The sequence below is a fragment of the Saccostrea echinata genome, unplaced genomic scaffold (genome assembly GCF_033153115.1).
Source record: "Saccostrea echinata isolate AGI-Se365-2 ecotype Australia unplaced genomic scaffold, CSIRO_AGI_Sech_v1 ptg000064l, whole genome shotgun sequence".
Lineage (NCBI taxonomy): Eukaryota > Metazoa > Mollusca > Bivalvia > Ostreida > Ostreidae > Saccostrea > Saccostrea echinata.
Genome location: NW_026889813.1, coordinates 7,585,226 through 7,715,507, shown reverse-complemented (window position 1 = coordinate 7,715,507; position 130,282 = coordinate 7,585,226). Strand labels below are relative to the sequence as shown.

Here is a 130,282-nt window from a genome sequence, read left to right as displayed (position 1 = left end):
ACATGTCCTCATTTTGAATTTTAAAAATATAGAATACCATCGTGATCAAAACATAGATTAATAACAAACAAGATGTGTTTGTGAAACACTGATGCCCCCTTATGGCAGCTTATAGCGAAGGTTAAAGTTTCTTCAAATGCAAGTCAAAATCCAGGCCAAAAGATAAAAAATGTTGATACCCAAAGAAAGGTCTTGTCTCAAGGAATACACCTGTGTAATTTGAAAGACCTAGATACAACTGTTCAAAAGTTATGGCAAAGGTTAAAGTTTTTTAAATAAAAGTCAAACGTCAAGGTCAAAGTGGTTGGTATCCAAAGGAAGATTTTGTCACAAGGATTACATATGTAAATTATGAAAGCCTTAGCATCAACCATTCAAAAGTTATGGCCAAGGTTAAAGTTTTTCAAAAGTAGGTCAAACTCCTAGGTCAAGGTCAAAAGGTCAAAGTGGTGGTTGGTATCCAAAGGAAGGTCTTGTCACAAGGATTACATACGTGAGGTATGAAAGCCCTAGCTCCAACCATTCAAAAGTTATGGCCAAGGTTAAAGTTTTTCAAAAGTAGGTCAAGGTCAAAGGGTCAAAGTGGTTGATATCCAGAGGAAGGTCTTGTCACAAAGAATACACATGTGAAGTTTGAAACCCTGAGCACCAACTGTTCAAAAGTTATGGCCAAGGTTAAAGTTTTTCAAAAGTAGGTCAAACTCTTAGGTCAAGGTCGAAGGGTCAAAGTTGTTGGTATCCAAAGGAAGGTCTTGTCACAAGGATTACATACGTGAAGTATGAAAGCCCTAGCTCCAACCATTCAAAAGTTATGGCCAAGGTTAAAGTTTTTCAAAAGTAGGTCAAGGTCAAAGGGTCAACGTGGTTGATATCCAGAGGAAGGTCTTGTCACAAAGAATACACTTGTGAAGTTTGAAAACCTGAGCACCAACTGTTCAAAAGTTATGGCCAAGGTTAAAGTTTTTCAAAAGTAGGTCAAACTCTTAGGTCAAGGTCGAAGGGTCAAAGTGGTTGGTATCCAAAGGAAGGTCTTGTCACAATGATTACATATGTGAATTATGAAAGCCCTAGCATCAACCATTCAAAAGTTATGGCCAAGGTTAAAGTTTTTCAAAAGTAGGTCAAACTCCAAGGTCAAAAGGTCAAAGTGGTGGTTGGTATCCAAAGGAAGGCCTTGTCGCAAGGATTACATATGTGAAGTATGAAAGCCCTAGCTCCAACCATTCAAAAGTTATGGCCAAGGTTAAAGTTTTTCAAAAGTAGGTCAAACTCCTAGGTCAAGGTCAAAGGGTCAAAGTGGTTGATATCCAGAGGAAGGTCTTGTCACAAGGAATACACATGTGAAGTTTGAAACCCTAAGCACCAACTGTTCAAAACTTATGGCCAAGGTTAAAGTTTTTCAAAAGTAGGTCAAAGTCCAAGGTCAAGGTCAAAAGGTAAAAGTTGTTGGTATGCAAAGGAAGGCCTTGTCACAAAGAATACACAAGTGAAGCTTGAAACCCCAAGCACCAAATGTTCAGAAGTTATGGCCAAGGTTAAAGTCTCATAAAATTTTGCAAAAGTGGGTCAAACTCCAAGGTCAAGGTCATAAGGTCAAATATGATGGTACCCAAAGAAAGGTCTTGTCACAAGGAATACACATGTGAAATATGAAAGTCATAGCTCTAACCAATCAAAAGTTATGGGCAAGGTTAAAGTTGACAACAGACAGACAGACAAACAGACAAACAAACAGACAAACGGACAAACAGACAAACAGACAGACAGGACAAAAACAATATACCCCCGGGATCTTTCGATCTGGGGGCATAAAAAGGGTTATAAGTTATGCTGTTTTTTTTTTAAATTGAATAACTCCAATGCATTTGCCACCACTTAAAGTAACAATTACTTCAGTAATTTATCCATTCACTGTTACATGTATGAGGCATCTTATTAAAGTATTACAGACCTCCCCCCCCCCCCCCCCCCCCAAGTTATTTATGACAAACACAAAACATACAACCTTCTGATTAACCCCATCCCACCCTTCATAGAAGATATGAATAATCCATTTATTTATTTTAGATGTAATTTCGAAATTTGATTAAATCAGAGTATTCAACAAAACTTTATTATCTTTACATATTTCCTGGCTTAAGAGGTTTTTTTCTTCTCTCTCTCTCTCTCTCTCTCAATGAGCTATTTTAGATTTTCACCACTCGAAAATTTGCACTTGAGTATTTCAGCATCTGTCCTTAACCGAACACCCCTTTCCTACACTTTTTCATACAAATCCTTCATACTAGTAATTATATTTTTTTAATTGAGAATTATAAAAACATTATTCGACTTTACCACATAATATATGCATATTAATATAAAGTGAATCAAATTTCTTTTAATATACAAAGTCTCTCTCGACTTCATATCATACTAATGATGCTCTAACACTTACCATTTTAACTTTCAAGACTTCATGTTACATGTCCTTGTCGAAATTAATGCATTGTTGGCAAATGGCTGCTGTTGACTGTATTTCTTGTAAATACTAAACATCCTCTTTTTTACACCGAAATATTTCAGCATGGAATCATGGTTGATGCTGGAGAGTGCTGCGCATACATATCATCCAGGCGATGTTCCGATGACTTTTCTTTGTAATACACGATAAAAACAGCGGCTTTGAAAAAAACAAAACAAACAGTATTAATGTTTTGAAGAAAACAATACCGTACCTGTAGTTTTTGCTTATGTTTCTTTCTGCCTAAAACTCCATTGAGCTTTATCTATTTGGGGTAAAATTTTACACACATCCTGCAATTTGAGATCAACACATAACTTTACATTTTATTCTTCTTCGTTAAATTTGTTTGTAATATACATGCTTATATTAAGATAAAGTAAGAAAAATCAATATAATTAGCAGCTTTATTACAAATTTGTTTAAAACTTACCTCCTGTTTCTAAAAGATACTGAACAGTCCTCCTCCTAAGCCCATGGTCATCACGTTCCAGTATTATATTTCCTTCTTTGAAATCAACGTAAACAAAAAAAATCTGTATCAAATAAAATCCCAGAATAAGAACAAATAGGTCATGGAATTTGTTTTATGAATGTCGATGTACACATCTATCAACAGAGTCAATTACATATATATGTAATACCTTTGATGGTGGAATCAAATCCTTCAGACTGTAGCTATGATTTATTTTATCAGTAACTTTCTTAATTTGTAGTTTAGCTGTTTATTCACTAGAATTTGTGATTTGTTTTGTCATTGGTAGATGGTATTCTCTGCTAGATTGTTCATTAAAGCTTATGATGCATAGAGAATCTTCGAGATTTAGATACTTCTGTCTTTTGAACTGCAATGGATGAAAATATAATTTTAGTATTGTTTGAGGGTTTTTCATCTTGTAGGTAAATAATGGGGAAAATGTTAAGGGAATAAAATTTTTGACCGCACCCCTGTTACAAGGTCTTTGTTAAATTATTTTCTCTCCATGAAACTTCCCACAAGAGGCATTGGTTACAGACATATACAATTGCAAGTAAATGAATTAATACTGCAGTATATTAAATGATGTGCGAGCGCTTTTAGTTACTACTTACTACTGTTTGCTGGATTCTGATTTTCGGCCTTGTGTCTTGTAAATCAAGCTTTAGTAAAGAAGGATCCAGTAGACGTCCTTTACGATAGCAGAAACAGTACCAACAGCAAAAGCAACTGCAGATACAACTAATAACAATAAAACTGTTCATTGGAGATGACTGTTACACATGTAAATTCAGGACAAATACAACTGCAAATACATAGAGTCAAAACGTTGTTAAAATAGTATATAATACAACACATGTATCATTTGCTTGGATACATCTCGTACATTCATACATGAGTTTGGTTACGTACAACACGTCCACAACTTCTCATTGCCTGTATTCTCGTTGCACATGTCTTCCACTTTTCTTCCTCTCTCCTCTTTAGACCAAGTTTCTGTGTTTTCTGTTCTAGTGTACTTAGACTGTGTTTCGTACGTTATTGTCTCAGACTCCTTTTCGTCTTCTAAAACATCAGGTTTTTCGTCCCGTAATTGTTGATAGGTCGTTGATTTTGCATCCTCTATATCTCCTAATTGTTGATCTCCCCGATCTGTCTTCTCTTGAACTACTTGTATTATCGATAGAATGTTTTCTACTTTTGTTGACTTAGGTCTTTCATGCAAATTATTAAGCCACTGTTTTATACCGATTTCTCCGTTTACCCAATCATGACAAACGGCACTCAGCGGGTGTGATCAGGAGACCAACAATTTTGATTCGTTATAAACATTATTCGTTATATAGGTTCAGTTCTGTTATTATGTTCCCCAAACGGAGTTTGGGAACATATTGTTTTTACTCGGTTTCTTATTATTATTATTATTATGTTCCCCAAACGGAGTTTGGGAACATATTGTTTTTACTCTGTTTCTTATTATTATTATTATTATTATTATTATTCTTTTTTCTTCTTATTTCTTCTCCGGTACTTTTTTGTCCGCGAGTGTTCTCGGTAACTGCTCATCCAATTGAGTTAAAACCTTTTTAGGGTTAATAGGCATGTTATGTAGATTTGCGGAACAAAGGTCATTTTGCGCGCACGTGCATGCACGTGCGTGCGCGTGCAATGGGTAAAATGACCAATATACTTGATATAGCTGTAATTTTTTATATTTTTTGGTGAAATGCTTTGATACTCAGAATATAAGGATATATTAAAAGTATGAACAAGATGACATGGTCAACATGCACATGCATGCGCGCACGCGCAAAGCGTAAAATGACCAATTTACTTGATAATATCGTAACTTTTATACTTTTTGATGAAATGCTTTGATACTCAAAATATTTATATATATAGAAAGAGTAGACAAGATGACATGGTCATCATGCACATGCATGCATATGCATGCACGTGCGCGCGCGTGCAATGTGTTAAATGACTAATATAATTAATATAGCCGTAATTTTTATATTTTTTGATGAAAAGCTTTGATATTAAGAATATATATATATATATATCAAAAGTGTAGACAAGATGATTTGGCCATCATGCACATGCATGCACATGCGTGCGCGTGCAATGTGTTAAATGACCAATATACTTAATATAGCCGTAACTTTTATATTTTTTGATGAAAAGCTTTGATACTATGAATTAACAGACATATTATAAGTATACACAAAATGGCATGGTCATTATGAACATGCATGCATGTGCGCGTGCGCGCAATGCTAAGATGACCAATATGCTTGATTTAGCCGGAACTTATATATTTTTTGATGAAATGTTTTGATACTGAGAATATAAAGATGCATATATAGTATAGACGGGATGACTTGGTCATCCTACACATGCATGCACGTGCGCGCGTGAAATGCAAAAAATGACCAATATACTTCATTGCCTTATTTAATGAAGCTTACAGGAAAAAAGTCACCAAAAGGGAGTTGGGGAGCGTTTGGGGAACATCTGTAACGGTCCCCGTTACAATAATAACTAGTTATTAGGGTCTTCCGTCTCCAACGGAAGACCCTTCTATTATTCTATTGTTTCTTTTTCACTTTTATTATTAGGGTCTTCCGTCTCCAACGGAAGACCCTTCTATTATTCTATTGTTTCTTTTTCACTTTTATTATTAGGGTCTTCCGTCTCCAACGGAAGACCCTTCTATTATTCTATTGTTTCTTTTTCACTTTTATTATTATTATTATTATTATTCTTTTTTTTTCTTTACAATTTTTGTGCAGAAGATTTCTCAGAGTTGGCTCGATGGATTTACTTGAAAATTTCAGGGAAGATGTATCTTTGTCTGAACCTTATACGTTTTTCTCATTTTTTGGAAATTCACTTCCGGTCGCAAGTTATCGCCCTTTAATCAAAATTCAGAGGACCTCCTTGTCTGCAATGGAACTCAAAAACGATTAAAGCTAGAGTGCTGAAATTTTCAGCGATGATAGAGGACATGTTGCCATTGATCACCTGGGTTTTCAAATCTTCCGGAAGTGCCTAGTATGGAAGCTCGGTAGGGGTCAAAATTTAGGACACGAATTATGAATGAATTTTAGAGACATTTCTTACGATAACTTTTTAACTATGAGTATTTTGTTAAACTATATTGAACAGAAATTGTGTAGAATTACCAGATCTTTTATATGATATCAAAGAAAAAGGGCTGACTCATTACATTAGGGGCTGAGCAGGGCCAAAAGTCTTTAATCAATAACTCTTTAACGATCAATATTTTGTAATGCATTACTGAAGCAAAAATGTTTATCTCAACAATTTACAACTATATATTATGATATTCACATCATTTGTCACATAATTAGGGGCCATAAGGGGCCAGAATACTAAATCTTTGACACTTTATATCTCAAAAGTGGAAAATATTTTGATAAGCAATATTGAACAAAAGATGTCCAAAATAATGTTCTAAACAAGATGCAACCTTTCATTTTTTGCTAAATGTCCCCATTAAGGAGTTGAAGGGCCGGCCCCTAAATACTTCTTTTGCAAATATCTCAGAAACGAAAAAGAATTTCTGACAAGTTGTTGAACAAAAAGTGTTCAAAATCATGAGTGCTTTAAAGAGATATGAAGAAAAAGGGGCTGGACCCTCACAATAGGGGCTGAAAGGGGCTGAAAGTCTTTGAACAATAACTCTTTAACGATCAATATTTTGTAATGCATTACTGAAGCAAAAATGTTTATCTCAACAATTTACAACTATATATTATGATATTCACATCATATGTTACATAATTAAGGGCCATAAGGGGCCAGAATGCTAAATCTTTGACGCTTTATATCTCAAAAGTGGGAAATATTTTGAAAAGCAATATTGAACAAAAGATGTCCAAAATAATGTTTTATACAAGATGCAACCTTTCATTTTTTGCTAAACATCCCCATTAAGGAGTTGAAGGGCCGGCCCCTAAATACTTCTTTTGCAAATATCTCAGAAACGAAAAAGAATTTCTGACTAGTTGTTGAACAAAAAGTGTTCAAAATCATGAGTGCTTTAAAGAGATATGAAGAAAAAGGGGCTGGACCCTCACAATAGGGGCTGAGAGGGGCTGAAAGTCTTTGAACAATAACTCTTTAACGATCAATATTTTGTAATGTGTAAAAAATCATGAGAGCTTTAAGGTAATATCAAGGAAAAGGGTCTGACCCCTTAAATAAGGGACCGAGAGGGGCCAAAAGTACACAATCAATAACTCTTTAATGATCAATATTTTGTAATATATTACTGAAGCGAAATAGTTCTTCTTCACACACTTTATCTAAATAACATGATATTGATATCTTATGTTGCGCAACAAGGGGTCTTTAGGGGGCCAGATTGCATAATCTTTGGTGCAATATGTCTCGAAAAGGAAGCATATTTTGATAAACAGTATTGAACAAAAGACGTTCAAAATAATATTCTGAACAATATGCACTCTTTGAATTTTTGCTAGATGTCCCCATTAAGGACTTAAAGGGCCGGCCATTAATATTTCTTTTGCATATATCCCGAAAACAAAAAAGAATTTCTGAATAGTTGTTGAACAAAAAGTGTTCAAAATCATGAGAGCTTTAAGAAAATATCAAGAAAAAGGGGCTGACCTCTCACATTAGGGGCGAAGAAGGGCCGAAAATCTTTAATCTATAACCCTTTAATGACCAATGTTTTGTTAAACATTATTAAAGCAAAATTGTTCGTCTTAACAATTTATTTATATCATTATATTTAAATGAAAATCTCAGTCAAACTCTTATCTCATCTTATCAAAAATCGGACGGAAGACCCACTCGTTGCTCGCAACGAGATCTCATCTAGTTATTATTATTATTCTTTTTTTTTCTTTACAATTTTTGTGCAGAAGATTTCTCAGAGTTGGCTCAATCGATTTACTTGAAAATTTCAGGGAAGATGTATCTTTGTCTGAACCTTATACATTTTTCTCATTTTTTTTAAATTCACTTCCGGTCGGAAGTTATCGCCCTTTAATTAAAATTCAGAGGACCTCCTTGTCTGCAATGGAACTCAAAAACGATTAAAGCTAGAGTGCTAAAATTTTCAGCGATGATAGAGGACATGTTGCCATTGATCACCTGGGTTTTCAAATTTTCCGGAAGTGCCTAGTATGGAAGCTCGGTAGGGGTCGAAATTTAGGACACGAATCATGAGTGAATTTTAGAGACATTTCTTACGATAACTTTTTAACTATGAGTATTTTGTTAAAACATATTGAACAGAAATTGTGTAGAATTACAAGATCTTTTATATGATATGAAAGAAAAAGGGCTGACTCATCACATTAGGGGCTGAGAAGGGCCGAAAGTCTTTCATCAATAACTCTTTAACGATCAATATTTTGTAATGCATTACTGAAGCAAAAATGTTTATCTCAACAATTTAAAACTATATATTATGGTATTCACATCATATGTTACATAATTAGGGACCATAAGGGGCCAGAATGCTAAATCTTTGACGCTCTATATCTCAAAAGTGGGAAATATTTTGACAAGCAATATTGAACAAAAGATGTTTAAAATAATGTTCTCAACAATATGCAACCTTTCATTTTTTGCTAAACGTCCCCATTAAGGAGTTGAAGGGCCGGCCCCTAAATACTTCTTTTGCAAATATCTCAGAAACGAAAAATAATTTCTGACTCGTTGTTGAACAAAAAGTGTTCAAAATCATGAGAGCTTTAAAGTGAAATGAAGAAAGAGGGGCTGGCCCCTCAAAATAGGGGCTGAGAGGGGCCGAAAGTCTTTGAACAATAACTCTTTAACGATCAATATTCTTTAATGCATTACTGAAGCAAAGATGTTTATCTCAACAATTTACAACTATTTATTATGATATTCACATCATATGTTACATAATTAGGGGCCATAAGGGGCCAGAATGCTAAATCTTTGACGCTCTATATCTCAAAAGTGGGAAATATTTTAATAAGCAATATTGACAAAAGATGTTCAAAATAATGTTCTCAACAATATGCAACCTTTCATTTTTTGCTAAACGTCCCCATTAAGGAGTTGAAGGGCCGGCCCCTAAATACTTCTTTTGCAAATATCTCAGAAACAAAAAAGAATTTCTGACTAGATATTGAACAAAAAGTGTTTAAAATCATGAGAGCATTAAATTGATGGGAAGATAAAGGGGCTGGACCCTCAAAATAGGGGCTGAGAGGGGCCAAAAGTCTTTGAACAATAACTCTTTAATGATCAATATTTTGTAATGCATTACTGAGGCAAAAATGTTTATCTCAACAATTTACAACTATATATTATGATATTCACATCATATGTTACATAATTAGGGGCCATAAGGGGCCAGAATGCTAAATCTTTGACGCTCTATATCTCAAAAGTGGGAAATATTTTAATAAGCAATATTGAACAAAAGATGTTCAAAATAATGTTCTCAACAATATGCAACCTTTCATTTTTTGCTAAACGTCCCCATTAAGGAGTTGAAGGGCCGGCCCCTAAATATATTCTTCGCATATATTTTGGAAACAAAAAAGAATTTTTGAATAGTTTTTGAACAAAAAGTGTTCAAAATCATGAGAGCTTTAAGGTGTTTGAAGGAAAAGGGTCTGACCCCTTAAATAAGGGACCGAGAGGGGCCGAAAGTATACAATCAATAACATTTTAATGAATCAATATTTTGTAATATATTACTGAAGCGAAATACTTCTTCTTCACACACTTTATCTAAATAACATGATGTTGATATAATATATTATGCATTATGGGGTCTTTAGGGAGCCAGATTGCATAATCTTTGGCGCAATATATCTCGAAAAGGAAGAATATTTTGATAAACAGTATTGAACAAAAGACGTTCTGAACAATATGCACTATTTGAATTTTTGCTAGACGTCCCCATTCAGGACTTGAAGGGCCGGCCCTTAATATTTCTTTTGCATATATCCCGAAAACAAAAAAGAATTTCTGAATAGTTGCTGAACAAAAAGTGTTCAAAATCATGAGAGCTTTAAAATGATATAAAAAATGGCTGGCCTCTCACATTAGGGGCCAAGAAGGGCCGAAAATCTTTAATCTATAACCCTTTAATGATCAATATTTTGTTAAACATTATTAAAGCAAAATTGTTCGTCTTAACAATTTATTTATATCATTATATTTGAACGAAAATCTCAGTCAAATTTTTATCTCATCTTATCAAAAATCGGACGGAAGACCCACTCGTTGCTCGCAACGAGATCTCATCTAGTTATTATTATTAGGGTCTTCCGAGCTTCCTTCGGAAGACCCTACTGTTATTCTACTGTTTCTTATTATTATTTTATTTTTTTTTTCCCGCCGATTTTCAGCAGGCGATTTCTCGGAGACCTTTTGTCCGATTGCTATGAAATTTTCAGGGTAGATACAATGTATTATTGCCTAAAAACGGTTTTTTCAAATTTTTGATATATACCCCCGTTCATGAGTTATTGCCCTTTAATCGATATTTGGAGGGTCTCTTGTCCAGTAGAATTCTCAACAACGACACATGATATTTGCATGAAAACTGGAGAACTTGTAACTAATACATTGCAGATGCGCAGAACATTAAAATTGTAGGCTAATTTTTTTAAGTTCGGAAGCTATGTGACGGCAAGTTTTAAGAATTATTTTTCCATGAAATATTGCTGCTTTTTGTTTAATAACTTTTAAACTGATAAAAATTTGGTAAGACATATAGAATAAAAGTTGTGTGTAATTACGAGAGCTTTCAGATAACATCAAGAAAAAGGGGCTAGCCCCTATATTCAGGGGACAGCAGGTCATAAAAGTATTTTTTGGATAGCTAAAAATATTAAAATATTATGAAAAAGTTTGAATGACATAATTTCTAACATATTAAATCTTGTCATGTGGTATAAAGAGAAACAAGCTCCGTGCTATATTTTATTCTATTTTATATAATAATTATTCGAGAATCGTACAGGAACAAGTTGTCTACAAACCAGCCACGCCTTTTAGGGCAACGTAACACATGCTTGTACGGGTTTAGATAGTTGTTGTGTTTTAAATAAATTGTTTTGATTCGATTTCTCTGTTTTCTGTTATTTAAATCGTTTATAAATGCAAGTTATTTACACAAGTAAAGGTAAATCAACATTTACAAATGCATCCGTATAGAAAGAGTCTTAATCGGGGCCTCTCGTTTGTAACCTGGATGTAAACAATCACGAGCGGCATTGTGGGAAGAAGACACTAAAGACCCGATATACGAAAAACGTGATTTGATCTGATGCTTTGTTGGCAAATATTTAAAAAAAAGTGTAGTTTAGTATAGCATAATGCTTCATAATCAAAAATTTTTAAAAATAAATCATGTCTAACACTCAATCTGATTATTTTATTTTTTGAAAAATCATCAGGTCGAATATCAGGTCTTTAGTATATCAAGTCTTTAGTACGTCCCCGGAAGTAGCCATGCAAGTCGGAATTGCACACAGAAAATGAGAAGAAAATATGTGAAGTTGACAGTTGCACATTTTCTTAACGTACCAGCCGTATGTAGACATGCAGGTTTAATCCAGATCTTCGAAGCATATAAAATCCTTGGTTGCGTACAGGGAGCATTAGTTTTAAAGGGATATATATATTCTTGCGCAAATTGTTTACGAGGAAATTCTGACGATCACATTAACAGCGATGAACAGTCTTGTGTCGGAGTTTTCTGTGATAAATGTAGCGAGTGATGAAAGAGTTCACGGTGACATTTTAATATATGATTGGCGTGCACCATGGAAATGAAGGTTAGAATTTTTCTTATCTAAAATTTAACAGCTGCTTACAGCACTGATGTTTACATGTATATGCCAGCAAATGTATAAATGTACGCACAAACACAGATGTATGTTATCTATTTTATGGTTCAGTCTCTGTCTGTTATCCCTGACATGACATTGTCAAATCCCCATTGCTTTACCTTATATTTAATTGCACGAGAGCATGTAATTTCACCAAGACTTATTTTTTTTTAATTGAAACAAAAAAATGCAAAAATTCAACAATACACTATCTAACATACTACATGTATAAACATGATAATTATTGTTATATATATTCTTCAACAAGTATGAATAGCTGTTATAACTAGGGCCTTAATTAATATTATAATTTGTTATACCTTTAAAAATTTGTTCTTATATAAATCTATACCAGTGTACACTCAAAATGTCAAATGAGCAATCATAAAAAAATCTATGTTTAACCGCAAAGTGAGATATTGAACCTGTCGATGAGATCATTGGACTGCTTACATATTACAGTATGCGCGGGATTAGTTAAATCTCATTTGCATTCGTTGGTGTTCGAAAGTTACGGAATTGATAGAGTTTTACCTCAGTGCTGGTAAAGGAAATTTACATCATGGAAGCCACTACAAAATACATGTATGTCAAACAAAAAAAGAAAGTAAAAGATATAACAAAACATTTATTGACCATGTTCTCGGGGTAAAATGCAATTTGCTGACCCCTTGAACCAAACTGTTTCCCTTCGGCCTAATGGCATCAGGCAAACAGTTTGGTTCTTGGGTCCGACAAAACACATGTTGCCCTCGAACCCAGTTAGTAAATGTGTATTATTATTGGAAAATCTCAAAAATGTCACTCAGTTAAATTGCAAAAGAAATTTGGAAATATATTTATACGTAAAAGTTTGAATTATTTCTGTGATAAGACTGCAGGATTGATTTGTGTTTTGTTTATTGCCCCTTCAAATTTCTTTTAGTCATATTTATTATGCCACCACTTGCTGGTGGAGGCCTGCAAATATAGACCTGTACTTGACACTTATGGCCTTTGGGAAGTGAGGGATCTTTTTCATGCCAGCACCTTCTAAGACACAGAACCTCGATTCATACGGTTCCATCTGAGGAACCTATCTCCACATCCAGCTGTGGGATTTGAACCTGCGACGTAAGGATCAGCTTCTTACTGACACTTTGATTGATTGTATGTTGTTTTACACCTTACTTGAGAATTTTTCTCTCGTATAGAGACATTACCACATACTGGTGAAGGGCTTCAAACATAGACCTTAATACTTGGCACTAAGGCCCATTGAGCAGTGAGGGTTCTTTATTGTCCCAACATCTACTGTGAGGTTTTTAAGGTCTCATCTGAAAAACCTTTGACTTTCATTCTAATGCTTGGCGCTTGGTGAAGGAACCTTCATTACCTGTATGTTTATGTCTTAGGTTTGACACAGCAAATGAGAATCAAGTCCAGGCCTCCTGATTACAAAATGAATACCCTACAACTAGGCTACCATTACAGATAATGAACTAGATTAATTACCATGTAAAACATTGTTTAGTAAAAAATTAGTTCTTGAAATTAGAATATAGAATTTTTTATGAATTGGGTATGTAAACTTAGAGTGGTATTTGGGTTATACAGTAAAACCCGCTTACTGCGAACAGACTTAAATAAGGAATTGAAGCATATAGTGAAGTGATTTTCATTCCCTGTGGTTTTAAAACATACTGAAAACTAAACTGAAAAATGAATACATTTATAATGAATCAAAATTATTTGTCCCTGGCACTTATAAGCATGTTTTACTGTAATGACAAAATAATGGGGATTTGTTTTCACAGTGGCTGTATATTGTGAATAATTTAATAAGTCGATAGCAACTTTTCAGTTTTAAACTAATCTCGTTCAAGCAGATGCTCGTCTGTCTCCGTAAACTCCAACGAGCAGGAGTTTATGGAGACAGTCGAGCATCTGCTTGAATGAGACTAGTTTTACACATGCTATCTACATGATCTTAGTGGTAATTTTTAAAAAAAAAATATGTATACTGGTATATTATTTAAAAAGTACATATTATACAAAAAATACCGACTAACTGGTTATGAAAATCATAACCCGTCATCCCATACTAAACCGGTTACTATATTTCTGACTGATTAGATGGTTACCCAGTTGACCATTGCCATCCCTAATAAATTTTCTACATGTATAAGTTATGTGCATTTCCTTTGTGAAATCATGAAAAAAAAACTCCTAATTAATATCCCTATTTATATTATATTTTGTAATTACATCCTCAAAATTGACTGCATGTAAACATCTATTTAATAGAGTACTTTTTACAAATAATACACGGAAAATGTGACAGTATCTTTGAACATTGTTTGATGGTTTCATTAGGGGTGTCAATGAATATTCGAGTATTCGACTATCATTCAATCATATTGACTATCGACTAAAATTTGTTAAGTCGGTTGTTTGTTTAAAATTTGCTACTCTTAAATTCAATGTAAAACAAGAGGCCCATGGGCCACATTGCTCACCTGAGCACATTGGCTAGGAAAAAAAAGCAAAAATCAGTACAGTATTTAAAAGTTTACAAGGAGGGGGGTGTTGAATTTGTTGAATTTTAAACTACTTGATGATGCTTTCATATCAATATAACAAATGGCTTTGTTGTTCTTGAGCAGCAGATTTTCTTCCCATATATTCATTTGTAAAAATTTGATCCCCCATTGTGGCCCCACCCTACCCCCAGGGGCCCTCATTTGAACAAATTTCATTCTACACTACCCAAAGATGCCTCCATATCAATTTGACTAATCATGGCTTTTCTGTTCTTGAGAAAAAGACTTATATATTCCTCTGTAAACTTTGATCACCTATTGTGGACCCAACCTATCCCCGGGGTAATGATTTGAACAAGCTTGAAGAAGATTTTTAAAGATATTTTCCTATATATTTCTATGTAAAACTTGGATCCCCCATTGTGACCCCACCCTACCCCTGGGGGTCATGATTTGAACAAACTTGAATCTACACTACCCGAGGATGCTTCCATAAAAATATGAACAATCATGGCTTTGCTGTTCTTAAGAAGAAGATTTTTAAAGATATTTTCCTATATATTTCTATGTAAAACTTGGATCCCCCATTGTGGCCCCACACTACCCCCGGGGGTCAGGATTTGAACAAACTTGAATCTACACTACCTGAGGATGCTTCCATATAAATATGACCAATCTTGGCTTTACTGTTCTTAAGAAGAAGATTTTTAAAGATATTTTCCTATATATATCTATGTAAAACTTGGATCCCCCATTGTGGCCCCACCCTACCCCCGGGGGTCATCATTTGAACAAACTTGAATCTACACTACCTGAGGATGTTTCCACATAAGTTTCATCTTTCCTGGCCCAGTGGTTCTTGAGAAGAAGATTTTTAAATGATGCCATTATTTTTTCACTGAAAGAGGGCGTGGCCCTTCATTTGAAAAAACTTGAATCCCCTTTACCCAAGGATGCTTTGTGGCAAGTTTGGTTGAATTTGGCCCAGTGGTTCTTGAGAAGAAGATGAAAATGTGAAAAGTTTACAACAACAACGACAATGACAACAGACAACGGACAAATTTTGATCAGAAAAGCTCACTTGAGCCTATGGCTCAGGTGAGCTAAAAAAATGGATCTGCTCAGTTCATTTATTAATGTATCAGTGTTCAAACTCAGGGAAAGGCTTAACCAGTCATTGTTAATTGTTCAAAGGAATTTTGTTGTTCAACAGACATGCATTGTCATACTTTAAAAGATGTCGGATCCAAATTGTAAAGTTTCAACCTTCAATTTTGTAAGATCTCAGATCTCATATAATGGAACTACCAATTAATGAAGAATAATAAAACTTTATAAATACATGTAAACTGGGGAATGGTTATGAGCATAATTCAAAGGTGTTTCTTTCTGATATTAATATCAATCATTTTTAAATTGTATTGATTGAATGCAAAAAATCTCATAATTAAAATTTTGTTTTTATAAGAGTTACACTTTAATTGTTTAACAATCACGGGTCACTGACAAGACACATTCAAATGGCTTCAGGTAAGAAATCAATAACGGGTACATGTACTAGCAGCAGGAAAAGAAAGGATAAATATGAGCATTTGATGTTCTGTATATAGATAAAACGTGCAGTCAGTGATTTTTTTAGAACTGACTTGGGGCCGAAATTCGGCCCCAGTCCCAATTGAAAATATGCCTGTATTTTCCCAAAATGTAATGAAAGTGTGATCAAATTTAGTTTGTTTATTGCATGTTTTTCAACCAGGTTTTGTTGTTCAGGTGGCAGGGGATAGTTTCGTACTAAAGACCCGGTCAAATTTCTTAAAGAATGAGATATACCCTGTTTGATGTGAAATTTTATGTAGAAAAATGATTAGAATAATTATGGGACACATTTGCAGTGTAGCAAAGTGCTTGCTGAAATAAATGATGTGCAACATGTAGGTGTCACTATGACGCTTATATACAGAGTTGTAAATGCGAACCTTAGACACATGGTCAGTTGCAGAGGAAATTCAGCTGAAAAGCAGTAGGCCTTAGAAGAAGGTGTGTATCTCAGAGGGAAGGTGAATGGCCCCATATCAATTGGTGAATTTTCATTAGGGCATGCATTGATTTACAGACCACTGGGTGTTTTATCCTGCTCGCTCGGGCCTGGGGGTGGGTTGTATGGGTACGACTGAGGCCCAAATCTTGGAAAAACAAGCCAAAATTTGGGGAGACCCCAGGTGTATTTTTGGTACATGTGCACTCTACTAGGCAGATTACATGTAATTTGTTGACATAATTTGTGAGCCATGGGCATATGAAGTGTAATTAATTAGCCCCTGGAAAACTGTCCCCATGTACATGTTTTTATGGATCGCATGTATATGTTTACCCCCTCGGCACATGTTTGGCATTTAAAAAAAACTATCTGAAAACACCAATTTCAGAAATATGTAATTTAGTCTAATTCTTCTCTAAATAAGTTTATTGATATATGCCATTTTCAAAACTCACCATATTTCTTTTATTTGACTCTTATTCATTTAGGTAGAGAGACCTAAACACAAGGGGGGTAAACCTTTCCCAGTACACATTTTCAAAGAGTTCGAAGCATCAGCATAACAAATCTTAACAGAGTAAGGCAATTTTTGTCTGAGAAAAATTTATTTGTTTGAAAATAATAGTTTGGGCACAGTCACATATATTTTATCAAATTTTGATGCAATCACTTAGTATTAATTAAAATTATATTTAAGGGGCTCAGTTATTGCGATATCACTGAAATTACAAACTATAAACTTACTCTTTTTTACATGTATTTTCACTAAATATCATTATTTTGAGAAAAGAATGAGTCAGTATGCAAATATATCAGTTCACAGAACCACATTTATTCAAAGAGTTGCTGTGCTTTAATTTTTTTTCAAATTAGACCCATCTTACTATTGATAATTACATAAAAAAAATACCCCCCTCCCCTTCATTTTCCCCCTCATTTGTCTTCTATAATGTGATAGAACTTAAACTTTTTATTATTTTCATATAGATTATATATTTTTCTTTAAATTATAACAAAACAGATGGTCTTTTTGCATATTTAATGAACAAAATATCAGAAATATGTACATTTTCATGAAATTATTGGATTCTACTAAACACCTGAAATTTACTCACAGATGCCAAGTAAGGACAGGATGATCACTTTAATTATTCAGGGGAATCAAATGCATGTATTTGATCACTCAGATACATTGAAATTGAATGGAAATATACTTAGAAAAAGGACAGTCAGTAAAATCAGATTTCCACAGTATATTTTCTATAGAATCAGGTAATGGTTGGAGGGGTAGGGTAGATAATAGCTGCAATAATGTAGCCCTCTCCCTTTTTTTAGCTCACCTGAGCCGAAGGCTCAAGTGAGCTTTTCTGATCAAAATTTGTCCGTTGTCTGTCGTCGGCGTCGTTGTTGTCGTAAACTTTTCACATTTTCATCTTCTTCTCCAGAACTACTGGGCCAATTTCAATCAAACTTGGCACAAAGTATCCTTGGGTGAAGGGGTTTCAAGTTTGTTCAAATGAAGGGCCACGCCCTCCTCCAAGGGGAGATAATTACGAAATAGCAAAAAATTAATGGCATTATTGAAAAATCTTCTTCTCAAGAACCAGTGGGCCAGGAAAGATGAAACTCATGTGGAATTATTGTCAGGTAGTGTAGATTCAAGTTTGTTCAAATCATGACCCCCGGGGATAGGGTGGGGCCACAATGGACGATCAAAGTTTTACATAGGAATATATAGGAAAAATCTTCAAAAATCTTCTTCTCAAGAACAGCAAAGCTATGATTGGTCATATTTATATGGAAGCATCCTCAGGTGGTGTAGATTTAAGTTTGTTCAAATCATGACCCCCAGGGGTAGGGTGGGGCCAAAATGGACGATCAATGTTTAACATGGGTGTACATAGGAAAAATCTTCAAAAATCATCTTCTCAAGAACAGCAAAGCTATGATTGGTCATATTTATGTGGAAGCATCCTCAGGTGGTGTAGATTCAAGTTTGTTCAAATTGTGACCCCCGGGGGTAGGGTGGGGCCACAATGGACGATCAAAGTTTTACATAGCAATATATAGGAAAAATCTTCAAAAATCTTCTTCTCAAGAACAGCAAAGCTATGATTGGTCATATTTATGTGGAAGCATCCTCAGTTGGTGTAGATTCAAGTTGTTCAAATCATGACCCCGGGGGATAGGGTGGGGCCACAATGAACAATCAAAGTTTTACATAGGAATATATAGGAAAAATCTTTAAAAATCTCAAGAACAGCAAAGCCACGGTTTGTCATATTTATACGGAAGCATCCTCAGATAGTGTAGATTCAAGTTTGTTCAAATCATGACCCCCCCCCACTCCCTTTTTAGGGGTAGGTTGGGACCACTTATGCATTTAAGCTTTTCAGTACTAAACTGATTTTTCCTTTTTTCCTAGCTACAGTGCTCAGGTGAGCGATGTGGCCCTTGGGCCTCTTGTTTTTTTTTGGGGGGGGGGGGGAGGGAGAGAGGGCTACAACTCCTTAGGATCTCCGTAATGGTGCAAGTGCGGGAGTGATTCACTCCCGCACGGATTTCGGATTGAATTATCAGTAAATGGCTATTTAATTAACATTTCTTACCTGAACTCCAAAAATGTAGTTATGCAAAACATAAATCAATCCAAACATACACAGAACAATCCATATATCGATTATTTTTCGTGTATGTCAACATCACAACTTGAATTTATCCGCCATGTTTACTGACCTTGATCGATTTTATTTTGGGACAGCCAATGAGACTAGAGATCTCTAGGGAGCGGATCTCTGTAGGAATTACCTTATTTTAGGCATAAATATCGCTGTTTACGAAAAAAATGTCACATGGAATAGTTTTATTTATCAATATTTAGTGATGCCATACAGCACAATCATTTAGTAACCCCGAAAATCTACTTTACAAAGTAATTTATAATTTTCGAGCGCAAGTCTCAGAGCATCACGCGAGAACTGTCATGGCTTCTGATGAGAGCGACTGGTAAACAAGCATATTTATTTTATCTGGTTTTCGCGTTTAACGGGCTATGTTGTTGACAGTGAATAAAAATTTCGCCTTTTTAGAAGTAAGTTGAATGTAAAAACATTTTATTTTGCCTGCAGTGGCCCGTATTTAAAAAAGATATTTGCACCATTACAGACATGCTTTGGAATTGTAGCCCTCTCCAGAAAATATCAGATAAAAAAAAAAAATCGGAGAGGGCTACATTATTGCAGCTAGGTAGATAACTGCAATTTTCAGGACACTTCTTCTTGAACCTTTAATGCAAGAGGGGTTTTTGTATATTACAATAAATATCCTGAAAAAAAGATTAGGTTTTCTTTTTGCAAACAAGCTATAGATGTATAAATTCAAGCAATTAAGAGGTAAAATGGGATTTCTCAAAACATCAAAAATAGGAGAGTATGTGTTTCATGTGAGTACATTTCATGAAGGCATGCAATTCTTATTGAATTTTTTATATGTAGCTGCATTTGAAATTGATCAAAGTTACCATTAAACACTGTTTTGATAAGAAATAGATTCTTTTGGATTGTAGGAGTTGGTCATTTTTGAAGTAACACAAAGAATATGGGGTGAAGGTGGTTGACCGACAATTGGTGGGGTCACTTATTTGCCTCTTTTTTATTTTTCATTGAAATAAGACATATTTATTATATTTTTACTCAGAATTGATTGCACTTTCTAAATATGGAAAGTTATTTTAATTAAAAAGCAAACTTTGAAAGTTAAAGGTGGCAGGGGATAGTTTCGTACTAAAGACCCGGTCAAATTTCTTAAAAAATTGAGATATCCCCTGTTTGATGTGATATTTTATGTAGAAAAATGATTAGAATAATTATGGGACACATTTGCAGTGTAGCAAAGTGCTTGCTGAAAAAAATGATGTGCAACTTGTAGGTGTCACTATGACGCTTATCATATACAGAGTTGTAAATGCGAACCTAAGACACGTGGTCAGTTGCAGAGAAAATTCAGCTGAAAAGCAGTAGGCCTTAGAAGAAGGTGTGTATCTCAGAGGGAAGATGAATGGCCCCATATCAATTGGTGAATTTTCATTAGGGCATGCATTGATTTACAGACTACTGGGTGTTTTATCCTGCTCGCTCGGGCCTGGGGATGGGTTGTATGGGTACGACTGAGGCCCAAATCTTGGAAAAACAAGCCAAAATTTGGGGAGACCCCAGGTGCATTTTTGGTACATGTGCACTCTACTAGGCAGATTACATGTAATTTGTTGACATAATTTGTGAGCCATGGGCATATGAAGTGTAATTAATTAGCCCCTGGAAAACTGTCCCCATGTACATGTTTTTATGGATCACATATTGTATATGTGTACCCCCTCGGCACATGTTTGGCATTAAAAAAAACTATCCTCTGCCACCTCAGCCAAGTTGAATTTCTTCATTATTAGATAATTCATACCACTATTGTTCTTGATGCAAGTAATTAGATAATCCATACCAAGAATAGTCTTGATTAGTTATAACAATTGTTTGTTAAAGTAATACAAAGACAAAAACAAAGCTTTTTGACAATGCTTTTTAAGTGATTGGGCTTTCTGGGAGATTCCCAATTTAGCCTACTTGATGCTGAAATTCCCAATTCTGAGGGCCCCAGCCCCCAGTCCCAAAGTACTGAAAAAAAAACACTGGCAGTAAATATTATATTTGAAATCAAATACATTTGTTATTTATTACTACGAAAATGTTAATGATTCAATAATTTGTTGTATAATGGTTATAATGTAGTTTAAATATTGTACAGGCTAGCAGTCTCTTAAAGACAAAAAGGAAAATGACATGAAAAATTAATTTAAATTTCAACAAGTACTCGACTTTCATTTGACTAAAGCCTCTGACTGTGCGACTTAGCTGTCCGAGTAAAATTAACATCGCTATTTATCATTTATAAGTTGTACAGTTTTTTTTTTTAATTTTAAATGAGAAATTTCAATTTCTTTTGGATAGGTGTGACTGCCATCTGATAACTGAAATTTGATACCAAGCATGACCATATTTGCCAGAAGAGCATCTGTTTGGAGATGACGAAGAATAAGCAGCATAGTGAAATTTAAACAGTCACACAAGGATAAAAGTCCTTCCATCTAGGATTATGGACACATCAGGCCTTAATACATTAAGAACTTGTAATATTTGTATTTTTACAAAAACATTTAGAGAGAACTGCTATTTTGGCATATACAGCAACAAATGTTAACATATGTGCATATTTCAAATGACTTCAGTGCTAAGGACATGTACATGAACGAGGATTGTTAGAAAAGTTTGCGGACACATTGATTTAAGGAAAATTTACTGTGCACTTTGAAAAATTACCTGTCTGAAGAAATAATTTTTTAATAGCTCGGTGCTCTCCAAGACTTTCAATGACATTGCAATTCTCAACTTTGTGTTTTCGCATTGATCATCTATAATTAGTGATGAAACAGTCATAACCCCTCTAATTTAATTCAAAATTTTGCGACACACCCTCTTTGAATATTGTAGCGACATGTAAAATATCATTAATTTTTTTGCACTACAACAGTGCAATTTTTTATTTCAAGAAATTGGTCTGATTTCAATATAGCTTTGATTACAAATAGACAACTCTAAGATACATAATTCTTTTTATCTTTTTAGCTCTTGTGAGCCAAAGGCTCAAAGAGCTAATGCTATGGCCATTTGTGCAGTGTATGTAAACTTTTTAGCTCACCTGAGCTGAAAGCTTAAGTGAGATTTTCTGATCACCAGTTGTCCGTCGTCTGTCCTTCTGTCTGTCTGTCTGTCCGTCCGTCTGTAAACTTTTCATATTTTTGTCTTCTTCTCAAGAACCACTTAGCCAAATTTAACCAAAGCTGGTACACAGCATCCTTGGGTGAAGGGGAGTTTGTTAAAATGAAGGACCAACCCCCTTTACAAGGGGAGATAATCAAGAGAAGACAAAAATAGGGTGGGGTCATTAAAAAATCTTCTCAAGAACCACAGGGCCAGAAAAGCTGAAAGTTATGTGGAAGCATCCTGGGGTAGTGTAGATTCTAAATTCTTCAAATCATGGCCCCCAGGGGTAGGGCGGGGCCACAATAGGGAATCGAAGTTTTACATTGAAATATATAGGCAAAATCTTTAAAAATCTTCTTCTCAAGAATCAGTGGGCCAGAAAAACTGAAACATATGTGGAATCATCCTGGGGTAGTGTAGATTCTAATTTTTCAAATCATGGCCCCCGGGGGTAGGGTGGGGCCGCAATAAGTATTACAAGGGAGGGCGGGTCTGGTGAAGAACAGCAGGGCCAAAGTAACTCATTGTGGCCCATGGGCCTCTTGTTAGAATATGGGCCATAACTCAAGAACCCCTTGGCCAATTATTGTCAAATTTGTCACAGTGTATCTATGGCCCAAGGGCTCCCAATTATAGTAAACTTAGGGTTGTGACCCTTAAACAAGGGGAGATAATTAGGTAAATAAAACCAAAAGTACTGGTTGCTAAAAAATCGTCTTCTCAAGAACCACTGGGCAGATTATCACCAAACTTTCACAAAAGGATGAGGATATATTGTAGATTAAAATTTGCACAGGGAATCACTCTGGGACAAAGGGCTTGGTCTCAAGGTCACTTCAAAGTTGACCAAAAATTACATTTATTAAAATGTTGATATTTTGCTTACTATAAGGACTAGGATCATCAAATCTTGTCAGTTGATGCATCTAAGGACCTCGTATCATGTTGACTCAAAAGCAGTTCATGGTTACCTACTTTTTAAATTTTGCAGCCATTCATTTTCAAAATGATTTAGAGGCATATTTTGAACAGTTTCAGGCCTATTATCATCAAACTTTTTCAGTTGACAAATGACAGAATGAGACCACTATTCTTTAAATTTGCTTGTTGTGTCTTAGGCTCATAATTCACATTATATCTACTGCAATCAACTTCAATGGATTCAAATATTTTTAATGAATTCTTATTAAAAAAATTTACTTGAATATATGTGTAATATACATGTACATGTAAAAGATTATTTTAACATGTTATGAAAATTTAAATATATGTGTCTTTTTCCCCCCTTGTAAAACATTTGAATAAATGAACCCAAGAAGTACAGTAAAACCATTTTTTCTCAATTTCAACTGGACCAAGATTAAACATCAATATATCCAATGACTCCAGATAACCATGCAGGGTAAAAAACTTAAAGAATAAGGGGTTGGGAGTACCAACTCACTTCACCATATAAATGGTACATGTATTTAGATATCGGTTTTTGAGATAATGAAGTTTAACTTTTAAGTTAAAGGCTAAAAAAGATGTTATGTTAAAATTTTCCACAAGTGACACCGTGTCTTACTGAAATCATCCCTGTGCATTTCTTGTAAGAGTATTTTTCTACTTACTGATTGTCAAAGAATGGATATCCTCAATCAGTAACACATTTGGATTACTTACTATGTAGTTATGCTGTGTAAATGTTTTGTCAAGCAATTATTATGACAGTGATGTAGCAAAACACTGATGATTCTGTAGTATGACACGTGTTACTAACATGATAGCATCAAAGATGATAGATGAATAGAAAAGTCTAGAAATTAAAAATCAAAAGTCAAAGTTCAAGAAATGAGGGTCTTGGAGTATCAGTGTTTTGGATACAATTTCAGGAGTACTGTTGGAGAGAGTACAGTTGAATTATATATCCTCATGCTCACTCCAGATTCAGAGTTCCGGAGATGAGGTCTCTTGATATTTGGGTCAAAGAAGAAAGAGAATGTTAGCAAAGTTGACAATCTAAACAGAAACATGTAACCTTTAGGTGGAAATTAAACAAATATTTATCCTTTTATTACGACGTCAACTTACAAGCTAAGAAGGAAGACCCACTCGTTGCTTTGCAACGAGCTTTGCTCTAGTTATTCTTCTTTTTTTTTCTTTACAATTTTTGTGCAGAAGATTTCTCGGAGTTGGCTGGATCGATTTACTTGAAAATTTCAGGGAAGATGTATCTTTGTCTGAACCTTATACGTTTTTCTCATTTTTTTTAAATTCACTTCCGGTCGGAAGTTATCGCCCTTTAATCAAAATTCAGAGGACCTCCTTGTCTGCAATGGAACTCAAAAACGATTAAAGCTAGAGTGCTGAAATTTTCAGCAATGATAGAGGACATGTTGCCGTTGATCACCTGGGTTTTCAAATTTTCCGGAAGTGCTTAGTATGGAAGCTCGGTAGGGGTCGAAATTTAGGACACGAATCATGAGTGAATTTTAGAGACATTTCTTACGATAACTTTTTAACTATGAGTATTTTGTTAAAACATATTGAACAGAAATTGTGTAGAATTACAAGATCTTTTATATGATATCAAAGAAAAAGGGCTGACTCATCATATTAGGGGCCGAGAAGGGCCGAAAGTCTTTAATCAATAACTCTTTAACGATCAATATTTTGTAATGCATTACTGAAGCAAAAATGTTCACCTCAACAATTTACAACTATATATTATGATATTCACATCATACGTTACATAATTAGGGGCCATAAGGGGCCAGAATGCTAAATCTTTGACGCTTTATATCTCAAAAGCGGGAAATATTTCGATAAGCAATATTGAACAAAAGATGTTCAAAATAATGTTCTAAACAATATGCAACCTTTCATTTTTTTCTAAACGTCCCCATTAAGGAGTTGAAGGGCCGGCCCCTAAATACTTCCTTTGCAAATATCTCAGAAACGAAAAATAATTTCTGAGTAGTTGTTGAACAAAAGGTGTTCAAAATCATGAGAGCTTTAAAGTGATATGAAGAAAAAGGGGCTGGACCCTCCAAATAGGGGCTGAGAGGGGCCGAAAGTCTTTGAACAATAACTCTTTAACGATCAATATTTTGTAATGCATTACTAAAGCAAAGATGTTCATCTCAACAATTTACAACTATATATTATGATATTCACATCATATGTTACATAATTAGGGGTCATAAGGGGCCAGAACGCTAAGTCTTTGACGCTCTATATCTCAAAAGTGGGAAATATTTTGATAAGCAATATTGAACAAAAGATGTTCAAAATAATGTTCTAAACAATATGCAACCTTTCATTTTTTTCTAAACGTCCCCATTAAGGAGTTGAAGGGCTGGCCCCTAAATATTTCTTTTGCAAATATCTCAGAAACAAAAAAGAATTTCTGACTTGTTGTTGAACAAAAAGTGTTCAAAATCATAAAAGCTTTAAAGTGATATGAAGAAAAAGGGGCTGGACCCTCAAAACAGGGGCTGAGAAGGGCCGAAAGTCTTTGAACAATTACTCTTTAACGATCAATATTTTGTAATGCATTACTGAAGCAAAAATGTTTATCTCAACAATTTACAACTATATATTATGATATTCACATCATATGTTCCATAATTTGGGGCCATAAGGGGCCAGAATGCCAAATCTTTGACGCTTAATATCTCAAAAGTGGGAAATATTTTGATAAACAATATTGAACAAAAGATGTTCAAAATAATGTTCTAAACAATATGCAACCTTTTGATTTTTGCTAAAAGTCCCCATTAAGGAGTTGAAGGGCTGGCCCCTAAATATGTCCTTCGCATATATTTTGGAAACGAAAAAGAATTTTTGAATAGTTGTTGAATAAAAAATGTTCAAAATCATGAGAGCTTTAAGGTGATATCAAGGAAAAGGGTCTGACTCCTTAAATAAGGGGCCGAGAGGGGCCGAAAGTATACAATCAATAACTCTTTAATGATCAGTATTTTGTAATATATTACTGAAGCAAAATAGTTCATATTCACACACTTTATCTAAATAACATGATGTTGATATCATATGTTACGCAATAAGGGGTCTTTAGGGGGGTCAGATTGCATAATCTTTGGCGCAATATATCTCGAAAAGGAAGAATACTTTGATAAACAATATTGACCAAAGGACGTTCAAAATAATATTCTGAACAATATGCACTCTTTCAATTTTTGCTAGACGTCCCCATTTAGGACTTGAAGGGCCGGCCCTTAATATATCTTTTTGCATATATCCCGAAAACAAAAAAGAATTTCTGAATAGTTGTTGAACAAAAAGTGTTCAAAACCATGAGAGCTTTAAGATGATATCAAGAAAGAGGGGCTGACCTCTCACATTAGGGGCCAAGCAGGGCCGAAAGTCTTTAATCTATATAACGATTTAATGATCAATATTTTGTTAAACATTATTAAAGCAAAATTGTTCGTCTTAACAATTTATTTATATCATTATATTTGAACGAAAATCTCAGTCAAATTCTTATCTCATCTTATCAAAAATCGGACGGAAGACCCACTCGTTGCTCGCAACGAGATCTCATCTAGTTATTATTATTATTCTTTTTAAGGTCTTCCGTTTCAGTCGGAAGACCTTATAGTGATTGTACTGTTTATTATTATTATTATTTTTTTCCCGTTTTTTGTCCAAGCAATTTCTCAGAGATGGCTCAATGGATTTTCTTGAAACTCTCAGGGATTATGACAAATAAAATAAACTAAAAACATTTTAAAGGATTTTGCAAAATTCACTTCCGGTCGTCAGATATGTCCAATTTCCGTTTTTTCAAAAGAGATCATGTCCGGACGATATCTCAGAAACGGTAAAAGATTAAGACCTCAAACTTTCAGGGATTCTAGATCATGACAAGTATGTTTGCAGAATATGTTTAAATCCGTCAGCCGTCACTTCCGCTCGTTACAGGAAGAGATCAAAGAAATCGAAATTTTCAACTTTCCTTTTCTGATTTTTTCTTTCATCACATTGTTGCATCTTATTTGTAGATTCGAAATATGTTCGTCCCACTGGAAACAAAAACGTCAACTTCCGGCTATGAGCGAAAAACTGCATAATTTGAGTATTTTACTTTCCCATAAATATTTTTTATATATAACGTATTTGAACTGATTTTTGAATATGTTATCAAGACTGCAAATGTCTAGAGTAACGTCAAATATCTTTGTAAAATTCACTTCCGGTCGCGCGATTAAATGTCCGCAAAATGAGAACGTGTCCGAGTGAGATCTCAGAAACTGTAAGAGATTTAGACACCAAACTTACATGAGTATTAGACCTTGAGGAGTAGACAAAACCATTTGGGTTAAGAGCGTCAGTCGTCACTTCCGGTCGTCACAGGAAGTGATCAAAGAAATCAAAAATTTTAACTTTTCTCTTTTGGAATAAGACTTGCATCATATAATTGTATCTTTTTCACAGTTACGATATGTGTTGGTCCCACCGGAAACAAAAAACGACAACTTCCGGTTATAAGAGAAAAACTACATAATAGGGGTGTTGAATTTTCCCCAACATATCGCTTATAGATAGAGTTCTTTAAATGATTTTTATATATATTATTGAGACTGCAGATATCTAGAGTGACGTGAAATATCTTAGTAAAGTTCACTTCCGGTCTCGTGTTTTCTTGTCCTCAAAATGAAAAGTTATTTCAGCGAGATCTCGGAAACGGCATGAAAGTAAGACACCAAACTTATAGGAGTAATAAAACTTGGTGAGAAAGCAAAACACATGGGGTTAAAAGCGCCAGCCGTCACTTCCGGTCATCACAGGAAGTGATCGAAGAAATCGAAAATTTCAACTTTTCTTTTTAAAATTAAAACTTTCATCACTTTCTTGCTTCCCTTTCGCTGTTTTGAAATATGTTAGATTCCACCGGAAAAAAAAACTTAAAACTTCCGGTTTTAAGAGATAAACTACGTTATTTCGTGGTTTAACTTTCTCATAAATATTACTTATAGATACGCATAGTATTTGAAATGTTTTTTACATATGCTGTAGTTAATGCAAAAGTCAAGAGAAAATTCAGAGATTTTTATTTAGTTCACTTCCGGTCGTGTGTTTTCCTGTCCTCAGAATTAGAAATTTTTCTCACAATTGTTCGGCAACAGTAAAAGACTGAAGTCTAAAACTTTCAGGACTTATAGTCAGTCATCAGTTCATTTGCTTCGTGTAAAAATCGTGTGTCGTCATTACTTCCGGTCGTGACAGGAAACGAAGCAAAAAAGTATTTTTTAAAGTTATTTTGTTTTTACATAAGTTTTAGGCTAATACCGACGTTGGAAAAGACATGTTCATGCAAACAGGAAGTAGTATAACGGAAGACCTCCTCATTACTAGTAATGAGTTTCTAGTTTCTTCTTATTTCTTCTCCGGTACTTTTTTGTCCGCGAGTGTTCTCGGAAACTGCTCATCCAATTGAGTAAAAACCTTTTTAGGGTTAATAGGCATGTTATGTAGATTTGCGGAACAAAGGTCATTTTGCGCGCACGTGCATGCACGTGTGTGCGCGTGCAATGGGTAAAATGACCAATATACTTGATATAGCTGTAATTTTTATATTTTTTGGTGAAATGCTTTGATACTCAGAATATAAGGATATATTAAAAGTATGAACAAGATGACATGGTCAACATGCACATGCATGCGCGTGCGCGCAAAGCGTAAAATGACCAATTTACTTGATAATATCGTAACTTTTATACTTTTTGATGAAATGCTTTGATACTCAAAATATTTATATATATAGAAAGAGTAGACAAGATGACATGGTCATCATGCACATGCATGCATATGCATGCACGTGCGCGCGCGTGCAATGTGTTAAATGACTAATATAATTAATATAGCCGTAATTTTTTTTGATGAAAAGCTTTGATATTAAGAATATATAGATATATTAAAAGTGTAGACAAGATGATTTGGCCATCATGCACATGCATGCACATGCGCGCGCGTGCAATGTGTTAAATGACCAATATACTTAATATAGCTGTGACTTTTATATTTTTTTATGAAAAGCTTTGATACTATGAATTAACAGACATATTATAAGTATACACAAAATGGCATGGTCATTATGAACATGCATGCATGTGCGCGTGCGCGCAATGCTAAGATGACCAATATGCTTGATTTAGCTGGAACTTATATATTTTTTGATGAAATGTTTTGATACTGAGAATATAAAATGCATATATAGTATAGACGGGATGACATGGTCATCCTGCACATGCATGCACGTGCGCGCGCGTGAAATGCAAAAAATGACCAATATACTTCATTGCCTTATTTAATGAAGCTTACAGGAAAAAAGTCACCAAAAGGGAGTTGGGGAGCGTTTGGGGAACATCTGTAACGGTCCCCGTTACAATTATAACTAGTTTGTTCTATTATCGCTAACCTCTGCATCATAACATTGAGCCCCAACCTACTTTTTTCTGGTGCTCATTGAGTATTCCTTTCATGAATATTGTCAGTTTGTTACTTGAAGAATTAATGATCCGATTGTTTGTCTTGTTCATCTCCTCGCACTGAATAAAGTAAAATTGTAGGGAAGACCACAAAATATGGATATTAGGAAATTGTAAAAATACGAATCTGGCAATGTGTTTCTATTATACTTTCATGTTACAAAATAGTTTTAAGTCGGTCATCGGTTAAATATTCGTATCCACCATGATATTGCATATCATGTGACCGTTTCAATTTCGGAAATCTTCATTAGTTGTGTATTTATGGAAATATACGAATGTTTGTCATTAATTGACTTGTCTTATTTTTCAATCATATACGTACATTTAAATTGTCCTTAGAATTATAAAGATAGAGATTACAAATTATTAACAATGCACCGTTTTGCTAAATTCAATTTTGCGTGAAAAACTCGGCATTGGTACAGTTCGCTGATATGAGTTTTCTTTTGGTCTACTGCTATCCTTTTGTCCCCTAACATTTAGTGAATTGAATGGTTAAAAACCATGTCAAAAAAAGAGGAAATTTTATTGACTTAATTTAGAAAAAAAAAATGTTTTAAAACAATATCCGACTGATTTTAGGCCATTTAAATAACTAGAAATAATATAATTATGTATTGAGAAAATTGAAGATATTCGTTTCTATTCAATATTTTGAAAGTTACATTAACACATAATTTCTTTATCATTGGTTGTTGCAAAAAATCCGGGACCCTCAATTCAATAACATTTGAACAAAAATCTTATGACTGAAATTACACCCAACGTTCTAAACAAGACGTCCAAGGGCTTTAACAATGGCCAGAGTATCATTCAACACTGTAGAGGATCCATGACAGTAAAAATCAAAACAAATTAAACTGAAGGATTAAGCTTAAATGCTCAAAAGCAAGAGAAATAGGATGATCAGGGATCAACAAAAGAAATCAGTCTAGAAGTGAACTCCGTAAGAGACCTTAAAGTACATCTAATTATTTGCTTGTGTTTGCCCCAATTTCACTTCCACAACATTAAATATTATAAAAATTATATAAAAATTATTGTATAACTCTCTTATTCTTATTCTTTTAATTACATTATTTACAGTGATTAATTATCATAGGCAAACAGATTGATTGATTGTATGTTGTTTTACGTCCCGCTCGAGAATTTTTCACTTTTAAAGTGACATCACCATATGCCTGTGAAGGGCTTCAAATTTAGACCTATACTCGGCACTCAAGCCATTGAACAGTGAGGGTACCGTGACACAAACCTCGGTTTTTCAGGTCTCATCCGAAAGATTCGCAACTTTCTCTTCAAAGTGCCGAGCGCTTGGCGAAGGGACAGTTGCTACCTTTTTTTTTTTATCAACTTAGGTCAGTCGCGGCCGTAATTCGAACACACGACCTTCGAATTCCGACCACGGAGCGAGCACTCTACCGACTGAGCTCTTTCTTGTAGAAATACTTTGAAATACTAAATATATTTTTTCGGCTGGTTTGATGCTTTGCATCAATTTAACTTGTATTAGTTATTAGTTAATTTGGAGCTTCACAGACTTGTAGATAAGCATGGGGGTGTTGTAGGTTTAGATTGTTTTTGTTTTTAGTCATATTGAGATAGAAGAATTAGTGGCTACTTACAAAGTTCATACCTACATGTACATTTTAAGAAAAGAATAATTTAATTTCTAGTATTGTAACTAGAAATACATGTAGTATTACATGAATTAAGGGTATACAATACGTAGGATGCGTCAACAGAAAAATTCTATTAAGCATACATCCCATATCTATATGGTCCATTAAGCTCGTGAGCATTTTGGTCCATGGACCTCTTAGTTTATAATTTACATATCTTTATTTATTTTAAGTCTTATTAAAAGTGATATTTATTATATTAACAGTATCATCAGTATTAACAGTAGATTTACACGACCATACATGTTCAAATTAGAACATTTATAGTTATCTCCCTTTAGTCAATATCAAAGAATACATCGTTAATACATGTAGAATCGAAAGGGAATCATTATTCCAAGGGGGTCTATTTTTATCTATGTAGGATATGCAGATTTTAAGGGTGGCGACATATTTCTACAGACCAGGCCCATTTTTCTACGTAGTCTAGAATAATGACCAGGGATAATTTTTCAACATCATATCTACATGCATTTCAATTAAGCGTTTCAAAGGTGTCACCTGAATTAGATTTGCAATAAACTCTGATATACTTTGACAAATTTAGCTGCATGAATCACTATCTAGTCTCCACAAAAAAAATTGTTTAGCACTGTACCCTGTCTAATGAACACTAAAGGCCAAGATAATAGAGAGGTTGAGATCTTAAACTTGTACGCGTACCTGTACGTGTACATACACTTTGACATACACGTACACGTTTTTGTAATTTGTCTGTTGAGATTACCCTTCTAGACGTACCCGTACACATAGTGATACACGTATGACATTTCCACTTCTCTAATATATTTTACCCTGAATCCTGCAGTGGCTTAATTTCATTATGAACAGATTCAATCCAAGAGTCCACTAAACTAGTGAATGTAATCATTTGATATTTTATTCAGTTTGATTCATTAAATGATATTTCGTAACTGTATACATGTACAAGCACCAAAGACTTTTTTTTTAAAAAGTCACCATGAATAACAGCAAGAATTAACATATATTATTTTTAACAAGTAAAATCAGACACAGAATATTCTTTTTAAGTTCAAATTTCATTATTAAACACACAAAAATATGCTCAACATTTTTTTTAGAAATTTTTTTTTATAGTTCTACCAAAATTAGTCCTGCATTGTTTGGATGTATGAGTATCTACATATTTGTATAATATTCCCAAAATATGATTAAATAATTAGTAGTAAAAAGTTATTGCATGCAATATTTTGTCAATATGGATCAACATAAAAACTGTCACATACAAATAAAAAATCTTACAGACACCTGCAATCTTAAATGTTTACTGGCACACTTTTTTTTTTATTCAAACAACCAATGTAATTATTTTGTACATCTATCAACATTCTTGATAACAACAGCAAGTTTTAAACAAGCGAATTTCAGAATTATTTTAAAAATAAAATAAATTGTACAATTTTGGAACTTATTAGAAGAGCTCCAATTCATTTCCAAATACCATTCTAATTTTAAACTAGGTAGGGAAATAAAAACAATTTTAAATATGGCACAAAAAAATTTAAAACATTGAACAGAGAACTGAAATGACATGAAACTTTAAAAGCATGTAGTCTATTTTTCTAATTAAAAAAAAAAATCATGCAACATTCTCCAATTTGAAATTAAAATAAAACAATGAAATTTTCAATTCAGTAACAAGTTTTATATTCCCAAACACAATCTTCAATGAATATGAAAAAATAAAATAACATTTTAAATCACATTTATAATGCTGATTGATTATTAGAAAATACTAGAGATTTCATTGGTTATGTGATAATGTCATAAAGGGAATCATGCTTAGAGCGAAGTGCCAGAGACAAACAATTTTGATTCATCATAAATGTAGTTCTTTATATCCCATTAGTTTATCATGCAATTTAAAACTACAGGGAATAAAAAAAATCATGTTGCTGTAAGCATAAATTCATTATTAGCATGTTCGCTGTACCCATGTTTACTATATACTGATTCTCCATGAATAAAATCATAAAGGAAACACAAAAATACAAATGTTAAATTTGCATAGTCTGTAGAGAGCAATAATCCTGATAATTTGGCTGCTTATTCAGAATTCAATGTTGAATGGATAGTACTTGTGTGTCAATGCTCTGTAAAATAAAGGTGCAGTTGGGTTTTTTTTTTTTTCTTGTTAGTTTCATATGTTCATATGTGTTTTTGGCTATTTCTTACTGAATTATCCAAGGATCAGATAATCAAAAAAGAAAATGCATTAAAAAAAGTTTACATCTATGAAAGACAATGATTAAGTAGATTGAAATACATTGTCTCTCATGTGTGTTAACCTAGCAAATAAATGAACACTTTGTAAACATACAAGATTACTAAAATAGAAGTGGTTATACTTACATATCCTCAGTATTAATTCTATGATTTTTATTCAAAGCAAGAATCTTTTTCATTTCTTCATCTGTCAATTCAAAATCAAACACCTGAAATATAAAATATTTTTTCATTGCAATGTCCAATAATTATAACTAACAATCTTAAGAGAAATAAAACTTTGAAGGAATTCATAAAGTACTCATGTCTGAAAGATGAGATCAACTTAAAAATTTATTTATTCAAGATTTTTTAAACTTCACAACCATTGCAAATTCAAAGACTTATGACACTAACATAAGAAGCAATTTCAAAAGTATATTAAATTCAGATAAAGTTTAACATCAATCATAAACAAAATATCAAATTTACAGTTGTGGGGCCTTATATTTAAGTCCATAATTAACAGGGTCCAGGCTAACCTACAGCTCAGGTAACAACTTCAAAGTAATAAACTTTGATATAGGATCAGTATTTTAAGAACACATATATGCCTTCAAGTATAGTTTAATTTGTATTCATGGAATGATTTTCAAAAATTAGTAAGATAAAAAAAAAAAGAATAACTGAAAGCAGTTACTGAAAAAAATTAACTTGATAATAGTTATGCCCCTGACTCTTTTTGTTACAAAATGATTACATGTACACATTTACGTTACAATTCCTACTGAAATTCATAGTCTTTCACTACTTTGTAATGATTTCAAAATACACATACATGAAGCTAGTGAAAAACATATACATGTATGTACATATGTTTTGTTTTTGAGACTTTAGCTTGTATTTAAGAATATTTGATTTTTCTAAATCTTACACACAATTAAATCAAATAAAATTGAAAAGTAAGTGGGACTGACTGACTGACAGACAGATGGATAAGAAATCTATAGTCCCCTCCCGTTTCACTGGAAGTAGATTAATAATATAAAAAAAATTTGCCCAACTACCTGAAAATTTTCAACAATTCTACCAGGACTGACTGATTTCGGAATCACCACTAGTCCTCTCTGAAGAAGAAACCTTAAAATGATCTGAAATAGAAAACAAGTGGCTAAAAATAGAGTGAATTTCCCTCAATCATCAAGTACATCTACTGTGATCTATATTTATCCATTTCAAAAGTTTATAAATCTGGAATTACCTGAGAAGGAGTCTTTTGCTTGCTTTTAGCAATATCAACAATGACCGGTTCCTGCAGACATGGGGTGTAAGGAATACTGAAGAGAATAAGTAAAGAACAAATTGGTTAACAAAAACTAACCAAGTGACACTGATAGATGCATTGTGTTTAAAACTATTGAGACAATGATCCCTGGATATTAAGGTTCTTTGTGTGGAAAAAAATTATTGGAATAGGGTTTAATAATACTATAGGAAAAATATTCTTTTGAAAGACCTTCACAGAAATTTCTCTTTTAAGTAACCATGGAACCATCATTCATTCTAATCAAAAGTGATATACTGAATTGTATATCAAAATGCAGTCTATTTGTATAGCAAGGTTTCTTTGAACACATACTAAAAATGTAGGAAAAGTAGACTTTTGAAAACATTAACAATTTTTTTTAGTATATTCATGCCAACATCATTTTTTAAAATCTTAATTAAACCACTAATATTAAATTATGAATCTTAGTGTAGTCTTATTGAAATTTGTGGCTTAAAATGTTGGAGGATTAATATAAGCAAATTGAAAGAATTTTAAAGAAATTTCTATTTTTAGTAACCATGGCAACACCATTAATTGACATTAAAAACCCAAAATATAAAATGATGTATCTTAGTTGGTCTTCCTTGTTTAGCAAGTTTAATTGAAATCAGATCAAAACAGACAGATGGATGGAAGACAGAAACCTTGTCATTGCTGCACAAGCAGTAGAGATAAAAATCAATGAAAAGTAGGAGGACTCTTAGGGTCAGAAAAAAGAAGTCCTGGATATTTCTTACGGACAACTTTGCCAGTAAGTACATAGTAACTAAGGTGGACATCCGTAGCAAACTAACCACTTTAAACAAACACCTCTGAGGCCCAAGGGCCTAAAATGGCTTGATCTTTTTTAGGTCAACATATCTTAAGGTCCCAAGACAAATCAGCTGACTAGGTCTGATGATCCTATGCCTCTATCTACCCAGGCTAGTAAGATTTGACAATGAAATCAAAAAAGTACGTCACTGTGACTTACTTTTGAATTGAAATATCCTGGAATACAAAAAACATCAACTATTCAGGTTTGTTCAAATTATTTTGGTTACAATATTTTATAGTGATAAGCTGTAAAATTCAGGAAGTATGTTACTGTGACCTTTCTTTTTTAGTTGACAACACATAAGAGCCAAAGATACATCAACTGACAATGTTTGATGATTCTGACACAATTTAAAGGCCCCATTTTGATGGTTCTAAGCCTCTTCCTACCCTAGAAATTGAGATAGAAATGAAAAATTCCCCAAAATAGGACATCATGACCTACTTTTTGGATGACACATTCTGAGGACCCAAGATGCATAAACTGAAAAAGATTTATGGTTCTAAGCTTCTGATTTTCTGAAATATTTAAATATACATGTAGCCTTGAAATTCCTAAAGTAGGTCACCATGATCTACTTTTTAGTTAACACTCTTTGAGAACCCAATGAGAACTGATGAAGTTTGATGATTCTAAGCCTCTTATTATCTGAAATATTTAGATATAGCTATAAAATTCCAAAAGTAGGCATACTGACTACTTTTTTGACACACTTTGAGAACCCAAGATGCATCAACTGACAAAGTTTGATGATTCTAAACCTCTTATTATCCAAAATTTTTAGATATAGCTGTGAAATTCCAAAAGTAGGGCATGGTGACCTATTCTTTGGTTGACTTTCTTTGATGACCAAGATAGTTTGATGATTCTAAACCTCTTAAAAATGAAATACAGTCAAACTTCGTTGTCTCGAACACTGATATCTTGAATACCATGGATATGTCGAAGTGATTTGGAAGTCTTATCCCCTGATTCTTTAAGTATTTTACCCTGGATATCTCGAATCCTAAGATACTCTCAGTTTTTTCTTGGTCCCACTGAGTTCGAGATAATGAGGTTTGACTGTATTGGGGAAAAAAGCGAAGAAATCCCCAAAGTAGGTCATGGTGACATACTTTTAGACTGATATATTACGAGGCCTTTAAATGCAGCTACTTACAAGGACTGATGATCATCAGGACTCTCGCACCACTTTTTGGGAATGGGGCCGGGGCCGTAAAGATTGGGAAAATTGTGACCTTTTGGGAAATTTTGGGATAACCATTATGCTTTAAAATCATGAAATACTGGATTTCTGGTCTTTGTTATCAACTAAATTTTTGTTTTGCAGTACAGAGGAATATGAATAGCAAGTTAAGTTATGACATATCAAACTATATTTTCATTAATTTTTGGGAGAAATGACTATTGGGAAAATTAACACATCCAAACGGGAAAAAAAGTACCTTTTTGATTGGGAATGGGGCCCTTGAATGGCCCCATTCCCAATCAAATAGATAATCGAGAGCCCTGATCATACGCTTCAGCTTGCCCAAGATATGCATCTAAAACAATCTGAAAATGAATAGCTGCAAAATTTAAAAAGTAGATCACCATGACCTACTTTTGGATCAATCTAAGATGCATCAATTGACAAGATTTGATGATTCTTGTCCTAATAGTCGGCAAAATATCACAGTTATAACAAAATGTCATTTTAGGTCAACTTTGAAGTGACCTTGAGACCATGCCCTTTGCCGATTTACAGTCACTTCATACACAAACCGAGTCGTACACAAACCAACTCGTATACAAAAAGTCAACTCGTACACAAAAAAAAGTCAACTCGTATACAAACCAGAAGTCAACTCGTACACAACTCATACAAACGTTTTCCTATGTGATTTAAGGTAATATTTGCCATAGTTTCCAAAAAAATTGAGAAGTCAACTCGTACACAAATGTGTTTTCTGTACATTTTTAACTAGTTTATGCCTCTGAATTTCCATATACCATATGCGCGATGCGATGCGCAGATTGATTTGTTGACAAGATTTTCCGGAATGTATGTCGTACATAATTTTGTTATATGAATATTGACACATGATGTCATTATATATACTCTCTATCTCTCTATAGTACTACTTATTTATTATACTTTTTTATTCAATATTATGGTCATTTTGGTTCCTTCATATAACATAATTTTCCCATTGTTATTCTCTTGTGCCGTCTCTCGAACCATGGTGAAGTATAAGGAATGAAGAAACTTGGAGACGTTTTCGATACATATAGTATCTCATAATTAAAGGATACCGAATTATGAGCATCTCGAAATTAGCGTTTGTCGCAGATCCAAGAAACCACCGCGCGGGTGTTGGTTTAACAATACTTCTTTGATGTCTTTATGTTCCTATCCTATCAGGGAAGTTGAATTATTTAAATATTTAGGGAAAAAAACTTAAAAAACTTAAAGAAAAGTAACACTTCGTGTTATCAAACATTATTTGTATAAAATTAAATCATAACGATTGTATATAAATGTTGTGTACGAGTTGACTTCTGGTTTTTGTGTACGAGTTGACTTTTTGTATACGATTTGGTTTGTGTACGACTCGGTTTGTGTACGAAGTGACTGGACACCCCTTTGCCCTAGGGTGATGCCTTGAACAATTTTTAATGCACAATGTATCCTCATCCTCAAGTGTAAGTTTAGTGATGACCTTTCCAGTGGTTTTTGAGAAGAATTTTTTTAGCAACCACTACTTTAGTTTTTATTTCCCTAATTATCTCGCCTTATTTAAGGGTCAAATCTCTATTTTTAGCAAAAATGAAAACCCTTGGGCCAAGGATACTCTGTAACAAATCTGACAAAAATTGGCTAAGGTGTTCTTGAGATAAAGCCCACATTTCAAAATAGTTCATGCACTTACCACAAATGGCATTAGCTCTTTGAGTCTTGGCTAAAAAAAGCTAAAAAAAAAATAATGACATTCATAGTCAGACTTACGATTTGTGTCCAGGACTAGCAAATGGAGAATATGCTGTTACTGTAATGCCTCGTGCTTTGCAGAATTCTATCAGCTTTTCTTGACTAAGGTATATATGACATTCAACCTATGGAAAAATAATATGTATTTGCATATATAATACTCTTTCTTGTTAAATGAGCAGTATTTTTATCCTACATACAATATGTCTAAATGTCATGTATATAATTACATATTAGAATTTCAATTAATTTTTTTTATTGAAAATGTGTTTAAAAAAGGTTTTAAAAGTTAAACTTCATCACTTAATACATGTACACTTATTAAACCATACACGTCGTAAATACAAATTTCTTTTCATCATCTAAATTCCTTTTATATCATAGCTTACAAATGTAGCTCAAATCATCTAAATTCCTTTTATATCATAGCTTACAAATGTAGCTCAAATTACTTCATTTTAGTTTTTTCTATAAATGTTCATATGTTCATGATGTTCATATCTAAGTGAAAAAACAACTATTGAGCAAATCACACCTGATTCATGACAGGTTTAATTCTTGCTACATCCAGAATTCTTTGAATTTGTTCACTGTTAAAGTTGGACAATCCAATGTACTTTACGAGTCCTTCATCTACACAGTCTTCCATTGCCTACGACAGAAATATCTCTGTTATCTATTAAGTTTTTTATCTTTACTAGAAAGCTTAATTTTGCAACACAATAAAATACAAAGATACTTTCTTTTCTTTTTTTTCTAAAACTTATCACTGTTAGAATTTATTAATATTTCCATTAATTCTCTAGTATTTACCTTCCAAGTGTCTACATAGTCAACATCAGAGAATAAAACATTTCCTTTTTCATCCTTCGGAATAAATTCACCTCCTTCCTAGACGGGAATAAAGGATTTAATATGTATATTATACATTTACACCTACTAAATTCATATCTGGTCTGATGTGGTATTTGTATAATGTAACCAAATTTGTAGTTTTCTAGGATTTAAAAATAACTTTTCAATGTCTTATTAATATACCCAAAATCTGGAGAAAATGGTATTATAAATTATCAAAACATCTTGTATTTTGTTATTTTTTGATTCCAGTTAATTTTTTATGTGATAAAATTAGAATAAATTTTTATTTATTTGGGGGATGATTTTATTATCATTTATTTTTAAATGTTTTTGCCAATGAACGAGATCTTACCCTTAGAGTGATTGGCCAATGAATGAGATCTTACCCTTAGAGCAATTGGCCAGTGAACGAGATCTTACCCTTAGAGCAATTGGCCAGTGAATGAGATCTTACCCTTAGAGTGATTGGCCAATGAATGAGATCTTACCCTTAGAGTGATTGGCCAATGAATGAGATCTTACCTTTAGAGTGATTGGCCAATGAATGAGATTTTACCCTTAGAGTGATTGGCCAGTGAATGAGATCTTATCCTAGAGTGATTGGCCATTGAATGAGATCTTACCCTAAGAGCGATTGGCCAGTGAATGAGGTACAGATCTAAATACTGCAGTCCTAGGTCCTCCATGCTCTTTTTGAGACTAGTTCTTACTAAATCTGGTCTGTGGCAGGAATTCCACAGCTGAAATAAAGTAAAAGATTCAGAAAAGATTTTCATACAATTAATATATATGAATACATACCTTGATATCAATGCATCAGTCCAAATTTTTCTAAATAATATACTTTCTCTGATGCCATGACAAAGTCATTGCAATTTAGCTTTGAAGTGGCAAATTATGAAAATAGTAAAAAAGGAAAAATAATACAGTTGAACTTCGGTATCTGGAACGCTGATATCTCAAACACCATGGATATGTCAAAGTTATTTGAAAATCTCAACCACATATTCCTTTAGTATTTTACCCTTGATATCTTGAATCCTCAGATATCTCAAATTTTTTTCTCAGTCCAACAGAGTTTGAGATAATGAGGTTTGACTGTAGTTGGAAATGTGCATTAAAATCAATGAATGGGGGGGGGGGGGGGGGAGAAAAAGGAGATTTCTCAGAGGTGGTTTGTAGAAGTCAAGAGAAACCTTGCTTGTGATGAACAAGTCCTCCCTCGTGACTTTGTCTTCTATGATGGTTTGTTTAATGGCCTGACCCACGGCTCTCTCATTCCTGTAGATGGCAGCACAGTCTAGATGACGATACCCTGTTTTTATGGCCACACGAACCGCTTCATACACATCATCTTCACTCTGAATATTACAAGTTCTTAATGGCATTAAAATGGTAATTTGGAAAACACATTTTGACAATTTCCGACAACAAATTTAGCTATAGACTTACAGCTAACAACTATATTGTTTATTTCTGTTTGATTGTCATGTTTATATAATTATATTACACCATTTTATAAAAATAGTGTCCAGTTAAGTATTTATTTCTATAATTAAGGGCATAATAAGTTATAACCTTGCTTAAATACTTTCTTGCATTTTTGTATTTGGGTTTGGCCAATGGGAGAGGAGGAAAAAATATACCACTCTTTGAGTTTGTAATGACTTGGTACAAATTTAATTTGAAGCCATTTTATTGTCATGAGTCTTTTTGAGAAAAGTTTAACCTACTACTTGAACATGTCCAATACAAACACATGGGTATTCTTGATGATTTAGAGGTTATGAAATTGATTCTCAATAAAATTATCATGGATACATCTAAATATCTTTTAACTATGAGAGGAAGAAAAGTTGCTGTTAGGATGTAAACTACTGACTACGAGGGGTTATCAAAAAGTTCGTGGACTAGAGTCATAAAATTAAAACCGCTTGAGATGCATCAATGAATTTTTAAACATTAAATAAGTATCTTCTTTTCCATCTGTAAAGTAAACTATGAATCATAAGTTTTATTTTTGAGTGAATCGTAAATGTTTTTGTAAGCAATGGTATGTCCAGGCGGCGCAACGTCGAACATGACATATTTTCTACCCGAGTGTAACTGAGAAAAACTCTTCTTAAATGAGCATTTGTCATTCAATAATCCCATTAAGTCACTAATGTGATATGACACATATTTTCCGTAGAAGTTGCAATTTTTGCCTCATTCTGTATATTCTATGTAATTTTATCGTTAATTTTATATGCAGTGTCCAAACAATAAAGGGTTAAAAATGATGTCGAACGGGGGTAGGGTGTCATTTTAAAACATTCTTTAAAGTTTCAACCCCTCAAAAACCTGGCATAGACCTAGTAAATGTTTAAATAGGCTACAGAGAAATAAAATACATCCAGAGTACTTGTTTTTAAATACCAGAAACAATTCAGCAAGAAAAGAGACACACGGTTAATGTCTATTTGTTGTCAGGGTGTCCAAAGTCAGTCACGTCGAAAAGTGATGTTGATCATTGGTTGACATTGAACTCCGCCAAGAAAATTATGCTGGCAAAACCAAGCGAGGATCTTATCTTTTGTATAGATTTCATATTTACAATATTAATGCATTGAAATCAGGTGTTCATGACATTGTAAAGTCATATAAACAAGACGGGTTTAGGTCTTAACTTTACTCTAGAGAATCTCATCAAGATAAGTATATTGAGGCAGAGAGTACGGGCCCTGAGAATAATGACGTTGTCGGACTTCATGAAACTAAATGACGACAGCGCCGGGTGATCATATAATGTCCTTTTTATTTAATGATAATTTGGCAAATTATAAACATATCAAGCTGAAATTTTCAATACTTCTTAAACTTTTGTTGATTTATGATCCCTATAAATTTTGTAATCAACGACTACATAGTATTAATTTTATCGCATCAGTCCACGAACTTTTTCATAAACCCTCGTATAATTGCAAAAAGTGTCAAACTTAAAGTCAAGATCTAATAAATGACTCTTGTCTTCTTGGTGCTAGATCCATTATGACGTCATAATCAACTTTTTTCCCCCATACTTTACGACTTTAATACAAAAATACTGAAAACCAGAAGTCTCTGATGAGACTGTAGCTCTACTGGTTGTACTTATAAAGGAAGATAAAAGTAGCACTTGGATTTGAAACTTTGCAACAGCAATAAATAGAATAATGATCCTTGGTTTAGTCTGTTTTTGTGGCAAGATTTATTTCAATCAGAATAAAACTGTGGGAGGAGTAGCCTTTTAAAATAATTTTATATAAATTTTGATTTAAGTAACCATGGCAACATCATTCAACAAAATCAAAAAGCAATAATGACAATTATGTATCTCAGTGTAGTCTACTTGTATGCCAAGTTATACTGAAATCAGACAAAACATGTAGGAGGAGTAGCGTTTTGAAAGTATTTCAAAAAATTTCTATTTTTAGTAACCATGGCAACACCATTCATCGAAATCAAAAACTGGTTAAGAGAGCTTTGTACCTTTGTGTAGTCTACTTGTGTGCCAAGTTATATTGAAATGAGATCAAAACTATAGGAGGAGTAGCATTTTGAAAGTATTTCAAGGAAATTTCTATTTTTAGTAACCATGGAAACACTGTTCATCGAAATCAAAAACCGATACACAGGATTATGTATCTTAGTGTAGCCTACTTGTGTGCCAAGTAATATTGAAATCAGACCAAAACTGTAGGAGGAGTAGCCTTTTGAAAAATTGTTTACAGACGGACGGACAGACAGACAGCTAGACAGACGGACGAACGACGGACACCTTACTATTGCATAAGGCCAAAAAAAATAATAGTCTTGTTTCCTTCTACCAGCCTGAAAAAAATAGGGTAGGTAGGTAGGAAAATTATTTATTTTTTATTTTATTTTTTTCCAACACTATTTTTAGGATATGAACTAATATAAAACCAAATTAAACATAACATAGGTCAGTATTATCTTTTAAAATTAAATTTCATGTCTTTTGATGCACAACTCGAGTGGTATTTTATGAATTTCAAAGTCCATTTTTAAAACAAAGAATTTCATGAAATACCACTTTAATATATATTTTTTCAGTTTTGGAACATGAAATTCCTGAAATTTCCGATTTTTTTTCTCCAAAACTAAAAAAAAAATTTAGGGTCGGGTGCAAAAAAATAGGGTAGGTCGGGTAGCAGGAAACAAGACTATTATTTTTTTTGGCCTAAGCTCTTCTGGTCTCTGACTAGTAGAGCTAATGAAGAATTTTCAAGGAATTCAATTTGAAATTATATGAAAAGTAGTCCCAATCCCTATATCCAATTTAATGTTTTAATGTAGAGGCCAAGAACATACACATTACCATTTTCTGGGGGACTGTTGACAATATGGAAACATTTCATCTGTCTGATATGGAAAAAACTCCCATATTCATGAATGGTTTTCTTTGTTTTTCATTGAAAATGACAGTTTAAAACATTGGGATTTTTTGGCCTTATTTGCCTAAAAATCATGCCCGATAAACATTATGTTAAAAAGCTTTAGCGATGAAGCATCATTAAAGGAACTTATTTCTCAAATTTTAGAAATCTGTAGGCACCTTTCATTTCCTAGATCATGACCTCAAGTCTCAATTTGAATTACTAGTTAACTTATCATTTGACCTTGAAGTTGACCTTTGACCTCTTTAAAAGGAGATATAGTGTCTAATTCCTAAAACATGTATTATACAGTTTGGGAACTCTTTCAAAAGTACAAGGGACTGATGTGTCTATGTTGTATTGAAACTGACCTTTGATCTACTTTTGAAAAATCAATATTATATTGTCCTACATCTTTTGAGAAATATAGCAAGTCATAAGACATTACACAATATAAGGATCACTTGTTCAAGCACTTCATTTAGACGCAAACTTATTTTCCTCAGAATCCTTTTAAAAAATATAATTTATTCCAATTTCTCCAGGTCACATTTCCTTCTAGATTCAAGGAGTAATAAGTTGATCCTTATATCATGGGTTTGAATCCCACTAAGGAACCTAGAAAGGGCTCAAAATAATTGATGGCCCACTGGTCTGGGGCCAGTGAATTTTCAATCTGGGCTAGTACATTGCAGAGGGCATGTGCCCTTTAGTTCAGCATTTTTTTTATGCATAATAAAAATTCATTCACAGTCGGGCTAGTTAACTTGACAGGGTTGTGTGTCCCAACTTCTACTGTTTCTTGTTTTGTTAAGTTGTACTTCTAAGTATCACAATATAAAAATAATATTACTATTATTATTATTATGGCTTTGGGCCAGTCTTTTTTTAATCTACTGGCCCAGTGGGACAGTGAAAGTACTTAGCTGACCAGTAAAAATTTAAGGCACTAGCCCGAGTGACCAGTAAACAAAAGTAATTATTTCTAGCCCTGCTAGAGACTAGTCCTTCAGTTGAGACCATATAACCCTGATAAACCAGGATCTCATGTCAGAGTAAATGTTGTCACTGCTCAAAGGCCATAAGTACAGTCTTAATGCAGTCTTCCACCAGCAAGTATATGTAATGGCATCCCAGTATGCATGGTACGAGTCAAAAATTCTTACCTAAAGCAAATATTTATCTCATAATATTTAGCAAAGGGGGGAGGGGGCTTCTATTTGGGAAGTAACATCAGTTACCAAAAAGGTGTATTGACAGCCAGTCAATTGCATTTACACACTTATTTTTATCTACATGTACAGTCTATTCATGTAGAACAAGCATGAGATAAGCATGATAAGTATATGTACATATGTATAACCTGATAACAGCCTAGTCTAGACTATCATCTGAGGACACCTGACCTTAATCAATTTTTTGTCTGATTTACATGGGTGTGGGTTGTAATTTAGTGTAGGTCATTTTAATTCAGATAATGTAAACTTTGTACACACTAACAGACATAACACTGTTGAAAGCTTTATTTAATATCTCTAATTTAATGTTTAAAATATTAAACAATTGCAGTGAAAAGTAGCTGATTGTTACTACAAAATTCCCCCACTCTTCTTTATTCCAAGTCAAAAATAGCAGCACTTGAATGGGGTCATACATTTGTTTACATTAATCAATTTAATTTGTGCACACCATGACATGCCTTACCTCCCTGGGGGCATATGTTCCAAATCCTAAAGCTGGCACGCGTCCTTTATTGCCCAATTTCAATATTACTTGATTGTCACTCGTAATTGACATTGCTTCTTTAAAAGCATACACGTCTTAAGCTTGATGCTTAAATTTTAGACCTATATCCGAGTAAATTCGGTCAAATATTGCGTTACCGTTGACAGTGGTTGACGATGTGCTGCACGTGTCTATCTCAATAAGTCAATTTTTTTTTTCAAGTGCACCGCCTTCTTTGCTTTTGCAGATGAGCTTGTCTTGATTTTTTTGTCTTTGCAACTTGAAGGTGCACGTGCGTGTTGTGTGATACTCACGGCTGCTCAGAGTTGGACGTCTCCGTCCCAATTTATCAAGAATATCCTTGACCCTGACATATATTTTCGTCCTCAGTTTCGCATTGCGCGAAATTTTAAAATTTAGAGACTTAACGTTAGACCAATACCATATCACAGGTACTTGGGTCTTGGTTGCATACCTATTGATTTTAAATATTCAATAGGTAGGCCTATACATATTTATAAACCAAGACCCAAGTACCTGTGCACTACATCCTTCTTTATACATGCACATACTCAATATATTGACATTAACTTCCAGTGCCCGTACGCGTCGGAAAAGAGTAGTGTTGAATCCTATATATAATATCCTAGTATCGTGCAGGATACTAATTTCGTATATAGGTCTGGCAAAATATTTAACAAGTCAAATGCTGAATAAATTTTCTTACATCTTAAAGTTCACATCTTCACAAAAATAGTACTTTTTACATATTCAGTAGGTATACATATTTATAAATCAAAACCCAAGTATAACCAGGCAGTGGCCTACATATACATGCAACTCTCCACTTGGGTCTTTCCGAGTGTAGCCTGGTCCCCTGGCTCATCCTTGCGGAGTACACGAAGCAAAACAGGGACAAGGAACCAGGCTATTCCGAGTGTTCACTCGGCACACCTCGGCCTTTCGATGATTGATGAAGGAGACGGAATCAGCTGAGGTTTGCCGAATGTTTTTCCGCTTGTTTGAAAGGCCCGAGAAGTTGCGATCATTGTAATATTGACTTGGCTAGCCTGTTTCCAAGGCTATGACTTGGCTCACATCCACACCGACCGCTATTTGACCTAGCGTGGTTCCCTGTCTCTATAATGAGCTTTCGGGTCTTTCGGACAAGCGGAATTCCGAGCCTGACGGAAAGGCCCGAAAATATGCGATTGCGTTCGAATATCATTAAAAAATTCCACTCGGCACACCTCGGCCGATTCGTACCTCATCTAGTTTGATGAAGGTGACGGAATCAGCCGAGGTTTGCCGAATGTAAAAAATTAAAGCGTGTTAGCAACCCTGATTTTTTTGAAGTTGAACGTTGCCAAAATTTGTTTTGAAAAGTCACAGCATCAAGGTTGCAGTTTTCCATTCATTGGTAACTTAACAAACTAGGTTTTTGTTGAATTATTGTCCAGGGTCAATGAAATCTAGGAGAAGTCTTCCTACTTTGCATTGCATTGTAAAGTGAAAATGTTTTCTGACAGTTATAAATATTGAGTACAGAGGTACTTGGGTCTTGGTTTATAAATATGTATGTACCTTATTGATATGTACTTTTTTTTACATATCAATAAGGTACATACATATAGATAGTTTTCATATGACATATTTTCTCTCCGAGTTATTTCCCTTGGTCGCCATCTTGGTGGTCAACCTGGTAATTTTTCCTCTTTGTCTTACCAAATCTAAGAGGGTTGTGGCAGAAATATTTGGGGAAAAATCTTTATAGAATAAAAATTATGAAATTAAGGAGGCTTTAACAAATATATATTTTTCTGAAAAACAATGCTTCCTACCTCACAATGGCCAGTATAAAAAGTTAAAGTTGGTTGAATAATGAAGGAATATGAGTATGTTGACCTCCAATAGACCCTTTTCCTATGACACATTTTGCTTAGGAGTTATTCCCCTTAGCCGCCATCTTGTATGACAAAGCAGTGAATTTACCTCTTTGAGCAACCAATTTTAAACATGCATTCAAGAAAAATATGGGGGAAAATATTTACAAGCTTATTATCATGAATTAATAGAGGATATAACAAATGAGCATTCATAAGAAAAATAGTGTTATCTTTACCTCAGTAACCAGTATAAGAAATTGAACTTGGTTGAATAATGAAGGGATCTGGGAATGTTGCCCTACAATATGGCGGCTAAGGGAAATAACTCCTAGGCAAAATATGTCATAGGAAAAGGGTCTATATGTGGCGGCCAACGGGAAATAACTTGCTAACTTGGGCCTACTGAAAACTATCTATTTATAAACCAAGACCCAAGTACCTGTGATTGAGTATCGCAATTTAAAACAGTAACTTTAGTCTTGAATATTCCTACATGTGAACGATGTCCTGACTTCATTGAAGTAGCTCCAAAATGAATTCAGGTTTGAATACTTGCAGGTTTGAAGGCACTACATTTCAAACATGGCTTCCATGTCACTTGTGAAATATGTGGTGGTTATTTTCAATTTTCTTTTTCTGGTAAGTACTATTTTTTTCCAAAAAATTTAATCAATATCACCCAATAATGCTCAATCAGAGAAAACTCTACTCAACTGTATATGGCTGGCAATTTTGATAGTTTATATTTTTCAGCAAATAAGAGAAAATGTCCTATATATACATGTAATTATAGACTAGATGATAAGATCTATTCACAGGCACCTGAATTTTTATCAATCAGTAGCTCAATAAGCCAAACATCGAAAATACCGCAGAGTGAGATATTGGACCTGTCGAAGAGGTATTGGACTGCTTACGTCACACCGTGGGCGGGATCAGCTAAATCTTGCATGTATTTGCATTCGTTGGTATTTGACAGTGACAGGATCATCGTCGCAAATCACGGCCAAAATGTACGATCCTCTCCAATTCTGGTAGGAGAGAGCTATGTGCGGACTCCGGGCCATGGCTTGAGACGATGTGACAGGTTTGACTCAATTTTATCGCAGTGCGGATAAAGGAAATTTACATCATGGAAGCCAGCACAAAATAATTTTATCGCAGTGCGGATAAAGGAAATTTACATCATGAAACCCAGCACAAAATACTTGTATGTTAATAAATAAATAAATAAATAAAAGATATAACAAAACATTTATTGACTAAATCTTACATGCATTTGCATTCGTTGGTATTCGACAGTGACATAATTAGCTCAATTTTATCGCAGTGCGGATAAAGGAAATTTACATCTTGCTTGGAAGCCAGCACAAAATTCTTGTATGTCAAAAAATAAATAAAGAAATAGATAAAAGATATAACAAAACATTTATTGACTGTGTTCTGGGGTAAAATGCAATTTGCTGACCCCTCGAACCAAACTGTTTGACTTACGGCCTCAGGCAAACAGTTTGGTTTTTTGGTCCGACAAAATGCATGTCAGAAGGATGGGTGCGTTAAACGTAAAAATGAAAAAAAAAAAGTTATAATTTTTTTTACCAGAAAGGAGGGGGGAGGGGCATAGGAGGTCCACTTTTCCTAGGAGTTGTCAGAAATCAATTTTAGATTAGATGTTGTATTTCCAAGGTCGTCAGAAGGATGGATGCGTTAGTTGCATTAGGCACAATCACAACCTACCCTCCTCCCTTTTTAATAAAAATCTAGGGAAAAAATAGCTTTGAAACTACATAAATTAATTATTCATCTGTTTAAAGTAATGCTACTAGACTTTGTCCACGTAATTTTCAGGGGGGGGGGGGGGGTTTCCATAATATCCGGATGCCAGAACCCTTATGTTTATGTATATATAAATAAAAATCTGACTGAAGAGTGTAAGTAACCCCCCCCCCCAATCTTTTTTACCGAAAAGCTGATATGATTTGGGTCCCACCTCTAGATTTTTTTTGTTTGTTTGAGGATCTGATTTTTGTCTTCCCTTACAGTTGTGTGGCATGGGAGTCGCTGCAATGGGTGCTTACACTATCGCCAATGGTGAGAAGGTTGGAGCCCTGATTGGAGAGAATTTAATGGAGAATGGAGCTTACCTGTTACTAGCAGCTGGGGGAGTCGTCATCTTGGTGTCTATGGCGGGGTGTTTTGGCGCGCTCGCCGAGAACAAATGCCTTCTGGTTATAGTAAGATCAACGTTTGCATTATAATAACGAATATTGAAACACAATTGATCCTACATTGTAAAGAATATTTCATTTATTGAGTCTTTTAAATGAGCATATTATCCCAGAGAAAAAAGTCATCTCTATATTGTTGTTCTGTGAATATTATGTGCCTGATATATAATACTACTGTAATTTTTTTTAGTATTTTACGGTCCTATTGGTAACTTTCATAGTAGAGGCTGCAGCAGGCGTGATAGGGTTTCTCTTCTATGGACAGGTATCCGATTCATTTTTTTCGTGTCAGAATGACACTGAAAAAGGAACCACATCTTTGTTCATTCTGTTGTATGATAACTTTACATACGGTTGTAACTTAATTATTAAATTATGTGTTTTGTAGCTCGAGCCATTTTTGACAAGTAAAGTCAAAGATGCACTGAGTAGTAAATATGGACGCAGCGAATACAACCTGATCACTTTAGCAGGGGATGAATTGCAAATGGAGGTATGGGCCTTGCAAAAGTTTGAGTATTTGGGGTATTTTAATTCATATTTTCAAAAGCAGGGTTCTTACAAATGTTGTTTAAATGTTTCTTTGTATAAATTTAGAAGACTATAGTATTATCGCTGAAATCGTCTTTACTTTCATTGAAATCATCTACAGTTTCAGTGCTGCGGTTTCCATTCACCGAGTGACTGGAATAACGCCACTTACTTCAACTCTAGTGCTGCTGTACCCGTGTCCTGTTGTGTGGACAGGAACGTGAATGGTTGCAATTCGGTCATTAACAACAGCACCATCTACTCACAGGTATGAGTGATTTTAATTAGTACAAATATCGTCACTGTGTATATGGAAATATAGATTTCACCAATTCCGATCACGCAGACGACAGTTTAATGACTTCAGTTAATAGGACTCGCATCCTGATGTTTTGGACATATTCGATAAATTAATTTTAAACAAACTCTGGTGAGAAATCAGAACTGTCTTCGTTATTTAGCATTGGAAAGTTTTTTCAGAAACAATAAATGATTGTTGTAGGGATGTTATACGAAGATGCTAACTTGGATCCAAGCAAACGTCGATTTGTTGGGAGGTGTTGGCATTAGTGTGGCTCTCTTCCAGGTGTGTAAAAAAAAAAAAAAAAAAAAAAAAAACAACAAACAACAAGAACCCAAAACGCACTCACACACACACACATACAACTATACTATCGCCGAATTTCAGGGTGTCGCTTCTTTACTTCATGAAGGTTACAAGAAGTTCAAAATTTAGCTTTTTTTACTTTTTTATTTCATTTATAAAATTGATCATTTTTATTTTATTTTGCAAGTTACTTGGACTTGGTTTTACATTCTGTCTATGTGTTCGTGCTGGAAAAGACAAAAAAGGCGGAAGCGACTCTCCACGTTTCCGCGAACCTCCCCGCTTCCGGCGATAAGCAACATGGACTTTTTCTGCTACCAAAGTGTTCTCTCTGTAAATTTTAGTTTTTGGATTGAAAATAAATTATCTTAATTCTATGTTGAAAATATGTTGTGATGTTTTGTTTCCTATCTGTCAAAAAAGTACAAAAACACAAGTAAAAGCAAATAAATAAGGGGGGGGGGGGGGTGAAAAATAACCAGTGCAAACATGATATCGAAAAATAGATTACTATTCACAAATTATCTGACGGGTGTTTCTAAGGTTTTAAATATTAACGAGTATCATTCCAGGTATATACTTGTAAAAAGATTACGTCTTTACAATTTAATTGTTTTGATAGATATTGTATAAATCATTAGCAGCATTTAGATTTTTTTATTGCAAACCTAAAAATGGTTCATTGGTTTTATGATCATACGTCATGTTTTAAGTATGAACTTGTAAAGCATAAATACATTGTACATATATGTATGTCAAAAATTACAACTTTTGTGGCACTGTATGAAAAGAGGTTATTGATTATATTCTTGTGTATCTGAAAATTGTTACTACGGTAACGATTTTCTCATATATATAAGCCTACTACTTAGCAAATTTTGATCAATATTTTTACATGTAACAATGGATGGATGTTTAGATATCACGCCTATAAAGATCCCTCGCCCTTCTTACCTTTCCTTCGTGGATTTAGCTATCATTGAAGCAAAAGAAAAGGTGGGTTAAATAATAGTTTTAATTTTTTTGTTGTTGAAGAGAGATGGAACGTAAAAAAATTCACTTCATTATACAAATTGATGGTATTTGATTTGTGAAGAATTCAAATTATTTTGCATTTAAACGGCATTTTAGGCATTTGTAACGTCAACGTACAGGATGACTTTGAGTGTATGAAAATAGGGAGAGTGAATGGGGAGCAGGGGGTACATGTAGGAGGATGGAGAAGGATATACCCCGTAGTCACCTCACGAAAATGTCCTTGTTGCATCCCTGTCAAATTACTGAGTATATGTCTGTTAGAGTTACCATGAAATAAAAGTTAAACAGCAAAATAAATGGTGTTCACAACTTTTTAAAAAGGACCGATGGAAATTCTAGCACCATATGTGTATTAGAAAAATAAAACCTTTCAACAAGAGTTCGATAGTATAAACTACAAAATTTATATAATATAAATTATGAGTTTAACAGGAAGGTCAGGCGCGTATATAGGAATTTTTTTCCGGGAGTGGAGTTGGGGTGTTCCACATAAACTCTATCAAAAAAAAAGAAAGAAAGAAAAGAAGAGAACAACAAAGCAAAACAAAACAACTGCCCAAACCTGAAAACCTATTTCGTTGGGGACGGGGTGGTAGTGGTAATGTAGACACTTTTCTTGGTCAATCTTTTTCAAATGCATCGATCTTTCCATTTTAAGAGGGATCCGTGTTTCCTTGGGGGAAGGGGGTAAGGGGTTATTTTTTCGTTATTTTTACATAGAAACTTAATAATATTGAATCCCGTCAGGATTCGGAACACCCCTCCCCCTCCACGCTTTCTAGATTCGCGCATGTAGGTACAATATTTTATTATTATTTTTAAGGACAGGTCCAGGATTTTCATGAGTTAGAAAAGGATTATACATATGAGACAGATTAAAAAATTGAACAAAGTTAGGGTTTCATCTGTACCACCAACCCCAACCCCCAATAAATCCGCCGATGTAAGCGCTAGATTTTTCCCCTTTCCAAATAAGTCGTGGTATTTCAATACATACAGTGACAAAGAAAAAAAAATAAATATTATAAGATCCAGTCGAAGGCTTACAAACAAGATTAAAGTTATCAATTTAAAAAAAAATAAAAGAGGGTATATAATTATATGTGTTATCCATAAATATGTGTTACACTGGTTAAAAATTTGTTTTGCAGAGGTATTTGTATTGGTCGGATGGTCCGAAATTAATTTCACATTTGCTTAGTATATACACATGTAGTAATTATTGTAAAAAAAAAAAAACAAACAAACAAAACCAAAAAAAAAAAAAACTCGCAATTACCTTGTTCTTTCTCTTCTTCCTCCTTTCCTTCATGAAATATTTTATTTCTTAAATAAAATCCGCAAGATGGCTAGTAGGTTATCATATCAAAATATGATTCCTTTAGTCCATTTATTTTCTTAAACTGAGTTCCAGTTTATATAAAAAATTTTCCAGAAATCGAGAAGTTTTGTGGTCTAAGAACTAATTAAGCGTTCCAAAACAATAAAGACTCGACCTATGGAAAATATTTGATAAAAATCAAACTCAGTTTAAGAAAACAAAATAATTAATAAAGGGTTTTTTTTACATGATAAACCCCCCACTATATACTAGTACATGTACATTTACATTCTTTATTGAGAAGTTGGCTGGTTTTAATTACCAAGAGGATCAGAGATAACGAGCTGTCAACTTCTCAATACAGAATAGTACATCTACAGTTTTTCTTTTATGCCCTCAAATTTTTACTCAAATTTGCGATAGGCAACAATCAAAATTTGCCTATTTATACCCGCACCCTCCAAAGAAAGTTCGGGTATATTGTTTTTATTCTGGTCTGTCCGTCCTTCTGTCACTCTTTCTTCTTCCTCAAACTCACCTTTACTTTCAGCTGTACGTTATCTTTTGGAATATGATAGGTGGTGTCATTTAGATATGCAATAAAGTTTCAGAGTTTTCATTTTCATCCTTACGACCAAATGAGGGTCGAAAAATGACGTTTTTTCCTCAAAACCCAGGCTCCGGGGCCATAACGCTTAGACGAGCTCACTTTTGATCTCAGTCTTCAGAGTTCTCAGAACTCCTCTTGCAATTTACGCAGTTAACAAATCATCGTTTTGAAGATGATAGGTGTACGTGGTGTTCTGTAGATGTGCAATATAGTAAACGGGGGTCGAAAAACGACTTTTTTTTCCTTCAAAGACCTGATTTCCAGAACTCCTCTTACATTTTACACAAAAGACATCTCAATTTTTGCAAGATGATTGGGGGTATCCTGCAGATGGTGTCAATAAGGTTACGGAATTTTCATTTTCATCCTGGGGGTTAATTGGGAGTCAAAAAATGACCTTCCTAGAACTCCGCATCAATTTAAACACAGTGTAGACATCTCATCTTTTGCAAGATGATTAGAGGTGTCCAGCAGATTTGCAATAAGGTTACAGAATTTTCATTTTCACCCTCGGGGCCAATGGGAGTCAATAAATGACGTTTTCAAGTTCTTGGGCCGATTTTCTTTTTTTTTTTTTCTTTTTTCTTTTTTTTTTCTTTCTTTTTTTTTTTTTACAGAAAAAAAAACAATTTTCTGAAACTCCCTCTTTTAAAATTAGAATTTATTTCATCACAATCTTTAATTTTAGACCGGTAATGAATTTATTTTTTGAAATACTAACATAAGAGGCCTATACAAAAGAAATACATGTCATTTTTAGCACAGCTTAAAATAAGAGAGCGAAATCGTATACAGTAAATTAAAATGGTGATTCTGACATTTTTAAGAAGACAACAAATTGAGCATAAATAAAAGGGATAAACAAATTTCTAGCTTAGGGCTTGATGAGATGACGTCATATTCAGTGCTTATCAACCTTAAAACTTTAAAAACTTGAAACGTAAAAAAAACTCTTCACCCACAGGTGCTTGGAGACGGGACCCCCCCCCCCCCCCCCCCCAAGGGTTCTTCGACTTTTTAAAATATAAAATAGTTTTCTTTGACACATTCACGAACTTGTTCTCTTTTAAATCAGAGAGTGTGAATTTTTATAAAAGACGGTTAGTTTTAAGTTAAATTCTGGATTTTTCAGTTGTAAACTTCGTGAATGTGTCAAAGAAAACAATTTTATATTTTAAAAAAGTCGAAGAACCCTTGGGGTACGGAACGCGGGGGAGGGGGTCCGTCCCCAAGCACCTGTGTCTTCACTGAGGTAAAATATACTGCAAAATTCATTTTGTAACGAGCATTGTTATCAGAATTGTTCATTTTTAGGAGGAAACACTGTTGGCCAGTGCAAAAAAGAAATATGGAGACATTTCTATGAATATTGTCATTATTTACAAGACAAAGCCTACACTTGGTGTTGCTATAGAAGGAGGACTTAACACTAGGCAACCAATTCCAAAAGTCATAAGTATTCAGGTACCAAGTTTATTTGGAAATTATATAATGAACATAAAGACCTATTCAGACAATGTTTTAACTAATTAAGTGAAATGCATGTATTTTACAATAAACCCAATAGCTTATGTCATATTATTTTCTGAAGGTTAAGAGGTTGTGATTGCGTCTTTCAAATAAACGCAATTTCTTGACTTTTTGAAGATGAATTATGTCAGAATTGCATTTCCAAAACATTTCTGAATTTTGTAAAGCCATGTGAGACGTGGGAGGGGCATTAAAAGTAACTGCAAATTCTGGATTTTTTTTTCTATATGCAAAATCTAAAACATACTCTTTGCTTTTAGCACGGAGGATCAGCGTTTGAGTCGGGAGGTCTGAAATGTGGACACACGATTTTAGAGGTGAATGATCAGACCCTCTGTGGTGTGGACCACCGTGAGGCAGTAAGGATTATTGCTGACGCCTTCCAAGACCCCTCCACAAACTGTTTGAATCTTCTTGTAACCATGGACTCTAAGAAAACATAAATCCCAAACTCCTATTTCCCGCTAAGAAGCGTATATATAAGGATAAATTTCGTAGTGAACTTCATAAGTTTAGCATTTCAAAGGGATGGAGAATTTATTATTAATAAAAATCAAAACTTATTCACACTGACATAAGTTTGAATATTTTGTATGTATTTTTCCAGCCCCCCCCCCCCCAAAAAAAAACAATACAAATCCTGTAATTTTTCAATTTTTAATAATTTAATATTCACATCAATATTTTACAATTATTTTATATGATGAGAGAAATAGGTTTTGTCTCCCCTTCTGGTGACTGTCACTTTTGGTAACAAAAAGGTTAAAAACAGTAAATGTCTCAACTTTCTGGTTCTTCCTTGGTGTAGCAAGACAAGTGTACATTTTAAATCCTGATTTGTAAAAATATCCTAACAGTATGTACATATAAACTGCAGATTGGTTTTGGGACAGAATCCATATCTGTATTGCAACGAAAGAAAGATTCCCTAGTCACATATCACAGTAATAGGGTTAATAAACAGATATCTCTTCATGAACTTTCTACAAATCGTCTGAAGTCTTCTAAGCTGATTTTTCCTTCAGGATCAGATGTGCACTGTGCGATAAGCTAAGAAAGAGAATAAAAATCTCAGTTAGTGGATACGCAATTACAGTTACAAATTAAAAAAAAATTATTCTTAAGGCAAAAATTGATTACTTACAGCTCCTATGACATCATCATCTACTGGTAATTGTAAACTACGACATAGGTTTCTCATGTTGTCTGCATCAATGTACCCGCTACGATCCTTGTTGTATCTGAGGAACATTTCATCAACACGCGTTTTGTCTGTGATGGCAATTTTCTTTAATTGAGCTCGAACTTGTTTCACTAAGATATCCAAATCTCCTGCGCTGTAAAACACAAAATCAGGTCATATTTTAAATCTCAACATTTCAAATACTTGTTAATGGAGGTAACTTTATCAGTATGCATATACAATAATGCATTATTAAACATACCTTCTCCTAACTTTCATGGGGCCTCCTTTGATCATTTCTTTTTGAGCTCTGGACTGACCCAAGTAATCCCTTAGGGTTTGGATGGTGCTTTCTGCCAAAAAAAAAAAAACCCATATATTTCATAAAAATTACAGAATGTAAAATTAAAATTTTCAATTTTAAACAAAATGATAGCAATAATTGTTTTAGCATGGAAATAGTATCTAAGAAGTGTGTGGGTTTTTTTTTCATTTTCAATATATTAAATAGTTATGCATTGTTACCTGGGAACTGAGATTTGTGGTCCTCCATGTATTTCAGCACATATTCATCAGCGCCTGTGATAACAAAGCGATGTTTGAAAACATCAATTACAGCACCAATGTAGAAGTCCTGAGGACCATAGAAAGTGGGCTGATCGGGGGCTGAGTTGGGCTTAGCCACTCTGGTTCTCTCCAGGAATTTTCCTCCAATAATTCCTGAGTTCCTGACGGGAGGCTCATAAATTGTCATCATGTCATCAGCCAATCTGTAGGAAATGATGAACCTTCTTCCATTATCCTCCGGTCGGACAGAATCCTAAAAACATTCATGTATTGTTAGTCATTCACTGTCATTTTGTTGCGGTTGGAAATGTCCACATGTAAAAACATGAAAGAGGGAGTCATGCAATCTTATTTCAGTAAAGAGCATGATGAGAAAGGTCAAAACAGTAGAACATACCATGACTGCTTCAAATCTAAGAACTTTGTGGTCATTCTCTAACATCTTGATGAAGTCTTTCTTGGGAGGCTGTGGTATCAGTGACAAACAGGACTGTAGGGAGTCTTCCAGGGAGCCAAAGTGATTGTAGGGAGGAATTTCCTGCACAGAATTAAAAGATTATCCATTTAAAACTTTAAGATTATCCATTTAAAACTTTAAATTATATATGAAGATTGACAATGATGTAAGAAACTCTCAAAAATAAAACTATTTATGCCATCATGTGTTTTAGAAAATTTTCAAATTAAAGAATTGTCCCTTCTAAAAACTATGTATGGAGTGAGGTTAAAACCATACAACAAATTTTATAAACTATTTTAAATACCATTGTGCTTGCATATTTTTTTTCTTTAGATAGAGAATTTTGATATATAAACTTACCATTTTGGGCAAATCCTTTAATTTCTCTTTGACATCTAGGGAATTGAATTCTGTCTGTCCAAAGTGATGGTAGTAGAAGGCTTTTGTAAAGTTATCACAATCATAAATGAGGAATTTTCGCCCATAGATAGGAACAGTTGCTCCTATTTTGAAGTCTTTAGGTGTGTAATATTCTTTGATTTCATTATCTGATAACTCCATCACTACTGCGGGGAAGGAGGATTCTACTTCATATCTATTTTTGGGAACCTTGTGTCTCCCGATGAGGACTGGGAATGGATCTCTTCCGTCATTGGCTGTATGGACTTCTCGGACTTCCAGAGTGTCATCCACCAGATAATACTGAAAACATAACATGTATAAGGATCAGAAAAACAGAAATTCTCATCCCTTGTGTTATCACCAAAAACCGTGCTGACATTCAGCATAAATGTGTTGGGCAATTTCATCCCTTGGGGGGTAATATAATCAATGTTGCCCTCAACCCCAGTCAATATTTGTATCATGTTGCTGTATTGTGGTACAATCTAAATGAAAAAAAATTTGATTATGTGAAACTTACATGAATGACATATGGACGCATTTCTCCAAACATGTTATCTCTATCATCCCAAACACAATAGAATCGTAGCACTTTTCGGTCCATTTCCAAGAACTGCTTCGTCTTATCAAAAGCAGATGGAGTTTGGTAGGTTCGAAGAGCAGCTGCATCCTTTCTTTTCTCAATGTAGGGGTCTGATGGCATATCCTCGGAGGGGTTCACAACCAATCCTTCACTCTCAAGGAAATCCTGGGAATTAAAGTTTAACAGTAAATATTTATAGATAGGTTTTATGCATATACATGAATATATTGTAAAACAAGTCCCTATATAATCTATACAAACGCAAACGGTTCATAATACTACATATTCACTGGTTTTGAAGCCGTATTCACCGGAGGGTCGGTGCGCGTGCAGCGGCATTGTGACGTCACAATCAACACCTCAAACAACGTTGTAAACAATGGTTGCAACGGCCGGAGCCAGCTGTGTATCTGAGCAGGAAAAAACATTAGCCAAGCCTATTGCTATTTTCTAAACATTTTGATCTCTTATAAACAGTTAAAGGAAAACACGGAAGTTATAACTTGTGATCTGGACATTTTTTTTTCTACGACAGAAGTTCGTAAATGAAAGTTCGCCTCGGTCAATATTGATATTTTTCTGGTGAATAACAAACCATATTCACCACCGAAAGAGTCCATAATTGTATAATATTGTTACATTTATCATTATGCCTACATAGAGGTAACATTAATTAAATGACCATGAAATAACACAAAATTTGTTTGTTAAAACACATTAGGAATTTAAAAAAAGGTGTGTATACCTGTGTGAATTTGTCACAATTTACAATGTGGAAAACCTTTCCATAGAAGGTGGCATTGGTGCCGTTGTTAAGATCTTTCCAGTGCCAGTTGTCTCCCTGGTCATTCTTTGGAAGTCTCTGTCTCTTGATGAGTTTTCCTGAATAAGAGCATCATATAATCATTAAGTTCCGATTTTAATATTGCCAAAAAAATACAGCATAAATTTTGAGAACAGCTTTAGCATTCGTATAACTCCTCATTTTTATGAAGCTAAGCAAGAATTAATTAAACAATCTACCTTGTGGCATCCCACTGTTTTCAACATGAGGCTCCACAACGGAGATGCTGTCATCTTCCAGATAATAATAAATATCAACTGGTCTCACTCTGTAATATTCTGCTGGTGATTCATGTACAGTTTGCTTAAAGTAAGCATTAAACCTCAGAACCTGTGGTGAAAATACAACAAAAAAAAGTTTATTATGTATTGTGTACATGCAAAAATTAATTCAAATAATAATCAACCAGTTTCAGAAAAAAATCTTAATATCATTGATATTAGATCCATTACCTTTTTGTCCCATGCTTTGTGTGCTGGCACAAAATCCTCAGGTGGAGCTTGTTTGGCCTGTCCATAGGTAAGAGTTGGATTGAAGTTGGCTAATTCATCAAGTTCTTGATCATTCAGTTGGTTGTACATGATGGGTTGACCACCAATACCTGAGGTTGGCAGTGTGGGGATGGAATAGCCATTTTTATAGTTCAAGGAATGGCTCCTATGAAACTTATTTTGCTGTAGGTATAACAAAGTATTTAAAAAAAATATTTTTAATAGATTAATAATTGTTAAGAATTCATATGAAATAAAATTGCAATTAGTATATGTACGTCTCTTATAGACTCCAATAAAAAAATACAGTAAATTTGATATCGAATTCGATGATTATATTGTGCTAAGACTGGAATACAGAAGAAAATATTATATATGTACTTCATTTCCTAAAAGTCTGCTCACTAGACTATGTCTGATGTATATAACTAATATATGTGCTGCAGAACAATGATTTTTAACCTGGCTATATATCTTTGCATTAAAATTATTATATATGATTTTACAAACAAATTCACTCGTTTGTAAAGTTACTTACAGTTGGGTCTCTGAAGGAATTCCCTGGAAGAAACGGCAGGCCCTCCATTGTGTGTTTCTATCCCTTCAGTTTATCTGTCGTGTGTATCCCAACAACACAGTTCACCCATACAATAGTTACAGCGTGGTTGCTAACCAAACAGAACCAACGCGTGAAATCCCGAGATCTCCACATGACGTCCAAATTTACCTTCAATAGAGAAGAGTTTCTAATTGTAAATTTTTTATCGACTCAATATTATTGATTATATTTAGACATTTCAAAAGTAAATGAATGAAGGGATTGCTTCATAATGAACGAAGTAAGTATACATTAAGTATATGCTTGTGACTAATGTGAAAAACAACAATAAGAAATAATTTGGAAGGATGCAATGGTTGATTAGCTCGAATTTCCTCGTAAATAAAATATTTTTTCCAAACACCCTTGTTCAGTACAGATCTAGGAGTGGGGTAAAAGCACATAATGCATTCTCAAAAAGGTTTGTTTCACTAATCGAGCAGTAATTTTCAGGGCAATGTTGTTTATATCCTCTTGAATTGGTGTAGACGGGTCCTCTACAATATACATTTAACTACGTCGCTTAATTGAATAAAATACATGCACGTGCAGCTTTATTTAGCCACTCGAATTAGCTTTATTTAGCTACTAAATCATACCCATATCTTCAAAGAGCATTTTTAGCAAATAAAAAATGGACATTGTCACATTCGTCATGTTTGATGCACTGTAGTCCGAAATATCTGACGTTTTCCTGGCTTTTTTACAATTTTGATATTTTACGTGCCAGGAAAACGTCAGAACTGTTTTTTCTATTGATATGAAAAAAACGCTCATTTAAGAAATACATGTAAGTATCATAGGCACTCCCCAGCTTAATTGTTAAAAAATATACTTCTACTATACTATAAACATAACAAGGCATGAAACTAGCCTCCATGTTAGATTCCGCTTAGTGGCACTTTCTGACTAATAGCGAGAATTTCTCGCCCAAGTTGGACTTTTCTCAGACATCAGACTGTCATTTATTGAAATAAAATCAAATCAGGTTGAACCTTGCAGTACGTTCGTCGCATTCACGCGTTTACTAACATTTTCATGCAAACCAGGTCTCCTCGGCCGGAACTTGAAGGTTTATGGGGGTACAGATAATTCGATCATCGTTTACCTTCAAAGTGCATCTCATGGAAAGCTAACGTTGTTTTTCATAAGGAACGAATGTACCGTGAAATAGATATAATTTTACATCAAAGGACCTTGCAAAATTTTATATACATTTTCAGGCCAATCAGAAGCTGTTTCAGTGTGTGTGTGTGTGTACTTGGGGGGGGGGGGGGGGGTCAACCGAACACCATATTCTTTGACAAGAAAAAATATTAGGCCTATTGAAGGAGGACAATCGTAAGATAGGTTTGTTTTCTATTGCATAGTATTAGCATATTCGTGTATTGGCAAAATTATAGGGATGAAAGGAGGGGGCACGATTTTTCTTTGCACTTTTATTACTTCTATTGATAAAAAGAAGTCTTGCAGATACTAGTACTTGAACTTATGAAAATATATTGTCAACCGGTTAGTCTATAAGTCAGCATTGCCAATGGATTATATATGCTTTAGTACCCCTGGTACTAATTTTAACTACAAGTATTATGAGTTTCTATTGCCACTTAATCTTTTTGACCCCCCCCCCCCCCCTGAAATCCCGGATTCGTCTCTGTAAACTGGTAAAGTGTGTTACTTACATACATGTAAAGTATTATAAGTATTACTTTTATTGCAAAATAAATAAATATACAAGTACATGTATATGTTATCCTGATAGCGGGACTTATTTCTAATAGATGGATTCATACAGATATACTATAATAAAATGGGACAGTCTAAAGTTTAATAATAAGTTCAAAATTTTCACTAAAATATTATATAAGTGGTTTGGATGTTTTAAATATTTTGTAAGGGCAATTATTTCTAAACATATATATTTTGGCATGTTCACATCACTGTTAATATTTAAAAAGCTGAGACTAACTTCATCAGCTCACTCTTTGTTGATTTTATTACAGAGTTCCACTGAGAATGATAGCATGTATGGCATTACTTTTGACCGAAAACCAGCTTCAGTCCAGTTAACAAATGCAAAGACAGCTAGATTAAGAGTCATTTAATAGGCTAGTTTACTATGTATATGTCATTACTATGAAGTTCCTGAGCCCCGCCCCACACTGATTTCACTGCAACAACCACATATAAACACAAACATATACACAAAGTGCTAAACTATTAATTGCTTCATGTGCAAGATTATAAAGTGTGAATTTGCACATGACAAGTCACAACTACAGTAAAGGATTCAATTCGTGATGCGTAATTCTGAGGGGACAACTATTTGATTCTGATAGGTGCTGGCAGATTTTGGAGAAGAAAAAAAAATCTGTCCTTGAAAATGTTGGAAAAAAATCTATTTTCCACTAGGAAGAAAATAAATTATTTGACTTTGAGTGATGGTAACCCCCCTTCCTCCACTCCCCGCACACTCTAATTTTCTCATTTTTTCTTTATTTTTTCCTACCCACATTTTTTTGGTGTAGTAGAAAAAAAAAAAACTGTCCTAAATCATCTTGGAAGTAAAAAATCTATCCTTCAATGACATGTAAATAAACATTTTGAAAAAAATACCGCCCCCCCCCCCTCTTTAGAATCAAATTGTCGTCCTCTGAATTGTATTATTCTGTTTTTCTGCACCATCATTGAATCCCCCCCCAAAAAAAAGCCAAGTCTTTTTCCTGTGTATAGTTCCTTTTCTTCCAATATATCTCAAAATTTTCGTGCAGAACTTACTTCTGCAAATATCTGCTTTATTTTATTATATTTATTTACTAAACATTTTACCCCACCCCTTCCCCCGGTCAAATCCACCTCTTGGGGGGGGGGGGGGGGGGGGGGGGCACGCGAGAGGAGCACTATCCCCCCCCCCCCCCAATAATTTTGCCGGTGTATAGAATACTATAGAAAATTAATTCGTATTTTAAAATACAATATTAGAAATGAATAATTAATATTCTCCATTTTAAGTTCATTATTTTCATCATTTTAAATAAGTAACAACTTGATATTATGATGATATATATTTAATATTCCATTTAGGTCCATTTGATTTCCATTTGGGTCCATTTGTGTTTCCATTTGGGTCCATTTGTGTCCATTTGGGTTCCATTTGGGTAAATCGACGTGCCGGGCCGAGGAGACCTGGTTTGCATGAAAATGTTAGAAAATGCGTGAATGCGATGAACGTACTGCAAGGTTCAACCTGATTTGATTTTATTTCAATAAATGACAGTCTCCGATGTCTGAGAAAAGTCCGACTTGGGCGAGAAATTCTCGCTATTAGTCAGAAAGTGCCCCTAAGTGGAATCTAACATGGAGGCTAGTTTCATGCCTTGTTATGTTATAGTAGATATATATTTTTTAACAATTAAGCTGGGGAGTGCCTATGGTAAGTATGATGTTGTAGCTAAATAAAGCTATGTTGAGTTGCTAAATAAATTAAACTTATAGGTAATTCAAGCTACATAACTAAATGTAGTGATTGTACCAGACCTGTTGAACTCTTCTGAAGGTCAAACTCTAAGGTCAAGAGTTCAAAAATGTTGGTAGCCCAAAGAAAGGTTGCGAAGAATACACATGAAATATGAAAGCCCTAGCACCAACCATTCAGAAAATATGACAAAGTTTAAAGTTATTCAAAAGTAGGTCATACTCCAAGCTAGAGGTCATGAGGTCAAAAATATTGGTATCAAAGGAAAGGTCTTGTCACAAGAATTGCATAATTGAAATATGAAAGCCCTAGCACCAACCATTCAAAAGTTATTGCCAAGGTTAACATACCTGTTAACCCTTCTTTCCATAAGCTTAGATTAATAATAAAAGACAAAAACAAACAAACAAGGAAGAAAAATGAATGTTTAAAAAAACAAAACAAAACAAACAAACAAACAAAAAAAAAACATTAAAAAATCACATTAAAGTGAATTTTGAATCTGCTTGAAACTAAAACTCTTCTGATTACCGTAATTGATTTCTTGAACAGGAGAAGACTGGTTTGGTAACCATCATTGACTCCATAGGAAAACCCAGAACAGCAAAGCTTGTCTTAACAACAGACACGCTGAGTGTCCTGAGGGAGGAAATAGTATCAACTGACAGCAATGGAAATGATGAGATGCTAAACCAGGTAACTGTACAGAACACAACACATAAGAACAATTTTAATTATCTATGTTATGAGGTAATTAATGGTATAGTGTCCCCAACATTATTTTGCTATTAGAACTATATCATATATCTTAAAGCATTTTTTCTCTCTCAGTTTACTCCAGTCTTGAACTTGACTTACAATTCCATGATAACGTCATCTATAGCTACCATATATACATGTACTTGCATGTAAGTCAATTTATGCCTATAAGTAGTTTTTTATTTGGTTCAGATTATTTTGGAGGAATTTGCCATGGACCTTCTTATAAGTCAGTACATTTTTTTGATAGAATCTGTTGCAAATTTCAAATGAATATTCTATTATATTTATACCTGTGTTTCAAAGTACACTGTATGTTTAGGGGTATAATGACAATGATATTTGATTTTTATTTGATTTTGTTACAAGTTTAAACAAAAATAAGATCAATAAAATTTGTAAGCACTTCTACTTAATTATGCATATGGTAACCTTAGCATTAAAAGATTCTTAAGATTAAGTTTTGACCTTTATACTATTAGATGATTATCATTAGAGTTGTTTCAGAATTACCTATTCTTCTTCCTGTTGAAAAAAAGCGATGTTTCTAGAACTCACCTTGTAAGTTGAACATAGAGTGTTGACCAAAATTTAATTCCCAAAAATCTGACATAGGCAAGTATATATGGTTTATTTCAATGTACTGAATGATGAGAATTTCAACAGATCCGTGATGTGTGCCTGGTTAGAGACAACTCTGGAGGGTTAGGACTTGGACTTAAGGGAGGTGCAGATTGCGGCCTTCCCGTCTTCATATCAAAAATGCCCCCCAATCTTCCAGCTTCAAATTCTGGCAAACTACTGATTGGAGATGCTATTTTAAAGGTATACTTTTAATTAGCTACAAGAAATTTATTATCAAAAGTAAAAACTTTTTTTACAAAGGATGACTGCACTTAACGCCTGTTTTTGGGTCTTTTTTGGTTGCTTCTGTTGCTTTTATATCTAAACCTTATTTCACTTTTGTATGTTTATGAAAGAATCCTGTCAATTTGGAACCGAATTTAAATCTTAAAATGATTTTAGACTGTGATACAATAAAATGATTCAATGTTTTTTGTCCTTACTGCTTTCCAAATATAGTGAATTTACACTAACCTGCCCTTGATTGAACATTAGATATGCATGAGAGGTGGAGCTAACATTGTAAGAATGGGTCTAAAATTAGACTTGATAAATAACAATGATATGTTTGGAAAAAAAACATGATCACTCTTTCCAATCTCCCTCTCTATTCTGTATGGCACAAATACACTTCTGACAAAGGTTTCAAAACGAAATTAACAATAAGAGCACGTCAATGTAATTAAAGCAGATTTTATATCAATGCCAGATGACTTATTGTGTTTGAACATAATGGCCTAGTTAGCATAAAACATGCTACCTTACAAGTCATGTGATGGAATTTAGTATTCACAAAGTTACCTGAGGTAAGAAATCACGTGGTGAATTATAATATTCAACATGTCACAATCCTTGGTTACAACACAGAGAGCGAATGTAAGAAGAAGCAGTTTTTTCTCTTTTTAACTATGAGCACATGTTTGTCTATTAATCTCCTTTTGACACATAATTATTTATGCAAATATACAACTACTGTTAAACGTAGAACAATAGACAAACATGCGCTGACTATGTCTAATGTCAGTAAAAAAGTGGGTGTCCTCATTATCGAAAGGAGATTTAAGAAATTGTGATAACCCCTGCCTTTGAAAACAGATTCGAACTTCGTAAATACACACTTTTATTAAACGTAATTAGATAAAGTTGTAGACTGGATGTTGACCATTCTTGCAATGAAAAGAAAAATGCTTGTTTTGAAAGTTTATTTTGTCGCAAATTTCGCATGTCCTTAAGTGCAGTCATCCTTTGATAACCAGGATTCCTGATTACTGCGTTTTGATTGTGTAGTTACCAACTAAAAGTGCACAGGAACAATTGTTTTTGGTTTTCTGTCTTAAGTTATAAGTTCATTGTTAAAAGATTTTAATCAAGCATCACATGTTTTAGATAAATGATATTGAATGTGATAAAATGGAACATGATGCAGTCATCGAGACACTGAAATCTGCCGGACAAACTGTTCTTTTGACCGTCAGATACTTCAAACCAGCCGCTCTTTTCCTGAAAAGGGGTAAGTACAGCAGTTTGTATTTTTTCTGAGCTCCTGTACCATAATATTTGCTATATAAAATGCAAAAAATTGTTATCTGTGTTACTTTTGTGCAGTATGCTTGTTAACATTTGAAACTTACATTCTATATGTATGTATTTCCAGCTGTACCATATATAATTCAAACTTGTCATAATGTTTCATGAAATTTTTATTGTACATGTATTCATACTCCAAAAATTTTGCTTTTTCATATTCAGAGTCACAAAGCAGTGCAAGCTCTCCAGGAGTAAGTATTTAACATACAGAACTTTTGTTGTGTGGAAAGGTTGTATAATTCTTAATGTTCGAGCTCTCTTGCATACTTATATGCATCACTGTAATAATTCATGTGTAAGTTATTTCTTTCTAAAGTTAGCATTAATTATTTGCAAAAATTTCCTTGTTAACAAACTTTTTAAAAAAAAAATTGCATTAGATAATAGTTATGTTAAATTGTCATTTATATTGTAAGTTGAGAAGTCACCATCTTACCTATGATCTTTGTATTTAGAGTTCTCAGTCTCCGTCCATCCCTGAACTTGAGCGACAGTGGGTAGTCTATGTCACTATCCCCTTGCTGTTTGCATACCTGTCCAGATTCATCCCAGGAACAGACAAACTCAGGTGTGATATGCATGAAGTACTGAAATTATGTTATTGGGGTGTCTTTAATCCCACCTGCTGTGTGTTCCAGGGGTCCATGTTTTTGCCCTGTTCACGATTCATTTTGTTTACTGGATTTATGAGATTAATCACTGTTATCTTCAACTTTTACATGAAAAGAATTCTGCATATATGGTAATACTGAATAATTGTTACAAGTTAAGAATAGAAAAAAATATTTTGACTTGATTTCTGCTACCAACACTTGACATCAGAGAGCAAAATTATTAAGATAAAGTTCAAGGTACATTTTGTTAGATATCTTTATTAATAAATGGTTTTGCATTGTTGTATTTGACTGTACTCTGCAGTATGTTGATTCTTTCAGAACTAATGCCTTTGAGGTGGTTGGTGTGAATTCTGCTTCAACAGGAGTTGTACAATGTGAAGACAGTAGATCATTGGCTGATTGGATAAGAGCAATAACCAATAATATTTCAGCATTGCTGACTCATATGGTATGGGGACATTGTATCAATGCTTTGTTGTAACAGAATAAAATGCTTATGCTCTGGGATGTTTGAGAATATTTAGCATGTGTCTCAAGTTACAGTTCTGGTTTTCACTCTTTAAATATCAAAGAGCCAATTGATGGGAAATATGAATTTGATATTTTCATTTCAGATAAAAATGAGCAATAGACTGTTAATCCCAGAAGATCAAGTAAGTTGTGAAAATATCAGTCACTAAATTGTTAGATACATAAAACATAGATTTAAAAAAAATACTTACATGCGATTGTCATTTATTTTTTATCAGGTTGTTCACATGACATGGACCCAGGAAAGGGTCTCTCCCATGCGACACTTTCAAGCCTGGAAACCAAAATTTCTCTGTCTCAAAGGCACAGAAATCTGTTTGTTTGATGTTCCTCCAGTAAGTTCTTTCAGTATATTTTACAGAATGAATTTAACACATCATTCCTAAGTTCTTACAAAGACACAGCTCTTCTGTAAAAGAGGTAAATTGAAACCTTTGTATTATTTTTAGATGCAGACAAGAGACTGGGTACGCTGTGACACTGTATTCAAAGTGTATGAGTGCATGTTTAAAGTTCTCAAGGTATCAAAATATAAAAAAAAGTAAATTTTCTTTTCTTAATTTAAAAAAAAAATAGAGATGCTTTTGTGCTTGCTGTATAATGTGTGTATACTTTTACATACCATGAATTCTTTTATAAAATGGATTTGTTTGAGGCTAAAGTACGGTCAGACCTTGTTATCTTGAACTCAATGGGGGCAAGAAATACTGAAAGATATCTGAGAATTCGAGAAATCAAGGTTTATATATACATGTATATGTAAGGATTAAGTAGTTGGGACTTCCAACTCACCTCGACATATCCATTGTATTGGAGATAAAATGGTTCTGTGTTCAAGATACCGAAGTTCAATTGTACATGTATGTTTGAATGAGATTCTCTTTATAGCTGTATTCACATAAAAATGTATCTAATGTTGTTTGTCAGGATGTTGAACTTTTGGATGATCGCCAGCATTGTTGCACCATACACTGTGGGACAGGTGAAAAGTTTTACCTGAGCACAGAGAGTCGCTCTGATCTCCTCCAGCTGGAGAAAGCCTGGTACAAAACCAACCACACCAGTATATCTAGCATAAAGGTAAACATTACCACACCAGTATGACTAGCATAAAGGTAAACACTGCTACATCAGTATAACTAGTGTAAAGGTAAAAGCAACCACACCAGTATAACAAGCATAAAGGTGAACACAACCACACCAGTATAACTAGCATAAAGGTAAAACCAACCACACCAGTATAACAAGCATAAAAGGAAACACAACCACACCAGTATAACTAGCAGCTAAACACAACCACACCAGTATAACTAGCAGCTAAACACAACCACACCAGTATAACTAGCAGCTAAACACAACCACACCAGTATAACTAGCAGCTAAACACAACCACACCAGTATAACTAGCAGCTAAACACAACCACATTAATATAACGAACAGCTAAACACAACCACACCAGTATAACTAGTATAAAGGTAAACACTACTACATCAGTATAACTAGCAGCTAAACACTACCACATCAGTATATCTAGCATAAAGGTAAACACAACCACATCAGTATAACTAGCATAAAGGTAAACACAACCACACCAGTATAACTAGCATAAAGGTAAACACAACCACACCAGTATAACTAGCATAAAGGTAAACACTACTATACCAGTATAACTAGCAAAAAAATTAACACAACCACACCAGTATAACTAGCATAAAGGTAAACACAACCACACCAGTGTAACAAGCATTAAAGTAAACACAACCACACCAGTATAACAAGCATAAAGGTAAACACAACCACACCAGTATAACAAGCATTAAAGTAAACACAACCATACCAGTATAACTAGCATAAAGGTAAACACTACCACACCAGTATAACTAGCATAAAGATTAACACAACCACACCAGTATAACAAGCATAAAGGTAAACACAACCATACCAGTATAACTAGCATAAAGGTAAACACATCCACTTTAGTATAACTAGATAAAGGTAAACACTACCACACAAGTATAACTAGCATAAAGGTAAACAAAAACCACACTAGTATAACTAGCAGCTGAATACAACCACACCAGTATAATTAGCAGCTAAACACAACCACATCATTATAAACTTGCAGCTAGACACAACCACACCAGTATAACTACCATAAAGCTAAACACTAACACATCAGTATAACTGGCAGCTAAACACAATCACACCAGTATAACTGGCAGCTAAACACAACCACACCAGTATAACTGGCAGCTAAACACAACCACATCATTATAACTAGCAGCTAATCACAACCACATCAGTATGTATAACTAGAATATAGGGAATTAAAACATAATTATATTTGTGTAATAAACCAGCAGAAAGGTTAACACAATCACATTAGAATAACCATCACAAAAGGAAAGGCATCCTTACAAATTTGTCCAGCAGAATATTAGAAACACACACATTGCAGTAACCAGAAAAGGTTAAAAAATATTACATACATGTATCATAAAACTTTCATTAAATTCACAAAATCACATCAGAATTACACAGAGAGCTGAAAAGTTAAGCAAGCAATACCAGTATAACCAGCATAATGGATTATTTAATTGATGGAAATAAAATAAATGGAAATGTTTTTATGCCCCCCCCCCCCTTGGAAGAAGAGGGGGCATATTGCTTTGTTGCTGTCTGTTGTTCAGTCGGTAGGTCCGTCAATCTGTCTGTCAGTACACCAACAGTTTCCATTCATTTTCTTCGCAGAGGTTGCACATACTGAAATGAAATTTGGTATACAGATTTAGCATAAGAAAATCTAGGTCAAGTTCTGTTTTGGGTACGATTGAACAATTTTTGAAAAATTCCAATTATTTGCAGTTTCCGTTCATTTTTTTTTCGCAGAGGTTGCACATATTGAAATGAAATTTGGTATACAGATTTATCATAAAAATATCTAGGCCAAGTTCTGTTTCGTGTACAATCAAGCAATTTTTGACAGAGTTATGCCCCTTGGACTTAAAAAAATTCCAATTATTGGGAGTGGGGGTAAGTGTTTCACAAACATCTCTTGTTTACAGAAATTTTCTAATAACATGTGAATTTGTCATTGTAGAGTAAAACCTTTGGTTGCACCTGGAGGGGACAGCTTTCTGGATTGACACTAGATCTGGAGTCTGGATTTTCTCTGTATGACAACACTTTAAAGGTATAGAGAGATAGTGGAAAAACTTATCCAAACAATTTAGAATTGTAACTGGCTTTTTTATTTTCTTCATAGTGAAATGTCAAGCAAACAAAAAAGTTTTAATAATATATGTATACATATTTACATAGAGCTACATGTGGACTTATAAATTCTCCCAACTCAAAGGCTCCTCCGATGACAACAGATCCAAACTGAGGCTCCACTTCCATAGTGCAGAGAATTCCAACAATGTGGAAACCAGGGTAAGGACAAAATTGGATTAGAACTGTGTTTAATCATTGATTTTCATAATTATCATTTTTGATATTCAAATATTTTTTCCAAAGATTTAAAAGTAGATGATTGTACAGTAAAACACACTTATAACAAATAGCCAGTGATGAACAATTATGCTTCGTTATAAACATAATTTGTTATATCCATTAAGTTCACAATGCATTTTAAAGCCAAAGGGAATAAAAATCACTTCACTGTAAGCATCAATTCATTGGACTTTTGCGAGAAGCGCTGACTTTTACAATCGACGATTTACTTTTACACTGGGACAATATACGGCAGCTCTTCTACGGTATAAATATTTAGCTTAACAGTTAATGCAAAGATAATAATTGGGCGTTTCAACGCTCATATTACGTTGTCTATGGAGGGGAACGTGAAACATCCCATACTAAACCCCCTGCCTTCCCACATTGACCAACTCCTGCCAAGTTTTCCTTCTGGAATGGTTTTCTTCCTTGTTTGATTCCTTCATAAAATAAGATTGAAAGGAAATACTGCCCCTCACAAATAAGGTATTTTAAGTTACGTTATTCTACCTCCCATCATTTCTTGTGTTGATTGTATACCAGTAAATTATGTAAGTGCCCCTAACAAAATACCTATGACCACAAGCAAGGTTTACTAATCTAATATCAGATCCGTACCTCCGTACATAACACATGTTTAAATGTCAAAGTAAGCCGTCGAGTGTAAAAGTCAGTCTTCTCGCAAAAGTCCATTATAAGCGTGTTTTACTTTCTCTCTCTTTTTTTTTTTTTTTACTTCTATTGCATGTTTATAAGAGTCAGGAGCTTGAAACACTTATTATATTATAATACCCTGTGTACTTTTGTTAGGCACAGGTTTTCATTTTGACAGAGTCAGAGATATAATTTTTTGGGAACTATAGCCAAAAGGGAGGTTTTGATTAGCACTAACCTCTACAGAGACTGAATAAAAGCATCATATTATGTTAAATGTCTGGTTTGGATTGTGTTTGTAGGAGATCCGGTGTTCCAGCCTTCACACTCTGCTTTACTGCATCCATATCATATTATGTTAAATGTCTGGTTTGGATGTGTTTGTAGGAGATCCGGTGTTCCAGCCTTCACACGCTGCTTTACTGCATCCATATCATATTACATTAAATGTCTGGTTTGGATTGTGTTTGTAGGAGATCCAGTGTTCCAGCCTTCACACTTTGCTTTACTGCATCCATATCATATTACATTATATGTCTGGTTTGGATTGTGTTTGTAGGAGATCCAGTGTTCCAGTCTTCACACTCTGCTTTATTTTATCCATATCATTTTATGTTAAATGTCTGGTTTGGATTGTGTTTGTAGGAGATCCAATGTTCCAGCCTTCACACTCTGCTTTACTGTATCCATATCATACTATGTTAAATGTCTGGTTTGGATTGTGTTTGTAGGAGATCCAGTGTTCCAGCCTTCACACTCTGCTTTACTGCATCCATGCCTTTCTGTCTGCTAAGCTGGCATCAGTAGATCCCTTATTTCTAGGGAGCCATTAAATCAAAAGAGACATCGACTAAGAACCGCAAATTGGTTACGCAGCTATTTTGCTCTTTATCATTTACAAATTATGGAACTGTAATATTTTTCTGAGGATCATCTACATTGTAGTTACTTTTAAGCAGAGGAGTTTGTTTCGTTGCAGTTCTCTGTTTCATGTGACTGTATAATGCCAGAAATTAAGTCCCCTTTTCAAAAAATCTCACATGCCACAGTAACTGCTTGTTATCAAACCATGTAGTAGTTTAGTTTGAAATGACATTTGTCATATTTATTAATACATGTTTCTTTATTCTAAAGTACACAATTTTAACTTTCATGTATTGGTGAAAGAACTGTATTAATATGTGTATTGATATTTTATATAAATTGTATTTTACAATTTTTACATTTGTATATTTTATTTTATCTAAGATTTTGTATTTAGCTGCAAAAGTGCAACAATACATATTCTATTCTAATATATTAATTTACTTCATGGCCAGTTGCAGCTTCCATTCTTTTTTTAGTATATTTTTTTTTCAGATGTGTTCATTTTTAATGAGATTAACTTCAAACTCATTTTCGTTTTGTTAATTTTTAGCTCTACTGGTCAGAGACCAGAAGAGCTTATGCGATAGTAAGGTGTCCGTCATCCGTCCGTCTGTCTGTCCATCCGTCTGTAAACAATTTTTCAAAACACTACTCCTCCTACAGTTTTGGTCTGATTTCAATATAACTTGGCACACAAGTAGACTACACTAAGATACATAATTCTGTTTATCGGTTTTTGCTTTCAATGAACAGTGTTGCCATGGTTACTAAAAATAGAAATTTCTGTGAAATACATTCAAAACGCTACTCCTCCTACAGTTTTGATCTCTTTTCAATATAACTTGGCACACAAGTAGATTACACTAAGATACATAATTCTGTATATCGGTTTTTGATTTCGATGAATGGTGTTGCCATGGTTACTAAAAATAGAAATTTCCTTGAAATACTTTCAATATGCTACTCCTCCAACAGTTTTGGTCTGATTTTAGTATAACTTGACACACAAGTAGACTACACTAAGATACATAGTTCTCTGTACCAGTTTTGGATTTTGATGAACGGTGTTGCCATGGTTACTAAAAATAGAATTTTTATGGAAGCATCCTTAGGTAGTGTAGGTTCCAGTTTGTTCAAATCATGACCCCCGGGGGTAGGGTGGGGCCACAATGCGGGATCAAAGTTTTACATAGAAATATATAGGAAAATATCTTTAAAAATCTTCTTCTTAGGAACAGCAAAGCCATGATTGGTCATATTTATGTGGAAGCATCCTCAGGTAGTGTAGATTCAAGTTTGTTCAAATCATGACCCCCGGGGGTAGGGTGGGGCCACAATGGGGGATCAAAGTTTTACATAAAAATATATAGGAAAATATCTTTAAAAATCTTCTTCTTAAGAACAGCAAAGCCATGATTGGTCATATTTATATGGAAGCATCCTCAGGTAGTGTAGATTCAAGTTTGTTCAAATCATGACCCCTGGGGGTAGGGTGGGGCCACAATGGGGGGTCAAAGTTTTTCATAAGAGTATATAGAAAAAAACTTTAAAAATCTTCTTCTCAAGATAAGCAAAGCCATGATTGGTCATATTTATATGGAAGCATCCTCAGGTAGTGTAGATTCAAGTTTGTTCAAATCATGACCCCCGGAGGTAGGGTGAGGCCACAATGGGGGATCAAAGTTTTACATAGAAATATATAGGAAAAACTTTTAAAAATCTTCTTCTCAAGAACAGCAAAGCCATGATTGGTCATATTTATATGAAAGCATCCTCAGGTAGTATAGATTCAAGTTTGTTCAAATCATGACCCCCGGGGGTAGGGTGAGGCCACAATGGGGGAGTAAAGTTTTACATAGAAATATATAGGAAAATATCTTTAAAAATCTTCTTCTTAAGAACAGCAAAGCCATGATTGGTCATATTTATATGGAAGCATCCTCAGGTAGTGTAGATTCAAGTTTGTTCAAATCATGACCCCTGGGGGTAGGGTGGGGCCACAATGGGGGGTCAAAGTTTTTCATAAGAGTATATAGGAAAAAACTTTAAAAATCTTCTTCTCAAGATAAGCAAAGACATGATTGGTCATATTTATATGGAAGCATCCTCAGGTAGTGTAGATTCAAGTTTGTTCAAATCATGACCCCCGGAGGTAGGGTGGGGCCACAATGGGTGATCAAAGTTTACAGAGGAATATATAAGAAAAAATCTTTCTCTCAAGAACAGAAAAGCCATGATTAGTCAAATTGATATGGAAGCATCGTTGGGTAGTATAAAATGAAATTTGTTCAAATGAGCGCCCCCGGGGATAGGGTGGGGCCACAATGGGGGATCAAATTTTTACAAATGAATATAGGGAAAATATCTAAGTTATTTGTTATATTGATATGAAAGCATTGTCAGGTAGTTTAAAATCCCCCCCCCCCCTCCCCCGTTAACTTTTCAATACTGAACTGATTTTTGCTTTTTTTCCTAGCCAATGTGCTCAGGTGAGCGAATTGGCCCATGGGCCTCTTGTTTTGAAATACTTTCAAAACGCTACCCCTCCTACATGTTCTGTCTGATTTCAGTATAACTTGGCATACAAGTAGACTACAATGAGATACATAATTGTCATTATTGCTTTTTGATTTTGTTGAATGATGTTGCCATGGTTACTTAAATCAAAATTTCTGTAAAATTATTTTAAAAGGCTACTCCTCCTACAGTTTTATTCTGATTGCAATAAATCTTGCCACAAAAACAGACTAAACCAAGGATCATTATTCTATTTATTGCTGTTGCAAAGTTTCAAATCCAAGTGCTACTTTAATCTTCCTTTATAAGTACAACCAGTAGAGCTACAGTCTCATCAGAGACTTCTGGTTACTGAGAGTCTTACACTGGATTGTTTGTTTTGCTTGTTTTAAACCTGATGTCATAGATAGAAAAAACAGACTTCATGGCGTTTTTTTAAGGTTGATTTCAAAAGCGATACCTTGCATACTGCCGGTATTACACCAAACTTACAATGTACCAGTACATGTGTATACTATATCATGCCTAGAATTTAGCACTTTCATTAGGCAACAATAGATACACATCTATATCTCTATAGGGGATAAGAGGTGGTCATTTTAAGACACCACAATGTAGATTGTGTAATTCATATTGTATAGTCAATCAAGAGTGTGCATTTTATTCCAATGTTTTTATTACAGTTTGCCATAATGCTAGTTTCTCCAAACTTTATTTCTTTATTTGATATTGTATTTGCCAATATGCTAGTTTCTTCAATTTAGGTTCATTAATATTATTGTGTTTGCCATAATGCTAGTTTCTTTAAAGGTTGTTATGTTTTGTGTCTTTATCCCATTGGTGCTATGTCTTGTGTTATTGAGTGGTTGCTAACAGTGATAATCTTGGAGTATTTTATTTTTGTGGATATCAATCATTTGTGTTGTATTGTTTTCCAAATCAAGTTTAAATCTTCAGTGGAATTTCCCTCTGAGTACTGTAGTTCCTTATAACTCTCTCAAGCAATGAGGATAGCTGTAGTACATTTTATAGAGGTTGTATGTGGACTTCAAGATACAACATTAAATTTGTTGTTCTTGTACAATACATGTAGTCATTTCAGGTAGGTTAGTAAAAACATGTAGCTGTCTATATTGTAGATATAAATACTGGTTTAGGTTATTTTGGTCCAATGATCACCATGAAAAAAAAAAGTATGAAACATATGAAAAATTTCTTTATTGGTATATGATGCATTGATGTAGTTATGTACCTTTGTATGGCCATAGGTAATTGAAGAAGTTGCTTCAGCATCTGTAGTGTAAGTAGAATGGTAGAGAGCATGCTTTGTTGAGTTTTACATCGTCTTCCCACCATTTTGCTATTGTTACTGTTATAGTGGATAGTTATATTGTTACCAATGATGACAAATCTTTGATCCGCCCCTTGCACTGTTTGTTAGATCTGCTCGATCAAAATTTTATGCTAATTAAATCTCATGCACAATCACTAAAATGGTATTAATAGAGTTTGTATAACTGTTTTGATTACTGGTGTAAATGTGTGTAATCTTTCAAATTGTAGGAATGTGTTGAATTGTTTAATCAGTATCTGTACTTGATGTTCATCAATTACAATTTCACTAATCTGATTTGTGGCAAATCTTTGTTAGATTTTTAACTAGTTTTTGATAATGTCTGTTATATTTGTACTTGTACATGTAATGGTTTAGGCAATCACCATGTTCAAGAATCTAGTGAAATGATTGTTGCATAAGGTAAATTTTGCTGATGTTGAATAATGCTCTAAAAGGATGCAAAATATAAAATGTTATTAATACATCTTTTGCTTTGTTTAAAACATGACATCCTGTAATAAGAATTATTAATTGATGCAGAAAGGCTGCATAATAAATGCATTTTGAAAGAGAAAAAACTTTATCTAGCTGCATAATGGCTATGTGTTATGGTTATTTTTTTACAAGTAGTGCTTTTTATGGAATTTAGAATCTGTTGATATCATTTTTATGTTTTGTTTACGATTACTTCAGTGCAATAAAAGTCTTGAATTATCTGAACTTCTTTTTATTATATGTATGTGAACAGATCAAGTTATGATGAGAAAGGTAATTTGTTAACACCTCCAACTGAAAACCATGTACATGTATTACAATTATATATTATTGGTCATGGTTCAATGATGACATAATCATAACATATAAATACAGACAAACCTCGTTATCTCGGACTCGAGGGGACAGAGAAAAAAATATGAGATATCCAAGGATTCAAGATATGGAGGTAAAAATACATATATAGAAAAAGTGGATTGGACTTCAAACTCCGACTTACCCATGGTATTTGGGATACCTAGATTTAACTGTATAAAATAACTTTTCACTATCAATTAATATTATTTATGGTTCAAAAAGTGTATTCAAATTAACTTGCAAAATTGGTCTTCTAGTAATACTTTACACTTCAAATAACCAATTCAATTCAATTCACTTTATTGACAATTACCATGTCGGCATACAGTCATGACATAAAACAAATTAACAAGAATAATACATACATATACAAAGTGACAAATGTGAGTTGAACAAAATAATGTAGAGTATATTCACATATTTCTAAGTATTCATTGCTGACTTTCTTTTCTGGTGTCAAAGCACTTTTTCAAAAAACAACATATCCTTCTAGCAGTTGTAATATTTGTAGGATTGACAATTTTTCTAATGGGATTATCACTAGTATATGTGTTTACATTAAATATATCAGCATAATTGCATCTAAATTGGTCATATTACTTTGAACAGTATAGAACAAAATGTTTTTCATCTTCAATAAATAATTTACATGAATAGCATAAACGTTTTTCTCTAGGAATAGGGGGTTTACAGTATCTGCCCGTTTCAATATACAATGGATGGGCACTGATCCTTAATTTTGTTAATACAGATCTAAAACTTTTCTTTAAAGGCAGCTTTAAATAACTTTGCAATTTGTATTCATTTTGAATTACAATTTTACTATAAAAAGCTAACTTTCCAGAGTTTGATTTGCTTATATTTTTCAGTTGTTCATGTATCTTGTTTTGGTAATGCTCTTGTAATTTGTTTTTCAAGGTTGTGTGAGAAATATCCAAAGAAGTGATATTTAATTTTTGTAGTAATGAAGACAGTTTTCTTTGCCAAGATATTCTAGATACAAGTTTTTTGTCTTCTTTAAATGCAGAAATCACTAATTAATTATTATAATCATGTTTGTTTTCCATTTCCTTAAGTCTCTTAAAATTATTTAAACATATATTCATAACATAAATAGTACAAAGGAAAACGACCCAATTCACATAAAACAGCAAGATTTGATGCCTTTCTATGTACCCCTAGTATGTCTTTAAATATTAAGTGTTGTGTTTTTTCAAAAGGAAATTGGTCTGAAGACATTAAATCACATTTGAAGTCAGTTATCCATACTTCAGATCCATATGTAATAATTGGTATTATCATTGACTGGTATAATTTTAACATAATTTCAGCTGAAAAATTAATGTTTGCAGGAAAATTTGATTTAATAGCATAATATGCTTTCCTAGCATGTTCTGAAAGTTGTTCAGCTGCAAATTTCATTTTTCCATCAGATCTGAACACAACACCCAAATATTTATATTCATTCGTTATGTTAATCATTTGGTGATTGTAATAATATCTAAATGATGTTTCATCATCTGTTTTTCTTGAAAAAATCATAACATCTGTTTTATCCATATTAACACACAATTTCCAGTCTGAACAATATTTTCCTAAAACATCTATACAGTTTTGTAGACCAACTTCTGATTCTGATACAAGGACAAGATCATCAGCAAAAAACATATGATTTATTGGCATAGTATCTAGATATGCAGGATATGTGCTTACATTTAATTCACAAAATCATCAACAAAGATATTGAAAAGTGTTGGACTTAAATTAATTATCACCTTGTTTGACTCCTCTATTGGCTTTAAATTTTTCACTCATTTGATTGTCCTTTTTACAAGAATAGTATGTATATTTGTATACATGCATGTCTGTCAAACATTTGAGAAAGTTACCACCAATACCCTTTTTATTCAATTTGTATAAATGTGCAGATCTCCACACAGTATCAAATGCTTTTGAAAAATCTACAAAGCACACATATAAATTCTGTTTCTTTGTATAAAGATATTTGTTTACAAGTGTTTTTAGTACAAATATATTGTCAGTGGTCCTATGACCTTTTCTAAATCCAGATTGATATTGGCTTAGTAGGTTATTTGACTCAAGATAATTATCTAAGCGTTTCTGTAGAAGGCCTGAAAAAAGTTTTCCTAAACAACTTGTAACACTGAGACCCCTATAATTGTTTGTATTATTAGGATCACCATTTTTGTATAATGATGTTATAAGTGAAAGGTTCCATTCTTTGGGCATTTTTCCATTTTTAAGTAGAATATTAAACAGTTTTGTAAGGACAGGTAAAAGGGTAGTATTGTTTGTTTTAATAAACTCATTTAAAATTAAGTCAGGCCCAGCACTTTCACCATTTATTTTTTCAGCTTTAAAATGCTTTGTTCTATTTCATCTTGAGTAAACAAAAAGTCTAATGGATTTGGTTCAGTATTTACATTGTAGTTCAGTGTTCTTGTATTTCAAGCTCTATTCATCAGTATATTGAATGTTCAGTAAGGATTTGTAGTGGTCAACGAATTCTGAAATTCCAATTGTTTCTGCATTAGTTTTCTTTGATTTATTTTCTTTTATCTTAATTATTCCAAAATTTATTGGAGTTTTGTGGCGAAAGCGCGTTAATTTCTTCTGCAATACTAATGTAAAAATTAGATTTAAGACTTTTCCTTAGTTTATTATAATCTTTTCTACATTTTGCAAAGGCATGTTTTAGTTCACAGTTGTTTGGATATTTGTGTACTTTCTTCCCTAAATTTCTAACTTCTTTTCGTAGGAGTAAGAAATCTGTAGTCATCCATTTTGGTCTTTGTTTATTTTTTCGTTGCGATTTTGTAAATTTTGCAGGTTTAAATGGAACACTTTTATTAGCTGCATTAATTATAATACTTGATAGTTTATAGACAAGATCATTTGAATCATATGTGTTATCATCATATATTTGGTCAAGTAAATTATCCAACATTAGTATTTGATTTTTAGTTTCTTCCTCATTAATAGCTTCTGCATATTGGTTTTTACAAGTGCTTGACCAGAGATATTTCCCCTTCAAAGAGTGCATTTTATATTTTTCATTGCAAAACACATTTGTGTTCATATTAATACTTGCAGTAATAAGGCAATGATCTGATATTTCTGTAGGAGGTAATACATTAAAATGTTCAATTTTATGATACAACTGACTTGATGCCAACATATAGTCAACAGTGCTTGAACCATTAGAATTAAAAAATGTAAAATAGCCAAGTGAGTCACCAAGAAATCTTCCATTCAGGATGGATAATCTATATGTTTTGCAAATATCTGTAAGTAGGTGTCCATGTAAATTTGATGTCTTATCAAGTTGGTTTCTGTTCACTGAAATGTCAGGTTCATATATGTATTCTGGAAGAGGGCAATCCAAAAATGTATCATTCAGTGTGTCATGTTGTATAAAATCTTGCAGCCCCCCTGTACGAGCATTAAAATCTCCACAAACAAAAATTTCTCCTTTGCTTCTATAGTTTGCAATTTCATTTTCTAAATTAGAAAATACTTCTTCCGATTTTGCCTTACTTACGTATGGTTTTATATAACAGAAGCAAAAATAATATGAATCAATATTCTGTTGTGATTTTGTATTTCGAGTGTTAATTTCAAGCCAAATGCTATTTTCACTTTGAAATACTTTTTTGAAGTGTTGGTATATCGTAGGTTTAATATATACATGTAATCCACCTGATGGTCTACCCCTTTTCTTTGTTTTTTTTTTGAGTTCAATACAAATGGTGGAGAAAATCCTGGAAGATTTCTTGTTGAATCCTTCGATCAGCATTGTTTCAGCTAAACAAACAATATCATATTTTGTACAAAAGTTTCTTAAAAGATCATCAAGCTGAAAAAAGGTCTACTCCATGTTTGACCTTGACCTTAGAGGTTCATACAACCAGGCATATATTGACTACTCTTACTTCATGCTTTTATAAATTATATTTCTATACTATGTTAATGACCTGTTATTATGTTTTCTTACAGTTCAATAGGCTAAATTTTTAACTTTAACATTGTAAGTCATGACCTAAATGTTTTTCTTGGTTATATAGGTTTTTAGGTCACATAGTATTATATAATAATAAGGACTTTCCAGGCATAATTCTGCTTCAGGCGTCATTTTAGTTTCCAGGCGTAAATTTTTTCCGGGCGTCATTTATTTTTCCGGGCGTAGCTCATTTGCATTTTTCGCCTCAAATTCCTGCTCAATACGGAACTTTCGAGATACGCCGGAATCGTGGTTTACGGCTGACTTTTACACACAGCAGTCACGTGATAATAAGGAAATGTAGGGCATTGTAATGGCGAATGTTTACATCGCAACGAAATATTGAGCAGACGAAATTATTCGACGTCTGAAAAAAAGGAAGAACACAGATACTCCCAGCCACTACTGGTGTTCTTTGTCAGGGTGTGCAGCAGACGGGAGGCCAGTTGAGCCACTTATCCTTGGATGCAAGGCGTCCAATTTTAAGAGGAAACTCAAATTACGAAGGCAGCGGCCTCAGCAGGTCTTTCGAGATGAGGAGTTTTCCCCTAGACGATACCACTCCGTTTGTTCCCTACATTTTGTAGATGGCTGTCCCACTGAAAACAATCCTATCCCTACCCTATTTAGTCGCTACAATTTCAAGATTCCAAAATAGAAACCACCTCCATTGAAAAACCTCAGCATGCATATGCGAGTACAACCGCTATGAGTATACATGTATACCTCTACATCAACAGAGAAGAAGTGTGAAAAGGGTCAATGTAAAAAAAAAAACAGGGCCATCCAGGAAGCTGACTAGATTCGAAGAATTCTTGATCACACTCCTTAGAATTTGACTTGGTGTCAACACCTCTTTACTTGCTAACTTGTTTGGGGTAGCCGAGAGTCAGGTATACCAAATATTTAGCACATGGATTAATCTCATATATAGGGTGTGTTACTAAGAAATATTAGATTCAAACTGCAAGTTCACTAATTTGTCTAAGTTTCAAATAAAAATCTAAATATTGTTAATATTTTATGAATATATCTTAATTTTTTATTATATTACAAATGGTTTATTTCCTTAAATAAATTAATTACTGGTAATTGGTAAATATATTATATATATATATTTATTTATTTAGATTCACAAATAATATAATTCACACAGAATATTAGTATTTTGACTTTGAAAAGTATTACTAAGTAACTGTATTTTATATAGGTATTTGGACCTCAAATTAAATGGCCTTCAAGAGCACAAGTATAAGGAAATTCATACCACACTCATTCAAGAATGCTTTTCCTTGGACAAGAGTTCAGAGTAGTCGACTGAACAGAGATGTTTGTTCAGCGGCCACGTACCCCTAGAGCACAGCATCAAACATACAATAACTATAAGAGCCATAACACATTAAAGTGCCTTGTTGGAATCACTCCCTCTTGTATCACCACTTGACAAACGAATAATGATCTATATATGATGCATGTAATTGTACTATCCAAAGATGTGTTCATGAATGCTCTATGATCATGAATAGTAGCTATGCACATAATATGACATCTGAAACAAGTGCTTACATGTAAATTAAATCAAAAGAATAAGATCTTTTTTATGTATCTGAATGTTCATTCCATAAAGGCATCTAAAACATACCAGACCTGGGGTCAATTACTTTAAATGTAATGCATTAAATTACAATTACTTCGAAATTTTTACCATTACAATTACCATTACCCTCATTTAGAAAAGTAATTAATTAAATTACAATTACTTTGTTTAAGTAATGAATTACATTACACATTACATTTTATAAGAGAAAAACACAAATTTTATGACCACACAATTTATATCTATACTTTTCACACTTTGTGCTTGGTTGATATGCTTTCCCTCATGTCTGTAAGTCAGAGTGGTATTTGGATTTTGTATTCATTTATCATGTCCATGTAGTTTACCAATCTACCATGATCTACAGTTGACAAAGAAAGTGGATCGGAACACTTTTAATGTTGCAGTTTTGTTCAGTCTCTGATGTTAGTTCCTCCGTTTTTTTTTTAAATAAATGTATTAATGTCACTTGTTTTGTGGCTTCTTTGAAACCCAATGATTTCTTCTTCTTTTTTCAAAACAATTCTGGCTTTCTTCAATTGATTTTATAACTGTCTTGTCAAGAAGTTTTCCATTAAAACAATTATTTACATGTAGTATGTCTGTCAATCACCACTGAATAAACATTTTTTTTTTTTAAAGTAAGATATAGGATTTTAATTTTAAGACTTTAACATTATAAATAAAAAAAAATAACCTCTCAGTGACCTTTATTTGTTTCAGATTCAATAATGAAGAGAGATTTAAAACCAAAATGTAATTGAAAGGCAATGGTCATTACTGACATTTTTTTTTAAATTAATGCATAAACATTACAATTGTAATTGAAAGATGAGTCCATTACACATTACATCCAATTACTTTGAAAAAATGTAATGATTACAATGCATTACCATTACCCCAGGTCTGATACAAACTGTAATGTAAATATTGTATTTATTTATGAAAGAATTTAATCATATGATCATGATGATTGAAATATTTTATTGTTTGTTCCTAATTTATATTTATCAGTTCAGGTATTCTGCCATCAATAAATTATGAATATTAATGAATCCTGTACCTTAGACCAAAAGTGTTTTAAGTTTTTCCTCACTGTTATAATCAAGAATGCCATAAATTATTATGCATTACATGCTTATCTCATTTACAAATTTGTTGCTCTGCTATACTTAGAGAGACATAATTGCAACTTTCAAATGTTTGTCAAAGAGATATTCACATTTTTGTACTATTTCCTCAAATTTCAAAGGATCATAATGTATTTGCTCACAGAAAAATCCACATTTTGTGTAAAAACACAGGAGTTGAAACAATTTTTTTTCTTCAATTTCTTTAATAGAGTTGTTGTTCAAGGACTTGCATGGGTTGTTTATTGAATGGTGAGCGCTAACTTCAGGTTCTTCTCCTGTATAGTCCTGTAGTTTTATGTAATTGGCCAATACAAGATGAGATGACACGAGGCTTAAAAAATTGTCCCAAACACATGGAATATCTGTTCCGACTTGAGTGTGACAGTCTTTGTGCCTCTCACAGAATGAAGCCACAGCAAATATCGAAGCTGTACAGTGCTTACACGACCCATCATCTCTAAAATCAAGAGAACTTTTGTTCAAAGTGATGAAGTATTGAATATGAAATTCCATGACATGAATAGTGTATTGAGCAATTTACATAATCATAAATGCTTGTAGGCTGAGACAGGGCTCCCTCTGTGTATGTTTTTTTATGAACAAAAAGCATTAGTATATCTTTAAGAAATAACATTTTTGATAATTATTGCTTTAAATTCTACTGGAGAATCTGTAGTCATAATGTGAAAACCAGAATATTTACACTACATCCACCTGAGTGAATCTGTTCATTGCCCTCAACAAATATCCAGGTCTTGTACGGATCTGCATCTGGCTAGTCTCAGGAACTGTGTCACACTTGATGTACTGAAAATCATCAGACAGGGGGGACACTTTCACTTTATCAACGTGGTTGTTTTAGTCTGTATCCATTGTCTTGTCTCTGTTTTCAACCGAGAATAACGTACTCCAGCCATCGTTCAAAAGTTTTATGAAAACATCGGAAATCTCAATGTTCGGCAGTTTTATGAGATCTTCAGACCACCTATCAACACTTGTTATATTTCGGAAAACTTTATCTCCAACAGTTTGACATCACCACCCTGTAGGCCTAATCATCTGCCACTTCTGAATTTCAACTCCCAGTTCACAAAGTCTTATCAAATGATGATTTTAATATATTGAAAAAGCTATTCCTTTAAAGGATAAAAGGTCTTTCAGCATAGGCACTTGCCAAGAATTGAAATTATAGTCGTAATCGCAGTCTGTATCTAATGACGCCATCGTTTACGATGAAAACGGAAGTAAACATGCCCTACATTTCACTTTTGCGTGATGTAAAAATCGGGTCGGAAACGTATCTCGGAAGTCGCGTATTCCTCTTGGTTTCCTCTTGGGTTACGCCCGGAACCTGTATATCACCATATATGTAGTGAGACAAACTGATGCCCGGAATCCCTTCTCCAAGTACGCCTCTATTCCCCCTATATTCCAGGCGGAACATTTCGTACAGGTTCTGTCAAAGGTGCTAAACCTTGAACAAATACCTGATTCTATGGTTTGCATATTATTTGGTGAGGCGACTGTGTTTGGAGAGATGATTCTTGGAGTTGGAAACGTTTTCTTATTACTACTAAGAAATGACTGGAATTCATCATATTCAGCTGACACGTCAAGTAGGTTTTTCACTTTTGTCTCAGAGTTGTCTTGTGAGGACATATTTTCCACAACAGATTTTGAGTGTGGAAATTCGTCATCTACCCAATGAAGGTAGTTGTTTCCCTGAACAGTGGGTAGAAAAATATGCATTGATAGTAATGATTTTTTCCATCTCCTCGCCTTCTATATCGACAGACAACGCACAATTTAACTAGAACTTCGTCTATTAATTCCTCACTTCCATCCTTCAATCTATCAATCCATTCACATTTGAATTCCTTTCTTTTACCAAACTGATAGTGATATCTGTAAGCTAAACATTTTAACCACTTCATCAAACGGTTTTTGTCTTGTACCCTGAAGGACACCATTTTTGCATTTGGTTTGTATAGGTTTTTGTCTATATGCTCCAGCTCAGCATGAGCTGCTTTTCCAGTTGGAAGTTTTGGCACATCTGGGAATTGATAATATGCCGTATTTAGGACCGAGTCCCAATAAAAAGAGTTCATGATCACGTCTTGGTCTGCTTTACTTATTTTACTGAAAACCGCCATTTTTTACTTTTATAACCAAGAAATAAATATATAATTGAAGAAACCGATTTGGAAAATATTTATGATTATGGCAAAATGGATTATGGCAAAGAAAACCAAAAAAGTTTAATTTGTCAGGTTTCAATGTTTGCTTTTGTTGGGATTTTTTCAGTGTCAAAATATGGTTAATCCGGAAATAAAATGTCCGATCGACCATCACAGTAACAAGTAAACAAAAACAAGACGAGACCAGAGACACAAATAACAAGCTTTCATGTCTCTGCTTTGACTTGGTAAAGAGACTTGGAAAACCAGATGGAACAAGGAAATTTTTTATGAATAGGTAACAACTTCCCTTACTCAGACGAAGCAGCCTTTTTTTATTCAAGATATATTTAAAGAATGATAATCTATAAAGATATTCTTAAACATTACTAAAATATCATATTTCCTGGTGGGACTTATTATTTTTCTGTGGGACTCATGTGGGACTTATTTTCCCCGTGGGACTTGTTTTAGTATGTCCCTTTTTATTTAGATCGGAAAGTTGTGCAAGTAGTCATGTAACGAGACCAGTATCAGTACGTACATTTAAAGTAAATATATATATTTATTATACCTCTGTGAATTTTTTCTATATAAAAATATTACGAATAAACATGCTATTTTTTCCAAACAGCCCCTACCGTGGAATAGTTTTTGTGCTATTTGCCCATGGTGAAATAGTCATTAAACTATTCACCGGGAGCATTCTGCTTCCCTCGCTTTTCATCACGGAACTCTTCTGGTTTTATACAGATTGTGACGTAACACAAGTAAAGACTGCTTCGGTATAATAAAACACTTATTTACTGGCTATGAGGACAATAGCAAGTTTATCGTTCCCCTCGACAGCAACTATTTCCCTCGGCTGCGCCTCGGGAAATAGTTGCTGTCTTGGGGAACGATAAACTTGCTATTGTCCTCATAGCCAGTAAATAGGTGTATAATATAAACTTCAAATTCTTGTTAACATTCATGTATCTTTTCTCGATAAAGGCTGCATGGCCATGAAGCAATGACAACATTTAATGTTTATGTAAAAGGGGGGGGTCTATTTTGGACAGGTCTAGTTTATTTTTTCAATAATGATAATGGATATCTTCCGATTTTAAACTTTATACATGTATATGTATAGGAATCTAGATGATGTCAGGCGCTGAAGAAATTAAGGTAGATAAAGACACTGCAAATCCATCAAAGGCCTGGGAGAGAATCAGAATCCACCAGCAGCACATCAGATGTCCCCTGCCAGACCCCATTACCCTTGTCACACCTGACAAGATTCGATTTGTCTGCATCTCTGACACCCATGGAAAGATTGAGAGGTCAGGATTACGTATGCCTCCCGGAGATGTGCTTCTTCATGCTGGAGACTTTACAATGAAAGGACAGCTAACAGAAATTGAGAAATTCAACTCATACTTAGGTATTTAAATATGTTTATCATTTTGGAAAAAAAGAGAGATAATTTTTACGCAGGTAGGTTAAGGCTTCCCGTAGAATATGACAGTGCACTCTGTGCCTTCACATCTCTGAACTACCAAAATATGACGTCATAATGGAAAATGACGTCAGGTCACTGCAAACTTGAGGTGTTATGACGGGGAGAGTGTCATGAACTTCACACTTTATTTCAAACTGCATGTAAAATGCTAGATAGCTATTGCAAAATTCACGGGTCGTTAAAGGTTTTTTAAGTCTTATATGTCCGAATATTTTAAAAATACACCGCTTACCTAGCCTTGATTGAAATTCATCATGTTCAAAATGATTATGAAAAATATACTTTTGAAATGTACTCTGTTTTATACCCGTGGTTGGAGGTAGAATTTATTTTGTGTGTATGAAAGAGTCTGGCGCAGGTGATTAATGAGGATTAATCTGATAATTTTTGTGGAAATCTGTAAGAAGAGGTTGTTCTCTAACTGAATCTTGCTTGGGAAAAATGTGTGTTGGCTTTGTTTTAATACAGATTACGATATTGTGTGGAAAATACCCTCAAATTTGTAGGTAAGTAGAATTTCTCAGGAAATATTTTGTACCCAAGTAATACTATGACTTTTCCCAAGCACATTTCGGATACACAAGGATACGATGAGTTTATTTATATAACAAAATGTTAATAATTATTGTGTTAATCAGCTGCGCCGAAGCGATTTATATGAAACACTTCAAAAAATTATAAATGACCGTCACGTGATCAACAAAGTCATGTGATATCATAACAAATATGCTAATATATAACCGGGGAAACCCTTTATATAAATTGGAAGTACATGTACTAAAGTTCAATACTTATAAATTAAAACCAAAACCGACCTCGCAATGACATATTATGTTTTGAGCGCATTTTAAAGCTTTGGGAAGCCTTAACATAGCTGCGTATGCCCCGCCATGAATATGGCTGGGGCATATAGTGTTTGTCATGTCCGTCTTCCATCCTTCCATCTGTCATTCCGTCATGCTTTGCGTTTAGCTCTGTTCAAAGCTCAGTTTCAAAGAAACTTCATATGCTGATAGATATTGATGAGAGCTATGCAACTGCATCAACATTTTTTGACCTTGACCTTTCCTTTAACCTTGACTTCACTTTTTTAGTGAAACTCAGGTGACCTATTGCTATCCGTTTTTGTCTGTTGTCGTGCGTTAACATTTTAACATTTTCAGCTTCTTCTCTGAAATGCTCAACCAATTTCAACCAAATTTGGCATATAGCATCTATGGGTAAAGGGGGACAAAATTTGTGAATTTCATGGTTCCTGCCCCCCTGGGGCCTGAGAGGTGGGGCAAAAACCACTAAAATTAATGCAATCTTTAAAAATCTTCTTCTTTACTCCTGGACATCAAGCAGTCAAACTGTTGGCATGATTGTAATAAGCATTGAGCCCTCTACCAAAATTATGAAATTCATGGCCCCAGGGTCAGGGGTTCTGGGGCTAGGGTGGGGCTATATAGATCTTATAGTAAAGTGCATTATTTCTTTGAAAATCTTCTCTGCTCCTGGGTATTGAATAAACTAACTAAGTACATAGTTATGATAAGCAAGAATACCTCTTCTAAAATTGTGAATTTGATGGCCCCTGGGTCAGGGGTTCTGGTGTTAGGGTGGGGCTCTATTGATTATATAGTGAAAATGCATTAATTCTTTGAAAATCTTCTTCTCTGCTCCTGGGTAAGAAATAAACTAACTAAGTACATAGTTATGATGAGCAAGAGTGTCTCTTCCAAAATTGTGAATTTCATGGCCCAAGGGTCAGGGGTTCTGGTGTTAGAGTGGGGCTCTGTTGATTATATAGTGAAAATGCATTAAATCTTTGAAAATCCTCTTCTCTGTTCCTGCATATGAAATAAACTAACTAAGTACATAGTTATGATGAGCAAGAGTGCCTCTTCCAAAATTGTGAATTTCATGGCCCCAGGGTCAGGGGTTCTGGGGCTAGGGTGGGGCTCTATTGATTATATAGTGAAAATGCATTAAATCTTTAAAAATCTTCTTCTCTGCTCCTGGGTGTTAAACAAACTAATTAAGTACATAGTTATGATAAGCAAGAGTGCCTTTTCCAAAATTGTGAATTTCATGGCCCCAGGGGCAGGGGTTCTGGTGTTATGGCGAGGCTCTAGTGATTATATAGTGAAAATGCATTAAATCTGTGAAAATCTTCTTCTCTGCTCCTGGGTATTAAATAAACTAACTAAGAACATAGTTATGATGAGCAAGAGTGCCTCTTCCAAAATTGTGAATTTCATGACCCCAGGGTCAGGGGTTCTGGTGTTAGGGTGGGGCTTTATTAGCTCACCTGAGCTGAAAGCTCAAGTGAGCTTTTCTGATCACATTTTGTCCGGCGTCCGTCTGTCTGTCCGTCTGTCTGTCTGTCTGTCTGTCTGTAAACTTTTCACATTTTCGACTTCTTCTCAAGAACCACTGGGCCAATTTCAACCAAACTTGCCACAAAGTATCCTTGGGTAAAGGGGATTCAAGTTTGTTCAAATGAAGGGCCACGCCCTCTTTCAAGGGGAGATAATTAGGAATTAGTGAAAAAATAATGGCAACATTTAAAAATCTTCTTCTCAAGAACCATAGGGCCAGGAAAGATGAAAGTCATGTGGAAGCATCCTCAGGTAGTGTAGATTCAAGTTTGTTCAAATCATGACCCCGGGGGGTAGGGCGAGGCCAGAATGGAGGATCAAAGTTTTACATAGAAATATATAGGAAGAATCTTTAAAAATCTTCTTCTCAAGAACAACAAAACCATGATGAGTCATATTTATATGGAAGCATCCTCAGATAGTGTAGATTCAAGTTTGTTCAAACCATGACCCCTGGGGGTAGGGTGTGGCCACAACGGAGGATCAAAGTTTTACATAGAAATATATAGGAAAAAATCTTTAAAAATCTTCTTCTCAAGAACAACAAAGTCATGATGAGTCATATTTATATGGAAGCATCCTCAGATAGTGTAGATTCAAGTGTGTTCAAATCATGACCCCCGGGGGTAGGGCGTGGCCACAATGGAGGATCAAATTTTTGTATATAAATATATATATAGGAAAAATCTTTAAAAATCTTCTTCTCAAGAACAACAAAGTCATGATGAATCATATTTATATGGAAGCATCCTCAGGTAGTGTAGATTCAAGTGTGTTCAAATCATGACCCCCGGGGGTAGGGCGTGGCCACAATGGAGGATCAAAGTTTTGTATAGAAATATATATATAGGAAAAATCTTTAAAAATCTTCTTCTCAAGAACAGCAAAGCCATGATGAGTGATATTTATATGGAAGCATCCTCAGGTAGTGTAGATTCAAGTTTGTTCAAATCATGACCACCGGGGGTAGGGCAGGGCCGCAATGGACTATCAAAGTTGTACATAGAAATATATAGGAAAAATCTTCTTCTCAGGAACAGCAAAGCCCAGATTGTTCATATTTATATGGAAGCATCCTCAGGTAGTGTAGATTCAAATTTATTCAAATCATGACCCCCGGGGGTAGGGCAGGGCCACAATGGAGGATCAAAGTTTTACATAGAAATGTATAGGAAAAATTTTAAAAATCTTCTTCTCAAGAACAGCAAAGCCCTGATCGATCATATTTATATGGAAGCTTCCTCAGGTAGTGTAGATTCTATTTTGTTCAAATCATGACCCCCGTGGGTAGGATGGGGCCACAATGGAGGATCAAAGTCTTAAATAGAAATATACAGGAAAATATCTTCTGAAGAACTGCAAACCATGATTAGTCATTTTGATATGGAAGCATCCTCAGGTAGTGTAGATTCAATTTTGTTCAAATGATGACCCCCAGGGGTTGGATGGGGCCCATTGGGGGATTGAAAGTTTTACATAAGAACATATAGAAAAAATATTTCTTCTCAAGAACAGGAAAGCTATGTTTAGTCATATTGATATGGAAGCATCCTCAGGTAGAGTAGATTCAAGTTCAAATGATGACCCCTGGGATAGGGAGGAGCCACAATGGAGGATCAAATTTTTACAAAGGAATATATGGGAAATTTTTTTTTAAAATCTTTGAATTCTCAAGTACAATAAAGCCATTTGTTATATTGACATGGAAGCATCATCAGGTAATTTAAAATTCAAGCCCCCACCCCACAGGTAATCTTTTCAATACTGAACTGATTTCTGCTTTTGCCTAGCCAATGTGCTCAGGTGAGCGATGTGGCCCATGGGCCTCTTGTTGATTATATAGTGAAAATGCATTAAAACTTTGAAAATCTTCTTCTCTGCTCTTGGGTATTAAATAAATTAACTAAGTACATAGTTATGATGAGCAAGAGTGCCTCTTCCAAAATTATGAATTTCATGGCCCCAGGGTCAGGGGTTCTGGAGTTAGGGCGGGGATATAGGATGATATAGTGAAAATGTATTAATTCTTTTAAAGTCTTCTTCTCTGGTCCTGGGTATTAAATAAAGTAACCAAGAACAGTGTTATGATGAGCAAAAGAGTCTCTTCCAAAATTGTGAATTTTATGACCCCAGGGTCAGGGGTTCTGGTGTTAGGGTGGGGCTTTATTGATTATATAGTGAAAATGCATTAAAACTTTGAAAATCTTCTTCTCTGCTCTTGGGTATTAAATAAACTAACTAAGTACATAGTTATGATGAGCAAGAGTGCCTCTTCCAAAATTGTGAATTTCATGGCCCCAGGGTCAGGGGTTCTGGTGTTATGGCGGGGCCCTATTGATGATATAGTGAAAATGTATTAATTCTTTTAAAGTCTTCTTCTCTGGTCCTGGGTATTAAATAAAGTAACCAAGTACATAGTTATGATGAGCAAGAGTGCCTCTTCAGAAATTGTGAATTTCATGGCCCCTGGGTCAGGGGTTCTGGTGAAAAGGGGGGAGGGCTCAACTGATTTTATAGTGAAAATGCATTATTTCTTTGAAAATCTTCTCTTCTGGTCATGGGTATTAAAGAAACTAACTAAGAACATAGTTATGATGAGCAAGAGTGCCTCTTCAGAAACTTTCATGGCCCCTGGATCAGCGGTTCTGGTGTTAGGGTGGGGCTCTATTGATAATATAGTGAAAATGCATCAATTCTTTGAAAATCTTCTCTGCTCCTGGGTATTATTTAAACAAAGGAAGTGCATGGTTATGATAAGCAAGAATGCCTCTTCCAAAATTGTGAAATTCATGGCCCCAGGGTCAGGGGTTCTGGTAAAAAAAAAAGGGGGGGGGGGCTCTACTGATTATAAAGTGAAAATTCATAATTTCTTTCACAATATTTTTTTTCTACTCCTGGTTATAAAGCAAAGAAACAAGTGTACAGTTATGATGAGCAAGGATGCTTTTACAATTTTTTTAAAACTTGTGGACCTAGGGGTTCTGTTGTTTCTCTGAAAAGGGGGGGGGGGCTCTATTGATAATATAGTGAAAATGTGTGAATTCTTTGAAAATGTTCAACTAATTGCATAGTTATGATGATGAGGGTACCTCTTCCAAATTTGTAAATTTCATGACCCTGGGTCATGGGTTCTGGTGTTAGGGTAGGGCTGTGTTAAATAGTGAAAATGCATTATTTCTTTGAAAATCTTCTCTGCTCCTGGGCATATTGGAGGCAAACAGAGTAAAAGTTTTAATAAACAAGGGTATTTTTTACCAGAATTTTAAACATCTGGACCATTTGGTCAAGTGTTCTGGTCCTGGCCAGGGCTGTATTGATTTGTATTCTACTGAGTGAAGTTATTCCCCTTTGCCATTCACCTTTGATAATTAATCACTGTAGATAATGTATTTGAAAGGTTAATAGAATAAGAGAATTATGGAAGAACATTAATTATATAATACAAAAAGTACTTTCATAGTTTTAATGATCAGGTAGACTTGGAAATAATACATGAAAAAAAAAAATGAAACAAAAATAACTTATATTTTTAAATGTTCTTCAATTAGGCCAAGTGAGGCCAATGTGAGAGGTTATAATGTGGGGTTAAAAATAGGTATTTTGTTAAAAGTCAGCATGGTAATAATGATGAATGGATGAATGGGGGAAAAATAGATAGATACTAGACCAATTATTTTGTTGATCTTAATCATACTATTTTTCTTGATTTTGGACAACAAAGCTTCATTTATCAGATTATGGATCCTCTAAATTGTTGTACTCAGGTGACCGTTAAGGCCTTTGGGCCTCTTTTTTAAATTAGTGTTTAGCTCAGTTTTAAAGATACATGTACCATTCAATATAGTGTAATCAAACTTCATAAGCTGATACATACTGATGAGAGCTATTCAACTGCATCAATATTTTTTTACCTTGACCTTTCCTTTGACCTTGACCTCACTTTTCTTAAATTAGTGTTTAGCTCAGTTTTAAAGAAACCATTCAATATAGTGTTATCAAACTTCATATGCTGATACATACTGATAAGAGCTATTCAACTGCATCAATATTTTTTTACCTTGACCTTTCCTTTGACCTTGACCTCACTTTTCTTAAATTATTGTTTAGCTCAGTTTTAAAGATATCATTCAATATAGTGTTATCAAACTTCATATGCTGATACATACTAATTAAGCTATTCAACTGCATCAACATTTTTTGGCCTTGACCTTTCCTTGACCTCACTTTTCTTAAATTAGTGTCAAACTTCATATGCTGATACATACTGATGTAAGCTATTCAACTGCATCAATATTTTTTTACCTTGACCCTTCCTTTGACCTTGACCTCACTTTTCTTAAATTAGTGTTTAGCTCAGTTTTAAAGATATCATTCAATATAGTGTTATCAAACTTCATACACTGTATGCTGATACATACTAATTAAGCTATTCAACTGCATCAACATTTTTTGGCCTTGACCTTTCCTTGACCTCACTTTTCTTAAATTAGTGTCAAACTTCATATGCTGATACATACTGATGTAAGCTATTCAACTGCATCAATATTTTTTTACCTTGACCCTTCCTTTGACCTTGACCTCACTTTTCTTAAATTAGTGTTTAGCTCAGTTTTAAAGATATCATTCAATATAGTGTTATCAAACTTCATATGCTGATACATACTAATTAAGCTATTCAACTGCATCAACATTTTTTGGCCTTGACCTTTCCTTGACCTCACTTTTCTTAAATTAGTGTCAAACTTCATATGCTAATACATACTGATATAAGCTATTCAACTGCATCAATATTTTTTTACCTTGACCCTTCCTTTGACCCTGACCTCACTTTTCTTAAATTAGTGTTTAGCTCAGTTTTAAAGATACCATTCAAGATAGTGTAATCAAACTTCATATGTTGATACATACTGATGTAAGCAATTCAACTGCTTCAACATTTTTTGACCTTGACCTTTCCTTTAACCTTAACTTCATCTATTTTAAATTAGTGTTTAGCTTAGTTTTTAAATAAACCATTCAAAATATTTTTATCAAACTTAATATGCTGATATGTATTTGTGAGAACTATTCAACTACATAAAAAATGTTTGACCTTGAACTTTCCTGTGACCTTGTCCTCACTTTTCTTAAATTTGCATTTTGCATAATTTTAAAGAAACCATTCAAGATATATTTATGTAAGCTTATGCACTTATACATAATTTGGTGAGAATTTATCATCTATATCCAACTTTTTAAATTTCAATTTCAATTTTAAAGAAACAATTCAAGATATTCTCATCAAATTTCATATACTTATACAAATTTTAATGTTGCATTACTTATATACCTTCGGCGGGGCATTCATGTCCTATGGACATATTTCTAGTTTTTTCTGAAACCAGATGAGTCTTATGAATAAGTTTTAGCAGAACTACTAAATAAATTTAATCTTAATTTAGGGGAAGACTTCCAATTTCATAAAATTGTACTTTATGAATATTAATCCATTTCTAAGTTTTTTTGTTGTTTTAAAGATGAATATTTTATAAAGACAAAAGATGCATTGAAGTACTTAAATATAATTACAATTATTATGAAGTCATTTTAATGATACCATTGGATGTATTACATGTAATTTAATTTGATATAGGTTTAATAAATATTGTCTAAAATTATTAGGGCTGCACAAGAATATCGATATTCCGGTATATTGCGATTCTTTAGCAAAAAATATCGTTTTTTTTAGTACAGATATACCAGCAAAATGCTTGGGTTTAGATTTCTAAAGTAAAATGTAAAATTTAATATGTCAGAAACTTTTTCAATCGTGCCAAACGGTAAGGTCGTTGTTGTATGGTCACATTTTGTTGCAAAACTGTAGTGAAATCATCGAGAACTTTCTTCTGACAACATATTTTATAATAGTTACATGCATTCTGCTTATAAAAGGAGGTTTAAAAAAGCATTTTAACTGTTATTGAAAATATTGCAATACATATCGCAATACAGATTAAAATATCGCAATATATTGCAATACACAATTTCCAGCCGATACCCAGCCCTAGAAATTATAGTAATTAATACCGTGATTGCTATTCTATACCAGGTTTTCTGCCATACAAGCTTAAGATTCTTGTTGCTGGAAACCATGATTTAACCTTGGATGAGGAACTCAGTGATTCAACTTTGCGATCTTTTGGACTTCAGCATTCTGAGATTGAGTCATACCTTAAATCCAGGGGACTTAAATCTGTAAAGGAAATGTTAACAAATGCAGTATATCTCCTAGATTCCTCAGTCAGTATATGTGGGATCAAGCTTTATGGTGCACCTTGGTAAGTCTTCAAGTCATTTTTTTTTATCATATACATCTATTTATTTATTTATTTACTTTTATTAAAAAAACGAATACTAGGAAAACTTATATAAAGTCTTTAAGAAGATCATACAGGCCATTAAGCTTTAGTGAGTTCAAATTAAAATGTGAAGAATTTTATACAGTCAGCAAGCACACATTTACACCATTCATTTTTTATGTTAATTGCTAGCTAATACATGTATCTCAGATTGACAAAAGAAGAAATTCATTGCAGGCAACCTATTTTTTGTAACTGGGGTTTCAATGTGGAAAGAGGGGAAGAATTATTAGAGAAATGGCAGAAAATTCCAACTGACACTGATATCCTCATAACACATGGACCCCCAGTTGGTAAGAGCCCTTTATAACTATGTCTGTATATAAGTTCATTATTTTTTTAAATGAATTGAAAAATGTAAAAGCTGTCCTCTTGAAGTGCTATATTTGTGCTTGCTGATCGTGTAGAATTCCCCTCTGCCCGTATTTAATGCAGGCATAAATATATTTTTTTTCAGCAAACAAACTGCTTCATATACTTGTAGTACCTGTATTAAATATGTACAATACTGGTAAAAAAACATATTTTCTCTTATCAGTGAAATATCAGAAAGTAGACAGCATTGTGACTGGGTGATGAGTCAATTACAATATGCAAACATACTAACAAAATTTCAACATATGAAATTGATTCAGAAGTACATGTAGATGTTTTTTTTTTTTTTTTGGGGGGGGGGGTATTGAAAATTTTCCTCAAGGTGCAATACATGCTTAGCAAGATTTAATTTTTGCAACCTACACTTAAAGTTTATAACCAAATGGGTTTGAACACAAATTGCTTTATTATGTACAATTTATATCAATTTTAAAAGAAAAAAACAAATGTGTCCATGTACATGTAGGTCACCAAAGCACTTCAAGAGAATGGCTTTTCAGTGGCGTAGGGGACAAGAATTAAAGAAATGTTGGGACAAAATACCAGAAGATACTGATATATTAATGTCCCATACCCCTCCTTGTGGTAAGATACTGACTGACAGATAGTTAAATTATGTAAAGTGAATGGAAACTTTTTTTTAGCTGGCCTTCAGTCAAATTGACAGGATATGCTAGACCCCCTAAAGCTGAATTCATAGAATGGCATCCCCAAAAATATTGAAACATATTTTTTATATAGTATGTATATTAGTTACACATTTTTGTCTAATTGCATATAGGTAAACTGTATCACGTGTGCTACACATTATAAATATTGTACATGTACACACATTGTACATGTATTTTCTTATCCTGTGGTATGGATATTTACTGACCTAGCTGGACTCCATGATTAAATGATATACATGTAGATGTAATATTTCTAACAGGACATGGGGATCTGACCGGTGGAAACAATAACGTAGGCTGTGTAGAACTCCTTAATACAGTACAGAAACGAGTCAAACCAAAGTACCATGTGTTTGGACACATTCATGAAAGTAAGAGATTCTAGTAGCATAGATTGGAACAGAATTTGCTGAATACTGATACATTATTTTAATATTTCTTCATTTTGAAGTGTAACATCTTTTTTGTTCTGATTGACTGGTGGCTACAGGCTGCCACCTATATTGTACAGTCCTAACTGACCTGTTATTTTGTACTGTTTTTATCCATGAAAATGAGATGGATTTAGAGACTCTAAATTGTACAAATAACCCTTGTATAAGACATGAGAAAATAGTTTGCTTATTTTAAACAAATATGCAAAAAACTTGCATATATAATGTTATCTAATAAAGGCAGCTGTATATAATGACATGTTGAACTTTTTGTAGGTTATGGGGTGACCTCAGATGGGTTCACGACCTTTATCAATGCTTCGACCTGTACTAGAAGATACAAACCCACCAACTCACCTGTTGTGTTTGACTTTGACATTCCAGAGGGGCATAGTAAAGAAGAACTTCTACACATGAAGAAAAATTCCTGATTTTTAGCTCACCTGAGCCAAAGGCTCAAGTGAGCTTTTCTGATCAAAATTTGTCCGTTGTCTGTCATCGTCGTTGTCGTCGTTGGCGTCGTCGTAAACTTTTCACATTTTCATCTTCTTCTCAAGAACCACTGGGCCAAATTCAACCAAACTTGCCACAAAGCATCCTTGGGTAAAGGGGATTCAAGTTTTTTCAAATGAAGGGCCACGCCCTCTTTCAAGGGGAGATAATTAGGAATTAGTGAAAAAATAATGGCATCATTTAAAAATCTTCTTCTCAAGAACCACTGGGCCAGGAAAGATGAAACTTATGTGGAAACATTCTCAGGTAGTGTAGATTCAAGTTTGTTCAAATCATGACCCCCGGGGGTAGGGTGGGGCCACAATGGGGGATCCAAGTTTTACATAGAAATATATAGGAAAATATCTTTAAAAATCTTCTTCTTAAGAACAGTAAAGCCAAGATTGGTCATATTTATATGGAAGCATCCTCAGGTAGTGTAGATTCAAGTTTGTTCAAATCATGACCCCCGGGGGTAGGGTGGGGCCACAATGGGGGATCCAAGTTTTACATAGAAATATATAGGAAAATATCTTTAAAAATCTTCTTAAGAACAGCAAAGCCATGATTGGTCAAATTTTTATGGAAGCAACCTCAGGTAGTGAAGATTCAAGTTTGTTCAAATCATGACCACCGGGGGTAGGGTTGGGCCACAATGGGTGATCAAAGTTTTACATAGATATATATAGGAAAATATCTTTAAAAATCTTCTTCTTAAGAACAGCAAAGGCATGATTGGTCATATTTATATGGAAGCATCCTCAGGTAGTGTAGATTCAAGTTTGTTCAAATCATGACCTCCGAGGGTAGGGTGGGGCCAAAATGGGGGATCAAAGTTTTACATAGATATATATAGGAAAATATCTTTAAAAATCTTCTTCTTAAGAACAGCAAAGCCATGATTGGTCATATTTATATGGAAGCATCCTCAGGTAGTGAAGATTCAAGTTTGTTCAAATCATGACCCCCGGGGGTAGGGTGGGGCCACAATGGGGGATCAAAGTTTTACATAGAAATATATAGGAAAATATCTTTAAAAATCTTCTTCTTAAAAACAGTAAAGCCATGATTGGTCATATTTATATGGAAGCATCCTCAGGTAGTGAATATTCAAATTTGTTCAAATCATAACCCCCAGGGGTAGGGTGGGGCCACTATGAGGGATCCAAGTTTTACATAGAAATATATAGGAAAATATCTCTAAAATCTTCTTCTTAAAAACAGTAAAGCCATGATTGGTCATTTTTATATGGAAGCATCCTCAGGTAGTGAAGATTCAAATTTGTTCAAATCATAACCCCCAGGGGTAGGGTGGGGCCACAATGAGGGATCCAAGTTTTACATAGAAATATATACAGTACCAACCAGACCCAACCTGATACCAAAGCAGTCCCAGAAAGCAGTCCCCGGGACTGCTTTGGGACCGCTGTGGGACTGCTCTGGGACCGCTGTGGGACTGCTATGGGACTGCTCTGGGACTGCTGTGGGACTGCTCTAGAAAGCAGACCCAGCAGTCCCAGCAGTCCCTGGGACTGCTTTCTGGGACTGCTTTGTTCACTCATGCGTGGAAAAGGTTCTGAGTGACATGATAGCTCCGCCCCTTGTGTATTCTGAATTTGCAGCTCCTTGTTGTTGTTTTGTTTACATTCTGCAGAGAGGTGTTTAAGATAGAAACAAATATAAAAAAAACAAGTATTAATTTCTTACAAAAATTAAATAAATAGAGATAGTTATACATGTAATTACTAAATGTCTTAAGAGGGCTGTAAATTTACACAATTGTAGTCTAGAATTAATTTTAAGAAAATCAAAGTAGTTAAAAAGGGAAGTTAGGGGATGATTTTTATCCCTTAAATTAAACTTCAATACAGGTGTTTGGAAAAAAAAATTATCTAGGCCTATTTAATAAATTAATGCTTTCAAATTATATATGTACTCAAAGTTTGCATTAGCACTATTTAAAAACAAACAAACTTGTCATTTCAGTAAGATACATGTATTCAGAGGAACGTACTGTACTGGATTTTTTTTTTCTTAATGGAAAAAGCTAATACCATGCTTAAAAAAGAGCACTCCATGCTATTTTTTACCACCCTCAAATAAAACCTAATAATTTATTTAATGACCATGAAATAAAATTATTCTACCTTCTTCTGTCACATAAACAATGTGAACAATTATTCGGGGATTTATTTATGAATTAGTTTTTAATTTATAAATAAGTTATTAAAAGAGTACATTTATTTAAAAACTAAACATTTGAAAATATCGGGAATTGTGACTTGTTTCTTATTTCTTTGTTTGTGTTTACCTGGCCGGTAATACAGCTGGATTGTATAAAATGGTGTCAACACCTGAGGTTTCAATCGCCTTTGGGCATTAGCAGAAAGTCAATGCATGTTATTTGGGTATCAGTGTTACACATCATTGAACACCCTGGTCAACATTGACACTAATTTCAATCTATGTCCTGCAAAAAATCTTAGTTTCAATAATTGTGTATAAATTTATTTCGGGATTAATTAATTTTGAACATACTCTGAGGGTTCCATTTGCGTGATTTACAGATGTACACTCGAACATTTATATAACAAAACACTTAAAACTGAGAATCTAAAGATAATTAAATTGGGAAGTCATTGAAAATAATCATGACTGAAATACAATACTCGGCAATGTTTAACAATGAATTTTTCAAAAGCTCCAATACTTAAGAAAAATGCATTCAGAGTATAGTATGGGAATCGGCCTTGCTCTATAATTATTATTATCTAATAGTATTTAAAGCTAATTCTGGTATAAAATAAACAATTCAAGTTTAATTTTCTATATAAAAAAATAAATATGAAAACCAATATCAATCACAAAAAATAAAGAAATTGGTTTTATTTTGGTTAAAAATTAATATACCAAATAATTGTGTTTAAATATGCATGTTATTAATATGTGTGAACGTCTTCTTCATTCAATAATTATAATTTGTTTCTATACTCGTACTGTGATTTTCTTAACAGTTCAGAAATGACTGTCGCGTAAGAATTGTAAATATTTGTTAACACTACTCAGAAAGAATTGCTCATCAATTTCAACTGCCTTTTATATAGTTACATTGTTTATTGGTAATCTCATTCTGAGTAAGCTCCGCCCATTAAATTAATTAACCCCGCCCACTGGGACTGCTGGGACTGCTTTCTGGGACTGCTGGGACTGCTTTCTGGGACCGCTGGGACTGCTGGGACCGCTGTGGGACTGCTCTGGGACCGCTCTGGGACTGCTCTGGGACCGCTCTGGGACTGCTTTAGCAGTCCCAGAAAGCAGTCCCCGGGACTGCTCTGGGACTGCTTTGTGTCAGGTTGGGTCTGGTTGGTACTGTAGGAAAATATCTCTAAAATCTTCTTCTTAAAAACAGTAAAGCCATGATTGGCCATATTTATATGGAAGCATCCTCAGGTAGTGAAGATTCAAATTTGTTCAAATAATACCCCCCGGGGGTAGGGTGGGGCCACAATTGGGGATCAAAGTTTTACATAGAAATATATAGGAAAATATTGTTAAAAATCTTCTTCTTAAGAACAGTAAAGCCATGATTGGTCATATTTATATGGAAGCATCCTCAGATAGTGAAGATTCAAGTTTGTTCAAATCATTACCCCAGGGATAGGTTGGGGTCACAATAGGTGATCAAAGTTTACAGAGGAATATATAGGAAAAAGTCTTTTTCTCAAGAACAGAAAAGCCATGATTAGTCAAATTGATATGGAGGCATCTTTGGGTAGTGTAGAATGAAATTTGTTCAAATGAGGGCCCCCGGGGGTAGGGTGGGGCCACAATGGGGGATCAAATTTTTACAAATGAATATATGGGAAAAAAATCTGCTGCTCAAGAACAACAAAGCCATTTGTTATATTGATATGAAAGCATCATCAGGTAGTTTAAAATTCAACACCCCCCCCCCCTCCCTGTAAACTTTTCAATACTGTACTGATTTTTGCTTTTTTTCCTAGCCAATGTGCTCAGGTGAGCGATGTGGCCCATGGGCCTCTTGTTACATAGTTTCGTTGTTTTTCCCCCAAATTATATCTTTATTGAACACATGTAAACATGTGCAATGCAATCAGGGATAAAAAATCTTTCTTTTTTTTTTTGCCTATGTTATTGCTGCACAATGATATTCACTGGCACCTAACTTGTGGATAGTGTATTTATATGAAATAAATTTAGATCATTAATTACTCCTTCGCAAATCGGTCTGTCAAGTCAGTTTTTATTTTGGTAAGCATAAGCCAAAAAAGAATTGCCAGTACGATATTTTTTAAAGCTCACTGAAATAAATTGGGGTGGCTTATTCCCCTGTTCCCTGAACGGCTACTCGCCAAAACCAACATCTAATTATCACACTCAGTTAAGGGGCCCTCTAAAGTGTACAGGTAGACTTGTTGTTTTTGGCGAGTAGCCTTTCGGGAAACACACTCAGGGGTAGGGGTAGGTTAAACAAACATATCCACATGTCAGGTACCTGTGATATTGTTAAACAAATACTGCTTGTTCAATTGTTGATTGCCCCAGCTATCAAAATGTCCTTACAACCTAAGCGAATTGTTTTAATAATTATCGAAGAATCAAAACATGTCACGGCTACAATGTGTTCCCTGAATTTAAACATTCTTAAAATAACAAAATATAATTTGTATTTGGTATGAGATCAAGTCCCAACAATAAATTTACAAACAATAAAGTTATGCATAATTTATTACAAAAACAACACAGATGGTAATTGACAAATAATTCTAGCAATATGAAGCATTTATAATTACTGTACTCTCTGCATGTACATAGAAACTCAACAGTTTTGGTTGAGGAAAATTTATTTATCTTATCAACTGTGCCTGAGGAAAGATGCATGGTTTTCCAATTTTGAGATGAGAATTCCATCTCATTTTCGCTTTTTTACTTGTATTGCATTTATTTATTCGAATGTCATTTCGTTGTTGGATTGTTGGTCCATTCGACTGATAGACGAATAGAGGACTATTCGATCATTGACATCCCTAATTTATATATATATATGTGTGTGTGTGTGTGTGTTTTATTAATTAATTTATTTATTTTTTTGACTTCTATATATATATATATATGTGTGTGTGTGTTTTATTTATTTTTTTGACTTCTAAATTATATATTTTGTCCATTTTAATGTTTTAGGCTATATTTAATACATGTATATTTATGAAAAGTTAGAAAAATTTTCAGTCAAAGAAAGCTTCCCACCTAAAGGAGAAAATATATTGCATACCATACATTTATTCTTGTATGTACATGTACATACAGATATTTCTTTTCAAAAAAATCATCAATTCTACAGTATTTCTTGTACTTTTTTTTAAAGTCCAGATCCTTAAAAAAATATTTTTTTTGCTTTATTTCATTAGAATGAAACTGGCAGGTTTTTATGTAAATGTACAACAATTGTTATAAAGCAATCACAACACATCTGATCATTTTACCCCGAAATGGCACCATACATGATGCTGTTCTGCATTATACATGTAATTGAACTGCCAACAGAGAACCACTATAGACAATCTTCTGAGGGATTTTCGGTACTTTTGTTAAATTTTCTGTAGAGAAACCAATCTGCTTCAAAATTCAAATTTGTAGTAAATCCAGGGTTAGGAATTTTTTAAATAGTGAATCATGGAGGAGGGATTACAGGAAGTTTCTACAAAAGGAAGTTTTCATGGCAGTTAGTTTTCTGCCACGTGATAAAATATTTTGTTTCTAAAAAGATGTCTATGATATTAGATGTACATGTATACAATGTTTTCTGTCCATGATTGATTGATTAATATTAAATTTATACAAAGTTTATTAAAAGTTTTAATCACTATCTATTTCTGAGTTTTATTTTTGCCAGTACATGTCAACAAATTCAAAAATTTTATTCACTGATTTACTGACCAATTATAGACTGAAGGTTTCCTTCAGGAGGTTTGTCTTCCTCTTTCTATGCCGATTCTCATTTGCCAACATTCTAACTAATCAGAGATGTTTATGAAATGTGAAGTTAACAAGTAGTGATCATGCTGAAAAGACAATTTTAACAATGTTTACAGTGTGCAGAGCCAACCTGGACCCCTGAAATTAGAGGTGGGATAAGGTGCCATGGAGGAGTAAACTTTTGCTGTCGACTAGTCACACCCGCTGTGAGCATCTTGTCATACCCAGGTAAATGGAAGGATCTGGGGACATAATGGCCTAAAAATTTGTTTGAAAGATGTCATTCAGCATTATAACAAAATGTATTGACCATAGACTAATCAAAATTTTGACTTTAAACAAGATACTTGATATCCTTGTATCATCAACTTAGATATATGTCAATGGCTTCCTCATTTTAGAGTTAGTTTGTACAATATGTACATACATGCTCTTGCATATGGAATCAACTGAAAGACATGCAATCCATATGCAGGTGATAATTGTATATTTTGATACATAGCGTTAAATAAGGCCAGAAAGTTGACAAAAAAGTTGAAGTCATCACGTTTATCATAAAGTATAAAGTTTAGTTCTTAGTTTGCCATCAATATCTTTCTATAGTAAAATATCTATATAAGAAAGAGATGTGTTAGAATCTGTGGTGTCATTTATTGATGAGTTTTTACGTATCCACATTTGATTAACACCACTTCATACAGTCAGCACTCCAGAACACCTCGGGCCTTTCACAGAAAAACATTTTTTCTGTTTTTCTATGAAAGGCCCGAGGTGTTCCGGATGTACTCCAGAAGTTTCTCCCTCACTGTTGTTAATATTTTCATATAATGACGTTGTATCATTACGCTGTGCGTCTTTTAACACATGTGCCGTGTATCCCGGACCCCCCTCTCTATCTTCCCAGGTTTCATATTAATAAGAATCAGTGCAGTTTGGCAATTTCAAACTCTCTAGCGTATGGGCACAGAAATATATTACGGTATCTAATATAGAGTTAAAACAGATTTTATGTCTAACAAAATTGTATCCGACCATCGTGTTCAACCATTTGTAGGAAAAAGAGCCAGATAAAGTCAATATATTTTCCAAGAATGTATTCTAGAATTAGTAGGAAGATAAATGTATTCCAGTTTTAGCTGAATTTGAAATTTTTAAGAAAAATTAGATACGGAAAAAAATCATTCTTATGTCTTCTCATCGAATTTAGGATATATCATTTTTGTTCAGGTCTTTTAAGGTAAGGATTTCAAAACTATGGCGTATGGTAATTTTTCAACAAATATATGTATATATTTGGCAGATGGACAATTCAAAATATACACTCTGTGAAACAAAAGTAAAACTAACGATTAACTGAAATAATGAAATAAGTCTACTACAATTATCTTATAACTAACTGCTTTTATATATAATGCTTTTATATATAAATCATTATATATACGAATATATTATCCTACGCTTAGGCGTCTGAACCGGGGGGGGGGGGGCTTAGCCCCCCTCCCCCACATTTCTTCAAAGATAGACAAAATATAGGCATTGAAAATTGGGACTTACCTTTTTCCGTTGGTTTGGCCCCCCCCCCCCCTCCCCCCCACTTTCAATTAGCCACCTCACTTTCAATTTGCTTCCGACGCCTATCACTCGGCACACCTCGGCCGATTCGTACCTCCTTATCAGCCGAAGTTTGCCGAATGCGACGCCTATGATACGTCACACAATGCTGAATTGTCAGGTTGAACTAATGTACATATAATACAGTATTGATTTGATTTTCTCTTCCACACATGTTTATAATGGTATTCAAAAGCATTACATGATTGAAAGTCTTACTTATTTTTTGATGGGCTAAGCCTAAGCTTAAAAGCTATCTGAATAAACCACATGTACATGTACTTAAATATTTAGAAACTTCACTAACCCTTAAGCTACGTGTTACCACTTTTTAATGCTACATCGCCAAAGAAAATTCATACTCATAAAGAGAAAACATCTTAAGATTATCGATTTTGTTTTTTCAGCTTGAAATAAAAGAGTCTGACATTTCTGTTTCATATTTGGATATTTTACAAGAAAAAGACTTTGATGGTAACCTAACAACAAAGCTTATGACAAAGGTGATGACTTCAATTTTTCATTCAACTTCCCTTACTTATGTAGCAACATACCCTTTTCACCTGGTTATGGGGTTTTTGTCTCCCAGTTGATTCGATACGCAAGAGCATGCTCTTAGTATGAACAATTTCTAAAACGAGGCAAGCTATTGACAAACAAGTTGATGAAACAAAGATATCAACAGTCGCGTTTGAAGTCATCATTTCGCAAGTTTTATGGTCGAAACAATGACCTTCTCAGCTAATACAACCTTTCATAAATCGAATGCTGATTGACGTTTTCCATCACACTTATTGTTAGGCCATTATTTCAATGCACTCTGAATTGTCTACGTATTTTTTCGTTTTTTCCCGATCATGACAAGGAGCACACGGCAGGTGTGACCGATCGGTATGTTATGCTCACTCCTCCATGGTACCTGATCCCACTTCTGATGTTTTTGGAGGTCCGTGTTTGCTCTGCTCCCGATTTGTATTGTTTAAATGGACTTTGAGCTTGGATACCGTTATCTCCATATTTCATTCATAAGATTTTTGCTATCCTGTCGGATTCAACATGTTCAATGATATGATACAAATCGGATACAAATCGGATTTGGCTAGCGAGGATGGACTCATCAAAACAACATCTATTAGTATTGGAATCTAATTCGGGCCTTACATGCACCTTCTTCTTATTAATTACACAAATTCCAGACAGTGTGCATAAATATCTTACTAATAAAGGCCAAAATTGAATAATGTATATAAAACGCACACAAAGATTGACGTTAAATGTACTCTCATGGTACTGCTATAAGATCAGACAGAGTTTGCTTTTCCCTTGAAGTTCATCCTTTTTTCTTCTCTCGTATAGTTCTTTCATACTTTCCTCCATTTCCTCAATTATTCTCTCCAATTTCCTAATCGTCTTCTGACTTTTCTGAAGAACCAAACCACAATGAAGTTAAAGAGCGCCCCCTGGACCTTTCTGTATATTTTGTACGTTTGGCAAGAATAAATAGGTGTGTTCATGGTTCAGAAATTTATATTTTTATTAAAAGTAGCGTCTATTTAACAGAGTAATATCTTTTATATTAACTCTTTTTTAGATGTATGTTGAATAATGAAAACATGTACAGATAAAAGCCAATGAAGTAAAAAAAAAAAAAAAGTGCCAAGACACATAAAGAACCTACAAAAACTCCAGACTGGAGCGGATCAATGAATAGAATGACTACATCGGAGGAATAAATCTTGCAATATGAGTGTTTAAAAAATAATCACTAATAAATCACTTATTGTATAACTTAAATTACTCTACAATGGTTTTCATGGATTTGCTTTTTGATTCTAACACGTTACTTTGTATATAATAACTGTTAATGTAGCACTTGCATGTTTGACCCTAGATTAGATGAATTTGTTTTAACAGATTTTGCATGTTTGTTTTCAATATTTAATTTATAAATGTTATTGTAGTACATATTTATTTTTAATATTTAATTTGTAATTGTTATTGTAGAATATGTATGTTTTTAATATTTAATTTATAATATCTATTGTAGTATTTGTATGTTTTTAATATTTAATTTATAATGTCTATTGTAGTATATGTATGTTTTTAATATTTAATTTATAATATCTATTGTAGTATTTGTATGTTTTTAATATTTAATTTATAATGTCTATTGTAGTATATGTATGTTTTTAATATTTAATTTATAATTGATATAATTGTAGTATATTTTCATTGCAGTACATGTTTGTTTCTGGATTACCTGAAATGCCCACTCTTGCACTTCTTCGGCTTTCAATTTATGTACGCTTCCGTCTCTTCTAAGAAACATTCCTTGGGGAGTGTAATACAATCGATCCATGTCTTCATTACGACGGACTGTTAGTTCTATCACTTTATAATCCCCTGAAAATCAAACGATAACAGTTGCTTTAATTGTGAAAAAATAATGTGGCAATACTGTAGTATTTCATTCTAAATATTGCAGATCTTCAATGTGTTTATCGATAATTTTATTTTTTAAAATAGTTTACAATGGAATTGTTTTCTTGTATAAAAATAAATTAAAAATATAAAAAGCGTCTATCGTCACTATACATGTCGACTTTCAATCTTTATTGCTGAATTCAAATTTTTACAGGTAACTCACTAAAACTCTTCTCTTATAAACTAAAAATTTCATACGCAATTCAAATATCATCTCATTTCCCCAAACTCCTCCCACATTTCCAAAATAACCAATGCACGGGTATTTAACTGAAATTGCAACATCAACAATAGCTGGTTGACATTAATTAAGTAAGAATTCTCAAAACAGGAAATGCTTAACTTTTTATCTCTGCGCTGAACGTAAATGAAATGTATGGAGGAGTGAGCATCCCCTGACGACCGGTCAAACCCGCCGTGTGCTCTTTGTCATGATCGGGAAATAACGGAAAAATCCGTCGACAATTCAGTGTGTAAATAATGACCTAACAATTAGTATGAAAAACGTCAGTCAACATTTGACTTTATGATAAATTGTAATGTTTGACAAGGTCATTGTATCGACCATAGAACTTACGAAATGACGACTTTAAACGACACTGGTGATATTCTTGTTTCATCAACTTGTTTGTCAATAACTTACATCGTTTTAGAAATTGTTCATACGTAGAACATGCTCTTGCGTATCGAATCAACTGAGAGATATAAACCCCGTATGCAGGTGATGAAGTTATATTGCTGCATAAGTAGGGAGGTTGACGATTGAACAGTTAAAGTCATCACGTTTATCATAAAGCTTGGTTGTTAGATTACCATTAACGTCTTTTTCTAGTAAAATATCCAAATATGAAACACATGTATCAGACTCTTGGTATCTTTTATCTCAAGCTCACTGGGATATATCGTATCGACATAAGAATGGAAATAATCATTAATTAACAATACGTCGTCGATATATCTAAATGTCGAGTTGAAGGCCACAGCTAGTGTTTTCTTCTTTTCAAGTATAAGATTTTAAACAAATTCTGCTTCATATGAATACAAAAATAGGTCTGCTAATAACGGGGCGCAATTGGTATCCATGTGAATTCCAATAGATTGTTGGAAGACCTGGTCTCCAAAAACCACATAGATATTGTCAATCAGAAACTCAAGCATCTTTTTAATATCAACTTCAGAGTACTTGTGTGTACAGTCAGAATGTTTTTTAACAAAATAATTTTGCAAATGACCAATCTTATAATACTGTCATTGGGACAGGAGGGGGTGAGATGTCAATTTAAGAAATATAACACAGATGCTGAAACATCAAAGTAAAAGTAAAATAAACAAATTCACTCCTTGACATTACATATAGTACATGTATAGATTTTTAAAGGGAATATCCTTTTAACCGGCGCACAACAGATAGATACATGTACCAGAGAAAATGGGCGCATTTGGACTGCTGCGGGTGTGTCGTGCAAAAGAGCTAGGTTCACTTTAGGCATAAAAAGGCCCTGTAAATATACCAATTTATTGACTTACAATCTATGTTCCACTTCAAGCATCAAGATAAAGTAGAGACATGGCGCTTTCATTTCCTATCAAAAATTTTCTCCTGAAAGTTCCGATGTAGCATAATATTTTGATACCGCGATATATTGAACCCGGGTTCAATATATCGCATAATATTTTGAACCTGGGTTCATTTTTTCGCTGCGATATAACGAACCCCCTCATAAAATATTGAGCCCGGTGGGTTCATCATATTACGGTTATAATATATTGAGTCCCCTACCCTTTTAATTTAAGAGGGGGGGGGTTCAAGATATTATGACCATAAAATATTGAGTTCCCTTACCTTTTTAATTTAAGAGAAAGGGGGTTCAAGATATTATGACCATAAAATATTGAGCCCCCCTACCCTTAAATTTAAGAGGGAGGGGGGTTCAAGATATTATGACCATAAAATATTGAGTCTCCTCACCTCTTTTAATTTAAGAGGGAGGGGGGGGGTCAAGATATTATGACCATAAAATATTGAGTCCCCTTACTCTTTCAATTTAAGAGGGAGGGGGTTTCAAGATATTATGACCATAAAATATTGAATCCCCGTACACTTATGATTTAAGAGGGAGGGGGGTTCAAAATATTATGACCATAAAATTTTGAGTCCCCCTACCCTTAAATTTAAGAGGGAGTGGGTTCAAGATATTATGACCATAAAATATTGAGTCCCCTTACCCTTAAATTTAAGAGGGAGTGGGTTCAAGATATTATGACCATAAAATATTGAGTCCCCTTATCCTTTTAATTTAAGAGGGAGGGGGTTCAAGATATTATGACCATAAAATATTGAGTCCCCCTATACTTATAATTTAAGAGGGAGGGGGGTTCAATATATTATGACCATAAAATATTGAGTCCCCTACCCTTTTAATTCAAGAGGGAGGGGGGCTCAAGATATTATGACCATAAAATATTGAGTCCCCCTACTCTTAAATTTAAGAGGGAGGGGGGGTTCAAGATATTATGACCATAAAATTTTCAGTCCCCCTAGCCTTTTAATTTAAGAGGGAGGGGGGTTATGTTGAGTAAGACTGCCTCTTCTAAAATTGTGAATTTCATGGCCCCTGGGTCAGGGGTTCTGGTGTTAGGGCGGGGCTCTGTTGATTATATAGTGAAAATGCATTAAATCTTTGAAAATATTCTTCTCTGCTCATGGATATTAAATAAACTAACTAAGTACATAGTTATGATTAGCATGGCTGCCTCTTCCAACATTTTGAATTTCATGGCCCCTGGATCAGGGGTTTTGGTGTTAGGGCGGGGCTCTATTGGTTTTAGTGAAAATGCACTAAATCTTTGAAAATCTTCTTATCTGCTCCTGGGTATTATTTAAACAAAGGAAGTGCATGGTTATGATAAGCAAGAATACCTCTTCCAAAATTGTGAAATTCTGTCCACAGGGTCAAGGGTTCTGGTGAAAGGGGGGGGGGGGGGGGGCTCTATTGATTATATAGTGAAAATTCATAATTTTTTTCAAAATTTTTTTTTGCTACTGGTTATAAAGCAAAGAAACAAGTGTATAGTTATGATGAGCAAGGATGCTTTTACAAAATTTTTAAAACTTGTGGTCCCAGGGGTTCTGATGTGTCTGTGAGGGGGGGGGGGGAGGGGGGCTCTATTGATAATATAGTGAAAATGGGTGAATTCTTTGAAAATCTTCAACTACATGTAATTGCATAGTTATGATGATGAGGGTACTTCTTCCAAATTTGTAAATTTCATGACCCCGGCTCATGGGTTCTGGTGTTAGGGTAGGGCTGTGTTAAATAGTGAAAATGCATTATTTCTTTGGAGATCTTCTCTGCTCCTAGGCATATTGGAGGCAAACAGAGTAAAAAGTTTTAATAAGCAAGGGTTTTTTTAACCAGAATTTTGAACATCTTCACCATTTAGTCAAGTGTTCTGGTCCTGGCCAGGGCTCTATTAATTTGTATTCTACTGAGTGAAGTTATTCCCCTTTGCCATTCACCTTTGATAATTAATCACTGTAAATAATGTATTTGAAAGTGAATAGAATAAGAGAATTATGGGAAAAAATTATTGAATAATACAAAAAGTACTTTCATAGTTTTAATGATCAGATAGACTTGTAAATAATAAATAGATAAAAATGAGACAAAAGTAACTTATTAAATGTTCTTCAAAGACCAAGAGGGGCCAGTGTGAGAGGTCGCAATGTGGGGTTAAAAGTAGTACAGAGGAACTATTAGTTTGTTAATAGTCTGCATGGTGATAGTGCTAAATGGGGGATAAATTAGAATTTAATGTATGAGTTGTTACTGAATACTAGACTAATTATTTCATTGATTCTGATCATCCTATTTCTCTTGCTTTTGGGCAACAAAGCTTCATCTATCAGTTTATTTTATACTCTATGGATCCTCTAAATTGTTGTATTATACTCAGGTGACCGTTAAGGCGCTTGGGCCTCTTGTCTTTTTTTCAAATTGTAAATTATACCAAAAATATTATAATAATAATACAATTAAAAAAAAACTTATGGGATGGGATAAAAGACAAAGAAATAAATATTTCATAATTGTTTTTCCATCAGACATATTAAGTTATTTTAGTTATTTGATGTAGAATATTTGGGGTTTGATGGTAAAAGACAATTATTTTAATTTCCTGGTGGCAACTTCAGACTTCAATATTTTGATTATATTATTTTATTCTCACTTCTTTAGGTATTGCACATATATATATAAAAAAATACAATTTTAATATAAAGATACCCAACCCTCGTGATCTAACAATTAAATCAAAGTTGTTGGTGTGTGTGAGACGGGTGTTAGATACTTTCACTTCCTTTTCCATAGTAGTCTTTAAATGGAGGTTCAATACTTCTCAGCCATAATATTTTCTACCCCTTATAAAATGTTGTGAGGTTGAACATTTCACTGCCATATCTTGAACCCCCTCTTACCATTCAAAAATTATTTTTAGATCAATAATTTTTAAACACCCTCCTGTACACATATATGTCTAATAGGGGGTACAACATTTTACAGCCATAAATCCTATCTTAAACCTCCACCCTAACCTACCAAAAAATTATAAGATTAGGAGGTACAACATTTCAACACCATAATCTTAGGAACCCCTATGCTTTAAACAGAGAATGTCTGTAATGGGGTTCAAAATATTATGGCCGTAAGGCTATAATATAATGAACCTGGGGTTCAAAATATTATGGCCAAAAGGTTATAATATATTGAACCCGGGGTTCAAAATATTATGGCCCTAAGGCTATAATATATTGAACCCCGGGTTCAAAATATTATGGCCATAAGTCTATAATATATTGAACCCCGGGTTCAAAATATTATGGCCATAATATTTTGAACCCCGGGATCAATATTTTATAGGGGATTCAATATTTCGCAGCGATATTTTGAACCCGGGTTCAAAATATCGCGGGGTTCAATATATTAAATGACACCGGTCTTGTAGAGTAGGTTTTCCCTCTAAAATCTTTCCCCCTAGAAAACCGGCTCTAGAGTAGGATTTACCCCGGCCATGAAAATAGGCTTTAGAGTAGGATTTCCCCCCACGGAAAAATAACTCTAGAGTAGGATAGTACCCCACTGAAATCCCACACCAGTGGCCTCTCTGAATTGGAAATAAACGGAGTCGAGTTGGTAAAAATGTACGTGTAGTGTGCATAAACAAGAGGTTAATACAATTACCTTACCATCTTCAATGGTAAAGACTAATGATTTCTATGGGGTGCCTTGGTGTCTAAAAATAACTGAAGAGTAACCATTTCATAGAAGTGCAGAAAACTCGTGCTCACAAGTATCAGAGGAATAAATTTCCATTTTCCTCACTGAAATTGTGTTCTTTATGTTTGCATTCTTTAAAATCTCAGAAAAACATGACTGGGTATGCAGCGTTTTATCATAGAAGAGTGTAGTATGGCAGTTGTATCGTGTCTGCAAGGTAATCCTTTGGAGATGTTTGTTTAAAAATAAAACAATTCAAAAACTGTTGTTTCTATTGAAAAAGAAATACTTTGACTCGATTAAGGAATGTAAAAATGCCTTCTATGAGAAAACACATTTAATAGACACCACATACACAACTATTGCAATATTGCAATTAAAAACTGTGGCAACTGAAAGTATGATGAACCGGGTACGGATGCCAAAGCACCAAGAAACCACTAGGCGAAATCCTAGACATTTTGCTTGATATCGAGAGAGGGGTCACCTTCGCTGTCACAACCTCTCTGACAACCATTGGTCACCGCCAACTTTAGGCTATGCTGCGTAATCAGCGCATTAAAGGTGCGCAATTGACTTCGGGAAATTAGTTTGCGTGCTAGAGGGTCATTTGAGGGTGTTGTGTTGAAATAAAGATATTAACAAATTCGGCTGCAGTAGGAAAAACGCAAATTTTGATTTATTCGTGTCGATGAGGCAGATGTCATATTTGCAGATGGAAATACTAAGTGGTGCGTTAGCAATTTTGTCTAGTGATAAATAAGTGTAATAAATATAATATGTGGGAAACCCGTGGTTGAATATCGGGCGGGAGGGGGGGGGGGGGTGTCAACAAGTACCTGAGGCCGCTATGATCTTGAACGCACCCATGCAATGTGTCGCGATGCTCTACAATGTCATAATTATTTGAACGGAATTCCTAACAATAGTTGTATTAGTGTAGTAACCATCCGACTCCCAAAAAAGAACCATAAAATTGAACTTCGACAGTGCAGTTTAGAGGAATTTTTACTGGAGAGTCATACAGAACTTGTTATCTATTCATGCATGAAATGTGTTTAAGGAACTTAAGGAGAATATTCCATTTATGTATCAGCATACCTTTGCGATTTTCTGATTTTGTAAAGACAGGAGTGAATTTTACGTAATACAAATGAGTAAAGACAGTTGGTTGGATGGTCTTAATTGCTGTATCAATATCCAACCTCATCTCGTCCTCCCAGGCCTGTGAACACGAAACTCCTTTGACATAACCTCAAATGTAAAATATCAATGTTTTAGTCAAAAAAAAATATTTAAAAAAAAAGAAAGAGAAAAAAAACATACATTATCAAGTATTAAGCAAACATTTCTTTTTATTGGATTTCATTTAGATTCAATCTTGCTCTATTGAAAGGAGATGGGTGAACAGATGCGCAGAATGCCTATAGCTTCAGATGTATAAAAATCATAATCAGTTCGTGAATTTAGTATTAAGAGTAAAGTTCTCATTATTGAAATTTATGAAATTATGATTAACAAAACTTATCTGAGGAAAATTTTCTCGGCAAAAGATATTCTGTTAATAAAAATATAGTGTGGTATTCGTGGGGTTCTAACCCTAGTAATAAAAATCATGAAAACCATTTTCCTTCGAGACTACCACGTTAACCACTAAGCTACACAGCTCTTGATGAATTGTGGCATTTAAATCATGTTTCTGATATGACCCTTGACTAAATGGACTTCAAGTATTTTTATCGATAAAAAAGATGCGAATGTTGTGTCATTAAAGTGTATTTTTAAGGACCTTCTCTACACTGCACCCTAATTTCAGGGTACTTTTGTGTAGTTAGACTGACCCGCCACTTGACATAAAATAGAATAAGTTGTAATCTGCACTGTATGACATAATTTAAAATAAATTCAAGTGTTCTAAACATTATATTAGACCAAGATAGATTAGTTGAAGACATTATTTGCATGTATTTTCTCCATCTGAGTAAGGAAAAGTGATTTTTCTTAATCACTACTTCATTGTCTTTGAAGATTTTTCCCGGATAAAAAAGGCAGGCTCCCTATATTAAAAATGAATTAGTTAATTTCAAAATATCCTTCTTTACGTTATATAATTTTTTTAAAGTCCAAAAAACATTTTTCATCGGTGTATAGAGGGTCCTTAAGGTATAGTGGGTCTTTGCTCCATGTTTTTGTTGACCAAAAAATGTTGTTGTTTTTTTTTTTTGCAAACTTTGAGGATAAACTTTGAAAAATATGGAGCGAAGACCCACTCATATCGAAAAATCGTGTTTTAGTATGAGAAAATGATCCTTTTTGCCCTCTATAGTGTGTGTATGCTATTTCATAGGCAAATAATTTCAATCTTAGTGAGATTTTTATGAATTGTGGAGATTTTACATAAAGAACACTTTAATTTTAGATGAAATATCGTAGAAAATTTTCATATAATTGAGATTTATTTTTTCACCTTCATGTTTTCTACACTATAGGCATCGCTCTCGCCTTGTTCGCCTATCTTCTTTTAATATGACATTATTTTCCTACCACCGTCATCTACCCCGAGATACAATGTTCCGCCCTCGCCACTGTTTAGGAATGCGCATACGTATTTTGATAAAAGCTCCTTCCTTGCATTTTTGTCAAATGCTATGCAACCTTCTTTGAACTCCTTATGTCTAGTTTCATTACCTAGTTGCTCCCCTTCTAAGTAAAACTCACGATGAGCTTCATCACCTTTCCCTGTTACAGTATTCTGTCTATTATCTAATGGATATGGGTTGTGTTGATTCTGATTCTGTTGAAAATCTTTTCCTTTAGTCAAAGCATCGTCTTTAAGATCCTTAGATAGAATGTTCTTTCGTAGATTTCCTAGGTACACCGTTTCTTTGTCGATCGACACCATGTTACCTAACTGATAAATAACTGTTTTACCATATCAAAATTAATTCAACAGTCCCATAAAGTGATACAAAAATATATAGATTTATGAATTCATATAAGGGAGATGTCAAAAAGGGAGTTTGAACGTCAAAAAAAGTCTATTTTCTAATATTTTAGAGATTTCATTTTCAACCAAAATAAATCAAATGTATAGCAATCCATGATTCAATTTTGTTTGTACCAAGTATCCTTCCTTTTATCCTGTATTTATGATGCAGAAGAAAGCTTAACGACATCTGTAATTGGTTGAAGATAATATCTATGCCATGATCCAGATTCAAATAGCATTTGAAATAGCTAACACTTGTAGCATCTTTTTATTAAGAACCTTTTTGATTTGATATGATTTGGTATGATTTGAATTTTATTTCTGGGCAACAGTTCAAAAGGTTCTGTTTCATTTGAAAAAAAAAGTTTTATTGTATATCTCAGACAGACATTCAGTAAAATAAGACCTATTACCAGTGTAGATTTCTAGTTTATCATATATCTCAGCCAGACATTCAGTAAAATAAGACCTAATTCCACTGTAGATTTCTAGAACATTGATACATGGCTTCTCTTTTATGGACAGATTTTTTCAAAAAAATAAAATCGAAAGTACGATATAATGTAAAATAGGCCATGTTAGTGTGCAAATCGATAAAGCTTTCCTAGCTATGTGGAATTTTATTTTGCTCTTAGCATTTTTTTATACTTAAATTAAGAGAAATGGCCTGACATAATAATTTTTAAGGTACGGTATGTACTGATAACAAAATTTTCTCGCTTAGCTTTACAGCATTAATATATTATCTTTTTCTTATATGAATATTATAATCAATAAATATAAATGTTTTCAGATGACAATTTTTTCTTCCATTTTCATGCTAGAAATATAATTTTAAATCTTTTTGTATATTAAAATTAATTTATAAATCATGTCGACTCACCAGTCAAAGAGAACGCCGAAGAGGGGTTTATGATTCGGTTGGCAAGGAAGTGTAAAGTAAACACAACAGATTTGCAGTGAATGAGCAGATGCAATATTATGATGTTTAAAAATTATTAGTTGATAAAAAAATCACTTAACTGAAGCATTAATTGATTAAAACTTTGGTACTACACTAAAAGAAATACTTTTAAAAACATGTTTTTTTCTTTCTTAAGAAAGGAGTTTAGGCCATGTTCAAAATAATGTTTGCTTGCCCTCACTCATGCAACTCAGGGTAAAAAAAAATTGGGTCGATAGGTAGGTTAGAAAAACTTTTTTTTCCAGAAAGTTTTGATATATTTGTTGACGGGACGAAAAAATTCAGGAATTAAAAGAAAAAAAATGTCGTGGCCTTGAAGGTTAAAAAAAGTTTTGAGTCGGGCCATTTTTAGCCAGTCGGTCGGGAGAGGGCAAACAAACAATTTTTTTAAAGATGGCCTTAAAATGCACAATTTATCTGTAATTGAGTGCACGGTAACTCAAATTACCTTCTACCGAAAAGGCCGTCGTAAAGGCGGGACGATGTACGGAACCGCAAAGGTCTCTACATTGTGCATTATCTTATTCTTTATTGTCTTATCAACATATAAAGTCAGTGTTATAACTCCTTATCTACACACATATTTTGAATTGTATCTAGGTGTTTTTACATAAGTTTAAGGCACCTTAAATTATTTATTTCATTGATTTTATTGCTGTAAGTTATAGCAAGTCAAAAATACTGATTTTAAGATATTGATTGAAGGCTTTAAGCAAGATACTAAATCATATTAATATAGTAATGTCAATACATGTACGTAACAATATTATTTTTCTCTATTTTTCCAAGCTCTCTGATTGGCTATTTTAAATTTGATCTGTTGCTCGGTTGATTTGCTGTGAAGTCGATATATTTATGGATCGACCTCATGAAAGGGTTATATTTGTATATTAAATGTCTAGTTATATCGATATAAATATATGAATATTTCCGATGGAAAAAAGTGACAAAAATTCGCGGGGGACTGAATTCTAATGAAACGTCACTTCACTCAGAAATCAGACAGCTCCTGTCCATGTGTTTCTTATCGTATACAATTATAGGCTGATACATATATTAATTTTGAGATTCAGAAATATTTTGAAAAAGGGGGATGAAGAGATATCAGCAGTTACATGTAGATCGTAGGCATAGTCTTTGGGGGCTACTATTCCCAACACCACTTTTGAAGAGAGTGAGAGGCAAGAGTATCTTTGTGCCCCTTCTCCAGCTTTTTACCTGAGTTTGGTGCATGCAGGTCTGAAAATATATTCCGAAAAATAAAGAGGAATACTTGTAGTTGGATAATTACATCTCTTTTTTTATCTCTTATTTTATTTGGTTGACCCCCTCCCACTTTTAACTTTGTGACTAAGCTGATGCAGATTGGCCGTAATGAAACAAAAATATTTTACATCATTCAAAGTAATAAGAGGTTAGATTTGATGGGGGCTGATGGTTACATTTTATCTGAGGCCAAATAAAAAAATATGTGTGGTTCCGGTTACCCGACCTTCCCTATTTTATACCCCCGACCCTAAACTTTTTTTGGCAATTTTCATATTTTTTCCGGAATTTCCCCCGATTTCCATCAATGGCTCCAGTTTAAGTTTTAGTTTCAGCAATGACGGTCTCCTTGCAAAACATAGTGCAAGTGTTTAATAGTGTTAAATCCAAAGCAAGCTAGCATGTAGGTGTCTCCTACCAATATTGACTAGTATATTATCACATCACATCTAAATGCCATTTGCAAAGCAGTGATAGGTATTATTAGAAAAAATTAAGAAAATCATTTTGTTAAAAAAAAAAAAAAAAAAAAAAAAAAAAAAAAAAATCCCTACCTACCTACCCTAATTTTTTTTGGAAGTGTAACCGGAACCACACATATTGTTTTGTTTGGCCTGATATATATTCTATTAAATTTTTAGCTCACCTCAACGAAGATGGTATATGTAATACCCTCAGCGTCGGTGTCCCAGGTTAAAGTTTTAGTGAAGTTTTATTTTTAGGTACTTCTATGACCTATATTTCCGGTAATCAAAGATGCATGGAAGATGCTTCTAGTATGTTTCATTGTGCCAGTGAAGATTTTAGATGCTGCAATTTCAGCTTGAGAATGACTAGGTTAATGTTTTTGGAGCAGGTTAAAATTTTGGAGCAGGTCTCATTTCCAAGTAACTATGTCCTATGTTGACCAAACTTGCATAGATGATACATCAAAGGATGCATACTACCAGGCTTGCTTTGGATGCTGGATCTGACCTACATTTTCCGGATGACTGACCAGGTTAAAGTTTTTGGAGCTGGTCTCATTTCCAAGTAACTATAAGCCCTTTACTGACCAAACTTGCATGGATGATGCACACTACTGGACTTGCATCGGATGCTGGACATTTTCCAGATGAGTGACCAGGTTAAAGTTTTTGGAGCACACTACCAGACTTGCTTCGGATGCTGAATTTAACCAACATTTTTCAGATAAGCAAACAGGTTAACCTTTTTTGGAGCAGTTTCTTTCTATATAAAGTGATTATTAGCCCTCTGCTGACCAACATGGCACTGAAGATACATTTATTGATGCACACTACCAGGGTTGCTTTTGATGCGGGATTTGACCTACATTTTCCAGATGAGTGAAGAGTTAAAGTTTTTGGAAGAAGTCTGTGACCAAGAAATTATAAGGCCTGTCTGAACTAAACTTGCAAGGAAGATGCATCAAGGGATGAACACTACCAGAGTTGTTTCAGACGCTGGATGTGACCTACAAATGAGTGACCAGGTTAAAGTTTTTGGGGGCAGGTCCAATACAAAGAAACTATAAGGCTTATCTGAATCAAACTTACATGAATGATACATCAAGGGATTAACACGCTCAAACTTGCTTCAGATGCTGGATTTGACTTAATTTTCAGAATGAGTGACTAGTTTGAATTTTTTAGATAAGTTCCTTCCCAAGCAACTGCAAGCCCTCTCAGACCAAAATTGCCTAAAATCCTGCCTCTAGGGATGTACACTACTAGATCATTAGCTTTGTGTGGGACTTAACTTTACTTAAAGACAACATTCGTTGAGGCAAACTCTGTAATCTCTAATTACCTATGTTTTTTTTAGTTCGGGGGGAGGGGGGGGGGGCAAGACTCTGAAGGTTCACGTCTACATGTATGTGGCAATTCTATGTTTACAAATGTAGTGTATGTGACCCCCCCCCCCCTTTATTTTATGCAATGACAGTTATGTTGCATGATATTTATTATTTAATGCACAGAGGTGTTTAATCATTGTGAGTTAATGACTGTAATATTTTACTATATTTTTGAGAGCTTGGAGCAGGTTGATTTTTCTTTTAAATAGGGTCAATGTCTGTAATATGTTATCATGGTGATTTGAAGCGGGTTTATGAAGTTCGTTTACTCACGAAAATTTATATTTGTTATATATGAATGTGCTTTTCGAAGAGTTGTACCTAAGTTATTTGATTATAAATGTATATACTTGTGAAACAAGGGTAGATTTTTATATTTTGATAACATAAACATGACTGAGATAATTCGAAAGGAGTCAGAATTTGATAGATTAATAATCAGTAGTTACATGTAATAAGAGTACATTGTAAGACAATAACTTTGTGCAGTAGTAAGTGATTGTTGTTTGTTAAGTGTTATTTAATGGATATGACGCCTGTGAATAGTCTTAACTTCTGTTGTCACAGTGTTTGACAGTTTCGCTCTTCAGTACGAAGTACTTCCAGTATAGAACTTTGTAAAAGTAATTAGGTGCGTTCCGGGTTTGACCATTCATTGGTAACTTCTGTTACACTTTTTTACCATTGGTTACAAATTGTTAACATTGGTAACAAATGTTTATTATACTTAACGTACGTCACAGTACCCATGATTGCCGACACATTAATTATTCTCGACATAAGAACAACATTTTCATACAATTTACCAGACACATCAATGGTTCACAAACATCAAGGGAGATAAACAACGCTTTCATGCAGATGACTGCCGACCTAAACCTGCAGCAAGTAGTAGATATCCCAACCAGAGGAGTAAACATCTTGGATCTACTTCTAACATCCCATCCTGGACAACCTAGTCGATGCAAGACTATCCCACCACTCGGAAACAGCGATCATGATGTAGTACTCATAGATTTTACAACACAACTCGATCGAGACCAAAGAAGAGAACTATATTTTTGTGGAAGAAAGCCAATATCAACGGCATCAGAGACCAGCTCCTAAGCCATATAGATACCTTCACGCATATACCAACTTTGAAGATGTCAACAGCATGTGGGTGTATATCAAAGATCACATAATATGTTGACGGTGCGACTGTTAGGGCGAGCGCAGCTACTTATTTATATTTGATTTACATCGGGCTCGATCGTCATTTGGTGCGTCTAGACTCTGACGTCACATGACGTCGTATTTAAGTTGCATTACCAAACCTAAGCCTGAACATTGTTGACTTTAACGAAGAACGTTTTATTTACTATTTATCTGCAATATATCCATTAAATCAAGGCGAGTTTATTTTATTTTTTGTTAAACTTTTGTTGTTATTCTCGCGAGAACGTAGCTTAAACAAGCGATGCATTGTGGGTCCAGAAGTTACTCGGAAAAAAATTCGTTTGGATCAATGTGTAAGTCCGAATTTTTTCTTCGCCCAGGCGTTGTCGTTAGAGCTCGCTGCGCTCGCTATAAACGTATTAAGCGCAGCAAGGACCCAAAAGATGTGAAGCGATACAAGGCACTCAAAGGACAACTACAGAGGGGATCGAAGAGAGGACACAGAGCTTACTTGGAGGATGTCGTCAGCGATGACCTGCGCACCAATCCAAAACGTATATCAAAAACAGGAAGCAGGATTCATCCCAAATAGTGACTTTGAAGTCCAAAGATGAATTCCTCCACAGCAACACTGCCAGCAAAGCCTTAATTCTTAATGAGCAATTTCAGTCTGTATATACCCGGGAGGATTTAAGTACTCTACCTGATCTAGGACCAAGCCCTTTCCCTTCTATGGACAACATAACCATTCACGAGATGGGAATATTGAAATTACTAAAGGGACTGCGCCCTTTCAAAGCTACTGGACCTGATGAAATCCAAGCGTTTATCTTGAAGCAAAACACAGAGTCCATAGGCTAGCCCCATATCTGACAAGGATGTTCCAGTTTTCCTTAGATCATGGTCAGATGCCAGATGAATGGAGCAGAGCAAACATCGTCCCTATATACAAGAAAGGGGAGAAACATCAACCATCAAACTACAGGCCTGTCTCCCTAACATCAATAGCCTGCAAGCTCTTGGAACATGTTGTACACAGCACAGTTATGGACCACTTTGATCGGTACAAAATCCTCTGCGACGAGCAACATGGCTTTCGTGCCCGCCGATCAAGCGATACACAACTTGTCATAACACTGGACCAAATAGCCAGGAATATGGACCAGGGGCACCAGACAGACATTATACTATTGGACTTTTCAAAGGTTTTTGATTAAGTCCCTCACCAACGTCTTCTACTGAAGTTGGAGCACTACGGAGTGTCAGGTACCACCCTAGGCTGGATTAAGGACTTCCTAAGTTGTAGAACCCAATCAGTGGTTCTGGATGGACATACATCTTCACCTCTGGATGTCCTTTCGGGAGTACCACAAGGAACCGTCCTGGGACCGCTCCTATTCCTGACCTACATTAATGACTTATCGGAGTGCACCAATTCAGATGCCAGATTGTTTGCAGTTGATTGCCTCGTCTATCGTCAGATCCGAATCTACAACAATATAGGGAAAGCTACAAGAACCTTGGGCTTCCTGAGACGAAACCTGGACCATTGTACACCATCAGTAAAGGCAACAGCGTCCTGTACTGTGATCAGACCATCGATCGAATATGCATCATCAGTGTAGGATCCTTATCAGGCCACCTTAACGAAGGATTTGGAACAGGTTCAGTGCAGAGCAGCCAGGTTCGTCTTCAACCAGTACTCGGAAACCTGCCCTGGGTCTGTAACCTCATTACTGGACCATTTAGATTGGAACTCACTCCAGCATAGGAGAACATTACATCGTCTTGTTCTATGCAACAAAATTAGGAATCACCTTGTGGACATTAATCCAGACAAATATTAAAAACCTGGGGACAGAAGAACTAGAGGTAGCCATAGATACAGACAACCTCGTGCCACCAGATAGGTTTATAAGAATTCCTTCTTCCCACGTTCGGTGAGAGATTGGAATCGTCTGCTAGAGACAGTGACAGCAGCATCTACTATCGAGGAGTTCAGGACGGGACAAGACAGTGTCACCTGGACCCAGCTGCAACCCTGGTAGATGTGATGAGCCACATTGTAAATAGTTTTATCTGTTTTTAAAAGAGGAAGCCTCCTGTTTTTAACTGAGCCGGAGTTATCATCACTCTTGATCAGAGCTCAATTCCTTACCGGAAGAAGAATGATTGCCGATTTACGTTTTTACGATTAAAAATTTATCAAACGATAGTTTATTTTAATTTTAAGGCAAGAGACGTAAATTACATTTGTTTTCAAGCTACCCAGAGAAGGAAAAAAGTTGTAAAACATATATAAACTCACCCGCGACAAGTCAAGCCTTTGAAAACACACATAATAGCAGTCGAGCGACAGAACATGTCATAGGATTTTGGACAAAATGTCCACTTTCATGACAGGATCAGTCATGTTTTGGTCAAAATCCATTAAATATTTTCCTGCATGGAATTATACCAAACGAAAATATCCAAGATAATATTTCTACTTCACAATATTTCACGAATAGTACGATGAGTACGAAGCATCTGCTGTACGACGCCATTTTTATTGTAACAGGGAGCGGATCAAACATCCACCCCACGCACCTGTTATAATAACTCTTTATAGGTTATTTTTATTTATTGATTTTTGCTATGATCGCTTCCCAATTATGTAGACCACTTTCTAATGTAACATAACAAGATGTATGTGTCTTCTTCTTTTTTAAAAAATCTTTTATTATATATAAATAGGCCTATGAGAAAACAACTCAGTGATAAAAGCTCTGGATGACATGACTCATATCCAGAATTTGTGCTTGAAGGATCAATATATCCACTTAAAAACTGACTCCGATATATTTTTTTTTTGGGACACACATTCTTCAAATGACCCTTTTTCACAACAAACCCAAGTCATTTTATAGCTTATTTTCCTAGAGACATCATATTAAAATGGTTTTATTTATGCCTCTACTTTTTTACATAAATCAGAAACTTCAGGGGCTGGAAAGTTCAAACCCTCCAGATTAAATCCCACCTTAAATTTCAACAAAAATCCCTTCAAATTTGAAACACCAGGGTCCACCCTTAGCTACTGACACAACCATGAATTTTAAAGATATCCAAATAGGATGAAGACATAGGATAAATTAAAAATTTCAAAATTACTGAAGTTTTTTTTTAAAGTTACATATACTCTTTACATATGCATTAAAAATGTACATGTTTATAATTGTTGATAAAGGAACAAAAACTTTGTAAAAAAAAAAATAAATAAAATGCTTCCATGTCATTAAATTTGTTTATCTTGTGAATTGTGAAAAAAGAAACAAGGTAGGTAGCGGAGCACAACAACAACCAAAAAAAAAAAAAAAAAAAGCAAAAGGCCCAAGGGCCTTAACGATCACCTGAGTATGATACAACAATTTAGAGGATCCATAGAGTATGAAATAAACTGATAGATGGAGCTTTGTTGCCCAAAAGCAAGAGAAATAGGATGATCAGGACCAATGAAATAATTAGTCTAGTATTCAGTAACAAAAATTAAATTCTAATCTATGCCCCATTTATCACTATCATCATGCAGACTATTAAAACAAACTATTAATTATTCTTTACTACTTTTAACCCGATATTGTGACCAATCACATTGGTATCTCTTGGTCTTTGAAGAACATCTTAATAAGTTATTCTTGTCTCATTTTTATTATTTATTATTTACAAGTCTACCTGATCATTAATACTATGAAAGTACTTTTTGTATTATACGATAAATGTTTTGCATAATGTTTTTATTCTATTAACTTTCAAATACATTATTTACAGTGATTAATTATCGAAATTGAATGGCAAAGGGGAATAACTTCTCTTAGTTGAATACAAATTAATAGAGCCCTGGCCAGGACTAGAACACTTAACCAAATGGTCCTGATGTTAAAAAATCTGGTAAAAATATCCTTGCTTATTAAAACTTTTATTCTGTTTGCCTTCGATATGCCAAGGAGCAGAGAAGATTTTCAAAGAAATAATGCATTTTCATTACAAATTCAACACATCCCTACTCTGTCTCTAAAACCCATGTCCCAGGGTCAAGAAAATCAAAAATTTGGTTTATCTGCTCAAAACTAAGGAGCAGACAGGATTATTTAACAGAATTAATACATTTTCACTATATTATCAAAAGAGCCCTACCCTTAAACCAGAACATCTGACTTAGGGACCATGAAACTCACAATTCTTGAAGAATTATACACTTAGTTTCTTTCATTCAGCTTTATAACCAGGAGCAGAAAAGAATATTTTCAAAGAAATTATGCTTTTTTACTATACAATCAATAGAGCCCCCCCTTCCCCCCTCCCCAACCCTGCATGGGGCCATGAATTTCACAATTTTGGAAAAGAAATCATTGCTTGTCATAACCAGGCACTTAGTTTGATGAAATAATGCCCAGGGACAGAGAAGAAGATTTTTAAAGAATTTATGCATTTTTACTATATAATCAATAGAGCCCCGCCCTAACACTAGAACCCCTGACCCGGGGGCGATGAAATTCAAAACTTTGGAAAAGGCATCAATGCTTATCATAACCATGCACTTAGTTTGCTTAAATAATACCCAGGAGCAGAGAAGAACATTTTCATATTTTAACAATATAAGCAATAGAGCTCCGCCCTAACACCAGAGCCCCTGACCAAGGGGCCATCAATTTCACAATTCTGGAAAAGGCATCCTTGTGCATCATAACCATGCACTTAGTATGTTTAAAGAATACGCAGATTTTAAAAGAATTAATGCATTTTCACTATATAATCAATAGAGCCCCGCCCTAGCACCAGAACCCCTGAACCTTGGGCCATGAATTTCACAATTTTGATAGAGGGCCCAATGCTTATTACAATCATGCCAATAGTTTGACTGCTTGATGTCCAGGAGTAAAGAGGATTTTTTTAAACTTGCATCAATTTTTTATGGTTTTAGCCCACCCTTCGGGCCCCAGTAGGGCTATAACGTGAAATTCCCAATTTTTGTTCCCCTTCACCCATAGATGCTATATGCCAGAATTCGTCGAAATTGGTTTAGCGGCTCTAGAGAAGAAGTTGAAAATGTTCAAAAGTTAACGCACGACGGATGACGCACGACGACGGACCAAAACGGATAGCAAAAGGTCACCTGAGTGACTCAGTTACCTAAAATAGATTTGGTGAAGACTGTACATAGATCATCAGCTTAATACCTAGGAGCAGAGGAGTAGATTTTTAAAGAATTAAAGCATTTTCACCTATACGAGGGTTGTCCCAGAAAACGCAAACTTTTTGAATATTTCAAAAACTATTCAACCAAAATAAATAATTTCTGGCACCTTTTTGGAAAATGAAATTTTTGCAATTTTAACAAAATATTGTAATATTATGATGTCATCTGCATGTAAAAATAGCATGTAAAGGGTGTCGAATATCGGTGATCGGAGCACGGCATTTTTTTTAGTTTAAGAAATAGCGCTATCAGTGAAGTTTTCTATATTACCAGGCTACACGGAAATATAATGTGAAAAAAATTACCTGAATAAAAAATCTATGATCCGGAGTACTCATGTGTAAAAATTCATTAATTTGGCATCACAAGTGACAAAAATATGACATTAGATGCCAAACACTTTTACTAAGATATTGTCAAAAATGGTGACGTTGGGCGATAATGCAGAGCACCAAATTATCAAGCAGTATTGTTGAGCGGGATATGACTCCTGTCCATACGGGAAAAGAGATGTAAACGATGAAACGACACAAACATTTATCTCGGACACAAGATTTTTACCTAATTCAAGAGGTTAGAGAATGGTATGACTGGTTCTTCGATGGAAGATCTAGAAGCGTTTGGTAGACTAACAAACTACAAAGTCAGAAGCTGGACGTCATACATGTACGTTTAACTATGCGAGCAGTTAGGTAAACTTACATGTATGACCGGGGTTGGGATATTATGTATTAAAAGAATTAATTCTGCGATCTTTTGGAAACGCTTATATCTGAGATGGATAACTTGGTAACTAAAAGAAAATCAAATACGATATCGGATTTATGCTTCAAACGAATTTTATCAGACGCACGATTCCAAATTGAATTCACAAACGCCGTGAGCAACGTTTTGACGTCGTCAGTGTTGCACCGACAGCTATTTTGCGAGATTCGTTTATAATCATAAGCGCCCCGCCCTAACACAAGAAACCCTGACCCAGTGGTCATAAAATTCATAAATTTTTGCAGAGGCAGTCTTCCTCATTTTAACTATGCATTTAGTTTGTTTGTTTAATACCCAGGAGCAGAGGAGAAGATTTTTTTAAAACAAATAATGCATTTTCACTATATATTCAAAAGAGCCCCATCCTAGCACCAGAACCCCTGACCCTGGGGCCATGAATTTCACAATTTTGGTAAAGGGCTCAATGCTTATTACAATCATGTCAACAGTTTGACTGCTTGATGTCCAGGAGTAAAGAAGAAGATTTTTAAAGATAGCATTAATTATGATGGTTTTAGCCTGATCCCTCAGGCTCCAGGGGGCAGGGGCCATGAATTTCACAATTTTTACTCCCCATCACCCATAGATGCTATATGCCAAAATTGGTAGAAATTGGTTCAGTGGTTCAAGAAAAGAAGCTGAAAATGTTCAAATGTTGACGAACGATGGACGACGCACTACGACGGACGAAAACAGCAATAGGTCACCTGAGTAAACTCAGGTGATCTAAAAATGGAGAGTACCTTAGTGAAACAACATCAAAATATTGTTAACAATTTGAGAGAATTCCATCAATGATTCTCATCAATGCAAAACTTCAAAGTCATTTAAAAAATTGTTTCAAAGATCAGAGTAATGGTATAAAAACAAGTTATGAACAGTAAAATAATTTTAATATTGAAGTAAAGGACAACAAAATTTTAAAATCAATAATATTTTGAAACAAAACTGCATGTAAACAAAGCAATTTTAATTTTACAGTCTGCTTTTGAATAAGGGGAAAAATTCAAAAATACTTTAAAAATCAAAACAAATATGCATTGCCATCACATTGTATACTTCATACATCATAATACTTTCTCATGCATAATGGACAACCTTACAATATTCTCTGTGTATGTGATACGGTAAATTTGACCCCCCCCCCAATAAAAAAACAGATTGGAAGGCATAAGAAAAAAAAATATGTTTACAGTTACCCGACCAAATCTAAACTGGATCTGCAATCTAATTTTTTTTCTCAGTGAACTTGAAAAATGACCCTTTAAAAAAAAAAAAAAAAAAAGTGTTTAAATGTTCAATTGAAGATTCAAAGTGCAACAGGCAGCAGAATTAGAAATATTAAAGTGTTTAAGTACTTATGATTAGTTAATTGTTAAAAAAAATAACAAAATGATTTTCAGGCAAACAGTTTTGTATTTCTAGTTTCTACTTTACTTTTAAATGAAAAAATGAACAAAATAAAAAAAAATCTTACCTACTGAGTTCTGACCCTAATTTAATTGGCATGTAATAGTAAACAAAATATTTTTTCTTAATACTAACAGAAAAGGCAAGGAA

At 34.2% G+C, this 130,282-nt stretch overlaps 7 protein-coding genes and 1 long non-coding RNA gene across 9 annotated transcripts; 4 read left to right on the top strand and 4 right to left on the bottom strand.

The window, feature by feature from the left end:
- Positions 1 to 32,918: 32,918 nt before the first annotated feature.
- Positions 32,919 to 46,167, bottom strand: LOC133175611 (1,5-anhydro-D-fructose reductase-like). The gene is made up of 10 exons (XM_061310723.1): positions 45,739 to 46,167; positions 40,813 to 40,977; positions 40,240 to 40,356; positions 39,572 to 39,649; positions 39,294 to 39,410; positions 38,777 to 38,883; positions 34,902 to 34,977; positions 34,708 to 34,791; positions 33,788 to 33,870; positions 32,919 to 33,528 (listed from the first exon to the last, which is right to left on the bottom strand). Exons 1-10 carry the CDS (start codon positions 45,829 to 45,831, stop codon positions 33,486 to 33,488), a joined length of 963 nt encoding a protein of 320 aa, XP_061166707.1. The 5' UTR covers positions 45,832 to 46,167; the 3' UTR covers positions 32,919 to 33,485.
- Positions 46,168 to 47,098: 931 nt separating this feature from the next.
- Positions 47,099 to 51,312, top strand: LOC133175854 (CD151 antigen-like). The gene is made up of 8 exons (XM_061310983.1): positions 47,099 to 47,179; positions 48,204 to 48,284; positions 49,688 to 49,879; positions 50,064 to 50,138; positions 50,262 to 50,366; positions 50,526 to 50,672; positions 50,907 to 50,990; positions 51,199 to 51,312. The coding sequence occupies exons 2-8, from the start codon at positions 48,228 to 48,230 to the stop codon at positions 51,304 to 51,306; spliced, it is 768 nt and encodes a 255-aa protein (XP_061166967.1). The 5' UTR covers positions 47,099 to 47,179; positions 48,204 to 48,227; the 3' UTR covers positions 51,307 to 51,312.
- A 598-nt stretch (positions 51,313 to 51,910) lies between these two features.
- On the top strand, positions 51,911 to 55,953 carry LOC133175717 (whirlin-like). The gene is made up of 3 exons (XM_061310825.1): positions 51,911 to 52,007; positions 55,295 to 55,444; positions 55,771 to 55,953. The coding sequence occupies exons 1-3, from the start codon at positions 51,915 to 51,917 to the stop codon at positions 55,951 to 55,953; spliced, it is 426 nt and encodes a 141-aa protein (XP_061166809.1). The 5' UTR covers positions 51,911 to 51,914.
- Positions 55,954 to 56,256: 303 nt separating this feature from the next.
- Positions 56,257 to 60,734, bottom strand: LOC133175877 (EF-hand domain-containing protein 1-like). The gene is made up of 11 exons (XM_061311019.1): positions 60,579 to 60,734; positions 60,002 to 60,223; positions 59,729 to 59,879; positions 59,451 to 59,587; positions 58,643 to 58,870; positions 58,081 to 58,422; positions 57,658 to 57,798; positions 57,219 to 57,513; positions 56,956 to 57,046; positions 56,655 to 56,847; positions 56,257 to 56,560 (listed from the first exon to the last, which is right to left on the bottom strand). Exons 1-11 carry the CDS (start codon positions 60,624 to 60,626, stop codon positions 56,483 to 56,485), a joined length of 1,926 nt encoding a protein of 641 aa, XP_061167003.1. The 5' UTR covers positions 60,627 to 60,734; the 3' UTR covers positions 56,257 to 56,482.
- A 44-nt stretch (positions 60,735 to 60,778) lies between these two features.
- On the top strand, positions 60,779 to 73,494 carry LOC133175775 (gamma-1-syntrophin-like). Its single transcript, XM_061310888.1, has 14 exons — positions 60,779 to 60,879; positions 64,666 to 64,809; positions 65,539 to 65,697; positions 66,883 to 67,006; positions 67,246 to 67,274; positions 67,539 to 67,651; positions 68,019 to 68,148; positions 68,315 to 68,353; positions 68,450 to 68,566; positions 68,681 to 68,752; positions 69,159 to 69,311; positions 71,333 to 71,425; positions 71,554 to 71,667; positions 73,116 to 73,494. The coding sequence occupies exons 1-14, from the start codon at positions 60,871 to 60,873 to the stop codon at positions 73,215 to 73,217; spliced, it is 1,398 nt and encodes a 465-aa protein (XP_061166872.1). The 5' UTR covers positions 60,779 to 60,870; the 3' UTR covers positions 73,218 to 73,494.
- An 11,047-nt stretch (positions 73,495 to 84,541) lies between these two features.
- Positions 84,542 to 86,019, bottom strand: LOC133175836 (uncharacterized). The gene is made up of 2 exons (XR_009719329.1): positions 85,411 to 86,019; positions 84,542 to 85,164 (listed from the first exon to the last, which is right to left on the bottom strand). It is a non-coding gene; the product is annotated as an uncharacterized LOC133175836 (long non-coding RNA).
- Positions 86,020 to 87,117: 1,098 nt separating this feature from the next.
- LOC133175809 (metallophosphoesterase MPPED2-like) lies at positions 87,118 to 99,708 on the top strand. 2 transcript variants are annotated; one of them, XM_061310923.1, is made up of 6 exons: positions 87,118 to 87,182; positions 88,017 to 88,307; positions 96,837 to 97,065; positions 97,988 to 98,106; positions 98,453 to 98,563; positions 98,903 to 99,708. In XM_061310923.1, exons 2-6 carry the CDS (start codon positions 88,025 to 88,027, stop codon positions 99,055 to 99,057), a joined length of 897 nt encoding a protein of 298 aa, XP_061166907.1. In that variant the 5' UTR covers positions 87,118 to 87,182; positions 88,017 to 88,024; the 3' UTR covers positions 99,058 to 99,708. The 2 variants fall into 2 exon arrangements, with proteins under 2 accessions (XP_061166907.1, XP_061166908.1); XM_061310924.1 differs by lacking the exon at positions 97,988 to 98,106 and adding an exon at positions 97,324 to 97,439 and having other exon boundaries at positions 87,129 to 87,182; positions 98,903 to 99,702.
- An 8,311-nt stretch (positions 99,709 to 108,019) lies between these two features.
- Positions 108,020 to 117,388, bottom strand: LOC133175716 (schlafen-like protein 1). The gene is made up of 3 exons (XM_061310824.1): positions 117,031 to 117,388; positions 108,987 to 109,129; positions 108,020 to 108,148 (listed from the first exon to the last, which is right to left on the bottom strand). Exons 1-3 carry the CDS (start codon positions 117,386 to 117,388, stop codon positions 108,020 to 108,022), a joined length of 630 nt encoding a protein of 209 aa, XP_061166808.1.
- Positions 117,389 to 130,282: the final 12,894 nt, after the last annotated feature.

Excerpts from the sequence above, each read along its gene's own strand:
- LOC133175611 (XM_061310723.1), bottom strand. The coding sequence starts at position 45,831 with ATGTCAATTACGAGTGACAATCAAGTAATATTGAAATTGGGCAATAAA. Across the intron at positions 40,357-40,812 it reads ACTTGTTCATCACAAGCAAG|CTGTGGAATTCCTGCCACAG; the intron begins GTTTCTCTTGAC and ends ACTTTATTTCAG. Across the intron at positions 33,871-34,707 it reads GAATTGTTGAAAATTTTCAG|GTGTTTGATTTTGAATTGAC; the intron begins GTAGTTGGGCAA and ends TTTATATTTCAG.
- LOC133175854 (XM_061310983.1), top strand. The coding sequence starts at position 48,228 with ATGGCTTCCATGTCACTTGTGAAATATGTGGTGGTTATTTTCAATTTT. Across the intron at positions 49,880-50,063 it reads ACAAATGCCTTCTGGTTATA|TATTTTACGGTCCTATTGGT; the intron begins GTAAGATCAACG and ends AATTTTTTTTAG. Across the intron at positions 50,367-50,525 it reads GGGATGAATTGCAAATGGAG|TTTCAGTGCTGCGGTTTCCA; the intron begins GTATGGGCCTTG and ends AATCATCTACAG.
- LOC133175717 (XM_061310825.1), top strand. The coding sequence starts at position 51,915 with ATGGATGGATGTTTAGATATCACGCCTATAAAGATCCCTCGCCCTTCT. Across the intron at positions 52,008-55,294 it reads TCATTGAAGCAAAAGAAAAG|GAGGAAACACTGTTGGCCAG; the intron begins GTGGGTTAAATA and ends GTTCATTTTTAG. Across the intron at positions 55,445-55,770 it reads CAAAAGTCATAAGTATTCAG|CACGGAGGATCAGCGTTTGA; the intron begins GTACCAAGTTTA and ends CTTTGCTTTTAG.
- LOC133175877 (XM_061311019.1), bottom strand. The coding sequence starts at position 60,626 with ATGGAGGGCCTGCCGTTTCTTCCAGGGAATTCCTTCAGAGACCCAACT. Across the intron at positions 60,224-60,578 it reads ATTCCTTCAGAGACCCAACT|CAAAATAAGTTTCATAGGAG; the intron begins GTAAGTAACTTT and ends TTATACCTACAG. Across the intron at positions 59,880-60,001 it reads ACAAAGCATGGGACAAAAAG|GTTCTGAGGTTTAATGCTTA; the intron begins GTAATGGATCTA and ends TTTTCACCACAG.
- LOC133175775 (XM_061310888.1), top strand. Across the intron at positions 67,275-67,538 it reads GCAGTGCAAGCTCTCCAGGA|AGTTCTCAGTCTCCGTCCAT; the intron begins GTAAGTATTTAA and ends CTTTGTATTTAG. Across the intron at positions 71,426-71,553 it reads TGTATGACAACACTTTAAAG|AGCTACATGTGGACTTATAA; the intron begins GTATAGAGAGAT and ends ATATTTACATAG.
- LOC133175809 (XM_061310923.1), top strand. The coding sequence starts at position 88,025 with ATGATGTCAGGCGCTGAAGAAATTAAGGTAGATAAAGACACTGCAAAT. Across the intron at positions 88,308-96,836 it reads GAAATTCAACTCATACTTAG|GTTTTCTGCCATACAAGCTT; the intron begins GTATTTAAATAT and ends ATTCTATACCAG. Across the intron at positions 98,107-98,452 it reads GTCCCATACCCCTCCTTGTG|GACATGGGGATCTGACCGGT; the intron begins GTAAGATACTGA and ends TATTTCTAACAG.
- LOC133175716 (XM_061310824.1), bottom strand. The coding sequence starts at position 117,388 with ATGGTGTCGATCGACAAAGAAACGGTGTACCTAGGAAATCTACGAAAG. Across the intron at positions 109,130-117,030 it reads TCTCGGGGTAGATGACGGTG|GGGATTATAAAGTGATAGAA; the intron begins GTAGGAAAATAA and ends TTTGATTTTCAG. Across the intron at positions 108,149-108,986 it reads TGCAAGAGTGGGCATTTCAG|AAAAGTCAGAAGACGATTAG; the intron begins GTAATCCAGAAA and ends TTGGTTCTTCAG.